The following is a 144,179-nucleotide window of genomic DNA, read 5'->3' on the forward strand; positions in this document are numbered from 1 at the left end:
ATATACCACGTTCTTTAGCCGAATCACTTTCAAAATGCGGTAATTTTATCACGAGGTTCCATCATGGGCTAATTGTTGAGTCTGATAATACACATTTGTATGATCACCATCACGGTATTTGTCCGGAAAAAACCATCACATTCAGATGTAATGTCGTACCTTGACTCGTAAAGCGGGTATAGCTTTTAACACGGATATTTGTGTGCACCTGTAGGACCAAGATCGCTTTTGATAGTAACATTCAGTAGTATTTGCGATCGGATTTTTTAAACATCTGGTCGATTACGTCCATCTTTCTAAGGCACAGTGGTAGCACTCGCAAGAGAAACCTAGGATACATGCCCACCTATTGTTGATTTTCGGTCAGTATTATTTTACATCGAGTGGAATCATTTATTGGTCAAGTATTATACTTAGTAGTAGTGGAGGTTCATGATATGTTCACATTTGAGCATTAGGCTTATAGTGTACGTGTTTGTGTTCTGACATGTGTAAAGGAAATGACTATGTCCTGACATGTGTAAAGGAAATGACTATGTCCAGTCGTAAGGAATGTACAGATATTTCCATTTTCAGAGCATCAGCCTTCAGCAGGGCGTATTTCCAATACTTTGCTCATTGTTGAATGACATTCAATTGACACCGCGATCATAACATTTAATTGTAAGTATAATGATAAAACATATATGTGACCGGTATTCTAGAATGATTCCATGTGTGCGTGGACTGGGGTGGTAATGATTCAAGTTTCCTTTTAACGGCAGCAGCCATCCGAATGCAGAGGTTCAAATGGCTCTGAGCACTATGGGACTTAACATCTCAGGTCATCAGTCACCTAGAACCTAGAACTACTTAAACCTAACTAACCTAAGGACATCACACACATTCATGCCCGAGGCAGGATTCGAACCTGCGACTGTAGCGGTCACGCAGTTCCAGACTGAAGTGCCTAGAACCGCTCGGCCATGTCCTCAGTGGGAGAGCAGTGTAATTGAGTAGGTGTCTTTCCGTATTTGACGTTATGTAGGGTACGCGGTGATATATTGATGGGTCGCACGTCGGTTTCACATTCTAATAGTCAAGCTCCTGTCCTCAGTGGCAGAGCACTGTAAACGAGTAAGAGTCTTTCCGTATTTGACGATATGAATGGTAGTTTGTAAGATTTAATTGCCAGTGCAATACGGTGATCTGTGTAAAATAACCGCTGAAAGTCTCTTCTGCAGAAGGAAAAAAGGTGGATGGTGTTTCGATACTGGCGGCACCAGTAATTCGGCGGGTAAATTCGATAAGGGCCAATAATAATGCTCGATTCATTCACATCCTTTGTGCCGGGATATAGGAGCCTCTACATAGCGGAGAGAACGTTTTTGTGTGTTGGAAGCAGGAAGGTTAACAAGTGATGAATTGGGTACCACGTTAGGTCAGCGAGAAAGACTGCATTTGACGTTATTCTGCGCTATTTTAGTAAAAAGGTTCTGTTAGGGTAAGAATTTCCGTGAATACAAGCTGAGCGTTAACTATTTCTGGGTCACTATACAATTTCCGCGAAGTCGACTCAATTCTTATTTTTACGTAGTCATATGACATCAGTATAAAGCTTGAGAAACTTGTTAGATGCGCTTGCGAGGGTTTGTAGCAACGTGCGCGTGCACTTTGCGGCGTTGCGTCAGTCATGGTGGGTAGTTAAGCGTGGTTGGACTCATCTCCCATGTTGCGGTAGGAACAATGCGCCCTGTGCTACTCTGTCATCAACTGTAAAGACACGTGCTGCCCAGAGGCGTCTCGCGTTTGAGACCAGTGTGAGCGTGTGTTAGACTTCTGTGATGTTAGTATAACTATGACTGTATACTCTAAAATAGAAACAGCTTTCACCTGGGTCCAGCACCAGCTCGTGGCTGTGATGGCGCGCGCTCCCCTGGAGCGTCTGCGCTCCCGCCAGTTCGCATCAGCAACAGTGCCTAGGTGGACACATATTTTGAGAGGACTATCTCAGGCATCAAGTACGAAAGGGATGTCGCTGCCTAATGTTTGAGGGAAGCTGTGCGTTGTTTGACAGCTGACAGGCACATCACTTCGCTGGGGCTGCCTCTAGCCTCCTGTGCGGTCTACTGGACAGAAGGTGGTGGAGGGTGCTTGCAAACATTGATTGCGTGTCTATTTCATTATTTTGTGTGCGGGTCTGTAGGCTATGCTATGCGTTATTTGGACAGTTTACGAGTTGATTTCGTGTCTGCACATCAATGTACTGCATTATTTAGGAAGAGTTTGCATTTCTGTGCTGAAATTATTTCGGTAAATTAGGAGTTGTTTGCGTGTCTGGAGAGCGTTATTTAGAAGTAGTTTACAGGTCTGCAGACTGTGTATTGTGACCCCAAGCACATCAGGGTGAGGGTTTTGCGTCAGTGTGATAAATATACTCCATCCCTACATCAAATGTTCCAAAACAAATAGAGTACACTCTTTCCTTACTCTCCCCAGCAGCCCAGTGCAGGATGAGTCATTTTCACGCCATTTTCCCCCTCCAGACCACCATCTTGGATTATGTCACAGTAGGGATGACAATATCCTCTTTTGGGCAGTACTGTGTACTAAGTAGGTTGGACTCTAGATCTCGTGGTGGAGAGGCTGTCTGCAAAATAAAGACTCATGTCCAGCACAGGCAGGATCCTTTTCCCACCATTTCCACCCATAATCTTGGATTATGTCACGAAATGGACGACAGTGCTCTCTGGTAGTAGTATTGTGTACTAGGTCTAGACCTTGTGCTGAACACAATGTGTGCCACCATCTTGGATAATGGTACTTGCGTCATCAGTTGACATCATGGCTGCCATCTTGGATTACATCACGGAATGGACGACAGCACCCTCTGGTGGTGGTACTGTGTACTAGGTCAGCTGGAGTTCAGACCTCGTGGTGAACACACCGGACGATGGTGCTGCCTCTAATTGTTTAAATAAAGACTTGTGCATGATTTCGACAGCTGACAATTAGCAAGCATCTTTGCAGAGTCTTTTAGATGGATTATTATTTTGACAATTTACAAGTTGTTTGGCTCTCTGTACGTAAATGTGTTGCGTTATTTACGAGTGGTTTGCATGTCTGTAGGCTGTGGAATGTGTTATTTTGACAGTTCAAAATTAGCAAGCGTGTGTGTAGAGCATTATACATGAGTTATTTAGGAATAGTTTGCAGGTCTGTATGATGTGTGGCATGTCAGAGCGTGTGTTCTGTATCACTCTGATAAATATCCTCCATCCTAAAATATATTGTTCAAAAATAAATAAAGTGCACTCCTTTCTCTCTCCAGTAGCCCAGTGCAGGCTGAGCCCTATTCCCACCAATCCCTAGGAAGAGGTGGCGGTCAGGTGACTTAGGTTAGTGGAGGTGAGCTTTGTTTCCCGCAGTTTTCTTTAGTTGGTAGAGAAACCCCAAATGACCTAGTTTTTGCCACCAAAATTCAAACTTGACGCTAGTTCCTAGGACAAGGTTGCGGTCGGGAGACTTAGGTTAGTGGAGGTAGTCCAAGTGTCCTTTCTTTCGCGCCATTTTCTTAGTTTAGTAGAGATACGAGATTTGACATTTCTTTAACGCCAAAATTCAAACTTGGCGCCAGTTCCTAGGAAGAGGTGGTGGTATCGACTTAGGTTAGTGGGGGCAGCCCAAGCGACCTATCTTCCCGCGATTTTCATAGGTTAGTAGATGTGTGATGAATTATCCTGTTGGAATTTGAACTTCCGCCATTTTTCTGGGGGAGGGGAGGGGGGGTTAGGTTAGTGGAGGTAGCCCAATTGACCTATCTTCTCGCCAAAATTCAAACTTCCCGCCAGAAGCCACCATCTTGGGTGACGTCATGTCTGCTATCTTTGATGACGTCATCGCCGCCATCTTGGATAACGGTCATTACTTGACATTGGATTCTGAGACACATCTCAGTTATTGATGATTCTTCAATTGATTTTTCGTTAAAAACATAAATATCCGTTTTTCTTTTCAAAAGTAGATTGTTCGACAGATGATGGTTTTTGTTGGGTCGCAGAGTTCTAATCCGTTTCATCTTTCCAGGTTGGGTTGCTTTTGTGCATTTTGCTAAAGTTCCTGGTGTTTCAACACCACTTCCACATTAAAACAACTGTTAATTTTTATCGTTTAACGGATAATGTCTTCTTGTTCTTTTTTTCATTTTGGCCTTCTTATTATACTCACCTCCACTAACTCGCTTTCTCTCATCACTCATTCTAACAGCTTCTCATCAAAGAACTGAAATAAAAAAGATTACATTTGGTGTTTCATTAGTCGTACTTAATTAGCAGTATCCTTGGTTCAGACTTCAGACATTGAATAATTACCTCATATAAGTACGAGAAATTTATTTAAGTATCACAAAACAAAAAAATCGAAATTTCTTTACATAGCTTGCACTATTTATCAATTATGTCTTACTCATTCCTTATGGATGGTTTATTGTATGATTACTTACCTATTATAAGTTTGTACGCACCAGTAATGCTATGTTATGAAATTATTCATACAATCCACGAAAGACTTTGACAAATTACAGCATACAACCAGACAAAATATGCCAGAGAAATATTCAGACTTATGATATCAGAAATTGCAGGACGCAATCAACCGAGGCACCTTTTCTTTTGCTTTGGAAGTAAATACGGCCGCGCCGAGCTCGTGCAATTAATTCGACCAGACACACTTCGTTCCAGCGCCACAACCAAACGCGACTACGCAAATTGTAGTAAAATTTGTCGAAGTATTGAAACACATGGCTTGTCGAATTGTCTGTGTCGACCTAATAACATATATGTATATAAATACGAATCTTGTTAATCTCCAGAGGACACAAAAAAACATTTTGGCCCCAAATTTGCCGCTCCTAAAATCTGCCGCCCTAGGCTCCAGCCCACTCGGCCTGATGGTAAATCCGCCACAGCACTTACGTCACTTTCACAACATAGTTGCTCTAACAGAGCTTTCCGCATAGCTTCTTCCGTTAGTATAATGTCATTCCTACGTATCATTTTCACATAAATGAACTTCACACACACAGCGACAGAACAGTTACACAATGTGTACTTCAGGGTCACAGTGACCCTTGACAAAATATTTGTCAAATTAAACGTCTCACAACTTCGGACGTCCGTTATCTACTAAATCTCATTCAACGCTGAATTTACATTGGTGGCAGCGATCTGTGTATGTGCAGTGACGGCAGGAACAGTAAGAAACAGCGTCAGACCGACCCCTAGTGTCCACTCCTTAGCTGAGTGCAGTCAGTTGGAATGTGTGTAGGCTACCACGAAACTGGTCGGCCAGCCGGTAATTTGTTGTGTAATTTGTGTATAGGGGCGTTCTTCTTCCTTCTGTTAGTGTTCAACCCTGAAGTTGGTTTGCAGCATAGCACCATTGCTAACTTCTGCCTGCCTTCCTCTTCATTTCCACCTATGTGTTACATCCAACATCATTCATGATCTGTTGCACGTATGACACCCTTGATCGTCGCAATGGCATCACAGTTAACGCAGACATGGTAGCTCAACGTATTCGAGTAGAGAGCTGGCTAGTCTCTGTAATAAAAAGCTGAGTGAAGGGATGAACAACGACTTTCAATGGATGTCATGTGACATCCACTATGACCAAACACAACAAACAATGACGATCAAAATGAAAAAAAAAAAAAGTTGTCACGATGGTGGACTGCCCTGCGGGTGACCGATATTCGAACCTGCCTCAAACTAATTTTTTTTGGTATTCGCTTTTTTCAGATTTGTGTCTCTGTTGTCGTGCAGTGTCCATTTGCAACAGCGAAGCGTAAGGAAGGGACCTATAATGGTAGCTGATTCAGGACAACTACTTTATTAGCAGCCGAAAGGAAGTGGCTTTCGAATGGGAACCTCTAATATTTGGTGACAAAGCGACAAATCAACCGAATCTTCCACTGGAAAACATGTATGGTGTGTCATACACGGCATTTATAACAGTATGTGTGTCAAATGACAGGACACACCTAATTTGTACGCCCAGCAGGTGAGATTGCCTCCTTGTGAGATTTAGGTTCAAAATTGTTCAAATGGCTCTAAGCAGTATGGGACTCTACTTCTGAGGTCATTAGTCCCCTAGGACTTAGAACTACTTAAACATAACTAACCTAAGGACATCACACACATCCATGCCCGAGGCAGGATTCGAACCTGCGACCGTAGCGGTCTCACGGTTCCAGACTGTAGCGCCTAGAACCGCACGGCCACTTCGGCCGGCTGAGATTTAGGTGTTCGTATGAATGTGAATGTGGTCACTGTCAAGGAAATGGTGAAAACATAATAGTTTGTCACATAACCTGCAACAAATGAACATAACAGTTTCACAATCACACAGTTTCTCTGTGCTCTGTCAAAACATATGTTTTTAACGTTTTTGAAGTTGCATTCCGTTTTGTAAGTTTTGACTCTTGAATTCCTTTGTTGTATCATAGATCACACACGTCAATTTGTCATTTTCATTTCTGTGAGACATCTAAGTGGTATCTTGCCAGCTCTCACTATTCATGACGTTTACTTGCGACGGTGACATATTCTTACCACATGACTTATATTCTATAACAAGTGTATAGAATGATAACTGCTAAGACTATAGAAGGAGAACAAATATTTCAATGACCGGATGGACAGTTCAGTTCACAATATTGTGAAAAAAAGTGCAAGCGAGATTTGAATATGGTTTGCCTGCAGGGCAGTCCAACATTGTGACCACTTACTCGAGATGCAGTTGCCTATACGTTGCTCTGTATTGCACTTCTTATCCTTCTACGATACACTGTTTCTATTTTGCTTCCTTTTCACAGTTCAGTCGCCTTCTTCCTGTTTTCATGGTTGACCTGTGTTCAGTTTTTGACAGGCTATCCACTGAGCCATCTTACCTCTAATTCAGAGGCACGTGTGATACGGAAGTTCCCTTGTTAGCAAATGGATGTATGGCATCTATCCACACAGACCATCTCATTTCCGATACTTTTTAAAATTTCTCCATCTTTGGGGACTAAAATGCGAAATTAAGTTTTCGAAACAGTTCCGAGCAACTCTGCAGTACAGGTGCCACAAAGATGGTAGCACGTCAGTAGTAGGACAAGGGTGGTTCCAGCGCATTTTGTTGTGCGGGTTGCCTACATCAGGGGTTGGTATGCACCCAGGGGCAAACGTATTTTTCTGTTAAGTGCTTTTCCATGTCAATCTATTGTGCTCCTTTGATTGACAGGTACTTAACCCATTGTTCTGCTAAGTGTTTTTCCATGTCACTGTACTTAACCTATTGTCCCCCCACCCCCTCCCACTCCCTCCCCACTCAGGAAGGGGATGCTGACGCATTTTGTTAGTGCGGGTGGCCTACATCAGGGGCAGGTATGCACTTAGAGGCAATCCTATTGTTCTCCTTTGATTGACAGCTACTTGACCTATTGTCCTGTTAAGTGGTTTTCCATATCACTGCATTTAACCTATTGTTCCCCCCACCCACTCCAACTCCCCTGCCATCTGGCCGATTACGTCCATCTTCTAAGGCACAGTGGTAGCACTCGCAAGAGAAACCTAAGATACATGCCCACCTATTGTTGATTTTCGGTCAGTATTATTTTACATCGTGTGGAATCATTTATTGGTCAAGTATTATACTTAGTAGTAGTGGAGGTGCGTGATATGTTCGCATTTGAACATTAGGCTTATAATGTACGTGTTTCTGTTCTGACATGTGTAAAGGAAATGGCTACGTCCAGTCATAGGGAAGGTGCAGATATTTCCATTTTCAGAGCCTCAGCATTCAGCAGGGCATATTTCTGATACTTTGCTCATTGTCGAATGACATTCAATTGACACCGCGATCATAACATTTAATTGTAAGTATAATGACAAAACATAATAAGTGACCGGTCTACTAGAATGATTCTGTGTGTGCATAGCGTGTGGTGGCAATGAGTCACGTTCCCTGTTAACGACAGCAGCCGTCCGAATGCAGATGCCTGTTGGAGTGTAGTAATGTATCTGAGTTAACTTTGCCATTGTCTAGATGACCGAATAATGAACTAATACTCAGTATGTGTTGGGCGGCTTTCGTGATCAAGTGGAAATTTGAGAAGATTGTGTATGGAGGTGCTTTTGAGCTGTAGCGTTATTGCCTCCCATGTAAATTGTTCGGTTGACTGGTTCTGCAGATTTCTCGCCTTTATTTAGTTGAGAGAAGATCGATTGTGGTGTGTGCATCTAGCATGTGGAAGACACGTTTGCCTATTCTCTAGACATGGGAAAGACCTTAGTTGCCTTGTACATTATAGGGAATATTTGGAATCTGTCACATCACCGTTATCGGTATTCGAGATTGGAAATATCTGTTTCCTCTATTTGTTTCTAGTTAGTTAGTGCTTTACAGCATGCAGCACCTCGCTAAAGTTTAGAGTTTGTAGAGAAATAATCTCCAGTCTATATCTTGGGAATTATGTTGAGCTAGGGATTGATAGGATGCTGCCTAGTTCTTGATATTGAGAAATATCGCGAAAATGGTATAATATTATGGTGAACCATGCAAAAATACATGTTTTCTTGTAATCCACGTGTCAGGATATGTGCATAGAAAAGCGAGCAAGCAAGGAAGCAGGTTAGGATCAGAAACAGTAACGTGTTTGTGCCGGGTGACGATCCCGAAATTACAGAACAGTTCTGAGTGCAACTTCGGTCCGCTGAGGGGGCTCTGATGTAAACGGGATGACTTTGTATTGCGGAGGATCTGAATTGTATGTTTACTAAATCGACACGGTACGCGGTGATATATTGCTGGAATGGAGCTCGGTTGCACATTCTAATATTCAAGCTCCTGTCCTCAGTAGGAGAGCCATGTAATTGAGTAAGAGTCTTTCCGTATTTGACGATATGTATGGCACTTTCCGAGGTTTAGTTGGCGGTGCAATATGACGATCAGTGTAAAATAGTTCATTGCTGCTGAATGTCACGTCTGTAGAAAGAAAGAAAAGGCTGACAGTGCTTCCCTAGAGCTGAGGAGCATCGTGACACATAGCCGGTGTGAGTATAGGTGTACCATAATTTTTTTGGGTGCTGTAAAGATATAAAAGATAACTACACTGTTTGTGTAAAATATTTACATATTGTATTGTAAAGTTACTGTGGCTTATGTTGTAGCATGGCTAGAGAAGATGAGTGTGTGTCCTATCATGAGGGACATATAGATTCAGTACATAAATAACCGCAAGGATATGAGAGAGATTTTTTATGTGGAAAATTATGTACGCTATAGATATGGTTATTTGTTCCTGAACCACAACCGTCAAGAGCAGAAATTACGTGTATATCGATTGGTATCAAGACTGTTGCGGCAATCGTAATAATATTTAATTGTAGGTAGACTAGTAAATATGTTGCTGGCTTTCGATATTCCTGTGAGTCTAGTATGTATGTATTTGGTGATCAGTAGACAACTGTAAGTGCAATTTAGCGATCTGTGAAAAATAATTTTAGTGCTGAAAGTCTCCTCTGCAGAAAACAATGCAGAGTGTGAATTGGATGTCGCTGCCTCATGATTGCGGGCAATTGTGGGTGACTTGGCACCAGACGGTCGTGTCACTTTGCTGGTAGCCTCCAGTGTGGTGCAGTGGACTGGGGGCTGCAGGTGGTGCTTGCTCGTGTCTGTTGGATTATCCTGCAAGCATGTCTGTAGGCTGTGCTATGCATTATTTGGACAGTTTACAAGTTGATTTCATGTCCGCACATCAGTGTACTGAATTATTTAGGAGCGGTGAATCAGTTTTTGTATAGCACGATCTGTGATGACCATATGTCTGTCACTCACACATACTCATGAGCGGTGGAACAGCACGATCTGTGATGTAGGTATCCGCCAGTCAGAGGTGTCCCGTTAGAATGGCGATAGAGAGAAAGCGGTCGAACAGATGAGAGTTATGATAGCATGCTCTGGTGGTGGTGCTGTGCACTAGTTCAGTTGGGCTCTGGACTTCATGGCGAACACACCGGATATGGTAGTGGCTCAATTGTTTAAATAAAGACTGGTACACAATTTCGACAGTTGACGATTAGCAAGCATGTTTCCAAAGTCTTTTAGTGGTTTGCATGTCTATAGGCCGTGTGATGTGACCTCAAGCATGTCAGAGGGTGCGTTTTGTATCAGTGTATTAAATATACTCCACCCCAAAATAAATTGTTCCAAAATAAATAAAGTACATTCCTTCCTCTCTCCACCAGCCCAGTGCAGGCTGAGTCCTCCTCCCACGAATCCCTAGGAGGAGGTGGCGGTTGGGTGACTTAGGTAGGCGGAGGTAGTCCAAGTGTCCTTTCCTTCACGTCATTTTCTTAGGGTAGCACAGGTAGCCCAATTTACCTATCTTCCTGCCAAAATTCAAACCTGACACCAGTTTCTAGGAAGAGGTGGTGGTCAGACGACTTAGGTTAGTGGGGGTAGCCCAGGTGACATATTTTCCCTCGATTTTCTTAGGTTAGTAGAGATAAGCGTAGTGTGATGCATTATCCTGTTGGAATTTGAACTTCCCGCCATTTTTCTGGGGGTGGGGAGGGGAGGGGGTTTACCAGAGGGGAGGGGGATGTTAATTAATTGATCAACTTAATTAAGTAGTCAGTCGATTGATAGTAGTGATAGGGTGTATTCCAATAACTCAGACCTGAAAAGCCTTGACTCAGACCTGAAAAGCCTTGAATCCCCTAAAGCAATGTTCCATACACAGCAATCGATTGCCCTCCAAATGACAGATCCCACAATTTTCAGAGGAGGAGGAGAGGGTGGGAAGGTAGGGGGTTTACCAGAGGGGGAGAGGTTAATTAGGTAGTCAATCAAACAATAGTAGTGACAGATGCTATTCCAATAACTCAGACCTGAAAGTGTACCTGTAGCAGTGAGGGGGCAGGGGATTTGGAGTGAGTGGAGGGAACAATAGGTTAAGTGCAGTGACATGAAAAACCACTTAACAGGACAGTACGTGAAGTACCTCTCAAGCAAAGAAGAAAAATACGATTGCCTCTGAGTGCATACCTGCTCCTGATGTAGGCCACCTGCACTAACAAACTGCGCCAGCATCCCCTTCCTGAGAGGGGAGGGAGTGGGAGGGGGTGGGGGACAATAGGTTAATTGCAGCAACATGGAAAAATACTTAGCAGAACAATAGGTTAAGTACCAGTCAATCAACGGAGAACAATAGGTTGACATGGAAAAGCACTTAACAGAACAGTAGGTCTGTCCCTGAGTGCATACCTGCCCCTGATGTAGGCAACCCGCACTAACATAAATGCGCTGGCACCCCACTTGTCCCACTACTCGCTTCGACTGTAACACGCATACTAATGGATGCTTTACTATCAGGCCAGGCCATGGCGCCAGGTGTGAGCCTCTGATGTGGCCGCAGTCAACATCTTAATGAATTGACACCACAAGGGGAAAAGTCCCAACGGATTTTCTTTCAGTATACGTGCTTGAGCCCCTGGGTAGATGCCACTTGTGTAGCTCTTATTGTCATAAACCTGCCCACTAGTCTGGAAGCTCTAAGCCCTATCCTTTCAACTCATCACAAAGTCGAGAAAATGTGAATTCTGTACTGATCTCCTTAATAGAGGGCAACGTAGCGCATTGTAAAAACAAGTTGCTCTCTTTAAGGCACGCAGTACCAAGGAAACAGGATGGGCGCAATGAAGCACGTCCGGTGTGTAAGTGAAACCACACCGTGCTGGGCCACAATGAATAAAAGTTCCGCTCTGTTTCGGTACATCAAAGGAAACATCCCATCCGTGCGCACTCTGTCCAGAAGGAGTCTCCCATTTCTTATTTTATTGTCGGGTATGCGCACTCGTTCACTATGGAACATTGCTGGCAGCCCTGGCTCTACGATATTTCCAAACCATGGCAAAAACAGGATACTGCAGTTCCTGTCACTCCTCTCCACCCTACCACCACCAACCCCCCTTGGGCGTTTGAGATAGGATGTAGCAATATTTTTTATAAAAAAGTCGATTTTTCAAAATTATGTTCATTTTGTAATGTACATCTTTCTGAAGAGTTTGATATGCGCCAAAGAAACTGGTACAGGCATGCGTATTCAAACACAGAGACATGTAAACAGGCAGAATAAAGCGCTGCAGTTGGTAACACCTATATAAGTCGAGTGTCTGGCGCAGCTGTTAGACCAGTTACTGATGCAAGAATGGCAGGTTATCAACATTTCAGTGAGTTTGAACGTAGTGTTACGGTCGGCGCACGAGCGATCAGACACAGCATCTCCGAAGTAGCAATGAAGTGGTGATTTTCCCGCATGACCATTTCATGAGTGTACCACGAATATTAGAAATCCAGTGAAGCATCAAATCTCCAACATAGCTGCGGCCGGGAAAAGAGCCTGCAAGAATGGGACCAACGATGAGAGCAGAAAATCGTTCAACTAGTCAGAAGTGCAACCCTTCTGCAGATTGCTACAGATTTCAATGGTGGGTCATCAACAAGTGTCAGCGTGCGAACCATTCAACAAAACATCATCAATATGGGCTTCCGGAGCTGAAGGCCTACTCTTGTATCCTTGATGACTGCACGGCACAAAGCTTTACGCCTCACCTGGTCCCATCAACACCGACATTGGATTGTTGATGACTGGAAACATGTTGCCTGGTCAGACGAGTATTGCTTCAAATTTTATTGAGCAGCTGGACTTGTACGGGTATGGAGACAACCTTGTGAATCCGTGGACCCTGCGTATCAGCAGGGAACTGTTCAAACTCGTGCAGGCTACGTAATAGTGTGGGGCATGTGCAGGTGGAGTGATATGGGACCCCTGAAACGTTTATATACGACTCTGACAGGTGACTCATACGTAAGAATCCTGTCTGATAACTTGCTTCCAGTCATGCCCATTGTGAATTACGACTGAATTGAGCAATTGCAGCAGGACAATGCGACACCCCACACGTCCAGAATAGCTACGGAGTGGCTCCAGGAACACTCTTTTGAGTTTAAACACTTCCACTGGCCACCAAACTCCCTAAACATGAATGTTATTGAGCGTATCTGGGATGCCTTGCAACATGCTGTTCAGAAGACATGTCCAACCCCTCATATTCTTACAGTTTCTTTGGCTCTTTACTGTATAAAACATATATGTTCAAGAAAATATAAGACATGTTATTCGCTCTTGTGCCAAACTACAGTGCCACTCCTCTTTACACAGCCTTTTCCTATCGTACATCACTGTATTTCGCTCTTTGGAATTCAGACATCTATATTTTGTAAGGGAAACCATCAAACCTATACTCAGGACAGTAGAAATTAAAATGTCCTGTGGTGCCTCTCCTTCTCCCAGTCGGAAAGTCTGACATCGTACCCCCTTAAAAAAAAAAACTTACAGTTAATACTGGGTGGCATTATTTGTGACTGGAAGAATAAGAACTCTTCAGCAAATTTGCTCTCTTTATTGCTTTTTAGCTATTAATTTTCTCTTTTGTGTGACACAAAATTAAATACTGGAAACATAAAACCAGTAAAAAGAAAGCCCATCAGGCAAACTCAAACAATGTAAAATCCAAGATGGGATAATAACAATGTTATGAAAAGGGTAGATTGCTACTCATCATGTAGTGGAGATGGTGAGTCACAGACATGCACAACAGAAAGACTGCTAAACAAGTAAGTTTTCAGCCAAAAGGCCTTCTTCTGCATTAGACAACATAACACACACACACAGACCCAAACGCAACTCACACACATGACCACTGTCTCTGGCTGCCAAGGCCAGACTGTGAGCAACAGCACATGACAGCAGAAGCAATCTGGGTGGTGAGGGTAAGGAGGAGACAGGGGGAGGGGGAGGGATAACAGGGTAGGGGTGGCGGACAGTAAAGCACTGCCTGTGGAAGCATACAAGGATGGGGTGGAGAGAGGATAGGACAGTTAAGTGCAGTTGGCTGTGAGGAGGTTAGACAAAGGGTGAGGGGTGAAGGGGGGTGGGGGGTGGGGCAAAAAGGAGAGAAGTAGGAAGACTGTGGGTGCATTGGTGGAATAGAAGGCTGCATAGTGCTGGAGTTGAAACAGGGAAGGGGACATGTGGGTGAAGGGCAATGACTAAAGAAAGTTGAGGTCAGGAGAGTTATGAGAATTACATTACACGGAGAGTTCCCATCTGTGAATTCAGAAAAGTTGGTGTTGGTAGGAAGCATTGAAATTGTATAGACTGTGAGGCAGTCATTGAAATGAAGAACATTGTATTGGACAGAGTGCTAAGCAACTGCGTGGTCCAGCTTTTTCTCAGCCGCAGTTTGCTGGTAGCCATTTATGCAGACAGATAGGTTGTTGGTTGTCATGTGCACATAGAACGCAGCATGTTTATGTTGTCTAATTCAGAAGAAGGCGTTTTGACCAAAACCTTACTCATTTAGCAGTCTTTTTGTTGTGTCTGTCTGCAACTCAACATCTCCACTATAAGGCGAGTAACAATCTATCCTTTTCGTAATATTGTTACCAAAGAAGTTACATTGATATACACTGTGACATTATCTTTGTAAATTAGAAATGGAGAGATGCATGCATTATTATAAAATGTAATTTTTATTAACACTTATAATTATTTTTATTGAGTATTGTTTACATTAAATGTAAAAATGCCTGGATGACTAGTTATTAGTGTGGATATATTTTTAATTAAAAAACAAACTGTATATTTTCATACCATAAAATACAATATATAAATAGAATAGTGGACAAATACAATATAAAAACCAGGTTCCCAGGAAAAGTTGAGAATTAATGCAAATTTCGACCAAAAGTGGTATTGGATAGTTCATTAATGGTGACAATGATATTGATAGAATCAGTTTGGAAAAGATAAAATCATCTTAGGTTGTTACAACTGCCTGTGTTCAGCCTATCTTTGCTATATACCATTAAATCAGAATTTTGAATTCATTGCTGTTAACATCTGGTTTCGGCCAAATTTCTATCCCTAGAACTATAGGGGCACTGTTACCGTTTATATGTGAAACTTGTTCTGGAACCTTTCCATTGAGGCTCCTGCAGTTAAATAATATTCCATTAACATTTTCTTTCTCCAAAGTGCCATGGCTAATGCTACTCTCTGTAATTAATGGGGACAGTATTCTTCCCTGTCTGAGATCAGACCTTACCCTATCGGACCTCTGTAATTAACAGGGATAGTATTCTTCCCTGTCTGAGATCAGACCTTACCTTATCGGGCCTGTGAAGTGATTTTTCTATCCTAAAACAACCACATGTGCACACCACATATGCTTCGCAACCCTAATACCCACCACCTGCAGGTAATGCACACCTGACCTGTTAAGGGAGGTCTTAAAATTATCCACCTGATAACAGAGATTGAGAAATTTGCATAAAAAATGTCACAGAATCATATGAGCCTCTGCTTTAAGCCTTTCTTCACCTCCAAACCTGAGGACTATTCTGGAAATGATGCTGCAAAATGCTAGCTCTGCTTCCATCACATAAGGAAGGCTATTTGTCTTCACAAAAGTAGCCAGCCACCTGTAGCAACAGAGGATAGTCTGTGAACCCAAGCAGCAAGTGTCATTTGTGCCAACATGAACAAGAATTCCTGAGTATGCTCACGTTGTTCATCTAAGCCTCACACCTCAGTAGTGTGTTTATATTTTGTGGTGTGCACTGCAGCTGTAGTGGTTATAAAGCTAAGTACTGACAAACTTATTTGTGCATTGTAATACAGTTGTTAAATTTAATAGTTTTCAGCAGTGTTTCGTGTCATTTGTGGCAAAATAATGATTTAATAAATGTTTTTTAGAGTTTTCTGTGCGTTGATGTCATTTAGTAAATGTCGTGCTTTAGTTTTCAACTGACGTTTCTTATTGTTCCTAGTGGAATATTTCAGTAAAATTTTCATTCAGTGTTTTAACTTTGTTGAGTGTTCCAGTGGCCGTTTGAAGTTTTTGGTTTTAGCTAATAATTTTGTGAAGTTTTGTTGGTATTGGTATTAGCTGTGGTGTAGTAGTATTAATACAAGTAGTTGCTTTCTTAGTAGGCAGAGAATTTCGAGACCATTATTGTTAGTTCTACAAATAGTTCTACTGGTGTAACTAAACACTGGTAATGTAGATGTGAGGAGGAAGTACAGGTCGGTTTCACCAAACAACACTCCCATTTCACAGTAGTTCATTTATTAACCTCTTTACACAAACATGGCTTACACAGAACTAACATGGTGGTTTTGTTCAAAGATAATCTTAGTTTAGTTCAAAGACAATACTCTGATCAATGCTGTCGTCGACCTCATCGGTGCCACATAGGGCCCCCCCTCCCACAGTACGGAGTACTTTGGAGAGGCGGGGGGGGGGGGTGACTATGGCGTCGGCAGGGGTGGTCCGCGGGATCCTGACCACAGTCCGCACGACAGCGCCGAGCTCCACGGGGGAGCTGTGTCGGTAGATGTCGTGAAGGAAGGTACAGCCACCGAACCTGGAAGTCGTTGAAGCACGCCGGGCATCGTACTGGGCGTGCTGGTCGTACGGCGACAGGGAGGCCGGTGGTTTGCGGGTGGAACGGAGCGACGACTACGATGTCTCTGGTGGGTGTGGCGAACACATGAAGCATGTCCAGGTCGAAGTTGGGCGAGAGGGGAACACATGTCACCAGGTGGCAGGGAATGGCAGAGGTTGTGTCATGAGCACTGGATGAATGGAAACACACGATGAACAGTGTGTCATCGTGTAGTATTAGAGAGATGTCGTGGATTATGTCCGGGGGGACAGGCACAACCACCTCGAGCGAGGGCATGTTCAAGGTTGTGGCGGTGATGGTGTGAGAAACCTCCACGGGCGAGGCAGGCAACGGGGGAGAGGTCGAAGGGACCAGAGAAGGGCCCGGCGGTGAGGGTGAGATAGTAGGTAAGCTCGACGTGGGGAGCATGTGATCACTCGATGGAGTGCGTGAGACAGGAATAGAGGGCGAGGTCGGAGAAGAGCTCAATGATTGGAGCTGGAAGTCACTCGACTGAGTGAGTAAGTCTGACGTGGAGGGAGTGGTCAGAGCGTCATGAGCCACGACAGTGAGTAGCGTGGTAGTGGCCAGAAGGGGGGTAGAAGCGGGCTCAACATGAGCAGGCTTAAGTCTGTTGAGAGAGACTGTAACAGCTGAATCTTTTATCTAGATGTCATAGGTGTTGGCTGAGCGCCGGAGGACCCGGTACGGCCCGGCATATGGGGGTTGGAGGGGAGCATGGACAGTGTCATCTCGGAGCATGACGTACTCGCAATTGTTCAGGGATTTCGGGACGTGAACATTAGGGCGGGAATGGCTGGTGGGCGGAGGGATGTGAAGGTTGATGAAGTGGTGTCTGACACGGTCCACGAAGGTAGGCAAGTCAGACTGAGGGAGAGAAGCGGAAGGGCTCACAATTTCGCCAGGGAGAACAATGTTCTGGCCGTATACGAACTCGGCTATTGTGCCTTTGAGGTCTTCCTTATAGATCGCACAAATGCCGAGTAGCACAAGGGGAAGGGCCTTCGTCCAAAGAGAGTCGTGGCATTGAAGAGCCGCCTAGAAACTGCGGGGCCAGCACCCAACTAGCCCATTACTTTGCGGGTGATATGCTGTGGTATGGATGCGCCAGATGCCGTGCACCCAACTAGCCCATTACTTTGCGGGTGATATGCTGTGGTATGGATGCGCCAGATGCCGCAAATGTTACAAATCTCGTTGAACAGGGCCGACTCAAATTGTCTGTCCTGGTCAGTCGTGATGATAGCTGGACATCTGAAACGCGATACCCATGACTAGGTGAAAGCTCGAGCAACAGTTCTGCTGTGATATTGGGGAGGGGGGGCAGCCTCAACCCAGCGAGTTGTTCGGTCGATGGACAAGAGAACATAACAAAAGCCATTAGAGGGGGGCAGGGGGCCGACAATATCAATGTGAATATGCTGGAAACGCCCAGGAGGGATCGAAAAGGTGCCGAGGGGGGGTGAAGTGTGCTTGTGTACTTTGCAGTGTTGGCATGCGACGAAGAAGCGTGCCCATTGCTGGCAGTCCCTGTTGACATTTCTCCACACAAAGCACTCCGCTACGAGGCAGGCGGGCACACGAACACTGGGATAGGCTAAATTATGCAGTGTGTTGAAGAAAGCTCGACGGAGTGTGGTTGGGATGAGGTGGTGTAACGTGCCCGTACTGTCATCGCACCAGATCTCACCAGAAATGCCAGGGAAGGTGGTGCGGAATAAGTGTAGTGAAGAGGCAGAGTCTGAAATCAGGTTTTGCGTGTCCTCATCGGCGGGTTGGAGATGTCAGTTCAGAGAGGTCTAACAGCGAATGAACGGCGTCGACTCATGAAAGGAAATCAGCAACTATACTGTCAGCACCCTTTATGTGCCTGACATCAGTGGTGAACTGAGATATGAAGTCCATGTAACTGAAGTGGCGAGGAGGCGTGTAAGCTGGCGGGTTTGTAATGGCTGCAGCCAGGGGTTTGTGGTCTGTTGAAACATAGAAAGGGCGTCCCTCAACGTCACTCTTAAAATTCTTGATTGCTTCGTAGACCGCGAGCAACTCCCTGTCAAATGCGGAATATTTCCGTTGTGCATTGGTGAACTTGTGCAATAAGAATTGCAGAGGTGAAGTTTGGCCATCGACTGTCTGGATAAGGACAGCGCCGATGGCAATATCGCATTGGGATGAGGATGCGCGATGGTGCAGGCATCGGCAAGAAGATTTTTGAGGACAGTGAAAGAGGCAGTCATAGCAGGGTCCATGGAATGGGCTGAGATCCAGAACTCTTGGTGCCTGCCAAGGCTTCCATCAGTGGAGTCTGAATCTCCACAGCCCGAGGTAGATGTCGGAGATAATAATTAACCGCCCCAGAAAGTGCCGGAGGTCTTTGAATGACGAAGGTCTGGGTTGGTTTAGTATTGTTTGTACTTTCTCAGGGGGTGGTGAAATGCCGTCGGCAGATACCCAAAAACCAAGAAAAGTGACAGCGAACCTACCTGCGATTGGCTTTTGGGAAGTAGCAGGGTGGTCTGCAATTCCGTGCCGCCTCACCAAACCGTGTGTGGAAGTAACAGTATGGGTAGTGCGGTTGCATTTCCTGCGGAAAGTTCGTTGCCAGTGGTGGTGGCCGAGGTTCGGTGGCTGCAGCAGGTTTGGTTGCAGGAGGGGGCATGACCGTGGGTGGAGCCGGTGATGTCCCAGTTGCTTGTTTACTGCTTCCCGGGGCGAGCGGAACAGTCGGCACAGTACGGCCCCGGCGATGAGTCTGAACCTGAGACTTGTCAGGTAGGCAGTGGCTGGCGAAATGGAGCAGTGATGCATCGTGTAGCTTGTCAGCAATCGTCGTTCTTTGCTCGACAGGTTCAGGAGGCCTTTGAGCCAGAGCAAAGTGGATGTGCGGAGATAGTTTATCTGACTAGATGGCGAGGAGAGCTGTGTCAGAGAATAGATCGGCGCTGACCAGGGCACATAGCCGTCTCCAGAGCTGGGAAGGTTTGTCGTTGCCTAGTTGCTCGTCGTGGAACACTTGCCGTATTGCTGCCTCAGTTGAGTGTGCAAGCCAACGTAGAACTGTCTCTTTGGCTAGAGTGTACTGGGTAGATGAGTCCCGGGCATCGACCGGGTCAGCAATCAAGTCCTCCTGGTCGTGCAGGTGGGTGATGAGGCACAGAAACCTAGTTGACTCGTCGAGTTTGTAATGGTTGAACCCTTCATCCACAATTCTGAACCAGGTTGTTGCTCTGTCAGGATTAAACGGCGACAGCGTTGGTAAGCATTGTAGAATGTTCGGAAGAACAGGTTGAGTTGAGTTCGTCGGGGCACTGCCTGAATTGAGCTGTTGTTGCTGTAGTATTCCAGGAGAGTGTGCCTCCAGGGGATGTGGCAACGACAGCTGTTCGGGTGGCAGCGTGAAGGTGACACATTGTGGTCGAGTGCAATCTGTCGCAACGCGGAAGGCCGACACGGGTGAGACACCGTAATGTGTCGATTGCAGTTTTGCAAGCTTAACACGTTGCGGGTGTGCTCGAATTGACGCATCGTGGAAGACCGATGCGGATGAGGCACCAAGATGTGCCAAGAACAGTAGTGGAAGCTCGACTGGAGCCGGAGCGTGGGCGACAGGTGAGAAAAAGTTCAAAGTTTTAGTTCATGGAAAGCTCAATGTTTGATCAGAGCCAGGGCCACCTGAGTTGCAGGGAGGCTGTGGAGGTGCGGGCTGTCCAGAAGCACAGTGTGGGAAATGATGTCAAACGTAGGACAGAATGTGCAAATGTTCACTGTTCATAGTCACTCCACTCAAAATGGTGTGCGGATAAGGTGAATGCCGTGGCACAAAACACTGAGGCGTAGTAGTGGGTCGGAGGTGGAGGTCAGGCACAGATAACAAGTTATTGTTCGTGTTGCAGTCTGAGGTATCGAAGTAGGAAGGCATGTGCTGATGCTGAACCAAGGCAGGCACGGGCGTGGTCGGATACTGAGGAGGTTGACCTGTGAACAAAGCAGTTCCAGCCACGTGGCAGGTATCCGCGTGGTACAGCACAGCTTGCAGCATAGCAAATCGTTGCCCTGGCGGTGGTAGGTTGTCCAACGAAGCATTTGCAGAAAACGGCATTGGTCCGCACTGCACGGAGATCCGTAAGAGGTAACTGCACAGTCGATAAGGGAGGGCACATGTGGAGGGAACAAAGGCATTTGATACCCAGACTCATGCACACTCCTAACCTCACTTATTATTGCAGGCTCAAAAACGTCCGGTGAAATCGGCGTAATCATCGAGTGAGAGGCATCGTGTTGCAGTCCTGGCGGGTGTACATCGCCCGCAACATGATGCATGTTGATCACAAAATCCGGCATTAGGTGTTGGGCCAAAGCCATTGTTCGAATGTTGTGTTGATGTAATACACGCGAAAATAACTGACACGGTGGCCACGGACACATTAAAACGACGAAAACGGAAGACGTTACAACTCAGGGTCACCAGTGAGGAGGAAGTGTGGGACGGTTTCACCAAACAACACTCCCATTTTACAGTAGTTCATTTATTCACCTCTTTACACAAACAAGGCTTACACAGAACTAAAATGGCGGTTTTGTTCAAAGATAATCTTAGTTCAGTTCAAAGATGATACTCAGATCGATGCTGGTGTTGACCCCATCAGCGCCACAGATGTATAGTTTTTCCCAGTAACTGTAAAATTGTACCATGAGTGAGAAGTGTGGGCTTTGTCGTAGGTTTGTGAGTAGTGGGTTACGGTGTGCGATTTGTTCAAAGTATTTTCATAGTGGGGAATGTAGTGGGGAAGCCAGTGGTCATTTTAGTGAGATCCTCTCCTGGTAATGCAGAATCTGTAGTAGAAATAAGTTGGTGCAGGAGCAGAAGCATAAGATCTGTGCCCTTTAGGGGCAGTTACAATGCACCAAGGAGGAACTAGGTAGGATGAGGAGGGTGAAGGGCGGTCGGGAATGGAAACTGGCAGTTGGCAAGAAGGCAGCTAGGAAGAGGAGGTATTCAGACAGTTTTACTTTGCATATATGCAATAGATTTGACCAACTGTCAGAGTTGAATGGAGAGGAGCCTCGTGTAGCTGTAGATGTAGGGAACATGTAGCAGTCCTCAGCAATTACGAGGCCTAGGTTAGTTGCAAAGTGTAACAGAAAGAAGGTTCTGCTGCTAGGTAGTTCTCACGGTAGAGGTGTGGGCCAGCAGTAGCAGGAAATGTTGGGGAGTGAGTACCAGGTCACCAGCATTGTGAAGCCTAGTGCAGGGTTGCTCAAGTGACTGACAGCATAGGGGAGTTATATAGGAATGTTATGTAAGAATTTTATGAAGGAGGATCAGGTAGTGATAGTGGGTGGTGCAGGGAACAATCTTGATAGGGATGGGGAATATGATGTAGGTGGTGACCTGGTAAAGATAGCTACTCAAACTGGCGGCACTAATGTGCATTTTGTGCAACTGTTTCAGCATCGTGATCGGCCTCACCTCAATGCGGCTGTTAGGCACATTAACATGGGGCTGGGAGGGCGCTGATGGCAGAGGGCATGGGTCACATCTCAGTGGTGCCAGTTGGGTCTATCAGTAGGTCAGGTTTCACTAGGCATGGTCTGCACCTCAATAGGTATGGGAAGGGAGGCTGGCTAAGTTTATAGGTGACACTGTAGTGGGTGGTGGTGGTGGTGGTGGTGGTGGTGGTGGTGGTGGTGGTGGTGTCACTCAAGGAAATATTCCTGTAGTAGTTGGTGTTAGAGCTGTACCTTTTTTAGATTGCAGTCAGCTGATAGGTATACCTGATTGAAGGAAGTCCCTCTAACTAAGGGCCCACCTTCTGAGGATGTAATGTTTCCAAGTAGGGAAGGCATTACCATATTTCATCAAAATATAAGAGGTATTAGAGATAAAGTTAGTGAACTGCTTGTAGATGTTGACTCTGAAATTACTGGTATGTCAGAGCACCACTTAAATAATTTGACAATTCAGAGGCTTCCTTTACCAGGATACAGATTAGCTGGCTGTTTCTCAAGGAGTTCCTTGCAGGGTGAGAGTGTGGCTATGTACATAAAAAACAGTATTCCATTTAGGTCCATAGACATATCACGACACCGCACTGAACAGATATTTGAATGTTGTGCAGGGGCAGTTGAATTTGGTGAAACTAAACTTCTAATTGTTGTTGTAATAGGTCCCTTAACTCTGACTTCAGAGCATTTCTGCTCAAGCTAGAGAGGGTTCTTGATTCACTTTGTAAGAAGTATAAGAAATTAGTTATATGTGGTGACTTCACTATTAATTTTGTATATGATTGTGCAAGAAAAAGGATGCTGGTAGATCTCCTAAATTCATATGATCTGATGCAGACTGTGTTTTTTCCAACTAGGGTGCAGGGGAACAGTAGCACAGCAATAGACAATATTTTTATTCATTCTTCATTACTAGATGGGTATTCTGTTAGTAAAAGTGTGAATGGCCTTTCAGACCATGATGCACAAATTTTAACACTAAAAGGCTTTTGTACTCAAACCAATGTCATATTTAATTACAAACTATGTATGAAAGTTAATCCAACAGCAATAGAGAGTAGTTTGAACCTTGTCAAGGAACAAGAGTGGCAGGATGTTTATAGTGCCGATAACATAAATGATAAATACAATAACATTGAGAGTTTCTTTGCATTAGAACATTCTAAACAGGGTAGTAGGAGTAATAGGCAGCCTGGGTGCCTGACTAGTGGGATAAAGATATCTTGTAGAAGAAAGTGGGAATTATATAAAATGTTAGAAGTAGTCACAATCAAGCTACAGAAGCCCATTACAAACAGTATTGTAAGGTTCTTAAAAATGTTATTGGGAAGGCAAAGAGTATGTTGTATGCAAATAGAATAGCTAATTCACAGGATAAAATTAAAACCATGTGGTCAGTTGTGAAGGAAGTGTCTGGTCAGCAGCACAAGGTTGATGATATAAAGTCTGTTCGTAGTAAAAATATTTCTGTTACTGATAAATCAGATATATGTACAGTATTTAACAATCATTTTCTGAGCATTGCTGGTGAATTAAATAAAAATTTAGTTTCTACAGGAAATCATATAACTTTCTTGGCAAATGCCTTTCCGGAATTGATGTCTGAAATACTCCTCTGTGATACAGACAAGAGGGAGATTGAGTCAATAATTAAAGCACTGAAGACTAAGGACTCTCATGGTTATGATGGAGTGTCTAGCAGAATATTAAAGTACTGTGCTGTACATGTTAGCCCAGTATTTAGCCATATTTGTAATTTTTCCTTTAGGAATGGTCAGTTTCCTGAGCGATTAACGTACTCATTAGTAAATCCACTTTATGGAAAGGGGGAAAGGGATAATGTAGATAATTTTAGACCTATTTCTATGCCATCAATGTTCGCAAAAGTTATTCAAAAGGCTGTGTATGTAAGGATAATTGATCATTTCATATCACACGATTTGCTATCAAATGTACAGTTCGGCTTTACACAAGTCGTTTAACAACTGAAAATGCTATATTCTCTTTTCTCTGTGAGGTACTGGATGACCTAAACAAAAGGTTTCAAACACTTGGCATATTTTTTGATTTAACTCAGGCATTTGATTGTGTTGATCACAAAATATTGCTCCAGAAGTTGGACCATTACGGAATACGGGGAGTAGCTCACAATTGGTTCACCTCTCACTTTAGCAACAGGCAGCAAAAGGTCATTATTCACAATGTTGATAACGGCTGTGATGTGGGGTCTGAGTGGGGTACTGTCAAGTGGGGGATGCCCCAGGGATCAGTGTTGGGGCCACTCCCGTTCCTTATTTATATAAATGATATGCTCTCTAGTATTACGGGTAACTCTAAAATATTTCCGTTTGCTGATGACACTAGCTTGGTAGTAAAGAATGTTTATGTGCAACATTGGCTCAGTTTCAAATAGTGCAGTACATGACCTAAGTTCATGGCTAGTAGAAAATAAGCTAACGCTAAATCACAGTAAGTTTCAGTCTTTACAGTTTCTAACAGACAATTCAACAAAACTTGACGTTTTAATTTCACGGAATGGGCATATGATTAGTGAAGCTGAACAGTTCAGATTCCTAGGTGTTTGGATAGATAGTAAGATGTAGTGGAAAGCCCACATTCGGGATCTTGTTCAAAGACTTAATACTTCCATTTTTACCATTCGAACGGTATCAGAAGCAAGTCTACCTTGCTTATTTTCATTCACTTATGTTGTATGGTATTATATTTTGGGGTAACTCTTCCCATTCTAAAAGGATATTTTTGGCTCAGAAACGGGCGGTTCGGGCAATAAGTGGTGTATGTTCACGAACCTCTTGTCGACCCCTGTTCACAAGTCTGGGTATTTTGACATTGGCCTCTCAATATATATATTCCTTACTGTCATTTCTTGTTAACAGTATTAGCTTATTCCCAAGAATAAACAGCTTTCACTCAGTTAATACTCGGCAGAAATCAAACCTGCATTTGGATTGGACTTCCTTAACTCTTGTGCAAAAAAGTGTGCAGTATACTGCTGCATCCATTTTCAGTAAGCTACCACTCAAATTCAAAAATCTTAGCAGTAATCCACGCACTTTCAAATCGAAATTGAAGAGTTTCCTCATGGGTTACTCCTATTCTGTCGAAGAGTTCCTTGAAAACTTAAGCTGATTCTTATTGCACAGTTGATTGCGTTTACTTAAACTTTTAAGAGTGACTTTTTTGGGTTCATAAACATTTATTTTTATCTGTTATTACTTTTATGTTGTAATTTCAGGTACTGCCACATTCCATGACCTCGGAGATTTGCTTCTCAATTTGGTCCTATGCAACTTGATGTGTAAATAAATAAATAAATAAATTTGTAGCTAGGTGCACCATGTACACTAAATTGTTGCCGACAAAGCCTCCTCCAAATCTCCAACCTGACCCCCCCCCCCCCCCCCCCATCAAACAAAGTGGACACTGTACCTATTTTCTGACCTGCCTACTATTTCCCTGAAAGAGTCCATCACCTGTATAATGTTGTATCTATCAAAGATGTGCAGTCCCTCCCTATGTGCTTATTCATGTCTTTCAGGAAGCTATCCACCAGTCCCAAGATGAGAATATCTGTGCTGTGTCAGAGGTACTTTCAGCACTAGGAAATACCGCAGACCTGTTTTTAAGACTTAGGGGGTACAGCTGTGCAGACAGTACCCACTTTTGCCTTCTGTCTGGAAATTTGCAACCCCACCATTGTTCACCATTCATTATCAGCTAAAAATTGACTGACTGGGATGTGAGAACTGGAAAGTGCTGCATCAAGGATCCCAGATGACACTGTAGGCTCCAGTCTCAAGTGTCCCATAATCTATGCAGCCCAGGGCAGCAGCCTGAAGTATATCATCTGTGGTCAATACAGCTTCCAGTACTTTATTGGCAGTGGCCGATTCCTGTACATCCATACATGTCATATGCAGTCCGTCTCCATCTATAATCTATTTCATCTATACCATTAGTAATATAACACTGACCAAAGGAGTCACTGGGTGCAATTTGAGTTCTGTGTCAGATGTGCTTGCAAATTAATAATATGAAATTAGTTGACTTTATTATAATTTGTGATGACAATACTTTGAGCAGCTGCAAAGAGTGGAATGGGCAATAAATTAAATATTCAAAAGTATTATTAATTGTTTTTCATTAAATGGTTTATCATTTAACTGGACAAAAAAGTTCATTTGATTCTGTACAAAAAATACACGTCATCAATAACAAAACAGCACTGCAGAAAGACAATATCTAAAACTGTTCAAAGTTCCTGAGTGTGTAAATTGATCAGAACTTAAACTGTAAATTACATGTTTCAGATCTTTTCAAATTCTTAAGTTCAGCAATATTTGCTCTATATGTAATTGCTGAGTTTGATGATAAAAATAGAAAAAAGTTTGATTACTTTGCATACTAACACTCAGTGATGTCATAGCAAATAATTTTCCAGCATAATTTCTCACACTGAACAAACTATTCATTGTAGGCCCTACAGGAAAATGCTGTAAGTATAATATCTAGTGTACATCCTAGAATTTCTTGTAGAGAGCTGTTTAAAAAATTAGGCACATTAGCAAAACCTGCACAACACATTAACTCTCCTGAGAAGCTTGTTGTGAAGACTTGGGCACTATTTAATAATAATAGTAGCATTCATAATTATGATACAACGAACACAAATACATTACAATATCAGCAATTTGAAATGTGTCAGTCAGATCTGGACTGTTACATTTCATATATCATTGCTATTACACCAATTTATTTTAATCCATATAACAATTACACTGAGTGGTAAACATCAGTGTCAATCATAACATGTAAACTTTCAGGGCCGGTGTCTTCATCAATTTAAACTTCCGGGCTAAATTGCCGTGGTCCATATATAAAACTACTTCTCCTTCCTGACGTTTCGTTGCCTACTGCGGGCAACATCTTCTGAGGTGAGTCGGCGACCGGCTGCTAGGCGCTGCTAGTCCCACGTATATAGAGCGCTTAGATGGCGCCAACACTCGTCACATGCTTTTGACTTTAAAACTATCTCTTGCTAGTGCCATCTCTCTCGATTACAGGTAATCGATTGTCACTTCGTTGGTACAAAGTCGACCGCCATATCTTGTCTAGTTTTAATCCTTCGTCTTTTCTATTAAAATTATTTCCGTGCTTGTAGATCTCTATAGCTTCTCTATACATGCGAGTATAATAATGTGAGGTCCTAGTTATCACATTTGTCTCACTAAATTTTATTTCATGGTCACCGTCTTTGTAAACGTGTTCCACTACAGCTGACCCTACAATAAAAGTGTTAAGTGCTACCCAGCGATTAATGAAAAGCTCTTCCATTCCTACAGAAGATAAAAGATACCTTTGCAAAACTGAAGCTTACCCTCCTAGACTTTATAAGTTACCTAAGATACACAAGCCCAATGTCCCATTGAGACCGATAGTAAGTGCCATTGGGGCTCCTACTCAAGAGCTGGCTAGATATCTTGCTTCTTTGTTGCAACTGTATATAGGTAAAACTGACACTCATATTAAAAATTCCATGCATCTTATCAAAAAACTGAGGGAGGTCACAGTTAGTCCAAATGACATCCTTGTCAGTTTCGATGTAGTATCCCTGTTCACCATGGTCCCTGATGACGAAGCTCTTTCATACATAGCTGATATGTTTCCTACTGATATAATAGCTTTGTTTCGACATTGTCTATCCTCAACTTACTTTCAATATAACAACGAGTTTTATGAACAAATTGATAGGGTGGCCATGGGTAGCACTCTAAGCCCTGCTATTGCTAATCTATTTATGGAATTTTTCGAACAACAGGTGCTGCAGACGGCCAAAACAAGCCCTTTGAAAGGGTATTGATACGTGGGTGACACCTTTGTGATATGGAATCACGCTGAAGAGGAACTGAGTGATTTTTTGGTGCACATAAACAGTTTCAATCCAAAGTCACAATTCACCATGGAGAAAGAGAGTAATGGACAACTAAATTTTTTGGATGTATTGGTTATTAAACGGGCAGATGGGACTTTAGGGCACAAGGTATATAGGAAAGACACACACACCGATCGTTACCTACATAAGGATTCGAATCATCACCCTAGGCAGAAGAGAGGAGTCATAAAAACTTTAGTGGACAGAACTAATAACATCTGTGAGCCAATTTACTTGTAGATGAATTAAGCCATTTGGGAACAGCTTTCAAGAGAAATGGGTACACTGACAAGGAAATAGATCGAGCACTCCACCCTAGAAGAAAAGTGTCCGAAAATACACGACGACAACAACCGTCAGCTGGAAATGTTTTTCTTCCATTTATTCATAACATTACAGACCATATTGGTAAAGTTTTGGCCAAGTTTCAAGTGGAGACAATCTTTCGACCTACCAAGAAAATTAGTGAAAGTTTAAGATCAGTGAAAGACGCACGACAGCCCTTAGCTACCCAAGGTTTTAGATTAGATTAGTTTTCGTTCCATAGATCCGTGCTGAGGAGATCCTCGTGGATGTGGAACATGTCAATTTTTTTTTTTTTTTAAAGCTGAAATTACAATACTAATAGTATGAATATATACAATACATCATTTGTTTCTACTAAAAAATTCGTCAATGGAGTAGAAGGAGTTGGCCACTAGTAAGTCTTCCAGGCTCCTTTTAAACTGATCTTTATTTGTAACTAAATTTTTTATGTTTACTGGCAAATTATTGAAGATGAGTGTTCCTGAGTAGTGGACCCCTTTTTGAACTAAAGTAAGTGCTTTTAATTCCTCGTGCGGATCATTTTTGTTCCTGGTATTGTATGTATGAACTGAGCTGTTTGTTGGAAAAAGAGATATATTATTTAGGACAAATTTCATTAATGAGTAAATATACTGAGAGGCACTAGTTAGTATACCCAGTTCTTTGAAGAGGTTTCTACAGGATGTCCGTGAATTTACTCCACAAATAATATGTATTACACGCTTTTGGACTCTGAAAACTTTTGTTTGACTTGAAGAGTTACCCCAAAATATTATACCATATGACATTATGGAATGAAAGTAGGCAAAGTATGCAAGCTTTTTCATTTTTATGTCACCTATGTCTGCTAACACTCGAATTGCAAATACAGATTTGTTAAGGCGTTTCTGCAGTTCTGTGGTGTGCTCTTCCCAACTGAATTTATTATCAAGTTGTAATCCCAGGAATTTAAGACTGTCAACCTCTTCTATCTGCTCTTCTTCGTATTTTATGCATATGCTGGGTGGAAACCTCTTACCGGTTCTGAATCGCATATAGTGAGTCTTTTCGAAGTTTAATGTCAGTGAGTTGGCTTTAAACCATTTATTAATATCCATGAAAATATCATTAGCAGATCTTTCTAGAACTACACTTGACATACTATTTATTGCAATACTTGTGTCATCTGCAAACAAAACGAACTCTGCTTCTGGCAGTGTAACTGATGAGAGATCATTAATGTACACAAGAAATAGCAATGACCCTAAGATGGATCCTTGTGGGACACCACATGTAATTTCTTCCCATTCTGATGACTGATGACTTAATTCACTAGTCCCTTGCACTGACACCCTTTGTTTCCTGTTAGTGAGGTATGACTTGAACCATTTTGCAGCACTGCCCGTGACACCATAGAATTCTAATTTACTCAAAAGGATGTTGTGGTTCACACAATCAAATGCCTTTGACAAATGAGCTCCTGAAGTGTCATAGGGGTTTGAAGACGTGCAGCAATACGTTGACTGAGAGCATCCCAGATGTGCTCGACAAATCACAGAAAATACCTGCTGCTTGTAATTTGTTATTTAATTAATTAAGTACATTTTCACTGTAGGTGTAAATAGCCTTCTCGATATCAGAACCCTTCAGAAATCCAAACTGTGTTCTTGATAATATGTTATTTGTGGTCAGATGGTTTTTCTAAAAATTTTGAGAATGCTGGCAAAAGTGAAATCGGTCTGTAGTTTGATGGTATCTCTGTATCCCCTTTCTTGAATAGAGGCTTAACATCTGCATATTTTAGCCAGTCAGGAAATGTCCCAGTTATAATTGACTGGTTACACAAGTAACTTAGAATTGTACTAAACTCACAAGAACATGCCTTAATTAACTTTGTTGATATTTCATCGTACCCACTAGAATGCTTTGTTTTTAAAGATTTTATTATGGAAGTTATTTCTTTTGGTGAAGTGGGTGATATATTCATGTACTTGAAGCTATTTGTGAAGGCTAGTTTCAGATATTCAAGGGCATTATTTACTGATCCTGAAAGTCCCATTCTATCAGTAACGGATATAAAGTGTTTGTTAAATAGATTTGCTACACTATGCCCATCAGTTACTAATGTGTCATCTACCCTTGGTGCTATTTGCTCCTGTTCCTTTCTGGTTCTACCAGTCTGCTCTTTCACTATATCCCATATTGTTTTTATTTTGTTCCCTGACATTGCTATTTTCTTCTCGTAGTGCATTTGTTTAGACGTCTGAATTACTTTTTTTAATGTTTTACAGTATTCCTTGTATTTAGCTAAATCATCAGCATTGGAGCTATTCTTGGTCAACAGATAAAATTCCGTGTAGCTGTGGCATGGTTTATATTGGAACAACTAAAAGGAGTGTTAATACCCGCCTAACGGAACACAAAAGGAACTGTAGATTGGGACAGATTGATAAATCAGCTGTAGTGGAACGCGTTTACAAAGACGGTGATCATGAAATAAAATTTAGTGAAACAAATGTGATAGCTAGGACCTCACATTATTATACTCGCATGTATAGAGAAGCTATAGAGATCTACAAGCATGGAAATAATTTTAATAGAAAAGAAGAAGGATTAAAACTAGACAAGATATGGCAGTCAACTTTGTACCAACGAAGTGACAATCGATTACCTGTAATCGAGAGAGATGGCACTAGCCAGAGATAGTTTTAAAGTCAAAAGCATGTGACGAGTGGTGGGGCCATCTAAGCGCTCTATATAAGCAGGACCACCAGCGCCTAGCAGCCAGTTGCCGACTCACCTCAGAAGACGTTGCCCACAGTAGGCAACGAAACATCAGGAAGGAGAAGTAGTTTTATATATGGACTACAGCAAATTCAGCCCGGAAGTTTTAATTAATGATCAGTGTCAATATCATGGAATATATCAATGGCCCTAAAGATCAAGTCACTAACATGTATCTCAATTTATTTTGCATTCTATATATTTAGTTGCATGTCCTCTATTTAATGAGTTGCACATCTCCACAGAGTCATTGGTGAGCCACATCAGACAGGAGGGAAAGTCAGTTGCGGGCACTGGCTTAGTCCCTGAGGGATAAAGGCAACTTCTAAAAGAAGGACTGCTTCAAGAAGGCCTCTCGACCTAAGGTAGGCTGCACCAGATGCACAGTATTGTCCTCTACAGCATCAGCCAGATGCACGCATGCAAAATTCTTCGAAGAAGAAGAATTTCTTCTCCTACTTGTGGGGGAGGTTTGGAAACATCTGGACACCACTCCACACGGATTACAAATCTCTCTCCTTCAGTGTCAGAATGCAGGCCATTTGTTAATTTAAAAATGTCTGCTAGGTGGGAGTTTGGAACTGCAGCTCTTAAAATTTGATGTGCACAAAACCATTCATTGGGTGACTAAAAAGATATCTGCTAGGTGTTGTGTTGGAGTACAGTTTAGAAAAATCTTGTTGGTTAACAATTGGCCAAGTCATTCTCATTTATACAAGCCGTTTGTGCAGAGCAAAGATGAAGGGTAGAATTTTGGGGACTAAGGATAGGGAATGGAGGAGGACACTATAGCTCAAGGCACAGAGACTAGGGATAGACTCATGGAAGCAGACGGACTTAGCTGGTAGCTGCAGCTTGTTATCTTGAGAATCAGCTCATCATATCATCACTGAGAACTTGCTGCTGATGGCAGGTCCTGACTATTAGAATCATTGATTCTGGTGAGTGTTTTCAGCATGGGTGATCATGGGAGGATCACGATTAGGTGCTTTCGATTTGTTTTGTACTAAATATGGTTAGACAGCACGGTACAATTAACTTTCGTTGCTGAGGGCTCATCAGTGACCCAGCAGGTTTAGGCATTTGCATGATGTACACTCATGCTCATAAATTAAGGATAATTGCAGAATGTGGTGCCACACAACATGGCACACAAGAAACTGGTGCTAATAGCTTAGGCACGTAGGGAACACACATGACAAAGATCTGTACGTCCACAGTATTGGTGATAAGTTGAGAAAACCGTCCCGAAACACATGTGCTACAAAATGCCACTGTTTCCTGCGCATGTACCCCGACATCAATACGGGATATGATCACCATGCACACGTACACAGGCCACACAACGGGTTGGTATACTCTGGAACAAGTGGTCGAGCAGCTGCTGGGGTGTAGCCTTCCATTCTTGCACCAATGCCTGTCGGAGCTCCTGAAGTGTCATAGGGGTTTGAAGACGTGCAGCAATACGTCGACTGAGAGCATCCCAGATGTGCTCGATGGGTTTAGGTCTGGAGAACAGGCAGGCCACTCCATTCGCCTGATATCTTCTGTTTCAAGGTACTCCTCCACGATGGCAGCTCGGTGGGGCCGTGCATTATCGTCCATCAGGAAGAAGGTGGGACCCACTGCAGTCCTGAAAAGGCAGACATACTGCTGCAAAATGACGTCCCGATACACCTGTCCTCTTACAGTTCCTCTGTCAAAGACATGCAGGGGTGTACATGCACCAATCATAGTCCCACCCCACACCATAAAACCACGACCTCCATACAGGACCCTTTCAAGGATATTAAAGGGTTGGTATCCGGTTCCTGGTTCACGCCAGATGAAAACCCGGTGAGAATCACTGTTCAGACTATACCTAGACTCGACATGAACATAACCTGGGACCACTGTTCCAATGACCATGTACTGTGCTCTTGATACCAGCTTTACGGGCTCTCCTGTGACCAGGGGTCAGTGGAATGCACCTTGCAGGTCTCCGGGCGAATAAACCATGTCTGTCCAGTCGTCTGTAGACTGTGTGTCTGGAGACAACTGTTCCAGGGGCTGCGGTAAGGTCCCGAGCAAGGCTATCTGCAGTACTCCGTGGCCGTCTGTGGACACTGATGTTGAGATATCGGTCTTCTTGTGGTGTTATACACTGTGGACGTCCCATACTGTAGCTCCTGGACACGTTTCCTATCTGCTGGAATTGTTGCCATAATCTTGAGATCACACTTTGTGGCACACGGAGGGCCCGTGCTACGACCTGCTGTGTTTGACCAGCCTCCAGTCGCCCTAGTATTCTACCCCTCATAACGTCATCACTATGTTTTCTTTGAGTAATTTTCAACACACAGTCACCATTAGCACGTCTGAAAATGTCTGCACACTTACTCGCTGCGCCGTACTCTGACATGCACTAACACATTTCTGCGTATGTGGACTGCTGCCAGCACCACCGTGCGATGACCGCAGGTCAAATGCACTGTGTGGTCATACCCCGAGGTGATTTAAACCCGCAAACCGCTGACCAGAGCGTTGTTTCACCATGTCTCTGCATTATCCTTAATTTATGAGCATGAGTGTACATATTATTTCCTGATTCATTCAGAACAATCATTGTGCATACAGCCATGATTATGAATTTTAGAGAATGACCTGTTACGATGATGGTCACCCACATCCCACCTATCCCTTGCAGACTTTGCCAAGCCAATCTAATATTCTGTTAAACCGTACCCATCTTCAGTGCTTATCATCCTTTTTGTTTGTTTTGTATCTCTGCTATTCCCATTAATGTGTAGTCTTTCACATCTTTCACTTTTTTTCATGGGTTTGCTTATGGAGAGCGAAAGAAATTGGAGTTTCTTTGGATGAAGACTTTCAGTTCAATTGATGGTTGGTCTCCTCCAATTAATAATCCTTAATGGTTTTGTTAATTTTGTTAGCACCTACACTCATGACCCACGTAAGAAGGCAGTATCACATTATTCAATCTGTTGTGTGACAGATTCATTTCTAAGATGACGGGATGTAAACGGTCTCTCAATTGGTTCATATGAAACAGGTTACTGGGACCACTGAAAGGTTGTTTCTCAAGTTGACATGCTGTTGAGTTAACCTAACCTTGCACAGAAAGGAGCAAAGATGCTGGTAGACAATGTTAAGTATTAAAAACAAATCAAAATGTATTCTACAACTGTTTCCACTTTATAATGAATTTCAGGATACATAGTAATTTCATAGACATAATATCGCTGAGCATCAAGTGATTAGAGAGAATAAGTTAGTTAAAGGTAGGAGTTTTACAGTATGAAGTTAGTTAAAATGTTAATTGCCATATGAAGTAATTTCTGGGCACCAGATGCTGTCACCCTTTGAGTTTTGCAAAGCACCACTGCAAGGAGACATCTCATCAGTGAAGGATTTTGCTAGGAGAGTGAAACTTATTTGGAGGTAAGTGCAAAAAATGAATATGAAGGCTTTAGAGAAATACGAATGGGTGACTAATGTGAATGCAGTGTTACCTATGTACCATGTTTGTCAATCGGTTTGGTTAGTGAATCTCTATGTGCCCAAGGGAAAAATTAAGAAGATTGTGTCACGGTATACTGGCCCTTACCAGGTAATAAAGATGATGAGCTGGCTACCGGTACTTAAATATGGCTTTCTGCCACTGATGTCTGCGATTTTTCTTCCCCATTAGGTCTGTGGAATATTCTGGTGTTGCTCGGCTGGTGTAACTAACCTGATTATCCCCCTCAATGTTGACACCCTGGCATGCGGTGAGCTGCTTCTTGTCGTGTCCTCCACTGGCCAGTGAGACAGTATTCTCCTTTGTGTTGTTTAACTCAGTGCTCCATGAACCTATTTGTGTCATGGCACCATACCACTGAGCTGTGAAACAGGCTATAACACACATACGACTTCTGGCTCCCAATATAACTTCACATTTTAACTAAATTCATTACAGTAAAACTCCTACCTGTAACTAACTTACTTGTTCTAATCATTTTGATGAAGATTAAGATTGAAACAAAAATATATCTTATTGTGAAGATAATGATATGTTTCACATCAGTCATGGGAAATTGTCAGGAATATGATCCTCAGAACAGGCAAAAACAAAACAAATAAATAAATAATCCAAACCACACTGTCACCTTACAATAAACATTAATTTCTACTTGGTTTATTTGCTTCATATTACCTGTAACTGCTGACTTTTTTGATAATATGTTTTATTTAGAAATATGACAACCTGCTATAGGTGGTATATCTGTGTGAAGTGCATTACATCATTCTAATAGGCAGGGCTCCAAAGGATGTCTGTGGGTGAAGGTCACAAATATCCCCCTCCCACCCCACCCCCCTCCACACACACGCACAAAAAACATAAAATCATTTTTATTTTTCCATGTATCATTTTACAAATTTCTCTGCAAACTTTCAGAGAATAAAATGACATGAAAACTACAAGTCTCAAAAATGGTGTGGAATTCTAGAATTAAGAAATGTGTTTTATGAGGGGATACTTTTCAGTTGCAATGGACCAACCCATTAGGGATGGGCTCCAGCCTGAACGCCTGTAGAGAACACTACAGCCAGGAAAAGGTGCACATTCACAGTCCTGATGGTATATGCTATCATCAACAATTCTGGCACATAGAAACAGCTGAAAGGAACAACACACTCCTTATTTATGAGCTTGTAAAACAACATTCTGCAGACCTAGGTTCACAATCACAGTATAGTGAAATATTGATAATGGTGAGAATCATCTTCAATTTTATTTTGAGGAAATTATGACGTTGACAAAGTTGTGCGAGTCTGTGAGTATTATAGTTCTCAGATCATTTGCATTACACATGTATTTCTCAGATTTTCAGATAAATGTTTTTCAAATGTTATAGTATTGAAATTTCCTCAAAATTATGCCAAACTTATGTACTAAGTACTACTTATTCTGTCCCTGAATTTAATCCCATCTACTGTACTCATCATTTGGCAAATTTATTTTATTGATCTTTGCAGTTGGATGCTCTGGCTGTCACCTCAGCCGTCGGTTCACTACAAGAGGGAAGTTGTCTGCATCTGTGAATTATGTTAACATTGTTCTGTGTGTGATTGTATTTTAACTGTTTGTGCATCACATTTTCTGAGGTGGAAAATGTGGACCACCCCAGCATTTGCCTAAACAAACATGGGGAAGTGCCTAAACAGCACACTCAGGATGGCCAATGCACCAGACACCACAGTCCTTAATCTGTAGCATGAATACAATCCTGTTCCGAATCACCTTCTTGTCTCATATGCTAGCAGATCGTTCATTATGCTATAAGAGCATGTCAGTGTACTCAGCAGTGATGTAAGCAAATTATTATTTTGTTAAAACAATTTTTCACACAAACTATAGATCTTGCCTCAGTGGAGTGGCTTATGTGCCTCTGTCTTACCGTGGGGCTCATCCACCTCAGAGGGATATCTTTGGAGAGGCCAGATAAACATATGGTTCCTGGTGATGGGGAAGCCTTTCCAGCAGTCGCAGGAGCACCAGTCTGGATGACTGACTGATCTGGCGTTGTAACATTAGTGAGCAGGGCCTTGTTGTATAGCAAACAACTGAAAGGTGAGAGGGAAATAAAGCAGTTATATTTCCCAAGGATATGCAGCTCGGCTGTATGGCTTAATGATGATGGCATTATACTGAGTAAAATATTGTGGAGGTAAAATAGCCCCACATTTGAATCTCCAGGCAGGGATTACTCTAGAGGGTGTTGTCATCTGGAGTAACAAAATGTGTTCTTCGGGTTGGAGCCCTTAACTGGGCATGTAGGTTACAAAATTTAAAAAGCGAAATGGATAGGTTAAAGTTAGATAAGAGCGGGAATCAGTGAAGCTCGGTGACAGGAGGAATAGTACTTCATGTCAAGTGAGTGTTGTTGTTGTTGTGGTCTTCAGTCCTGAGACTGGTTTGATGCAGCTCTCCATGCTACTCTATACTGTGCAAGCTTCTTCATCTCCCAGTACCTACTGCAACCTACATCCTTCTGAATCTGCTTAGTGTATTCATCTCTTGGTCTCCCTCTACGATTTTTACCCTCCATGCTGCCCTCCAATGCTAAATTTGTGATCCCTTGATGCCTCAAAACATGTCCTACCAACCGATCCCTTCTTCTAGTCAAGTTGTGCCACAAACTCCTCTTCTCCCCAATCCTATTCAGTACCTCCTCATTAGTTATGTGATCTACCCATCTAATCTTCAGCATTCTTCTGTAGCACCACATTTCGAAAGCTTCTATTCTCTTCTTGTCCACACTAGTTATCGTCCATGTTTCACTTCCATACATGGCTACACTCCATACAAATACTTTCAGAAATGACTTCCTGACACTTAAATCTATACTCGATGTTAACAAATTACTCTTCTTCAGAAACGATTTCCTTGCCATTGCCAGTCTACATTTTTTATCCTCTCTACTTTGATCATCATCAGTTATTTTACTCCCTAAATAGCAAAACTCCTTCACTACTTTAAGTGTCTCATTTCCTAATCTAATTCCCTCAGCATCACCCGATTTAATTTGACTACATTCCATTATCCTCGTTTTGCTTTTGTGGATGTTCATCTTATACCCTCCTTTCAAGACACTGTCCATTCCGTTCAACTGCTCTTCCAAGTCTTTTGCTGTCTCTGACAGAATTACAATGTCATCGGCGAACCTCAAAGTTTTTACTTCTTCTCCATGAATTTTAATGCCTACTCCAAATTTTTCTTTTGTTTCCTTTACTGCTTGCTCAATACACAGATTGAATAACATCGGGGAGAGGCTACAACCCTGTCTCACTCCTTTCCCAACCACTGCTTCCATTTCATGGCCCTCGACTCTTACAACTGCCATCTGGTTGCTGTACAAATTGTAAATAGCCTTTCGCTCCCTGTATTTGACCCCTGCCACCTTCAGAATTTGAAAGAGAGTATTCCAGTTAACATTGTCAAAAGCTTTCTCTAAGTCTACAAATGCTAGATACGTAGGTTTGCCTTTTCTTAATCTTTCTTCTAAGATAAGTCGTAAGGTTAGTATTGCCTCACGTGTTCCAACATTTCTACGGAATCCAAACTGATCATCCCCGAGGTCCGCTTCTACCAGTTTTTCCATTCGTCTGTAAAGAATTCGTGTTAGTATTTTGCAGCTGTGACTTATTAAGCTGATAGTTCGGTCATTTTCACATCTGTCAACACCTGCTTTCTTTGGGATTGGAATTATTATATTCTTCTTTAAGTCTGAGGGTATTTCGCCTGTCTCATACATCTTGCTCACCAGATGGTAGAGTTTTGTCATGACTGGCTCTCCCAAGGCCATCAGTAGTTCTAATGGAATGTTGTCTACTCCCAGGGCCTTGTTTCGACTCAGGTCTTTCAGTGCTCTGTCAAACTCTTCACGCAGTATCTTATCTCCCATTTCGTCTTCATCTACATACTCTTCCATTTCCATAATATTGTCCTCAAGTACATCGTCCTTGTATAAACCCTCTATATACTCCGTCCACCTTTCTGCCTTCCCTTCTTTGCTTAGAACTGGGTTGCCATCTGAACTCTTGATATTCATACAAGTGGTTCTCTTCTCTCCAAAGGTCTCTTTAATTTTTCTGTAGGCAGTATCTATCTTACCCCTAGTGAGACAAGCCTCTACATCCTTACATTTGTCCTCTAGCCATCCCTGCTTAGCCATTTTGCACTTCCTGTCGATTTCATTTTTGAGACGTTTGTATTCCTTTTTGCCTGCTTCATTTACTGCATTTTTATATTTTCTCCTTTCATCAATTAAATTCAATATTTCTTCTGTTACCCAAGGATTTCTATTAGCCCTCGTCTTTTTACCTACTTGATCCTCTGCTGCCTTCACTACTTCATCCCTCAGAGCTACCCATTCTTCTTCTACTGTATTTCTTTCCCCCATTCCTGTCAATTGTTCCCTTATGCTCTCCGTGAAACTCTCTACAACCTCTCGTTCTTTCAGTTTATCCAGGTCCCATATCCTTAAATTCCCACCTTTTTGCAGTTTCTTCAGTTTCAATCTGCAGATCATAACCAATAGATTGTGGTCAGAATCCACATCTGCCCCCGGAAATGTCTTACAATTTAAAACCTGGTTCCTAAATCTCTGGCTTACCATTATATAATCTATCTGATACCTTTTAGTATCTCCAGGATTCTTCCAGGTATACAACCTTCTTTTATGATTCTTGAACCAAGTGTTAGCTATGATTAGGTTATGCTCTGTGCAAAATTCTACCAGTCGGCTTCCTCTTTCATTTCTTCCCCCCAATCCATATTCACCTACTATGTTTCCTTCTCTCCCTTTTCCTACTGATGAATTCCAGTCACCCATGACTATTAAATTTTCGTCTCCCTTCATACCTGAATAATTTCTTTTATCTCGTCATACATTTCATCAATTTCTTCATCATCTGCAGAGCTAGTTGGCATATAAACTTGTACTACTGTAGTAGGCGTGGGCTTCGTGTCTATCTTGGCCACAATAATGCGTTCACTATGCTGTTTGTAGTAGCTAACACGCACTCCTATTTTTTTATTCATTATTAAACCTACTCCTGCATTACTCCTATTTGATTTTGTATTTATAACCCTGTAATCACCTGACCAAAAGTCTTGTTCCTCCTGCCACCGAACTTCACTAATTCCCACTATATCTGACTTTAACCTATCCATTTCCCTTTTTAAATTTTCTAACCTATCTGCCCGATTAAGGGATCTGATATTCCACGCTCCGATCCGTAGAACGCCAGTTTTCTTTCTCCTGATAACGACGCCCTCTTGAGTAGTCCCCGCCCGGAGATCCGAATGGAGGACTTTTTTCCTCCGGAATATTTTACCCAAGAGGACGCCATCATCATTTAATCATACAGTAAAGCTGCATGTCCTCGGGAAAAATTATGGCTGTAGTTTCCCCTTGCTTTCAGCCGTTCGCAGTACCAGCACAGCAAGGCCGTTTTGGTTAGTGTTACAAGGCCAGATCAGTCAATCATCCAGACTGTTGCCCCTGCAACTACTGAAAAGGCTGCTGCCCCTCTTCAGGAACCAAGTGAGTACAGGGTTATATAAATACAAAATAAAATAGGTATAACGCAGGAGTAGGTTTAGTAATGAATAATAAAATAGGAAGGTTTATAAGTTACTATGAGCAACATAGTGAATGCATCATTGTAGCCAAGAGAGCAGAAAGAAAATTGGTGTGTTATGGGTTGTAGCACGGAATGTTACATCCTTACAGAGCCAGTTTAAGACAACACAGGTGGCTGCTTGAAGTGCCAAGCTGGATATAAAATTTTGAAACATCTTACGAGAGCCCAATGAAAAGCAATCAACACATGGAACGTATTAGCAATGAAAATTTGTGCTGGACCTGGACTCAAACTCGGATTTCTCACTTATCGCCAGTGGTCGCCTTACCATTACTCTCTCTGAGCACATCTCACGGTCAAACCCAAGCTTCCATATGTCATCATCAATGATGTGTCTACAGTGTGCCCTCATACATTCATTATGTAGATTCCCTTACAAGGGAAACATTTTAGTTGAAAGTCACTGCCCGGTGTCTGTGGATAAATATGATATTGCACTGCCTATGTTGTTCAGAAGTATGATGCATTGTTCCTTTGGGCACGCATGCATAGGGGAATGAAGGAGCAGGCCTGCTAATAAATAAGAAAATAGGAAAGCAGCTAAGCTACTATGAATAGCATAATGCACACGTCATAGTAGCCACAACAGAAACAGAGCCACCACCCACCACAAACTTAACAGGTTTACATGCCTGCTACATATGCAGGTGATGATGAGATGGACAGAATGTGTAATGAGATGAAATAAATTATTCAGATAGTTAAAGGGGATGAAAATTTGTGATGGGGGACTGGAAGTCAATATTAGGAAATGGATCAGAAGGAAAAATAGTAGGAGAGGAAAGAAAGGGAAGTAGCCTAGCTGTATTTTGCACCGAGCACAAGTTAATCGTGGATAATACTTTGTTTTAAAATCCTGAAAGAAGGTTGTGTACATGGAAGAACCTGGCAACACAAAAAGATTTTAAATAGATTACATAATGATATGGCAGATATTTTGAAACCAAATTTAACAAGTGTCAATCATTTCTAGAGACAGATATGGACTCTGACCGAAATTTATTGGTTATGAACTGTAGATGAAAACTGAAAAACTTGAAGAAAGATAGAAAATTAAGGAGATGGGACCAGGATACGTTGAAAGAACCAGAGGTTGTTGGGAGTTTCAAAGAGAGCATTATACAATGACTGACTAAAACAAGGACAAGACCAAAATAGAACATGTAACTTTCAAACAACCACAGCCAAAATACTGCATTCTGAATTAAAAGTCTTCCACTCAGGCTGTTAAAAGTCCTTTACTGAAAAGTCATGGCTGGTTTTGCATTCTTCAAATACGTTATCAGGTGATACTACCTTTTAAATCATTGTAGTACACAGGAAAACAATTAGAGCCATGTTCCATCATTCATTGTCAAAGCAATAAAAATAGTATCTTACTGTAAAACGATGGTCCAAGTTAAAATGATTGGGTCCGAAAAACAATCTCATGCATTGCTCTGGGCGGTAACATGGCATTAAAGTCTTTCATTCCAATAGCCACTTACAGGAAGGATGATCAACAACAATCTGAATTGTTTGTCTGGATAAATTACAGTGAAAGTACGTCATACCACAAATAACAGCTAGCATTTCTTTTCCTGTTGTTGAATAGTTGTGTTCAACCTCGTTAAATTGTCTCAAAGCATAAACTGCTGGATGTTCCCTGTTATCCACAATTTGGCTCAAAATCCAACCAAAAGCCATATTTCTCACATCACAGGACAGGGTGACCTCTTTGCCAAAGTTAGGAAATACCAACACAGGATTAGATACAAATGCATGTTTTAATTTCTCAAACATGGCTCGACTTTCTGCTGACAACTCGAATTTCACTCTTTTCTTAACAGACAATTCAAGGGCTTGGTAATTTCACAAAATCCCTCATACACTTTCTGCAATAATAATAAAAGCCAAAAAATGAGTGCAGCTGCTTTGTAGTCTCCGGCTGTACAAATTTACAAACTACCGATCGGTTTTTACTCCTTCCTAGTGAATTACACGCCCCAGCCAGTTTGGTTTTGTTAGAGTGAAATGGCAGTTATCAGCACTGAGTGTTAGGTGTGCTGCCTCTAGTAGTTTAAAAATTTCTTCCAATCATTTCATGTGTTGTTTTATACACTTTGCAAATATAGTTACATCATGGAGATAAGCTGCGCATTTTTTGTTTCAGTCTTCTCAAAAATAACAGAGAGGATAATGTATCATAGACTATACAAATTTCTTATTAAGAATAGAATATTGGTTAACGCGCAAAATGGTTTCCGTAAAAATAAATCAACTGAAACAGCTATCTTCAACTTTTTGCAACTTGTTCTAAATTCCACAAATAGAAAGGAATTAAATTGTGGATTGTTTTTAGACTTATCAAAGGCCTTTGATGTCATCAACCATAAGTTACTGCTTAGGAAGTTATATGCCTGTGGGATACGTGGAGTTACCCACAAATGGTTTGAATCATATCTGTCAAACAGGTATCAAAAGGTGGAGATAAGCCATGCTGATAGGACATATTCATCAAGATTCAAGAGAGTTTTGTATGGAGTACCCCAGGGATCTGTATTAGGGCCATTACTGTTTTTAATATTTATCAATGACCTACCAAGTCAACTATCTGAAGCAGAGGCAGTACTGTTTGCTGACGATACAAGTTTGTTTGTTAAAGCAAATAGTGAAGCTGACTTACAGGAAAAAGTCACATTAGCAACATGGATCAACTTCAAACATATTACAAATAAAATAAAAAGTAACCTTACAGTAGAACTGGGTAAGTGTAAGATTGAACAAGCATCATACACTAAATTCTTGGGAGTATGGTTTGATGAACACTTAAGATGGGAAAAGCATGTAATATCATTGAACAACAATTAAGTCAAACATGTTATATACTTAGAATGCTTAAAAGCTCATGTAATATTACGAGGGCAGTTCAATAAGTAATGCAACACATTTTTTTTCTCGGCCAATTTTGGTTGAAAAAACCGGAAATTTCTTGTGGAATATTTTCAAACATTCCCGCTTCGTCTCGTATAGTTTCATTGACTTCTGACAGGTGGCAGCGCTGTACGGAGCTGTTAAAATGGCGTCTGTAATGGATGTGCGTTGCAAACAACGGGCAGTGATCAAGTTTCTTTTGGCGGAAAACCAGGGCATCTCAGATATTCATAGGCGCTTGCAGAATGTCTACGGTGATCTGGCAGTGGACAAAAGCACGGTGAGTCATTGAACAAAGCGTGTGTCATCATCGCCGCAAGGTCAAGCAAGACTGTCTGATCTCCCGCGTGCGGGCCGGCCGTGCACAGTTGTGACTCCTGCAATGGCGGAGCGTGCGAACACACTCGTTCGAGATGATCAACGGATCACCATCAAACAACTCAGTGCTCAACTTGACATCTCTGTTGGTAGTGCTGTCACAATTGTTCAGCAGTTGGGATATTCAAAGGTTTGTTCCTGCTGGGTCCCTCGTTGTTTAACCGAACACCATAAAGAGCAAAGGAGAACCATCTGTGCGGAATTGCTTGCTCGTCATGTGGCTGTGGGTGACAATTTCTTGTCAAAGATTGTTACAGGCGATGAAACATGGGTTCATCACTTCGAACCTGAAACAAAACGGCAATCAATGGAGTGGCGCCACACCCACTCCCCTACCAAGAAAAAGTTTAAAGCCATACCCTCAGCCGGTAAAGTCATGGTTACAGTCTTCTGGGACGCTGAAGGGGTTATTCTGTTCGATGTCCTTCCCCATGGTCAAACGATCAACTCTGAAGTGTATTGTGCTACTCTTCAGAAATTGAAGAAACGACTTCAGCGTGTTCGTAGGCACAAAAATCAGAACGAACTTCTCCTTCTTCATGACAACGCAAGACCTCACACAAGTCTTCGCACCCGAGAGGAGCTCACAAAACTTCAGTGGACTGTTCTTTCTCATGCACCCTACAGCCCCGATCTCGCACCGTCGGATTTCCATATGTTTGGCCCAATGAAGGACGCAATCCGTGGGACGCACTACGCGGATGATGAAGAAGTTATTGATGCAGTACGACGTTGGCTCCGACATCGACCAGTGGAATGGTACCGTGCAGGCATACAGGCCCTCATTTCAAGGTGGCATAAGGCCGTAGCATTGAATGGAGATTACGTTGAAAAATAGTTTTGTGTAGCTAAAAGATTGGGGAATAACCTGGTGTATTTCAATGCTGAATAAAACAACCCCTGTTTCAGAAAAAAAAGTGTTGCATTACTTATTGAACTGCCCTCGTAAAACAGTGTTATGTGTTTATTTCTCATTCATGCACAGTTTATTAAGATACGGTGTACAGTTTTGGGGGAACAACACTCTAATAAAACATTCATTTAGACTACAAAAGAAGGCAGTCAGAATAATAAAAGGTATAGGATATAGAGACTTTTGCAGGCATGCTTTCAAAGAATTAAAAATCATGACACTACCATCCTTATACATATATGAAAGCATATGATTCTTAAAAGAAAACGAGGAATTTTCTACATTAAACAGAGAATTTCACAACTACGAAACGAGGAATAGGAATGATTTCCACAGAGAAATTCATAAAACAGCTATGTATCACAAAAGTGTACTATACCAACCCAAAATCCTCTACAGTGCTCTACCCAAAAAACTAAAAATAATACCAAAACTGCACGTATTTAAAAGAGAACTAAAAAACATGTTATTGAGCAATAGTTTTTACAGTATTGAAGAGTTTATGGATCATTGGCAATAAAAGCGCAGTTAATATTTCCCTGACATAATAAATATGTGTAATTGCTCACATTTAAATATTTGCTGTTTGTATGAAAGTGTGAAACAGTGTCAATGTAAGAATGGAAATAATCTTTGATGTGAGAATCACTAGCTTTTTTTTTTTTTTTATCCTACTTGTATATTTTTATGTTAATGTTCTTATAGTCCTATTAAAATTGTAATGTCTAAGTGACAAGGAAATTCAATTACAAATTTTCATGTACATGTATTTTAAATTATAATGTTTATTGACAAGTCCTATGTCATTTTGATGATGTATTACAAGGACGCTAATAAATTGAATTGAATTGAACCACATTCAAGAGTCTCTAAAATGTAGTTGGTGTATTCTTTGGTCCAAACAGCATCCTGTGGTACCGGTAATGTCCCCATGGTGTGGAAAAACTATTTTAAACTGGTTCTTTGGAACTACTTCAAATCCATGATCGAGAGGTATTTACATTGACCCAAACTGCATAGTGTTTCCATAAGTTTTGGGATGGGATACACATTGGTGACAGTCTTTTCGGTTAGGAAGTGATAATCACAATAGAATCTTTACTTCTTGGTACCATGTGATGACTTTTTGGGTACAATGACAATATTCACACTGCAGGGACTACCATTATGTTCAGTGATTCCATCATCCAACTGCTAGCCAATAAATTCCTCCATTGAAGGTTGTTAATGCTTTGGAATCTGCTTTGGAATCCTGTATGGTTTCTTATACCCTAGTGTGTTGTTTCTTTGTATGCTGTGCCGTGTTATAGGTGTCACTGGTAGTGGACCTAGGGAGTGAAGACTTCTGCGAATCTAAGCAATAAAGCTTCCATGCCTTCCCTCTCTTTTCCTTCCAAATTTTTGGCTTTATCACACAGTGCAGAATTGCTAATGGTATGGTATGCTTGTGGCTGTGATCATCTCTCGATCTATCAATATCGTCTTCTTCCAAGACACTCAAACTGCCAAACATTAGGACCTTTGGCAGACTTACCTTGTCTATGCCAAAACTGTCCAAACTCACAAGAACATAAATTCTCCATCTATATCTGTAATGTGTACTACACTCCTGCACACCATTAAATGCAACTTATCTAATCCCTCACTGTACTCCAATTTTTCTAACATGCACAATAATTGCCTTGGAAGTCTGTACCTACATTACCCTAGCTCAATTTTTCTGTAACTGTCAGTATGTCATCCCATGAATTAGCCTTTAGTGTAAATGTATGCAGTTTAGCTGGTATCACTTCATGACAGGCACACCTTGTGACATTCTTTAACTGGAGGCTCTCTCCCCTAAAAGGAACAAAATTCCACCAATTACAATCATATGCCACAAAAGATCAGTTACAGTGGGATGTTTATCCAGAAAATCAAGTCCGAAAATTGCACAGTACCCCTCACCATCACGTGGCAACACCTCCGTATGTTCCTTAAATCTTTCAGCCCCAATGCTAAAAGTGAGGAGTGTTGTCCCTATCAGAGTTCAGCAAGTACTTTTACATGGAGTCCGGATGCTATGGAAAATTTTTATCGAAGTCCAGAAGAGAAACATCATATTCCTTACTAATTTTTTATTCAATTTTCACTCAAAAAATAATATGAAATACAATAGACATATCTTTGTATTCAAAAATCTAGAAAAAAAGCTCATATTCCTTACTAATTTTTAACTTGAATTTTAATTTTCACTCTCAGATTAAGTTGAAAGACGACAGACAGGCATAACTGTACTGAAAAGTCCAAGAAAACTTATCTTCTTCACTATTTTTCATTTTATTTTCACTCACAAAAAAATATGAAATATGATTAACAGGCATATTGAAAAATCCAGAAAAGAAACACATATTCAAGGTTATTTTTTATTTTCATTTTCACTCACAAAATATTAAGTACAGAAGATAGGTATATTTGTATGAAAAATCGATGGGAGGAATTACATTTTCGGTCTTGAGCCAGTTTCTTAAAGTTCTGTTCACGTGGGGAGCATGCTTATGCAAATAGTGTATTCACACTGGGCAACCATCAACCTTGAGAAATACTTTTTCTTACAAAATTTCATTTCTGAAAATGAAATTTCACAAATATATCTAAAGCCAAACATAGTAGCCAGGTATATGGCTAAATTTTTTGCCTATTTTCATATTTTTCTGGGGAGTGTGTACTCCAAAATTCTTCAGCAGCTGAAATTTTATATGTTTGCAAGGTGAAGCCTTCCTGCAAGTCTATTATCTCCATTTGGAGTAAAGGCTTTGAAAGGCAGAAAAACTTTGCAGCCACACCTGTTCATTCTGCCACTGGAGAAACTTCAAAAGGCAGTTTTAAGAATCGCAACAGCTCCTCTACCACTAGTCTTGAAATCTTGTTGCAAATTTCGTCTTAAGATCCGACACAATTCGAGAATAATGAAAAGTCTATTTCAGAATTATTTTTATATTAAATTTTGTTGAAACTGAAGAAACTGCAAAAAGGTGGGAATTTAAGGATATGGGACCTGGATAAACTGAAAGAACGAGAGGTTGTAGAGAGTTTCACGGAGAGCATAAGGGAACAATTGACAGGAATGGGGGAAAGAAATACAGTAGAAGAAGAATGGGTAGCTCTGAGGGATGAAGTAGTGAAGGCAGCAGAGGATCAAGTAGGTAAAAAGACGAGGGCTAATAGAAATCCTTGGGTAACATAAGAAATATTGAATTTAATTGATGAAAGGAGAAAATATAAAAATGCAGTAAATGAAGCAGGCAAAAAGGAATACAAACGTCTCAAAAATGAGATCGACAGGAAGTGCAAAATGGCTAAGCAGGGATGGCTAGAGGACAAATGTAAGGATGTATAGGCTTGTCTCACTAGGGGTAAGATAGATACTGCCTACAGGAAAATTAAAGAGACCTTTGGAGAGAAGAGAACCACTTGTATGAATATCAAGAGTTCAGATGGCAACCCAGTTCTAAGCAAAGAAGGGAAGGCAGAAAGGTGGACGGAGTATATAGAGGGTTTATACAAGGGTAATGTACTTGAGGACAATATTATGGAAATGGAAGAGGATGTAGATGAAGATGAAATGGGAGATAAGATACTGCGTGAAGAGTTTGACAGAGCACTGAAAGACCTGAGTCGAAACAAGGCCCCGGGAGTAGACAACATTCCATTAGAACTACTGATGGCCTTGGGAGAGCCAGTCATGACAAAACTCTACCATCTGGTGAGCAAGATGTATGAGACAGGTGAAATACCCACAGACTTCAAGAAGAATATAATAATTCCAATCCCAAAGAAAGCAGGTGTTGACAGATGTGAAAATTACCGAACTATCAGTTTAATAAGTCACAGCTGCAAAATACTAACACGAATTCTTTACAGACGAATGGAAAAACTGGTAGAAGCGGACCTCGGGGAAGATCAGTTTGGATTCCGTAGAAATGTTGGAACACGTGAGGCAATACTAACCTTACGACTTATCTTAGAAGAAAGATTAAGAAAAGGCAAACCTACGTTTCTAGCATTTGTAGACTTAGAGAAAGCTTTTGACAATGTTAACTGGAATACCCTCTTTCAAATTCTGAAGGTGGCAGGGGTAAAATACAAGGAGCGAAAGGCTATTTACAATTTGTACAGAAACCAGATGGCAGTTATAAGAGTCGAGGGGCATGAAAGGGAAGAAGTGGTTGGGAAAGGAGTGAGACAGGGTTGTAGCCTCTCCCCGATGTTATTCAATCTGTATATTGAGAAAGCAGTAAAGGAAACAAAAGAAAAATTCGGAGTAGGTATTAAAATTCATGGAGAAGAAGTAAAAACTTTGAGGTTCGCCGATGACATTGTAATTCTGTGAGAGACAGCAAAGGACTTGGAAGAGCAGTTGAACGGAATGGACAGTGTCTTGAAAGGAGGATATAAGATGAACATCAACAAAAGCAAAACGAGGATAATGGAATGTAGTCGAATTAAATCGGGTGATGCTGAGGGGATTAGATTAGGAAATGAGACACTTAAAGTAGTAAAGGAGTTTTGCTATTTAGGGAGTAAAATAACTGATGATGGTCGAAGTAGAGAGGATATAAAATTGTAGACTGGCAATGGCAAGGAAATCGTTTCTGAAGAAGAGAAATTTGTTAACATCTAGTATAGATTTAAGTGTCAGGAAGTCGTTTCTGAAAGTATTTGTATGGAGTGTAGCCATGTATGGAAGTGAAACATGGACAATAACCAGTTTGGACAAGAAGAGAATAGAAGCTTTCGAAATGTGGTGCTACAGAAGAATGCTGAAGATAAGGTGGGTAGATCACGTAACTAATGAGGAGGTATTGAATAGGATTGGGGAGAAGAGAAGTTTGTGGCACAACTTGACTAGAAGAAGGGATCGGTTGGTAGGACATATTTTGAGGCATCAAGGGATCACAAATTTAGCATTGGAGGGCAGCTAGCATACTGCATTTGTTTGCTAGGAACTCCAAATGGTTTCTTGCTACTTGTGAATCCAAGTTATCTAAGAAAGATGCTACTTCTCCTTTTATTTTCCAGAAATGTTCAATCACTTGACGTTTACTTGGCCAACAAACATTTTTGTACTGCAGTAAGTCAGAATGCACTGAATCACAGACAGAAAGAAACTCTTTGAACTGTCTGTGTTGAAGAGCAAAATGAGGCCTCACAAAATTGATAAACTTGACCAGCCCATCCATTACTTCTTTTGGAGTCACACTAAGTTTTCCACAAAGGGCTGCCTAGTGACTTATGCACTGATAAGATAGTAGCCCAGCATTAATATCCTTGATTCTCTTTACTATGTCAATGTTCTTTGCTGGTCATCATTGGGACCCCATCAGTTGAAAGAGACACCATTTTATAACTGCTAATGTTTTATTTTGTCACGAAGTATTCAAAAGTCTTGAATACATCTTCTCCATGAGTCTTGCCTTTCAATGGCAATATTGTTAGCAACTCTTCTCTAAATTCTTTACTTTCAATATCCAAAGATCTCACGAAAATGGAAATTTGTTCTTCTTCAACAATGTTGCACGATTCATCTAGTGCTATGACGTAGCAAGGTGCCTTCTGCAGGAGCTCAAGCAAACTACTTTTATTGTCAGCAACCAAAATTTCAGTTCTTCTTGTATTACTTCTTACCAACAATGGAATACCTTCAATTGCAGCAACATCTTTTTCTCTTCAAAATGTGCATAGACTATCTCAGTCTGAAAATGGCTTCTGGTGTTTATTAAAGGTCCAGCACAACAGATTTTTCTTCCTCACTCATAGAGCGAACTAGGAAGGTTGTGATTTTTTGTAAGAAGCTAGATATGCCTTGAGTTTTTTTATGAACTCCACTACACAGACAAATTTTTTTACGGAACTGCTGATGAGTTGTTTCGTAGTGTTGTTTTAAATTGGCACTTTTAACAAGAGTTACAGTTCTGTTGCATATGAGGCAAACTGCAACAGCTCCAGGCCTATCAGGCTGCGTAAAACAATACTGTTCAGTCCACTCAGTCAAAAACATCCTATTTCCACCATCAGCTTTACAATTTTAAGGATCCATATTAATCCAAAAGAAACATTATAAGCATTGATAGTAACAAAATGCTCTGTATGAGATCGCAGAAACTACTGATGAATTGGCGATAAAATTTGTGTACTTTATTTAGATTCATTCTTTATAAAAATACCCGCGCATAGGACACAGCCCATGCTGATGCACAGCAAAGGAGCTACTTCAATGTCAAAGTGTATGCTGCAGCTCGGCAAAGGAGGCACTTCGTTGTCAAATATCGCCATCACCAAGTGAACTCGCACGAAGTTTCATACAGTAGCTTTAATCTACTGTTCGAGTTATGAAAACAAAAAATGGTGTTTAAATGAATTTACCTTCTCTGATTTAATAGTGGTTTCAGAGGTTGCCGGAGTCTGAAATCGATTTATAAAATTTCCTTGGTCACTAAATAAAATTCTTGTGTTGCATTTGTGTTTACAGAGCTTTTATGCAGATCGACATAATGTGTTGTGCCAGCCAGCTTGCTCCCTTCCACCCCCGCTCTTCAGCATGCTACACCATGCTGCACGGCATAGGAACTATTTATTTACTCTACCTATAACTAACTATTAAGTATTTTAATTATTCAGCAGCTAATTGTATCCTACTAGAAAAGATTATAAGTGTGATGCTCAAACGGATTGTTATCGATAGAAGAATTTTTTAAAATAATTTGAGTATATAATTTATATTTTCTAAATATTTTTGGTGGGCCAGTTTTCAATCTTCTGTGGTCTGGACCTGGACTGCGGTCTGCCAGTTGCCGACTGCTCCATTTTATTGTTTCCCACTCCATGTAACCTATACCGTGGAGACTGAAGAGTCTTCCTACGTAACAGGTCCTGACCCACAACTGAAACATGTGCACCAGTTGTCTACCAAGAATTTATGTTTCTTATTATTTACTGTACCAAGGAAGCAACACTCCATCTCTGCACACATCCTTGCAGTGTATCATTTTATTGGGTATTACCTTTTGACTGTTAAGGCACTCCTGTTCGCATTTAACAATCCTTTTTATTGTACTTATCTTGCTTACTGCTTTTGCAGTCATGTGCCTTATGCCCACCCTCACCACATTCGAAGCACAGTGGCTGGTGACGTTGCTTCTGCACATGCCCTCTTCCTCCTCCACACCTGCTGCATTTGACATCAGAGGAGATGACACCATGGTAACTCTTTTTCTGAGTCGCAATATCTATCTCCTCCAGCTGTGTGGCAATCTTAATAGCTGGAGACAAATGCCTAAGATTTTCTGTCCTCATCCTTTGTGACATATCTGCTGAAATACGCCTCACAAATATGTCTTGCTTCTTGCAAGAGGATTCTATATCCACTTCTGCAGCGTCAATTTGTAAGTCTTCGAGTTTACCTAACGAATTCTGTCCTAGAATGCCACTACTGACTCACTGTGCTTCTGTGTTAATACCATGAGCTTTTCCCTGAAAAGTGTGGCACTATTTTGCTTGCAATAGTGTTCGATAAGCCCTTTGGCCAATAAGTCAAATGTCTATGTTTTACTAAGAGTTTCATGGAATGTGACATAGGTTTTAGCATCACCCGTAACTTAGACCTGGACAGACACCCGTAACTTAGTAATGGACAGATATGTTGCATCAGACCAATTCCCTAACTGAGCTGCTCTCCTCACATCACCCAGAAAGGCTGATACATCTAAGGATGCTTTCCCAGAAAAAAGCATAATGAGACAATCTGCTGCAGGATCAATGGATAGGACAGGTACACTCACTACAGTCTCTATATCACCCTCTTACGACTGTGTCAACCCAGTCAGGGCACTTAATGCTTCTAGTGGCTTCTGCATCTATTTGCTACCCTGGAATCATTCTGTTTCATCCTGTAGTAACGTAGCTACCAGAAGTTTCAAATTTCAGTGGCTTCACTTCAAGTTGTTGCATGCATTTCAGTTTGTTGTGTAACCTCTATTTTGAATCAAACAATAGAACAACTGGAAATCCAGCATATTGAGACAATATCAATATGCAAAAACAACTTTATTAACATTTCCTACATACACTCCTGGAAATGGAAAAAAGAACACATTGACACCGGTGTGTCAGACCCACCATACTTGCTCCGGACACTGCGAGAGGGCTGTACAAGCAATGATCACATGCACGGCACAGCGGACACACCAGGAACCGCGGTGTTGGCCGTCGAATGGCGCTAGCTGCGCAGCATTTGTGCACCGCCGCCGTCAGTGTCAGCCAGTTTGCCGTGGCATACGGAGCTCCATCGCAGTCTTTAACACTGGTAGCATGCCGCGACAGCGTGGACGTGAACCGTATGTGCAGTTGACGGACTTTGAGCGAGGGCGTATAGTGGGCATGCGGGAGGCCGGGTGGACGTACCGCCGAATTGCTCAACACGTGGGGCGTGAGGTCTCCACAGTACATCGATGTTGTCGCCAGTGGTCGGCGGAAGGTGCACGTGCCCGTCGACCTGGGACCGGACCGCAGCGACGCACGGATGCACGCCAAGACCGTAGGATCCTACACAGTGCCGTAGGGGACCGCACCGCCACTTCCCAGCAAATTAGGGACACTGTTGCTCCTGGGGTATCGGCGAGGACCATTCGCAACCGTCTCCATGAAGCTGGGCTACGGTCCCACACACCGTTAGGCCGTCTTCCGCTCACGCCCCAACATCGTGCAGCCCGCCTCCAGTGGTGTCGCAACAGGCGTGAATGGAGGGACGAATGGAGACGTGTCGTCTTCAGCGATGAGAGTCGCTTCTGCCTTGGTGCCAATGATGGTCGTATGCGTGTTTGGCGCCTTGCAGGTGAGCGCCACAATCAGGACTGCATACGACCGAGGCACACAGGGCCAACACCCGGCATCATGGTGTGGGGAGCGATCTCCTACACTGGCCGTACACCACTGGTGATCGTCGAGGGGACACTGAATAGTGCACGGTACATCCAAAACCGTCATCGAACCCATCGTTCTACCATTCCTAGACCGGCAAGGGAACTTGCTGTTCCAACAGGACAATGCACGTCCGCATGTATCCCGTGCCACCCAACGTGCTCTAGAAGGTGTAAGTCAACTACCCTGGCCAGCAAGATCTCCGGATCTGTCCCCCATTGAGCATGTTTGGGACTGGATGAAGCGTCGTCTCACGCGGTCTGCACGTCCAGCATGAACGCTGGTCCAACTGAGGCGCCAGGTGGAAATGGCACGGCAAGCCGTTCCACAGGACTACATCCAGCATCTCTACGATCGTCTCCATGGGAGAATAGCAGCCTGCATTGCTGCGAAAGGTGGATATACACTGTACTAGTGCCGACATTGTGCATGCTCTGTTGCCTGTGTCTATGTGCCTGTGGTTCTGTCAGTGTGATCATGTGATGTATCTGACCCCAGGAATGTATCAATAAAGTTTCCCCTTCCTGGGACAACGAATTCACTGTGTTCTTATTTCAATTTCCAGGAGTGTATCATGACCCAGCAGGACTCACTGCACTGCCATGCATCATGTCCAAAACATCTACAAGTTTCACACATAACTGGCACTGCCTTAGTACAAAGTAACTTGTGCCCTGATAAATTACAATACTGGCACCTAACTAACTGTAAGTACTCTTCTCAACAGTTACCCTGGAACTGTTATAGGTCTGCTGGTTCTTGTGGTCTAAACAATATCACTTTCAAGTTCCTCCACAGATCCTTGCAACTCAACATGGCCCCAAACTAAAAGAAAAAGAAAACAGGTGAAGAAAAATAATGACAGATGTCAATGGCTGCTGATGCGCATGTGTGGCTCGTTGACAGCGGCGACAACTAATGTTAGCACTCCTGACTCTAAATTTGAAGGGCATCACAAAACACAGCTTCTGGCAAAAACTTGTAGGAACCCACCAGATGTGGTCTCTTACATTGGTGTAGGATAGCTGAGTGGAGATGTGGTCCTATGGAGTGTCGGGGTGCTAATGAGACACCCTTTAATTAACACTCATCTATTTCTGAGGGTTTTACAATTACTCTGTCTTCTTCGTAGCGTGGCCTGCGGCCACTGTCCTAAGCCCATGTCACATGGAGGCATCAGGTAGTTCATCAGCGCCTGATGAGAAAAATGCAGGTCCTTTTCCGGCATTGACTAAAGTCAGTGCTATGACCCTGTTGTAGGAATGTATGGCATCCGGCATGTCACTCCAGCCTGGCATGTAACATTACAACTCACAACCAGACAGCAATACACTCCAGTCAGATACAAAAATTCTTACAAGAACCCTATTCATGTCTCCAACAACACCTGAGCAATTATCTGTCATTATAAAAAGGTTACCCAATAAGTATTCAGCAGGTACTGATGAAATACCAGATATTATCATCAAAGCAAGTGTAACATCTATCGTAAAACCATTAACGGATATTTTCAATTCATCATTCGTGAGTGGTATATTCCCGAAAAATCTGAAAATGGCAAAAGTGACACCACTGTACAAGAAAGGGGACAAACTTGAAGCTGCAAACTATAGACCTGTATCAGTATTGTCAGGCTTTGGTAAAATTCTTGAAAAACTATCTCTTAGAAGGCAGACAGCCTTTCTAAATAAAGAAAACGTAATAAGTGATGCGCAACACAGATTCAGAACTGGCAGATCAACACAGTCAGCTATTTATACCTTCTTAAATGAAATTCTAACTGCAGCAGATAATAAGCAACATGTGTCTGGCATATTTCTTGACCTTAGTAAAGCCTTCGATGTAATTGATCATAATACTCTGTTGCAGAAGCAAGGTAATTATGGAATACGAGGCCTGCCAAACAAGTGGATACATTCCTACCTTCATGACCGTCAACAGATCACTCAAATAAAACACAAAGACATAAAAACACAAAAAAATTGTAATTTTTACAATAAGGCACAAAACATTACATATGGAGTTCCTCAAGAGTCAGCCCTTGGGCCAATTCTTTTCATTCTTTATGTTAATGATTTGTCAGAAAAAATAACTAAAGGGACAACAGTTCTTTTTGCAGATGACACAAATAACCTAATCAAATCACGTGATGAAGAAAGCCTACAAAAAACAGCTACAAGTATAATACAAAATTTGACACAATGGTTCAGAACAAACAAGCTAATAATAAATAATGAAAAAAACAGTGACAGTCAATTTCCACAATTCACAGAAACTACATCCTGCAAGACCAATTTTTAAAATTGATGGAAAAACTGTCTCATCTGTGAGCGACACAAAATTTTCAGGCATACATATTCAGCAAAACCTAAAATGGGAGACACATCTTAATCATATAAATAAAAAGCTAAACACACCTATGTGCGCAGTAAGAATCCTTGCACAAAATACAATGTACCATGGCAATATTCAGTCACTGTACGGCATTATCTTTTGGGGGAACTCCGTAGGTACAAACAAAACATTTAGGCTACAGAAAAAGATTGTTAGAATAATAAACCATGCTAAGTACAGACACTCCTGTAGAACAATATTTAAAAATCTCAGTATACTGCCTCTTCCTTGCCTATATATGTATGAAATATTAAATTTCACAAAAGGAAGTATTTTAAAAGATGGAAATATCTTCAAGTATAACTGTGATTACCACCCTCATGATACTAGGCAGAAGCATTACTTGCATGTCAATACAGCAAGTACAAACATTTATAAGAGAGGAGTGTGTCATACTGGCATAATGCTGTACAATCACATGCCACCCTATTTGAAACAGATGCAAAATTTACAACAGTTTAAAGTGAAACTGAAAGAGTACTTGCTTGACCACTGCTTCTATTCTGTTACCGAGTTTTTAGAGTACCAGAAAAGTGTAGTGTAACTGCTCAAATATTCTTAATAAGTCTATCATTTTATTTCATTATATTAAATTTGTCATCAATATTCAACATGTATTAAATAATTTTTAATTATTTATTCTTTCAAAATAACAATGTGTATGATGTATATACTGTACCAACCTGACTTGTCCTACATCGTTTGTGCAAAATATGTACCTAAACACGATTTACAGGACCAATAAAGAAACACAAATACAAATAGATGTCTGTTGAAGCCTTAGTGCTCTCATTGAGTGAAGTTGCACTTAGTCTCAGCTCCAGAAATCTGCAGGCTAATATTACTGGTTGTCGAGATGATGTGTAAGCGGAAGAGCCAACAGCGACATGGAGGATGGCCCAATAGGCAGTCCCAGCAAACAGCGAGTACGGCAGCACTTGTACTACCCAGGAGTGGCAACACAAATGCCCTGTACCAAAATTAAACTGCTCGCACTCAGGCAGATGGGTTCTCATTCATGGAAGATTGGCCTGGCCCTCACTTTTGGATAGACACGGGTGTGACTGGCAGGAATGCAGCTGGAGAGTTGAAGTTCCCTTCACTGTCAGACAGCTGCAGACTTGATATGTAGTAGACTCCAAGCTGGTGGTGGCTGGTGACACTTCATCATATTCACCAGGCCATCTTGCAACTAGTAGAGCTAGACTTCGTCGGTATCAGAGGTACAGATGGAGTGGCCAGACTCTGAGAATAAGTGAAAGAAACGGAGGGGTTTTATAGCAGTCAATGACATGATGCCTGCATATGGATGACTGAATGTGCTCTCATTTTCTGATGTTGGCACTCTTAGCAAGGCTAATGTTTAACTTCAGAGCATTCCTTTATGCAAGATTTGCAGCCTGAAATGAGTTCTTGTTTTATCCCTATGTGAAGTTACTACATGTATCCCCGTTACAGAAGAGTATTTGTTCTGCTCTGCACTGTTTTCCAAGTGCTGAATCTGGTGTTCCTGACATGCAGTCTGAGGTAACGCGCTGAGCTCCCTGCTTGTTTGTATTGCGGTTCTTCTGAGAGTCAACAATGGTAACCCATCGCTGCATGCTTGACAGGCATGCTCCCGTTAAGAGTCCCAGTTGGTTCCAATAAAATTTTATTCCTGCACTTAATTACTATTCTGCTGTGCAGCAATTTTAGATCTGTAGAAATATTTTGACAATATGACTGGACTACACTCCTTGTAATTCTGAGTGCAGTAGAGATAAAACACAGGGAGCAAAAGGTTTTACAAAAACGAAACTGTACTTATAAAGAGGCGAATGATATGCAAAGGAAGCAGTAGTTGAGAAGGATGTGAGACAATGTTGTAGCCTACTCTCAATGTTAATCAATCTGTACATTGAGCAAGCTTTGAAGGAAACCAAGGAGAAAATTGGTAAGGGAATTAATATTCAGAGAGAAGAAATAAAAACTTTGCAGTTAGGTGACGGCATTGTAATTCTGCCATAGACGGCAAAGGACTTGCAAGATCAGATGAACAGAATGGACAGTAAAGAGGTATTAAGGTGAATATCAACAACAGTAATGCTTGGGTAATGGAAAGTAATTGAATTACGTTAACTGGTGGAATTACATTTGGAAACTTGACACTGAAAGTGTGTGATAAGTTCTGATATTTTTGCAGCAAAATATCAGTTGATGACCAAAGTAAAGAGGATTTAAAATGTAGCATGACAATGGCAGGAAAACCATTTTGAAAATGAGAATTTTGTTAACAATGAATATAGATTTAAATGTTGGGAAGTTTTTTCTGGAGCTATCTGTATAGAGTTTAGCCTTGTATGAAAATTAATAGATGGATGATAATCAGTTCAGAAAAGGAGAGAACAGAAGCTTTGAAAACGTGCTGCTAAGCGAGGATATTGAAAATTAAAAGGATAGATTGAAGAACTAATGAGGAAGCACAAAATCAAATTTATGGCATATAATTGACCAAAAGAAGGGAGCAGTACAGTACATATCCTGACACATCAAGGAGTCATTAATTTGGTAACAGAATTAACTGTGGGAGGTAAAAACTATAGAGTGAAGCCCAGAATTGAATACAGTAAGTGGGATCAAATGGATTTAGCTTTCATTCATCATGTTCTATTGATCCCATCATCAAGTAGAACATGTAAGGATGTGGAATAACTTAGGTATGAATTAACATGAGGCAAAGGCAGGATAGAACCTTGCTCTATATACCGTATAAATATATACAATACTATACTATAAACTATCACTATACTGGTTAATGCTATTCAAAGTGGGTATGCAGAAAATAAGAGGCTTGCATGGGATGGGTGAGCATTGAGAGCTGCAACAAATCAGTCACCACACTGAGAACGATGAAAAATAAAAAATTTCTGATAATGAATCAATTCATTAATATTACCATTACTTTAAAATGGTTCTTGTTTTGTTGTTGTATAGTTATGATTAAAAGTGTATGTGTCTTTTGCAAATTAAAAGAAGGGGAGGGCACACGCTGTAACTTACTGTATCATCCTCCCTCCCGCCCTCCCCACCTGAACAGGACCCTGAATCTGCACTGGTGATTCAATCCTGTAACTGCCATGTCTTATCACTTCTCGTGCAAAACACTATAAGAATACCGACTTACTATGAACAATATCCGCATTATATAATTCAATAATTAAAACAATTCTGTACTGTACCACAGATGACTAAATTAATCGAACAATATATACAGCTCCCCTGTGATATTTCCCATATGTGCGTGTATGTCCTACTGTTAGGATTTCTGTGGCCAATAAAAATCAAATTTGTGTACATGCCAAGAAGACTGTAGCTTGACACAGGCAGCTAATGTGCTCCCCCATTTCATAAGTAAACATAAAATATTAACTGCAATTTTGCGAATGGCTATGCACAAACTGCTTTTTTAAAATCACTGGCAAACAGATGTAGTTGCAAAATTATAATGTACATTCAGTCTGTACAGTTTCAGATCTACAATGGTCAGTGATTGAAGAATGCTAAATCACAGTTTAATTTCGCGTAGTTAAAGAAACGACGAATTATTACACAAGACCAGGGAAATGGAAGTTGCAGTTGTTGTGTAACTACCTGAGAATATTATTCACGCGATTCTTGACGGTAGTACGCACTCCTGTACCCATACTCGCAGTATTTTCATAAATATTGGTATACGTCTCTACCCTTTACCTCGACACGTAATTGTCCTATCCACTTTGCCACGGCATTTGATAACATACAAACGCAACATATCACATTTCACTGCATGTGTATGGATGAGTTTGCATAAAATTTGAAATGATTGTCTGGAGTAGCCTAATATACAGTGCTAACTTTCGAGAAACATAATTTTCATGTTTTTTCCCCCCATATCACGCATTCGGATAACCTTGTACTATTTTATATGCGATAGCAACTTGATTCAAGCCCACAAGACCATCTATATTCGATTCAGTGGTGTCATCAGAATTTAGATTGGAACATTTGCTTAACCTCCAATAAAATAGGTACAAAGGAAAGATGTGACAGTTAAATACGCGTCTCCAGAATGTTTCAAGCAAATTTCAAGTCTGTAGTATTAGACATACGTAGGCATTATTGGTCATATTTATGCACTCATTACTGCTCATAAAAGTTCAAACTGATACTGAATACTTGTTGTCAATTACGTGGTGTTTCGGAGTTACAATATATTATACAACACTACTGTTCATTCAAATTTTCTTGATGAAGGTGAATACTGACAGTCATAAATTAATTAGTAAGTTCAAAAACTTGTATAACCTTAACTGGTAAATAATTTTATTATTTATTACACAGTGATAAGTATTTCTGTTTCATGTTCTGCAATACTTCTGAATCTGTTGGTTGTTACTACATGTACGGGTGTTGGCTACACTGTTAATGTTCTTCCTCCGCCATTGCACGCGATTACAATTTGCGGAACAGGCTAGTGGATCCTCCGAAGTGTTAACTCGATTAGTTAATAATCCGTGAAGAAAGGTAGATGTATATCAATAATTTGAGCAAGATTATAGAAATGGAATGTTGCTGTGATGATGTTATTGACAGTTAAAAGTGAATGTTAGACTTTAGGAGTCGTCTTCGTCGTCTGCTGTAGTTATATAGTATATGAAAAAATAGTTCGGAACGTTTATGAAAACACTGTAGTACTGGTTATGTTCGTTACTGCAGCATTGCCGATGTTGCACCTCTGTTTCAGATGTCTTCTGCAGTTCCAACGAAAAAGCTCCCTAAGCCCCAAATGAGGAATTTGTTAACCAATCAGTCCAAAGTTGTTTTTGGAGCTGGATTGGTTCTCGCAGCGAGCGTTGCACTTGCATATAAATTCATTGTTGGAGAAGGCCGCAAGCGAAAATATGCGGAATTCTATAAGTAAGTCCCAGTTTATTTTATACTCTGATATTAGAGCATGTTATTAGGATAAAATAAGTTCAATTGTAAATGAAGTAGTGAAAGTGGGGTTATCTTATACAATTAGTAAAAACACACATCCACACATTGAATGTTAAATTTCGGTTCAGACGACCAATAATTCTCTCGAGCTGGACGAGAATAAAAGAATTGCCCCATATCGTGAACTCTGTGTAATATTTCAAGTAAGCTGGTTATTTTTGTTTTTATACAGTGTTATACATAAGGTCGTGTTGCAGCTGTCCCAGTCACACTGATTGTTAAGCAGTCCAATTTAATGTTAAGTTTATTTAGTAGGTTTCAGTAACTGGTTGCACTGCAAGATAAGTTCACTGTAAGTACTCATTCTTTCCAAATTGGGTCGTAATGGAGATAAAACGTTCAAGGACATGTATTTAAGCACAAATCACCAAATGGTTTATAACTTGTTGATTTTCGTGTGTGAAAAGGAATAAGTTGTTTAATGTTTGAAGCATTTTTGGATTACTTGTTCTATAGTTTCTGCAGAAACAGCATATGTGGACTGATGTATAAATCCACATTGGATGTCGATGTAAAGTTGGGTGATACAGATTAATTTGAGGTAAAAAGGCATTGATATTTAGTCTGCCATTCTATATTGAAGTTCTTCCTTTTGATCAGTTTTTTTTTTTTTTTTTTTTTTTTTTTTTGTGGTAACCTGTAGTGTATTTGTCAGTGTTCTAAGAGTGAGTAAATTTGTGATATTAAAACATTGGTCACTTTCCATAAAGATATTATTCTATATAATTGACTATACTTGGAATGAAAATAGTTTGGCATATTTCACTTGTTTTTGAATAATTTCCAATTACTGTATGTAGTGGGTTATTTTGTACAAAGGGCAAGAACTTCAAAGTTACAATGTCAGCATTGTGTGTTAATAGCTAAATAAATGACAACTTGTAGTTTTTCAGTAAGTTAAGGATTATATATTTGTGACCAAAAATTGTGTTATAAAGAATTGATAAGAGGCATCTGTCGGTTTTGTAATTTGATGAATCAGGGTGCAAGTTAATAAATTTGCTAAGCTTTAGATATTGTAGTTGATCAGAAATTTTGAATCAGTAACTTGTGAGGATCCGTTCGATTTAGAAACTTTCAGTTAATGGTTGCTGCATTGATTTACTCACTTATTGTTTGAGGTACTCTTTCTCAAAAAAGCATTTGTTTTCCTGGCATTTTATGCTATTAGATTGTTTGTACCTTTTTACTCTGTACCAAATTTTTAAGTTATGTTGCACAATAAAGGACAGAGGCCTTTATTTCTGTATGAAGCTACCTGAAAGGAATTAATATTTTGCGTTTGCTTTTAGGACATATGATGCTGAGAAAGAGCTGAAGAGGATGGTGGAAGCTGGTGTTTTAGTTTCAGGCAAACTGGACTCTTGAAGATTGTCATAAATTGTAGTACCATGCAATAATAAATGTATATCATTCTTGTCTCTGCCGTACAGAAGATATAAATTGTATTAAATATATTTGTTTTAAAATTGTAAATAAAGAATTGGTCGATAATTGTAACTTTTTCTTTTGCCAAACTGGCTCCAAATCCTTTCCCTTTTCCATTGCCATAATCCGGTATTAAATTGTAAACTAATTGCACTGTGCAACGCACCGATTTGGATAAAACATAAATAAAATATTTGGTAATGTCAAGAATTGGGTATATTACACAAATAGTACCCAAATTTCCATCTTTCAATAATATTACAAACAGCCTAGCAAAGCTGAAAGAAATTTAATAAATTTTAGGTTTCGCGTAAATGAGAGGTTAAATGGCGGGCTGGGCTGAACCTTACTGACACGAAATATAGTGCTGTTTGTAGTCCTGTAGGTTTCTCCAATGTTAAAATAAGTTAATTTTCAATGTTTTGATCAGTTCACCGTTCGCCCTTCTACAATTCGCTTTACGACACTTAACCAATGGTATTTCTTGAAGCGCCTATTTCAACCTGTCGGACGGCGGGAAGCCTTACCCACAATTCCTATCGACTCATTTGCGCATGTCAGTTTCGAGCATTGCAAATGGCGGCTCTTGTTATTGTTCCATGGCGTTTATGACTTCGTCCAAATTATGTCCGTTTTTTCTTCGTTTATAGGTAAGTTGGGACCTGTGATCAAAGAATTCGTCGCAATGGATGTGGATTACTTTTATTTAAACCATCTGGAGGTAGGTTGTGCGTCTTCTGAAGCCGTATATGGTAGTCTGAAAGTGGGGTAAGGTGAGATTTTCCGTCTACCGAGGATCAGTTTTCGAATCTAGGATGAATAAATTACATGCGGATGCTTCATTTAACGTGATTTACAATGGTTTCTACGTCTTGTGCGTGGATATTTAATGCATAATAAGTGCTTTAGCAGTGTTGTATTGCTCTTCAAACGCCTGCGGTAGTGTGATTTGACGGAACTTTACAAGCATGCTGCAAAAGCTGATTTCCACTCCCCCATGTCACAAAATGGAGGTCGGAATCCCCTTGTACGGCTTGCTGTTAGTTGTTTGGATTTGTGTGGCTTTGGCAACGATACGAGGATACAAATATGATTTAATTTAACAAGGGTCGTGTATTAAACCTTTATATTTGTGCTTCGACTGGTATTTATTTGCGTTCCGTGGCGGAATCATATGTGTCGGTCGTACGTCGGCAGGGCAATATTTGAGCCATCGTATTTTGTTTGGTGTTTAGATTTAGTGAACAACGTAGGATTAAGAAAACTGATGATGATGTATTAAAGTAGTTTATTTATAGTGGATTTTCGGATTGTCAAATTGTGTGTCACAAACTTGAAGAAATGCAGATAGTGTGTGTTAACGAATCGCCTGTAAAATGTGTCAATTTCAGCACAAAACAGTAAGACTTTTTATTACGTGCACATTATCACGTACTGCAAAAGATGAAAGAAATGGATGATTTAGAGCACATGATAGTCACAATAATCTAGAACTTCGTTGAAGCCAATGTAAACTGAAAATATGGTGAATGATTTCGATTTTTCTACCACTCATTTGGTTTGTTTACGAATGTAATAGTATGCATATTGTTATCAATGTACGATTGTTTGTAAGTGTATAGAGGGAAAATAGTGGTTGTGAATTTGGAGTGTTTTGTCCCGGACATTGATTGTTTTGAAATGTGTCGAATAATGATTTAAATAGTTTGTCGGGTTGTATAGAATACGAGATAAAAGCGTAGTTTAGAGCAATAACTTCTTTACCTTGATATTAAATGCGGATGAATTATTTCATAGGTTATTTAACAGGTGCTGTTACCGAAATATTGGTGATGAATTACTCTATTAGTATTTTGAATGCATGTCATTTCTGCTGTACGTCCCAGTTACCTGAGATATTCAGGACATTCGTAAGCTCTTAATGGAAATTGTTTTAGTAGTTTGCCGAGAGTGGTGGTTGTTATGACTCAACAGTTGCCGTACGCTTTAGATGTGCTATCATTTTAATGTTGATAACAGGTTGTGTGAAGTAGCGAAGTAGCATCTTCGAGTCACAGCTAAGATTGCTACCGATTGCTTTGTTTACATTTCGTTCTTGGTCGTGTTTACTGATCATTAAATGTACCCCAAAAAATGATTGTTTACATATTGTAGTCTGTACTGTGTAAGGGTTGTCACCAACGGAGTTATATATTTTTCGATTTAACTATTGCTCTCATTTAATAAAATATTAATTTTGTTACTATCAGGCTGCTTGGCAATTATTGTTTTTCAGTTGACCTGAAAATTGATTTTCTTTAACATCTACAGCAGATATATTCAATTTGCAGAAAACACAGCATATACGACATAGATAATGTGTTGTTTACTTCTGTGTCAGTGCTTTATTGTAGAATTTCAGTACTAATACCACTTCAATTCAGATTCTCATTGAATCAATTACGTTCCTTGCATTGTTACTATTGCATAGCCATATTTCAGGTTACTGTGCCCCCCCTCCCCCCAGGTGATTTTATCAATTTGTTTTGTTTATTTAATTTAATCCAGCTGATGCAAACTATCTTCAGCCGACACGTGTAAGCTTAAGTCTTACCGGTACTTTATTGCTCGTGTTGTAAATTTTCGACCTTATTGTAAACATTCTGTTCATTGGAAAAATTTACTGGGGGTGGGGAGGTGCAGCAATACTGTAGCTGATATGTAGTACTTTGGAGCAGCAGTATTTTTTATTTTTGTTCTTAATGTGTGCTGAAATTGCAATGTTCAGCTTAAGGCAACTGGCAGAAATGCCAATTTTTAAAATGTTTAACTAGACTTCTGAAGATCTTGTATTTCTTGCAGGTTTTTTAGCCCTGTGCCCCATTGTGGGGCTGTGAGGATAGGGAGGGTTACCAAAAGCAGGAGCATGTGAGTCTGATTGGCAGGTAAGCAACCATTTTCTTTTACTTCTGAAAGCCCTTCACTTTTAATTGCTAGCCATATATTCCATTAATGAATATTGTGAGCTCCTTGGTCAATTATAGTTTCATGAATACTACTGTACACACAGTCTGACTTGACACTCCATGCAAGGGATTCTGTGTATTCCACTGGTTCCAACATCCCTGCACGGGGTGCCAAGATAGAATGCTTGTGTAGTGAGTATCCATAGTAATTTGGCTCCGATCAGGCACCAAACGTAAGAATGTCTAACCAATCTTCTGTCCATAGCATCCCTTGCAAAAAGTGTGAAGGTACAGAGCATATATGGTATGCTATTACAGCATTACATAACAATTAGTGACAATTTAGAACACTGCACATACCCATTTGATGCAGCAAATTGTGTCAGCTAGCTAAATTTATACTAACTAAACAGTAGTTGGATGTGAAAGAAATGGGAAAAGTATTTCTGTGTATGTTTGTTTTAATATACGTAGGAAAAATTTTGATATTTTGCTATAATCCTCCCCCATTTACTTTTTGTAATTTTTGCATTTTTAGTGAAATGTGATTTTATGATTGCATTTTAGAGATGGCTGCAGATAGCGATGGTGATCTAATTGAGACAGTTGTGACATGTGAAGGAGACCTCAAAGATCCTTATTTCCCTGAGAAGTTCAAGCTCATAGTGCAGCGTTTACGTGTGCTGTTGTGTGAAGGTACATTTTCATGTTTCACTTATTAATTAATACTTTTCTAGTCTTCTAAATATCTCATCCAATATTATGTCAGTATTTCAGTCTTCTTGCATACAAATATTTTTATTACTATGTTTCCCATATTGATGGACATATATTTGTAGGATTTATTGTGCCATATTTACTGCAGCAGTTAAAGGAGAGAATAATTTATATTATGGTTGCTTGCACCAGTATAAAAGTATTTGTTACTTACTATGTCTTGTTCACTGTGCCTGTTCAATTTTTTATGGCCTTGCTATGCACCTGTCATTTTCAATAAATGTCCCTGCTTCTGTTTACTCAATGGTTATGTTTGCCATCATTTTTGTTATGTTTGCCATCATCTGGTTGTATATCACATTGAAATGTTGCAATTGTGTGTGGTCCAGGTGTTTCATTCCAATTTTCTTTTTGTTAATTTGTAAATTTTTGTGACCTTAAGTTTTGGAAATTTTGAGTGTATGTGGGTTGAAATGGATGTTGAGTACACTATCTATGCAGAGATCGGGAGGCTTGTACAAGACAGACCAGCATGCACAAGTGCATAAAACCAGTCTTTGGACTGAGGAACACAACAACAAGATATTTGTTAGTGAATATAATATTGTTCCATTAAGTTGCGGAGCTCAGGCAGAAGCTACAGTCAGTTGTGGTATTTGAAGTAAACCATTGTAGAATCACACGAATGGGCGAGACAGGAGATTGGACGGACACACAGCTGAAATCTATATCGTGTTATTATTATTATTATTAAATACACACATCATGGGACTTTTTAGAAACCACATTTTTGGGAAAGGATGGGTTCTGAGGATTTTGCGTTAGTCATTTAAATATTATGATTTGATGTTCATATATTCAGTTCATTGTGACATTATTGTGTACTTGGTTTTTTTGCGTTGTGATTTTTATATTTTTTTGACGCCAGGTTTTGGCAGTTCTTCCCTTTTTTTTTTTTTAAGTCTATATTGCCACAAACTAGAGGAACATGTTTGTTATATTGTACTTGAAAAAGAGAATGTTGTCAGCACAGCTGCAGAGTTTACTGAACTTGACAGAAGTTCCAAGTGACAACAGATGAAGTGTAGAGAACCATTCATACAACAGTGAAAAGGGATTGAGGAAGTGTGTGTGATATTAGTGATAAAATACAATCAGATACTTACTGGGCAATGAGTTTTAGAGTATAACTGTACATATGTAATATGTTTTCACTCATATTGTACAGAAAATTACTTGAAGTGATAGTGTTTTAGTTTGCATCTAGGAAAAAAGTCTAATGAACAAAAAACATATTATTTGTCTAGTGCATTTCCCATATCTATTTACTCTTAATTAATTTCAATATTTCTTTATTTTATTGTACTGCTTTTTCTATGGTTTATGGATTATCAGTCAGTAGAATTCTCTCTAATTCATTGGGTTTGTGGGTTGTATTTGCAAGTAATAAAGTTATCTTCCCTGCATACCATTTCTGTCATTATTATTATTATTATTATTATTATTATGCACAGATGGAAAGCTATGTTATTGATAATGCATAAAGTGTGTAACTAGTGCTGTTAGATGCACATTTATGACAAAATGTGTATTGCATGTTCCAGAGTACAATTGCAAAGGTGGCAATTTTGATGTGTTTTCTTATTGACTCTCTTTTTCCAGCTCTCCACACAGATGTATAGTCAAAATGTGAGATTTGCTTTGTGCTTCTTCCATTTCCTTTTTCATTATTAGCACATCATCTCTCTTTATCTCTGTTACTGTATATTTGAAATCATCTTCCACTACCCTACTTGTATATGTAGATATTATTTATCAGTACATTTCTTTGCGTTGTTTTCTGTATTGTGACCCAAGAACATCATTTTATTTTTCTGCTCTGTGGTCTTAGTACCTCCCTTGTGGGTAATAACATTTATGAACACACAATTGTATTTTATTTGTTATTATTATTTTCTGTTATTATTCAGTACTGATCAGAGCAACAATAAAACTGCAACTGATGTAAGCTTTCCAATTCTATGTAAAGTGTCCACATAATTTGGGAAGAATTTTAAGAGGATCTGGTTGGTATGATTCTCCACCAGTGCATCAGAGACCTTCTGTAGTACAAATATGATCCTGAGTAGCTGAAAAAGAATTGCATGATTACAAGAGAAAGGTGTTCTGATAGAGAAGATATATTTATTACTTGGTTTAAAAATTATATTTCTTGAGAACTTCAAATATTGTCTAGCTATCTCCAGGTCTTACGTTGGTATTCATCAGTTTGGGTGGAAGTATGTTGTGAATTTGTAAATTGCTGCCTTGGAACGGAAGACATCTTGTGTGCATAGCTTGCAGATCTGATTTCAGGAAGCAATGAAGCAAAGGAAACTTTAGTAGCAGATAATATACAACTGTGGCAGTTGATGGTGGACTCTGAAAATGTTTCTTATTCTTCTAAAAGCTAAAAAATGGTAACAAATTAACTTTCATTTACAGTCTATGCATTCAGAAGCTTTTGTCAGGACAAACTGGACACAGTGATGAAGATGTTGTTTGTTGAATATTATACTTCATACTATCTGTCTTGTCAAACTATAGGTGATTTATCAGTTTCATCATATTTTATAGTATCGGGCTGACAAGAGATTATTTACAGGTACATCTCCAAAGGAATGGAGGATGAATTATCGTCACATTTTTGGTATCACTTCTAAACCGAGGAATAAACTATTAAAAGCCTTATAGTACCATATGATGATCACAATTGAATACTTTTTCTTTCTAAATTACATCTTACTGCCCATATACCTGGCACTTTTCATACATTTAGCTTGCTCATTATTTTAACTGAAAAGTTCTTAATAATTCGTCACAGTGAAAATTGTGTAGTGAAAATTGGATTTAGTTTTTCATTTGCAGTAAAAACTGTCGCCATAAATTCTGTTGCGGTATGTCAAGCTGATTATTTAGTGTATATGCGATTAAAAAAATCTTGCACTTTTTGAACTGGAGTTGGAATTGTCATCTCTGTAACTTGAACAATTTAGAATCGCAAGATGTTTTTAAATCATTTAGGAATATTTCTGATTGTTTGAGTGGTATTTAATCTTCTTGTATGGTAATATTGCTGATCTTCGTCCACTTGTCGGAAGAATTAGCCCCTTACACACACACCACACATGAGAAACAAAAGTAAAAGGGTTGACAAATATCCCACGCCAGGTATTCTGGTTAGTGTTGCAACCTCTACACTCTCAATTTAAGGTTCCCATAACATATGAAATTGTTCTTGTAGATATGGAAGAGAAAAATCGCCTCCAACAGGTTGCGGGAGACAAATAAATTGCTTCTATTGCAGAGTTTTATGGTGACTAACAGCTATCTTCTGTGCTAACAGACACTGTTCACTTACATGTCTGTCATATAGCAGGAAAAAATGTTTTCTCATGTAAGTTCTTTTACCAAAATACCATTCCTTCCCTCTCATAGACACTGTTGGACTAATGTTGAAGATATGCAATACCATTGTCTAATGCTTCCCGTTGCTGTTTTATAGGAAAAGCAGAGTCCCTTCGAGTATCAAAGGTGGAGCCATGGAACTCTGTTCGTGTTACATTCACAATTCCAAGGGAAGCAGCACTTCGTCTGAGGCAGCTCGCACAGCAGGGGGATCAAGCTCTTACACAGCTTGGTATACTGTCGGTGCAGGTCGAAGGAGACCAGGCAAGTAAAATGAGATAGAAGAAAGTGTGTCTGATGTGCACAGTATATTTTATTTTGTTGCTATATGGCCCAAATATCATGCACTACTTCTTCCTCCTTGTCTTCTTCTTCTTTCTTTGTTTTTTTTCTATGCTCATATGCACTTACAGGGAAATAAAATTTGATACTTCGACCTTCCTCAGTATTGAAAGTGAGACTTATTTTGTAAGAACTATGGATACTATGCCCCTGTTATCTGATATCATCCAAGGCCACCACATTTCCCTGTGCTGTGATAGCACACCTAGTACCCACTTCCTAACCCCTTGGAACTATCACAGTATGGCACCCAATCATTTCTTTTTTCAAGGTCAGACCTGCAAACAAATTGTAGGATATGCTGTTGGTACCTGCATAGTACCATCTTCTCTAACTCCGTGGATTACCTAGTGGTTGTCTTCCTATCCACTTGGCTTAGATTCATTGTTGATACCTTTGAGACCTAGACGGTGAGAAGGGCATTTTGTTACTTCCTCCAGAAACCAAAGTCTCCTCCCAAGTTGCATCACTTGGTCTTTGTCAGCTCTGTTAGCTCCTTGTCTAAATGTTGATGTCCACCACTTAGATGACTCCATAAAACAATCTGTTCATATCAAACCATCAACCGCCCATGTGTTGAGCCTTTGCAAGCAGACTAAGTTCCTCTTCAGTTAGTCCAGAAAAAGATAACCTACACCAATTATTTCTGTGACAACAACAAATCACTTCCTGTGTTGACAAGTCACCAGCTGGTGCTCCCCCCATCACTTGCCTTCATGCAAGCCTTTAAAAAACTAACAGTAACCTTCATCAGGGTTTTGAGCTGCCTCTTGTAGTGTCCTACCCTCATTACCCAAAGTATTTTTCAGTCACCCACTCAACTTATACCATATCATAATACACTCCCACAACAAATTCACTCCCAATCCTGCACTTACACTCATAATTGTCCACCTTTGTGCTCAGGGTCACAGCATGAAGTGTAAGTGTCCTGATATTCATTGCATATTTCTTCACCCAGGCAGTCGTCGATGGTACTGTCTGGTGTCACTTTGCTGTTGACTTCGGTTTTACACCACTTGGCCTGTCTGGTGGTTTCTAAGCTATTATAAGGAACTTTCTTTTTGCTTTTTTATGTGTATTACTGTGTGTAAAAACTGTTATCATCTCCGATCTCTTGCTATTTTCAGTATAACACCTGACGATGGATGTATAAGAGCCCGAAACTGGTCTTGTTGTAAATAAAAGAACCTTACAACTATAGTAGTATTTTCAACCTTGGGTTGTGAAAATGATTGTTTTTCATGTTTCTACAACACTTTTCACTCTGGTTCATGTGAGACTACATCTGTGGTATAAAATAATTTACATAGTCCAAATAACGAGTAATTGGTTTTTCATTTTTGTCCAAAAAAAACTGAATCGTCATGTTCTCTTAATTTAAGGAATCTTTATTAACAGCCTTTCATAAAATATCGATAATTAAGAATTTATATTTGAATAAAAACAAGAATTTTGCATGGGATATGTAATTAGAAACAAGAAGACCTGCATTATTCATAAAAAATGACAATGAATTTTACAATTATGAGATGTAAGTATTTCAAATTGAACCAAAAAAGTAGACCAACATGGGACTTGAACCAGCAATCCACTAACTACCATAGTATATCAATCTACTACATTTCCGATTCCACCATACATCCAATTTATACTTGTATGCCAACAAAATTAAATATAGTCCCTCAGAAAACTTCAGAGTCCAATTTTTTTTCTGTAGATTTATTAAAAACATTAAGAACAACCTATTTCTCGGCACTTTTTAACTATGTTCCTGCGTGGAGTGTTTCCCTCTAAAACATTCCACGTAGGAAAAATATATCTAAAAACAAAGATGATGTGACTTACCAAATGAAAGTGCTGGCAGGTCGACAGACACACAAACAAACACAAACATACACACAAAATTCAAGCTTTCGCAACAAACTGTTGCCTCATCAGGAAAGAGGGAAGGAGAGGGAAAGACGAAAGGATGTGGGTTTTAAGGGAGAGGGTAAGGAGTCATTCCAATCCCGGGAGCGGAAAGACTTACCTTAGGGGGAAAAAAGGACGGGTATACACTCGCGCACACACACACATATCCATCCACACATATACAGACACAAGCAGACATATTTAGAGACCTCGTTGTGGGGGTGTTGTGAGGGTGACATGGTATTAGAAGGTGGAAAGTGTAACATGAGGTTGAAATGAAAATGAAGGATAAAAATATATGGGGAGAGATAAGGGTGAACTAGAAAGTAACTGGAGATCTGGTATGAAAAAAGGCGAAAAAGTGTTGGTTAAGTTGATCCTGTGGTGAACTTGGGTTGGTAGACAGCGATGTGCATGAAGGTTAGGTGGTTGTGTTGCCGCTAAAACACGTTAAAGGACGGAGAAATTCGGGAAAATTTCGAAAAAAATGTGTAAATGTATTAAAGGAGTGGTGTTGTGGTGAAAGATTACGAAAATGGGGCTAACAATTGTAATAATGACGTTAAAACCTGTGGGGAGCGGCTAAAAATGATCAGTGATGTGCGAAAAACGGAAGTGGAAATAAAATGAAAGTTATTAGAACTAGTCGAAATGGTTGTTTAATACGTGAAAGCAGCTGTTATTGAACTAGAAACGGTGGAGTTTATAGCAGCGGTAGTGTTGAAAGCGGAAAATAAAAATTTTTTTTGTTATGGTTTGGAAGTGGGTTACGTATTATTGAGTATATATAGGCAGGATAAAATTGTATTACGGTAAAAAGGGGAAGGTGAATACAAAGTGAGACTACTGGTAAAAACAGAAAGAGAAAATAAGACGACAGGAAAGATTTCGAAATGCGACAGCGACAATAACGAACGTAATTGTTGGGTTCAAATTAATGATATGGTTATAATAGAGGGAAACATTCCACGTAGGAAAAATATATCTAAAAACAAAGATGATGTGACTTACCAAATGAAAGTGCTGGCAGGTCGACAGACACACAACAAAACACAAACATACACACAAAATTCAAGCTTTCGCAACAAACTGTTGCCTCATCAGGAAAGAGGGAAGGAGAGGGAAAGACGAAAGGATGTGGGTTTTAAGGGAGAGGGTAAGGAGTCTTTCCAATCCCGGGAGCGGAAAGACTTACCTTAGGGGGAAAAAAGGACGGGTATACACTCGCACACACACATATCCATCCACACATATACAGACACAAGCAGACATATTTAAAGACAAAGAAACACAAAATTCAAGCTTTCGCAACAAACTGTTGCCTCATCAGGAAAGAGGGAAGGAGAGGGAAAGACGAAAGGATGTGGGTTTTAAGGGAGAGGGTAAGGAGTCATTCCAATCCCGGGAGCGGAAAGACTTACCTTAGGGGGAAAAAAGGACGGGTATATACACGCGCGCGCGCGCACACGCACAGACACAAGCAGACATTTGTAAAGGCAAAGAGTTTGGGCAGAGATGTCAGTCGAGGCGGAAGTACAGAGGCAAAGATGTTGTTGAAAGACAGGTGAAGTATGAGCGGCGGCAAATTGAAATTAGCGGAGGTTGAGGCCTGGCGGATAACGAGAAGAGAGGATATACTGAAGGGCAAGTTCCCATCTCCGGAGTTCTAACAGGTTGGTGTTAGTGGGAAGCATCCAGATAACCCGGACGGTGTAACACTGTGCCAAGATGTGCTGGCCGTGCACCAAGGCATGTTTAGCCACAGGGTGATCCTCATTACCAACAAACACTGTCTGCCTGTGTCCATTCATGCAAATGGACAGTTTGTTGCTGGTCATTCCCACATAGAAAGCTTCACAGTGTAGGCAGGTCAGTTGGTAAATCACGTGGGTGCTTTCACACGTGGCTCTGCCTTTGATTGTGTACACCTTCCGGGTTACAGGACTGGAGTAGGTGGAGGTGGGAGGATGCATGGGACAGGTTTTACACCGGGGGGCGGTTACAAGGGTAGGAGCCAGAGGGTAGGGAAGGTGGTTTGAGGATTTTATAGGGATGAACTAAGAGGTTACGAAGGTTAGGTGGACAGCGGAAAGACACTCTTGGTGGAGTGGGGAGGATTTCATGAAGGATGGATCTCATTTCAAGGGCAGGATTTGAGGAAGTCGTATCCCTGCTGGAGAGCCACATTCAGAGTCTGATCCAGTCCCTGAAAGTATCCTGTCACAAGTGGGGGACTTTTGGGGTTCCTCTGTGGGAGGTTCTGGGTTTGAGGAGATGAGGAAGTGGCTCTGGTTATTTGCTTCTGTACCAGGACGGGAGGGTAGTTGCGGGATGCGAAAGCTGTTTTCGGGTTGTTGGTGTAATGGTTCGGGGATTCCGGACTGGAGCAGATTCGTTTGGCACGAAGACATAGGCTGTAGGGAAGTGACCGTTTGATGTGGAGTGGGTGGCAACTGTCATAATGGAGGTACTGTTGCTTGGTGGGTTTGATGTGGACGGACGTGTGAAGCTGGCCATTGGACAGGTGGAGGTCAACGTCAAGGAAAGTGGCATGGGATTTGGAGTAGGACCAGGTGAATCTGATGGAACCAAAGGAGTTGAGGTTAGAGAGGAAATTCTGGAGTTCTTCTTTCGGATTGGGAGAGAGGTTTGGAGGAAAGGTTAACTACTGAATTAGGGTGTTGTGGTTCCATATTGTGTTGATTGGAATTTTGAGGTTTTGGAGGGAGTGGAGCTGGAAGTTGGAGATCACCTGCCACCCTACCTAAAACCTCTTTCCTCATTACCTTAGCCAGCTTCATCCTGACCCACAACTTCTTCACTTTTGAAGGCCAGACATACCAACAATTAAAGGGAACAGCCATGGGTACCAGGATGGCCCCCTCGTACGCCAACCTATTCATGGGTCGCCTAGAGGAAGGAATTGAAAAGTCAGATGCCAACGTACACCCTGCAGTGGATGTCAGGCGGCAGTTGATGAATGTGTCTCTGCTGGGCCTAGATGGCTGACAACACAAGCTAACAAGCAGTTGTTAATTTTATTATTGAAGATGGGGAGAAAATATGTATGTAGTGAAACTGCTCTTCTACAATATTTAAGGAACTTCAAAAGTGGTGGTAAATTACTTTTGAAGAATACTTTATTTATGTTACTGACCTTTAATTTCAAACATAACTTAAATACTAAATTAGTACATTGTTAGATACTACTTTTTTTCCCTTAAATGTTAGAATTATGGAGTGTTTTAATTCCTTTATTGTATTTATGGCTGGATTTACATCCACAGTTGGAGGCACACTTTTGTCAACATCATATTCACATCAACACCTTAATCCTTCCTACGCCGTGCTTTCTTTCCATCCCCCTCCGATTCCCTTATTGAACATTAGCCTCGTACCATGTAGTACACAGGCATACCTTTTCAATAGTCGCAATTTTGTCAACAATGTGCAGGATATCTTGCACTGAATCCTTCAGCTGCAACTTTTTCTATATCCGAAATAAGGAAACTTTCAGTTATCATTGTAATTACGCAAATCTCTTGACCAAATCCACTTCCTTGATCCTCTTGGAAGAAGCCACATTTTCAGGAGTAGTTGGTGATGGAAAACTCTAATTTTGTAAAAGTTTGCTCCTTCATCAAACTAAATGCCTTCCACACAGTTGTTTTCCTGTTTGTAATTGTGTTAACACAAAAAAGGATGCAAATTTTTGTTATGAATATAGGAAATTTGAAGAGACCTATAAAAAATGTTGTAACAGTAGGAAAACTTTAATTTCAGGAACATAAAATCTGGTTACTGTAGAATACAGTTCAGTGTCAGACCATACAGACTTGGTCTCAGTGCTAAGTGTTAGCTTCAGGTTGTGATGTAATGCTGTTACGATGTAATTCACGTATCCAACTCATTTTTTACTTTCTCCAAACTTCTGCACTAAAATACTGGTTTTATCCTGTAACAGTATTTACATTATTGTAGCAGCATTTGTAATTCTTTGTGTACATCTAAATCATTTTCATCTGTAGCTTACCCTCCACCTTCCCAAGGATTACATTTAACACATCTGTCCCTTCAGATCTCTCCCTTGCCCTGCCTTGTTTCCCCCATTACTCATTCTACCCATAGAATACCACACACAAGTCAAGTTGCAGTGGTGGTACAGTATAACTGTGCAGGCGTATGTATGTGTGTGGACATTTATATTCTGTACTAGTTAGCTCTGATGAAAGGCACTGTGCGAAAGTTTAGGTATGTTTTCAGTCTTGTGTATGTACCTTCGATCATCAAATTCCTCAATGACGTGGTGAGCTGTAACCTTTACTTCTTCCATTAAACATTTTTCATTAACTTATTTGTATGCTGTAGGAATGAAATGGCTAATGTTTAATCTGTCACTTTTCAGGTATTTATCATTTGTCAGTACAAAATCAGTAACACCCAATGTGGGCTTAGAATTTGTCCAAAAAGGAAAATCAGAAGAGACGTTTGTAAACTTTTGTGGTAAAAAGTTTTCGTCAACCTAACTGGAAGTTTAATTTGAACACCGCAGTGCTACTAGGCATTGCCTTATTGTAGATGATATGTCCTTGTTATCCTGTGACCTATTAAGTAACTTAGCCAGCCTTTTGGTGGGAGACTTGAAGGTTAATGCAGTCTCCGAACCATAGTGCAACCTGCCATTTTTCACATATGCAAATCATTGCTGGTGTGAACGAAGTAATGGGTGACAGTTCCAAATAAAGATTGTCTGCTGAACCTGTGGGTTTGTAATTTTACACCTTTCCACTTTAGCAACCAAGCCACAAATTAGGCAGACTATAATATATGTATTAAAAGAAAACAGGTTTTTGAATAAGAGAGCAGAAAGGGCAGAGAGAAATAGAAATGCTTGACAACAAGCTGATTCATAAACCAACTGTTAAAGAGATCTAGATGTTCATTCAAAGGCAAAAACCCAGTATGATGTAATGTTCAGTTTAGTTGTGAATCTGATTTTTTTCCTTATATATACAGTTTTTTGCAATAGAGGAAACATTACTTTAAAAGTTACTAATTATAGTTGTTCCTATTTTGCAGGTAATATCATTGAGGATTGCCAGTCGTTTTGGAGGAGAGAGTCAAGAAATTGTCCTTCAGACAGCTCCAGGGAATGCAGACGAACAGGTTTCCCTGCAGCAACCAGTACCATCAACATCTGGAATATCAAGTGCAAGCTGTCCTGACACAGCAGCTGTGGCAGCTGCAGGACTAGCACGTGGTGTTGTGCATCTACTGCAGCAAGCAGTGGCATCAAAATCGGAACCACCTCCTGCAACCACATTTCGCAGTCCAAATGTTGTTGCACCTACAGACGGAGACCCTATACCACCATTTCCCCAGCCGAGACGATCACCTGGCATCTCGGGAACACCACCTGGAACAGCCTCCTTGACAGCAGCTTCATCTGCACCAGCAGGTGGCACAGTACCTGCAGGTCCTGCTCCTGCTTATCCAGGTCCCTTTCCATTTGCCAGTATGACTCACGCAGCACATGCTGCTGTGCGTGACCAGCCTTTTGTTTCATCTGCTGCAGTTCCTGCCCCAGCTGCAGCGCACCATAATTTTGCAACACCACCTCCACCTCCATATCCAGGTTCCCAAACCCAGCCTCAACAACAGCAAGCTGTGTACAAGACAACATCAGGACCTGCAGCTCTCAGGCAGCCACCTAACTGTCAGGTTCCTGGTACTGCACCTGTGACTGCTGCCAATGTGGCTCTATCGAGTCCATTGCTCGTCAACTTGTTGCAGAACGATGGCAGTGGAGGCCCACCTGCCAAAATGCCTCCACCAGTGTTGGCTGACAGGCAGGCCAGAGCTCGTGCAGCACTGGTTGTTCAACAGCAACAGCAGCAACAGTTACATACTGCTGTTCGGCGAAAGTCTGACGGTTCCCTCATTTCTGTGCCTTCGGAGGTCCCAGCATCTCCAGCCCCGCCGGGAAAACTCGCACATCACCCTCGTTCTGCCTTTGCGGGTGTTCCGGCATCACCTCCAGCTGACGGCCCTGTCACCCATCCACTTCCTTCTGGTCATTCTCGTCTGCAACAGGCACCACCTGTGTCAGGCACTTCACTTCAACAGAACCAGCAACCAGTGCCTCAACAATCTGTACAGCAACAGCAGCAGAAAACGTATAGTGGTTCCCTACACACCCTTCAGGCTCCCCGTGCCCAGCAACGACCTTTGCCTGCTCCCAGTCCTGCACCTCCTCGCCCTCAGGGATCTTCATTTCAGCAGCAACAGAATTCCCTACCAACAAATCCCCCACCGTATCCGCGCACTGCTCAACCGGTCATCCGACCTCAACAGCAGCGTGTCAACCAAATCCCAGCGAAAGAATCGGCAAGTCAGTTGCGACCACAGAAGATCCCAGGCACAGATTTTCAAAGATTTGCAGATATGAGACCAGCTGTGCCTGAAGCTTCGAAAGCTCGACCTAGTGCTCCCAGTCAGTGGCCACGAGGGACAGCTCCACCTTACAGTTACCGGATTTCCACTGAATCCAGGCCAAGGCCAGCCATGTCACCGCCAGTTTCTCCACCATCAGCACCTGAACCACCAGCGTCACCTCCATCAGAACTAACATCATCTGGGAAGAAACGTCAGTTCCTCATTAATCCACTGACAGGGCACTTAGAGCCAGTAGCAAGTGACAGTGGCTCAGATGGCGAGACAGAGGCATCTACAGCGGCTGCAGACGACCCATTCTTCTGCTTTCCATCTCCTCTCAATGATCGGTCCAACTCTGTGTTTTCGGATGATGATGATGACGTGAGCAGTACAGTATCACGGAGAGCTGACACAACAACTACTGATCAGTCAGACTCAGAAGCTACTGTACGTTCCACTGGCAGTGAATCATCCATGCCATCTAGGCATCCACGTTCCAAGGTAAATGATCTCTCTCTCTCTCTCTCTCTCTCTCTCTCTCTCTCTCTCTCTCTCTCTCTCCCCTCCCCCGCCCTCCCTCCCTCTCTCCGCCTTCCTCCCCCTCCCCCTCTCTCTCCCCTCCCCCGTCCTCCCTCCCTCTCCGCCTTCCTCCCCCTCCCCCTCTCTCTCCCCTCCCCCGCCCTCCCTCCCTCTCTCCCCCTTCCTCCCCCTCCCCCACCCTCCCTCTCTCTCCCCTCCCTCTCCCCTCCACTGCCCTCCCCTGCCCTGGCCTCCCCTCCACTGCCCTTCCTCCCTCTCTCCCCCCTCCCCCGCCATCCCTCTCTCCCCCCTCCCCTACCATCCCTCTCTCCCCCTCCCCTGCCATCCCTCCCTCCCCCTCCCCTGCCATCCCTCCCTCCCTCCCTCTCTCTCTCTCTCTCTCTCTCTCTCTCTCTCTCTCTCTCTCTCTCTCTCCCTCCCCCCTCCCCCCTCCCCCCTCCCCCGCCATCCCTCTCTCTCCCCTGCCATCCCTCTCTCTCCCCTGCCATCCCTCCCTCCCCCTGCCATCCCTCCCTCTCCCCCTCCGCTGCCCTCCCTCCTCCTCTCTCCATCCCTCTCTCCTCCTCCGTCCCTCTCTCCTCCTCCGTCCCTCTCTCCTCCTCCGTCCCTCTCTCCTCCTCCGTCCCTCTCTCCTCCTCCGTCCCTCTCTCCTCCTCCGTCCCTCTCTCCTCCTCCGTCCCTCTCTCCTCCTCCGTCCCTCTCTCCTCCTCCGTCCCTCTCTCCTCCTCCGTCCCTCTCTCCTCCTCCGTCCCTCTCTCCTCCTCCGTCCCTCTCTCTCTCCTCCGTCCCTCTCTCCTCCTCCGTCCCTCTCTCCTCCTCCGTCCCTCTCTCTCCTCCGTCCCTCTCTCTCCTCCTCCCTACCCCTCTCCCCTCCTCCCTACCCCTCTCCCCTCCTCCCTATCCCTCTCCCCCTCGCTACCCCTCTCCCCCTCTCCCCCTCGCTACCCCTCTCCCCCTCGCTGCCCCTCTCCCCCTCGCTGCCCCTCTCCCCCTCGCTGCCCCTCTCCCCCTCGCTGCCCCTCTCCCCCTCGCTGCCCCCTCTCCCCCTCGCTGCCCCTCTCCCCCTCGCTGCCCCTCTCCCCCTCGCTGCCCCTCTCCCCCTCGCTGCCCCTCTCCCCCTCGCTGCCCCTCTCCCCCTCGCTGCCCCTCTCCCCCTCGCTGCCCCTCTCCCCCTCTCCCCCTCGCTGCCCCTCTCCCCCTCGCTGCCCCTCTCCCCCTCGCTGCCCCTCTCCCCCTCGCTGCCCCTCTCCCCCTCGCTGCCCCTCTCCCCCTCGCTGCCCCTCTCCCCCTCGCTGCCCCTCTCCCCCTCGCTGCCCCTCTCCCCCTCGCTGCCCCTCTCCCCCTCGCTGCCCCTCTCCCCCTCGCTGCCCCTCTCCCCCTCGCTGCCCCTCTCCCCCTCGCTGCCCCTCTCCCCCTCGCTGCCCCTCTCCCCCTCTCCCCCTCGCTGCCCCTCTCCCCCTCTCCCCCTCGCTGCCCCTCTCCCCCTCGCTGCCCCTCTCCCCCTCGCTGCCCCTCTCCCCCTCGCTGCCCCTCTCCCCCTCGCTGCCCCTCCCCCCCTCGCTGCCCCTCCCCCCCTCGCTGCCCCTCCCCCCCTCGCTGCCCCTCCCCCCCTCGCTACCCCTCTCCCTCCTCTCCTGCTCCCCGTCCCTCCCTCGTGTCCTACCCTCCCTCTTCTCCCCTACCCCTCTCCCTCCTCTCCTGCTCCCCCTCCCTCCCTCGTGTCCTACCCTCCCTCTTCTCCCCTACCCCTTGCTTCCTCCTTATCCATTCTCCCACACCTCCATCCCCTACCTCCTCCCACCCTCCCTCCCCCATCTCCTTTTGCCCTCCTCTGTTTACTCATTTTCTAAATTACAACTGTTGTTTTTCCTGTAAGTCTAGAAGTGGACCAATGCCATTATTTAACACAGTTTGTGGAGCAATGTACTTGGAAAGCATGTGCTTGTAGACTCTTAAAGTTGCAAGGTTTTCATCAAAAGCATACAAATTATTTCGTGGCTTGTGATATGTTGCTAATCCAAGATAATCAAACCTGCATCAGTATCAGTTTAATACTACTATTTATTATCCACTGTAACAAGAAATATAAGGGTTTTCCAGAAAGTAACCACCATTTTATTGTGGCACTAGTATTCGTGCGCGGAGTGCCATCTTCACATCTGCGTGTACCCGTATTCAGTAAGCGTCCAGATGTGAAAATATGAACCTCGTTCTTTTGCACATTCACTTGTTATAACCTCAAAATAAGAGAGCTGTAATAAAAAAGAAAAATCCCATGGAATGCGAAGTGTGGACAGTAATAAGATTTCTTTCAGGGCAAAACATTTCAGCAGCAGACATTTATAGTTTTGTAGTGTATACTGTCCAGGCATTATGAGTGAAGGTGTGGTGTGACAATGGGTCCGATTTTTTAAAAGTGGTAGAAGACAGACACTCATGATGTAGAGGGGAGTGCTAGGCCTTCAGCTCCAAGAAAATTGACTAAACAGTTTGTGAAAATCAAAGATTCATCATCTCTGAACTTTCTGAAACAGTTCTCGCAGATTTGTAGTACTGTTTTGTATGATGTTGTCACTGATAACTTAGGCTGATGGAAGTTCTGTGCTTGGTGGGTATTGAAGTTACTTACAGAGGTGCTTTCACACTATTACGTGAAAGGAGATTCTTTGAAGAGAATTGTGAATGATGACGAAACGTGGATGGCATACACAAACGCAAAAAATGAAATTTCAGTTGATGGCTTGGAACCCTATGAGTTCTCCCTGCAAGTTGAAGAAAACCTGCCAAGTTATGGCTAGGTTTTCTTGGTGTGCCAAGAGAGTCTTGTTGGTTGAATTTATAGAGCATGGAATGACAGTCACTTAAAATGTCTACTGTGAAACTAGGAAGAAACTTACGTGAGCCATTCAAAACAAACACCACAGTATACCGACATCCAGTGTTGTGTTTTGGCATGGCAACACTCATCCTCACAGTGTTCGAAAAACTCTCGAGATTTTGAGGCAATTCAAATGGGACATTTTTGATCATCTCCCATATAGCCCAGACTTGGTGCCAAGTGATTTCCATCTCTTCAATCACATGAAGAAGTTGCTTGTGTTGCAGCACTTCGATGCCAATGATGATGAACTTCAAAATGCCTTGATAGACTGGCCAGGAGCCAGGGCAGGAGACTTTTATGAAGGAGGAATTTGTAAATTAGCGACATGCTATGACAAATACTTAAATTTAAATGGTGACTATGTCGAAAAATAGCAAAAACCTGTAGTTTCGAGATAACATATAATGATTTTTTCTGTACAGCCAAACAGAGGCTACTTTCCGAACCATCCTCATTATTTGCTAGGAATGTTGAATCATTTTTGTTTTGGCACTCACAATGCATTTTCTCTTTCATTGCATAATCAGTTTTCCTTTGCCTATGCAAAACTGACACATTGCCGATCTATTTAAATGAAAGAAAAAGGGCATTCACTAGTGCTGTCTGTATTCTAGTCTCTTGCTGTTATTACTAATGGTAACCACTGTACACGACTGCGTAGAGCTATAATTTATCTGCGAAAGAGTAACAATAATCCTTAATTACAAGAAGCCATTTTACTCCTTCATTGTCTGTCATTTCTGGTCATTGATGCCTACCTTGCCATGGTGAGTATTTAATCAGTATTCTTATTGTTACAGGTATCGCGAGATTCTGCTCAAAGCCCTGCACCGGGAGAGTCAATCAGGCTACGCCTAAAACTTGAGAAGAGTGAACCTGCTTACAAGGTAGACGTCTCATTTGTCAATGTACCCCCAGCCCGAAAAGCAGCGGAGGTGAGGGCTGCACACACTCAGCAAGGGCGGCTATTTGGAGCACAAGGAGGACAAGCAGCTAGTGGGCAGACTAGTGAAGAGCCTCGTGTACCCCCTCTGCACATATCACTTAGAGGTCGAAATGCTGCTGTTGTTGTAGGCTCCCGCAAGGACAGAAAGTGGCAGGGCAGTACCAACAAGGATGTGATAAGTGGACCACATGGCTCATCACAGACTGCCTCCAGTGTTGCTTCTGGAAAACGTTCGTCTTCATCCTCTTCTGGCAAATTAAAGTGTTCCTCTTCAAAAGTACGTGATGCTTTGTCAGCAGATGGCACAGGATCGGCTTTAAAATTCAAGAAAGTTGTTGGGGTTCCAGATGGTATGAATCAAGTGAGTAGCCCACCAGTAGTTAAAATTAAGAAGCCTGGGTTATCAGTTCCAAGTGAAAATACCAACCATGTGTCACCGTCTTCAATTATGAGGATAAAGAAGCCAAGCACTAGTAGTTTGAGTAGTTTGGAGAACACATCTGTTCCAACTGCTTCTCCTCTGGTGCGACTAAAGAAACCAGGAACCTTGTCTGCCACTGTACCAGATGGCTTGAATGCACCTGGTTCAGTAATGAGGATCAAGAAGGCTCAAGAAAGTGCCGAAATTTTAGACGGACATGCACCAACTTCACCAGGTCCTTTTGTACGCATCAAGAAACCCCCAAATTCAAGTGCTATCTCGTGTACATATTCTCCTTCTACATCATCCGCACTCAGTAGCAAACTTTCAACAAAAACTTATTCAAAATGTGATATATCAAAAAGGGATACTACTGGTAATTTCTTAAATGACAGGACAGCTGCAAGTGTCGGTGGCAGTGATCTCGCAGGCAAAGTGAAAGTGAAGTGCAAAGAACGACGGAATGAACACGATGTTGAAGATGTACCATTGAAAGCGCGATTGAAAGAACAAGATGGTTCTCCAAGTGTAGATGTTGGTGTAGTGAGGAAGTCTCCTGCATTTTCCCCCGATCCTGCTGAAACCGGACCAGGTCGGCCTGAACCTTCACCACACAAGTTGAAACGCAAGGAGTCACGTAAGAAATCGCATCATGCATTGGAGAGGGATCGAGACAAGGAAAGGGACAGGGATCGTGATCGTGATGTGGAGTCACTTCCAAGTGGAAAGTGGCACACAGCAGTCGAAGAATTGCGGCGGACATCTCGAATCCCAGTGCCTGAGGTAGAAAATGGTGTTTCACAAAGCCTCAGGCACAATGCAGATGACAGGGAACTCGGATTCACAGGTAAGTCATTGTTCATGCTGCAGAATTACTTGTTTTCATGAAACTGCTGTATATAGAAAAAGAGCAATGGAACTTAATCAAAATCATCAGTGTAAATAAGAATAACCCTCCATCTGTAGGTTGGATTGTGACTACACAGTGTTTTAGCAAATATGGTTGTATTGGAAGCAGTATCTCTCTCTCACACACACACACACACACACACACACACACACACACACACACACACACAAAACACTACTGTAAGATTGATCATCTTGTTGATTTATCATTCAAAACCTAGTTTTTTAGCATAATTTGGCTGTGAATGGGAGGAATGGTTACGATACTAAGTTCCTCATCACTAGACTGTAACTGAATGTCCTGTATTGAATTATCTATCTGTTTGCACTGTATTATTCAGTGCTGCAATGTTGGTGGTGTCCTGCCCACTTTGATGGGGATATTATGATCAACAATTTCATGCAGTCTTAGAGGAACGGGCTATTTTTGTTGTTGTTCCTTCATTCTACCACATTGATTTATAACTACATAAGCCTTGGCCATACAAACATCCGTTGACATGTTGGTGGAATGACCAGCACATCACCTGCGTTCAGCCTTATTACGTGGAGAGGGACATGCATCCGATCATTGCCAAATTCAATGTTTCTTATATGCTATAGGTGAGATTCGTATTAAGCGGTAGAGAAAAGATAATTTTTTGGAGGGGGGGGGGGGGGGGAGTATGAACAATTAGGAACAACTGCCTGTCAGGCCAGTGTACTTTCAGTCTTACACCTATTGATCCACCAAACTTATATTTTCAGCATAAGTCACATAAGATTTAGTGTGTTTGGTTAAGATGTCTGTTTGACTCTCATTGGGAAAAACTTAAGTTTATCGAACTGCAGGAATATCTCTGCAGGGTACCATTTTACCTGAAGTACAGTTATGATCACCCTTACCAAAAAAGTGATGACATGTTTCAGATTTAGTAAATTGTATCGTTCAAAAAATCAGACCCCTTAAGGTGCACTTAACTCTGTAAGACAGTCACTTTGCCTTGTAACAGGTATTTCCAAAACCAATTTGCCTTCCACAATTATTTAGGTATATTCCATCTAAAAGCTTGTCTATTAATTTTTTAAATTTATTATGTGATGTCCAACATATGCTGGAGTGATTAAGAAAACAGAGAATAATTATTTCTTGTCTCCGTAGAATGTGTCACTGTCAGATTACTGGATTCCCCCTATATTGTAAAGCAGATAGAGGTGTTTTGTCTCGTACTGTAATTGTGAATATCTATCTTGTCAGTAATGACTGTATACAACAATTATTTTATCATGCTATAAGATAAATCTTGGTGTGCCACTCACAATCTGGTTTGTAACATGGTTGAACCCTACTTGGGAAATAGAGAGACGACTGTTGTTAAAGGCTTGATTTGTTTTTTGGCAGATAATGTTTGAAAATCTGCTCAGCTATGCAACTTTAGATTTTGGTTGTTCCCCTAAATCTTTTTAGCAAATTGTGGATGGCGTCGTATTGAATTGATGTACTCCCTGATCTTCGTTCTGAGCATAGACTTTGTCTCTGATGGGTTAGTGGACTATAGCACTGAACTTTTTTTGTATTCCTTAATTACAAAATAATTCTTGTTTTACAGTACATTTTGCAAACTCTTGTACAAAAATATATTCAAGAAATCAGAGATATTATATATAACTGGTAAGGTGGCACCTTTTGTCCACTTACTGTCAATTATTGGGTGATACAACTACTTCCCAGAAATCCAAGGTATCAGTTATGTGATTTAACTCGTATAGAATTTTCGTAAAGGAGTTATAGCCTATCTTTATCTCTTTTGGCCCGTCACTTTTCTCTTTGATATTTTATAACCTGTACTGATCTCATATCTCCGTGCTAAGCAGAATAGTTGTGTAATGAAACACAGATTCACCGAAAACCTTCACTTCCTTTCCTTCTTGTCAAATCAATATTAAACAGTTCTTTCAACCAATTAAAGATGATTTCACCCCCTGTCATCAATAAAATGTTCTGTCCACCGATCTTTGCTGACCATAATGACAGTGAGCTGTTGTCCAATGATAGTTACAAATAGACTTGAAGAAAAAATGGAGTCATCTGAACAAGTAGTTAATGTCTCTTTATTGTTAAGAAATGTTGGCAGATTGGCAGTTTTTTGAACAGTGTTGTTGAACCAAAGTACTAACCAGCATTTAATTGCCTGTTGTTTAGTATGTGCTGCACTCCACTTTTAATAACATCATTGCTGTCACTATTTTCCTCTTGCTCAAACGAAAACACAAAGCAGCATGATCTGTGTGGCATATATAAATCTGACCTTACTGCACCAAGAATTTTTCAGGGCAGTTGTTTTCATATAATGTCTTTGTGAACAGATATAAAATGATCCCACAAATGATGAAGAAGATCACTGATGGCTATTCAGTCAATACCAAAAACTCTTAAATCTTGACAAGAGAAACAATTGTGTTCTGGTGCAGCAAGCTTTGGAATAATGAGAGGAACAGTAGTATAAATTTACTTGTTTTCTCTTTATTTGTCTTCAACACAGTGATGCTTTTCAGTCAAAAAAAAATTGCAATAAATTGAATAATAAAAGCAGAGAGAGAGATTGTGGATGAAGTCTTGTTGTTGTTGTTGTTGTTGTTGTTGTTGTTGTGATCTTCAGTCCTGAGACTGGTTTGATGCAGCTCTCCATGCTACTCTATCCTGTGCAAGCCTCTTCATCTCCCAGTACTTACTGCAACCTACATCCTTCTGAATCTGCTTAGTGTATTCATCTCTTGGTCTCCCTCTACGATTTTTACCCTCCACGCTGCCCTCCAATACTAAATTTGTGATCCCTTGATGCCTCAGAACATGTCCTAGCAACCGGTCCCCCAAGTTGTGGTACAAACTCCTCCCCGATTCTATTCAATACCTCCTAATTAGTTATGTGATCTACCCATCTAATCTTCAGCATTCTTCTGTAGCACCACATTTCGGAAGCTTCTATTCTCTTCCTGTCCGAACTATTTATCGTCCACGTTTCACTTCCATACATGGCTACACTCCATACAAATACTTTCAGAAATGACTTCCTGACACTTAAATCTATACTCGATGTTAACAAATTTCTCTTCTTCAGAAACGCTTTCCTTGCCATTGCCAGTCTACATTTTATATCCTCTCTACTTCGAACATCATCAGTTATTTTTCTCCCCAAATAACAAAACTCCTTTACTACTTTAAGTGTCTCATTTCCTAATCTAATTCCCTCAGCATCACCCGACTTAATTCGACTACATTCCATTATCCTCGTTTTGCGTTTGTTGATGTTCATCTTATATCCTTCTTTCAAGACTGTCCATTCCGTTCAACTGCTCTTCCAAGTCTGTGTTGTTTGTCCTGTTCATTGTGAATACACTGAAGATACAAAATACTTTTGTCGTTGCTTTCTTTATCACATCTTGTTTGTACTTGATAGCGTGGGCATTTCAAAAAACTAAACATATATCTGAAAGAGGGATGCACTGACATAATGACTTTTTAATCACCAGTTGTGGGTAAGTGGTCCAAGACATTGTTCGATAATACCAGTTACTATTTATGATATTCTCAAGAACAACTTCTAAATGTTGAACTAACGTTTTGAAAATGCTATATCACAGTTCGTGTCATTTACATTATTTGCAGAGTAAGTTGCAGTTAATGTCCTTAAAAGATGAGGAATTTATTTGTTTTAACACTTCATCATAGTGCACAAGATTGTGAAATAAGAATGTTACTTGTGTGTAAATTCTGTAAGTCATAAATGTCTTAAATTACACTACAGTAATTGTGTATAGTAGCATGTAATACTGATCCAAACAGTGTAACACACAAACATGAATCAGAAGTCCAAGATTTGATAGTAAACAACCAAAGAATAGTTCCCCAAGGGGTAAAAACTGTGATTTTTACCATGATATTATCATTAGGGACAGGAAAAAATAGTTATATTTTTTGCCAAATTCAGTATTATTTACTGGAAAATTCAGTGAGCTTGCTGTTGGTGTTTTTTTTTCCCCAAGTTCAGTGGTGTTCATTTGCCAAATTTGGTGGTGTTTTTTTTTTTTTTAATTACATTCTTGTTTTTAAACAGTTTTATACATTACAAATTTAACAATATGCCCTAAAAGTTACTGCTTTTTCCTTATTTCGCCACAAACTGCTAATTTCGTATAATTTTTAGCGTTACTGTTTTCACGAAATTTACTATCCCTAATTGTCACTTAGAAGCCAGAATAGAATCAAAACTTTGCAGAAGCATTATTAGTTCTAAAAAATAATAGTTTTTGTTATTTAAAAATTCAGCTTTTGGAAAATAGTTTAATACATCTGCTTGGTTTTTCTGTTCCAGAGTCTCAGGGTATTGCATCTTCTGTGAAACCAAAGCTGCGCCCTACTTTAACTGTGTCTGAAAGTCACGGACATTCTCAGGAGACTTTCAACAGTGGGGTAGTAAGACAGAACTCTCCAGTGTCATCAAGTGCAAAACAAGTGGGCAGTGATTCTGTGATACTTAGTGATAAGCGCGGTACTGTCCCCCGCAAGGGAGAAGAACTGCTTACTTCAGGCAAGTCAAGTCCCACAGGTAGGCTTACAGTCACAGGAAAGATCTCAAATGATGTCCATCGCAAACAGAGTGCTGTGCATAGTGCCATAAAGCAGGAGAGAACTCGGTTTGTTGAGAATTATCTCCAGCAGAATCCTCTAGTTGCTAACTGCTTAAAGAAGCAGCATCGTGACCTTCCAAACTGTGATTCTAAACGCACCTTATCCATCAAAAAACCTGCTGCAGATAGGTCAGGCACAGAAGAAAGGAACAATGTAATGAGAAGTGTAGTGACTGTCAATAGGGTGCAGATAGATGCCAAACAAGAGAATGAAATGAACCCCAGTATTCCCCCCAAAATTGCTACAACTCTTCCTGTTGGGGAGTTAGATGTATCGGAGGCCAAAGTGAAACAGAGGTTGCTCGAAGATGACCCTCTACCTCTTCCGAGAAAGCGGCCTCGGACAGACACAGTTCTCTCAGTGGTGTTGCCAGCTGTAAAAGAAGACAAAAAAGATAGTGATGTGTCTGTGGCTTCAAGGACTGCTTCTGCAGACAGTGATGATGGTCCACCTGTAGATCCAAGTAGTGAGCGACAGTGCAGTGTGACACCGACGGATGGAAGTGTGAGTCGTGTGAGTGGTGCTGACAGCCCTGCAGGTCCAGGGGTGCCAGGGGAACAGGGAAACACTCAAGGTGAGGACTCTGGTATAGAATCAATGGACGCATTATCAGAAAAAAGTCCAAACCAAGGTGAAAGCCCATGTCGTAAGGAAGAGAAAGATGGTGAGCAACAGCCATGTGCTCGCAACGATAGCAGTAAAAAGTGTTCCATACAACAGGTTTCTGTAGATTCTGTCACCACGATTACAGAAACACCTGTGGTCGAAAGGCGAGATGATGGTTGTTCTGAACAATATCTTTCCCAAAATGATAGTCATAGTACCTGTACAAATACAGAACCTGAAAACAGGGTTTCAGAGAATCCAGTTGTATGTCTTGATTCTACAAGCCCTGCACACAGCCCAGTGCCCCAAGATAGTTCATTGACTGATTCGTCTTTCTCTGGGTCCAACACTGCCTCACAAAATCAGGGAAACTTTACACCTGTGGTAGATAGCATAAAATCTCCAGAGTCACAAAAGGAGCAGCAGACTTGCAGGTCAGGTATGCCTTCCGCTCAAGTTGAAAATAAAGATCCAGATGATGCGGATTTGTCTTTAGCTTTGGGAGAAAGTGACAACTCCAAACAAGAAGATGCAGGCAGTTCTACTGTTTTACCAACAGATCACCAGTTAGAGCCATCCAGTGGTGCAGAAGGAGAATTAGGAAGTGATAAGACTGCAGTTACAACTGATGCGGAAAGTTCAGTGGCAGTTTCTTCAGACGACATTGGAGTACCATCCAGGATGTCTGCATCTCCCACACGAGTGCCTGATCCAATATGTTCCCCAACGCCTGGTGATCCACAACCTGTGCGCACCACACCTCCCTTGTACACATATTCAAATCCAGAAAAACATCGTGAAGACACCCCATCACCAGCAGCACTGGGACCAGACGAAGAGGAGGATCCAGACGGTCCGCCAGTACCACGGAGAAGGAAGCGCCGACCTAATTTACCTGATGACCACGATGTTGATCCTTCACCAGAGGAAAGTCAGGTTCCTGCACCCATTCGTGGAAAATCGTTACTGGAACAACTTCTTGTCGAAATTCCAGGAGAGGGTGCAAGTGGTGAAGGATTAAGTTCAATTTCAACGGCTGCAAGTCGAAGGGGCCCAGGCACACGTAGTGCAAGACTAAGCAGACCACCTCCAAATGCTGCTGCGAGTCCTGGTTCTGGACGTACTGCAAACCTCGGGAAAAGGCGGCGCAACGGATCGGAGAGTGCTGCTGAGGAACCTCAACCACGTCCCGGAAAACGAAAATGTTCTGAAAACGCTGCTGAGCTCATTAAAGCGTGCATGGGTTTAGAGGACATTCCCAGCAAGAGACCATCTGCCAGCCTTGGTCCGTCTCACCTGTCCGTCCCTGACCAGATTCAGATCCGCAGGACTTCTGGCAAACCTCATCGGAGGGGTGAGTCGTAGCAAAATACATTTGTGTTTATTACACAACTATAAGTGATACAATGATTCTGCTTAGTTTTGTTGATGAATAACGAACTTAAGATAAAGAATTAGTTTAAATTTAATTCTGAATGGTTTAGTTCAGCAAAAGATGAAGTTGCTGACAGGAAGATCTTTCTGCAAGATTCAGTTGGCGAACTATTGTGTGCAGTCTAGTTCAGAATTTATCAAGTTACCACCCCAGTGTTGGAATGTTCAGTCCCAGTATGCATTAGACACTTTTTTTATTCTTTGCATTAATTATCCTTCTCAACTTCATTTTTTTTTCTTTTTTAATTTGTTTTTGTTTCTTAACCCTTCTCCTCAGACTAATTAGCAGCATTAACCCTTGACATCACTTGTATTTAGTCATGATAATCACACATTATATGGAAGGCCATTTCATCGTAATTGTAGGTTTCTATTAACAGTAGATCACCAGTGCTCAAGATTTTCCTAGAATGTGCTGCCTAACGGAGACAAAGCACTGCTTCCGTTATTGTGCTCTTAAAGTGATCTAGAGCAGGGCAAAATAACATGTCTCAGTCCAACTGCAGAGTGCAGTCTTTGCCAGACTTACTGTAATTATTCTTACACATTTTATATGCATTGTGACTGCAGCCTTTAGCAAGTATAATGTTGTTGGATTCAGCTGACGTGGAATCTTCAGACGATGAACCACTCATTGAAATTGCTGGCAAGGGTCGAGCGCGAAGTGCCTCTGAGGAGAGGGCATCTCCGAAGCTGAAAAACAGAATAAATAATAAGACTCAGGATGAGGATAACAGGTATGTTACATGCTGTCCGTAATTCCAACGAAATTTGTGTATGTTAGGCTTAATAACTTAAAGGCAGTAATTTTGAAAATTATTGCACAAATGCTAAAATTACCAGCTTAAAAAGCATCAGCTTTTGGCCTTGTGCAGAAAATGTTAAGTTTCATCGTACCCGTCAGTTCTTTCCTGTATGGGACCAGTTCTTTAATTTAATACAAATTAGTTTTAAATCCTTGATTTAATCCTCTTCCATCTTTTTCTTTTCATTTTTCTTTTGTTGAGCTGCAGCAGGGATGAGTAAGGCTGTCTCAAATCAGCTACGGGATATATTACTTGGTGTATCATTATTTGCTATCACACAGCACTAATTAAAAGAGATTGTATTTGACACCACTACCTTATTAGAAAACTGTCAGACATCCTTCTCAGAAGCATTGTATTTATATGATAGTTACTTCTTTTTTCATTCATAATTTCTTTGCCTTTTTTCCCTGTACAGTAGGTTGTAGATTACGTAATTTTTATTATTGTGCTGTGAATGGGGAAAGAAGCTTAGTATTAAGATATGCAATCGAATTGTGTGTACACGTGAAAGCTGTGGGATGTTCTGTACAATATTAATTGATGCTTTGTACATAACTCACTAATGTGTAATCTGTCGGTATTTGGAGACAGTTTATCAGTAACAGTAGAATATCATAGTGCATCACATTTTTGGTTTTGACAAATTAGCAGAACCTCATTGTAAACAGTTGAAACATAGATCGGTCAGGCATTCACATCATGACTAAAAATAATCGTACAGGACTTAAAAGTGATTACTTGTGATTCTTTCGAGAACTTGGGCTGCAACTTAAATTACAAACTTGCTTAGTGTATAATAATGGAAGTTTTTAACCTGTACCCACAATTGCATGGAAGCTTTTACGAGTGATACATTAATCATGGGATGTGGTAATTTGCCTGAATTTTTCAGTGTTTACTCAGCTTTCTCAATTTACTGTCTGCTTTTGTTCAGTTATTAGGGAGGAACAACAGCTGAGCAGAAACCCTGATGACATAAGGCACATCTGTAAGATTGTTGTGAAAGTCGCCTTTCTTCATTCAGCTTAAATTTAGGTGATGCATGTTTGAGAAGTATAGATATCAAACAGTTTGTAATTGATTTTCAATATTTCACCACTATTAGTTAATAGTATCACTCATGTTGTCATTGAGTTTAGGTTGAGCAAGATTTTCTAATTTGTTTTTGTTGCAATGGGACTGCAGTGCCAAGAGATAAAAATACTATTTGGAGCCTGCCATTACTGATCCCTGTAGTTAAATTTATGTGGAATTTACATCTGATTCTGTTACTGAAGACTAAATTAAAGCATAGATAAAATAAACAGTTACAGTGAAATAGATGTTTTATGCATGGAAAATCACAGTACCACTCTGATGATACTAATCACACAAAACTGAATTGCGAAGAAGTTTTCTGTTGAATCACATTTGTATAATGCAAGAAACAGACTAATCGTAGTGTACTTTATTAAAACCAAATAGTGATGAATTATGACAGACATTTCTATTGAAAAGTCATCGCTCTGGCATCAGTGCATCATGAACAACCCTAGAGGGAGATAAGAAAATATTCATGTCACTGCATCTTACATAGCTTACTGTCAGAAAACAGTTTGTTTCATTAAACCTATTGTATTATCTACAGAAAAATTACAGCATTTTCTGTTGCTTCTCCTGTTTTTCACATCTTAAGACTTAAGCCCCTTAGATACTAGTATAACACATGGAATCCTGCTGCACTTTGCAGGGTGATAGCTAGTGGAAATATGTCGTCTACATGTTAACAAAAAATGTAAAATCCTCTCACAGCGGATTGTCTCCTTTGCCTGAAAAATGGAAGATCAGCACAGTGGTGGGGGGGGGGGGGGGCAGTGATAGAGGAAAGTGACATATTTCATCAGTAGGACATACTCGAGTAGTTCGTGTGTAAATTCGTAGTATACTCAGATGAGATGGAGAGTAGGAAAAAATGGTAGATAGTATGTGTGAGCTTGAAAACAAACAGAACATTAAGAGCTTAATCAAGAAACAAGATGTGGAGTAAAGTGCTGTAAAGGGAAATAGCGGCCATCCTTTTCCCTTTTGGTTGCTGCCTTCAGCAATTTGTGTTTGACGTAATTCACATTGTGTGACACTTCGAGGTATATTGTGCATGTAGCACAGTACATGTTATCTATTTTCAAAATGCCACAATGCTGTGCATTCAGCTGCACTTTCCGAGGCCAGAAGGTGGGAGAAACCTTTTAGGTTTCATGTTGCTGGCAGAGAAGATTTAAGATTTGCATACTAGTATATCGTGTAACAAAGAGCTGCATTGTTTTAACTTTTAACAAATTAGTGATCAGAGTTGCTATGTGATGTTGAATTCTTGATGTATTGATGCTTTTTGTGTTGTGTTTTTGCAGAGAAGACAAGATGTCCACATGAAACTTTCCTGATTTCCAAATGCAGTTTAAAAAAAACTATGATACATAGGTACATGCAGTTTGCAGCATCATGTAAAATAACTTTGAAAGTTAGTACACTTCTGCGTGCACTCCTTTCATAAGCAGTAAACCACTTAGATATCAATACTCTATCTCAACCCGCATGTGCTTAAAAATGTCTGAGGTAATGGACACTGTTGCATCTGCAGTGTCTTTCATATAACTCCACAGGAAGAGATCCAGAAGGGTTTTGTCAGTAAAGTGCAGTGGCCAGGTTTTGTCAGTAAAGTGCAGTGGCCACTTGCGGTCCAATCCACTGCTGTGAAAATGTTTGGTCTGGGAACTCACAAATATGTTAACTGCATTGCGGTGATGCAACATCTTCCTGGAAGGTCACATTTAGCTGAAGGGTAACAAGGTGAGGGTAACAAAATACGTCAAACATGCCCAGATAAACAGCTGCTGGTGCTGTTTGCTTCATGAAGAAATACGGTCCAGCTATGATATCTTTCATCAGTACACACCACACACATTCATCTTTTCACTGTCTCTGACACTTTCCCAAAAGCTGTGGGGGTTTTCTGAATCGCGATGTAGACGTTGTAGAAGGCTGCTTTGTCAGTGAAAATGGTATTTCCTTGACAATTGTGATTTTGCCTGATCCAGTGAACCCTTTTGGTAGCAGATTGATGGTGAAGCTGCAAGCCACTTCAGTTCCTCCATAATTTTAATTTTGTAATCATGTAAACTAAGTCATTTATGTGGTATCTTGTAAACTGTTGAGTGAGGACTTAGATCTCGTGATGCTCACCGAACTGACTTTGATGGGTTTCTTTGGAAGGTATCTCTCATTTCCTGTGCCATTTTATCAGATCTATGTTCTCTGATAGAACGTGACTGTCTATTTACGCTCCCAGTGGCTGGGAACTAGTCATACCAAGTCGTAATGTCTTGTGGCTCCCTTTGAAATTTGTGTCGGAAATTGCTTTGGATGGAAATGAGGAATCTCGTTTCCACATACCACACCACACATATGGTGCTCTCTCGAGGTGTAGGTATTTCTGGTAATTATCAAGCGGCTGAAGCAAAAGAAAAGGAATTGACAAGAAAAATCTTCACAAAACTTGAGTTGCTTTACATGATACCACAAACCCCCAGTATCTTTGTCTCATAGTTGTCTTAAATTGCATTTGGAAATGAGGGAGATTTTATGTGGACATCCTGTACAGTGTCTGACATATCAGTTTCACTGTAGTAGAGATGTGCATGTTTGGACTGTTAATTATCAAGCTAGTATATTGTGAATGCTTCGTGCTTAGGTGACACATCAGTGCAGAGGATACTGTTCATTACATGTCCATAATCCATGAGCCATGTATGGTTTGTGCAATACTGTGTTTCATTAAAACTTTCCAACATTAGTATAATGATAAGTATAGTATATAATATGCTGTGTCTGTCTCACTAATAAATGAATGCTTACGAAAGCATAGCAATAAGAAATCTGGCAGGAGAAAAACTTTTTATCTAATCTGTTAAATAAACCTTGCTGCTAGTGGAACATGGTTTCTCTACTAGTTAAAGATTGTTGTTGTTACTTTCTTTTAATTTCATGACAGAAACAGTTCTAGATTTCTGGTGCTTGGCATGTAACTTTTAATTTTTCATTGTAAAATTGATGTTTTTGACATAATATTGGTTACCTTTCTTTCTGCTGATGCTGAGGAGTTGACACGATCAGTTTAAAGCTGCCTTATGACAACACTAAATATATGAGTTTACCACTATCAGAGGAACTGTGAAATCTTATCGCTGTTGCAGATAACTGACAGTAGTGTGCAAACCAGAGTTTATCCTCCACACAAAAGATATTTCTCACCATAAATTGATTATATTTGTTGCCAAGAATTCAAGATGTTCATTTTGTATCTAGTGCCTTAGCATTACATTAGGCAGTGGAGCGCACTTCTTTGATAGAAACAACTAAACATACTGTAGTGGTAAATGTATGAACACCGCAGTGCCTACAACTTTCGACCTGGCGATAATTCCTTATGTATATATGCATACAGGTACAGTGCAGTAAATTCGCATTCCACACCAAATCAGACCGACAATTGTTGAACAAGAATTCTCTTACACATGCAACCATTAAACTTAAGATCAGTGTTTGCATTAATTGAAAGCAATAGCTTAATTAAATATGAGAGACATGTCTGAGTGTATACAGGAGAATGACAGTAAAAAGTGTAGCAGTTTTTGGGGAAAGCCACACGGGATTAGCCGAGCTGTCTAAGGCGCTGCAGTTGGGGACTGTGCGGCTGGTCCCGGCAGAGGTTCAAGTCCTCCCTTGGGCATGGTTGTGTGTTTTTGTCCTTAGGATAATTTAGGTTAAGTAATGTGTAAGCTTGGGGACTGATAACCTCAGCAGTTAAGTCCCATAAGATTTCACACACATTTGAACTTTTTTCTTGGGGGGGGGGGGGGGGGGATGACTTCACCCACAAACATTTTGATGTTTGTACAAATTGTGTTCCAAAAAATAGTACTTTTTATAAATTGAATACATCATTCACTGAATTATGTTACATATAGACAAATAAATATAACTTTAAAAGCTTAAAATAATGAATTACAAATTTTTGAAGATCATCATTAATAAAATACCCAAGTATACTAGAGAACTAGACATTGAAGTATACTCAAACTCAATCATTTTTGGTTTCTGTGTAAATATGAAGTCGTACCATGTATGTAATGTGGTTTCTTGGCAAGGTACTTTCTAGTGGCCGAATACAAAACTATCAGCACTGAAATGCACATAAACGATGTTTTACTTTTTCAATTTTGTGGTCTATGTTGTCTAAGTGTACTCAAGATTTTAAGTTTTTCTCAGAATAATAAAAAGGAGATAACACATGAATGTTAGAGCTTTAAGCAGGCACTCTAAATTTTGTAAACCTCTGTCACCAGTTTTGTAAAGGCCTCGTCGCTGCTGCTGTGGAGGCAGACTTGCCACTGTTGTTATGGTAGGTCGTGTTTGTGCATTCGTGAAACGCCTTCTGGTGCAGTACACCACTAAGACAATTTCTCCCTACCACTGTTACCCAGCTGTGCCCCAGGGTCAGGTAACAGGATAGGAGAATGAAGGTTCTACAACACTCCAACAAATCAGTAACAAAGTCACACAAATGAGTTAAAAAGGTTTACTTATCTTTGTGACTCGTTGAGTAATGATGTCTGCAACACTGTCTGTAATATAACACAAAAAAGGCCCTCAGTGGTAAGTGCAAATAATTGTAGGTAAACTTCACAGCACATAGCAAGTGCTATTTACAACTACTATCTGTTCACTTCTAAGAGTTCACTAAATGATGTTCCATGTCGTAAGTCAGCCCTGGATAATGATCTATAACAAAGTGGACGAGAGCTGCTCTTCTATCTTGTGAGTAGGCTTCTGTCCGTTGTAGTCCGGTCATTGACGGATTGTACTCGGCCGGCAATTGGACCTTCATCTTCAGCTCTGCCCATGGCACTGGTGGAACTCGCGCAAGTCTCTTTGGCATTGGCATCAGCTCACATTTTTGTGCCTGTGATGCTTTTGTCCTGGCTGTGTCTTGTTTAGATGACACAACACTAAATTATGGCTGTAACCATTTACATATGTAAAGAAACTGATGTAGAAGATACGAAGCATTAATCTACAGCAGTTATAAAATTTGAAATTAGTGTTTTGTTCCCCACCCCCTCTGCAAGTGCAACGAGTTTGAGAGATACATTTTGTTGTTGTACAACAAACATATGACATTGACAGTCATTAAATTCAATAAAATGGAGACAGTACACTGGTTCAGTAGTAGCTAGCCATGAGAAATAGTGTGTGTGCTCACAATAATAGTCTGTACCTTTGTACTCTTCAGGCAGACTTTACCACTTTGTATTTCACTCTTCTGTTGCAGTCAAAATGAATCAGTGTAATTCAACGAGGCCATCACCCCATGTGCTATAATTGCATCCTCACCCTCTCTTTTATTATATCTCCTAAGTCCAGGTCCATTATTGGAAATAGCATTCATCCTGTGTAACTTTGGATATATGGGTGGTAGAAACTTGAGAATTGAAATTAGAATTTGTTGATGAGATGTGGGATGAAAATTAATTTGTTGAGAAACACTCTGTTCACTGAACATGTCAGGAATTGTTTACAGCATTTACAATGCTATAGTTCAATTAAAATGAGTTTGTGATCTATGTTTCTGTGAGTTGAGTGGTAGGGGTCAGCCACTAGTGAAGCGTAATTCTTTTTTGAGCACCACACACTCACTGTATTGTCCATTTTGTAGCTGCATGTAGCACTTTGTCAAACATGGCTGGCTGCATGCCAGTGGCAATGCCCTCTGCCACAGCAGTCTTGTCAGTCACAAAGTTTTTTTTTTTTTTTTTTTTTTTTTTTTTTTTATATAAAACTGCATATAATGTATCAGTTAAACTGCATATAATGTATCAGTTCCACAGTTATGAGAGTAAAAAGTACCGTCTTATTGAAGAAGAAAGCATTTTTGAACTGATGTTTGTGGAGTGTTCTCTAAACAAACAAGTGCCTTTCATACCATTCCAGCTTTGGTGCATATTTTTGCAGTAAATGTCCCACCCTTGGACTTATTTTTCCCGCTGAGAAAGCGGCATCGTTAGCTTGAACGAGAATGAACAGCTGATTGTCCGAATGCATAGCCAGTACTAAAATATATTTAGTGAAATGTGGTCATTATATTGGAGGGATAACTTAAATTAAGCATTTTCTGGTGGTACAGATAGCAGGTGGTATGCTCACTACTAACAGTTCATTGCAAATAGAGAATTTTGCTGTTTTGAACTACCACATCCTCTAATGTTATCGGATACACTGTCAGAAACTTGAACTACATTCCCATGAAAAGTTTATTTCACTGTGTTAATCTCTTGCTAAATTCATCATTGTTAAGGGCACATACGTAAAAAAATAAAAAAAGGGCAATCCAAAGCTTGTAATGTGGTGGTATTGGACAGGCCAGGTTTGGAATACAAGCATTAGGGGTAGCAAAGGTAACTACCAATCGTATAGTTCAGACATTGAGCTGCAGTGCCAGGGGAATGTAAGAAAGACTCTCATCAAGCTAGTGATGGAATTATCTGAATAATCAATAATGATCAAAGTACGTTAACCGTTATTGAGTTCTTTTCAGTCACTAGTAGGTACCAAAGTTTTGATGAACGTAACATTTCAGTAAATAACATGATTTCAAACTGATTATGTATAACTATAATAGAGGGAAACATTCCACGTAGGAAAAATATATCTGAAAACAAAGATGATGTGACTTACCAAATGAAAGTGCTGGCAGGTCGACAGACACACAAACAAACACAAACATACACACAAAATTCAAGCTTTCGCAACAAACTGTTGCCTCATCAGGAAAGAGGGAAGGAGAGGGAAAGACGAAAGGATGTGGGTTTTAAGGGAGAGGGTAAGGAGTCATTCCAATCCCGGGAGCGGAAAGACTTACCTTAGGGGGAAAAAAGGATGGGTATACACTCTGCCCAAACTCTTTGTCTTCAAATATGTCTGCTTGTGTCTGTATATGTGTGGATGGATATGTGTGTGTGTGTGTGCGAGTGTATACCCGTCCTTTTTTCCCCCTAAGGTAAGTCTTTCCGCTCCCGGGATTGGAAAGACTCCTTACCCTCTCCCTTAAAACCCACATCCTTTCGTCTTTCCCTCTCCTTCCCTCTTTCCTGATGAGGCAACAGTTTGTTGCGAAAGCTTGAATTTTGTGTGTATGTTTGTGTTTGTTTGTGTGTCTGTCGACCTGCCAGCACTTTCATTTGGTAAGTCACATCATCTTTGTTTTTTGATTATGTATAACGTTTTAGTGAATCTGTTCTGTTTTCATAGGCATGATGGCTGTGAAAACAGTGTTGTCTGATAGTTAAGTTTGGCAGTGGTGCCAGAAAACACCAAATATTGATTGATATGTGTCAATTTCAATCAATTCATCTACTCTCAGGAGCCACCTCACCAACAATGTTCTTGTAGTGTGCGTATAGTAATGCTGCGTTTGTGGGGGGGAGGGGGTACCTTTATTCCTTAGATTTTAATGTATCAATGAAAATAATCAATTTTTGAAAATATAATGTGATTGGATAGAAAAAAGATCTATTCACCAAGCAGCGGCAGGAGGAAACAGCTTTCGGAGTCAGCAGCTCCTTCTTCTGACAGAAGGGTTGAAGGGGCAAGAAGAGAGATAAAGGAAAAGGACTGGTGAGGTTTAGGAAATGGGAGAGTTTAGAAAAGTCGCTCAGAACCCCAGGTCAGGGGAGACATACTGGATGGGGTGAGAAGGAAAAAGTGATTGTTGGGAATTACTCAGGACAAAGTCTGGAAACCTGAGATCTAAAACGTGTGAAGACAGGATAATACAGAGTTCACACACACACACACACACACACACACACACACACACACATATATAACATTTTGCAGTAGTTAAAAATTGCATAAAGCTAAGTCCATTGTATGTGGTAGAGATGGAGGGGGCAGGGAAAAATGGACAGGTCAGAAAATAAAAGATATAGAAAACTGAAAGGGTGTGACGAAAGGAATTATTATTGAGAAGAAATTTGGAGACCAAAGAAATTAACATAAATGAAGGCTAGGCAATTTATGTTAATGTATTTGGCCTCACTATTTCTTCTTAGTAATTATTCCTTTCTTCATTTCCTTTTAGTTTTCTGTATCTTTTATTATCTGACCTGTCTGTTTTTTTCCCTGTCCCCCACCTTACCACATACAGTGCACTTAGCTGTACGCTCTTATTAACTTATGCACAATGTTTTGTGAGTAGTCTCGGTCCTGCATATCACCCAGTCTTCCACCTTTTGGACCTCAGGTTTCCAAATCCCTTCTGGTGCAGTTCCCAACAATCAGTCTTCCCTTCTCATCCCATTAACTTTTTCCTTCACCGCTCTTCCTTTCCCTTCAGCTTTTCTGCCAGAAGGAGCGACCAACTCCAAATACTCGCAAATTTCAATATCTTTATATGTGTTTTCTCCTGTGAGTAGATTTTTTATCCTATTACATTAGATTGTAATGTGATGGATTAGCAGTTTATCATTTATATTGTCAAGAAAGTAATAGGGACCTTTTTTCTAATAGCTGATATTGTTAACATCCATAGTGTCGCCAGTAAATGCTTCATTCCTGGATTTCTGAAAGCAGTCTCCACATAATAAACCAAAATTACTTGTGCTTGTTCATATGTTTGTTTGTTTGTTTATAGTAGAAAAGTATGTATAGTAAGTTATTCTGAATACTTGCAGATCATTATTCCCGTACTTTGTAAACAATGTAGAAAGGAGGCAATCTCTGAAATGCATATATTAATGTTCTGATCAAAAGGAAGAATAAGGATTTATTTTTGTAGTAAGCCTCAAAGACACTGTCAAGTATATTTTACAGAATAACTCTTTTTTTTTACCTCCAGAAGCACCGCGGGACTGCAAGTTCGAACAAACAACCGCCTTGTGAACTCGAGATCCTCCCCTGGTGGATCAGGACTGGGGACTGTGGCTCCAAGTTCGAAAGATGCTGTACGGCGCACTGGAGCCACAGGGACAGGGGAGGATACACCTCGGAGATCTGTACGCCAGACACTTGGAATGGCAGGAAGAACACCAGCACGAGCTTCACCTCCTCCCACTAGGCTTGCCACCACGGTATCTGTTGCTACAGCTGCCTGCACTTCAACAGCATCTGTGACTACTACTACTACCGCACCTACTGTGGCAAGCACTGCAACTAAATCGGTTATTCGTCAGTTGCAGACTGGCAGCAGTAATGCTGGTATTGCAACTAATAGTGGAAGTAACACCGGTGAAGAACTTAGCCGTAGGAAAACGAGAAGTGGAGCAGCTGCCAGTCCAGGTGAGTGGAGTGTGCAATATAACTTTCTTTGATATATTATATCAGTAGAAAACTGTCAGCTTATGTTTGTGAACACACTGTAAGACAGTAGCTCCTGAAAATAAATGATAGCGTTTCTTTGTGCCGTACCCGCATTAAGGGTGTAATAGACTTCAGGTATGTTTACCTGAGACGTAAAAATTGCATACTGTTAACAGTACATCATAACAATGTTGTCTGGAAACATTGCAGCCATATGTACAACAGCATTACCAGCCATTATTTCCTGTCATTGTTTGCGGCAATACATTTCCATGCCACAAGACTTTATGAGGGGTCACCCTTTTACCTCAAAATTGACGAACACTGGAAGTGAGTGCTCATTAGAGCTTTTACATCACACCAGGAATTAGGCTTTACAGATGTATTCTATTTTTAAGTAAGCAGAATGCTTCATAAAATTTCCTGCAAACTGATATTGTATACACCCCTGTTCCAGGATTTATCAGAATGTCACACGTTTTTGGTTGGTCGAAGAATTGCTAAAACTGATGTGTGTATGAGAGGTTGTACAACAGTTACAACACGATTGATGGTCACCCTTCGGTTTTTAGCTGCCAGAGCTCGTACAAAAGTTTAATGTACCTCTTTAAAGTTCACTATTATCAATAAACATCACACCACATGTCTGCAATGTGGTGGTAGGACTGAAAGATTTCATTAAGGGAAGTTTGAAATAGGGACATTTTTTTATTTCCCACCCCCCACCAGCACACATCTCGTTTAGACTGTCAGTTCCTGCTTCAGGTATGTATCGAGATGGTAAGAGATCCATGGCAACAAATGCAAACCGTGTGGCAGAACTCTTCCTGAGCAATTTTTTTGCCTTGTATTTGGCATAGGTTTGCAGAGTTCAGAATTTTTTGTATGCTTCATCAGATGTGATTCTGGCTCATCGGCAACAGGTTGCCAGCGATGTTTGCAGATAGTCATTCCGTATATGTTACTTACAACATCCCATAGCTCTGGTCGTAGATGAATTGCATTTATAAACTTCGTAGTTCTCTTGTTTTGTCCATTTCTCCATTACTGCACACAACAAACTCATAACAACTACAAAAATGTGTGGCTATATTATTAATGTGTGTAACGTTTCAAACTATAGTGAAACTGAATTGTTTTCACTCAGACAGGTGACTGCAGCACTATCGATGAGAGAAGTAGAAAACGAAGGTGAGATTTAGAGGGAAGCATTTACAGCTGAGGGCAGAGAGAGGCATTGCCCTGCACTAAGAAATAGTCTCCATTCTTGAGGGGACAACACTGTCAGTCCCTCGGCAGTACATTGTGTAGCAGCAGATGTATTGCCCAGCTATATTGCAAAATTGCCTTCCATTGCAGTAGTGTTGATGGCAGGACTGTTACAGCCAAATAGGGCTCATCTAATCATACCTTTAAACATTTCTCGTATATTTGAGAAAACCGGTGTGATTCTTTGAGTGAGACCTATTCTCAACATATTTTTCTCCAGCAGTAAGCCTGATGTTGAAACTGCTCAGTGCATTAAGAAGCGTGAGAATTTTCTTTTGGGTACCTTTGCTGTTTGTTGTTAATTATAGGTTTATTGGATTCTTCAGTGAAATATGAATATTTTTCTCCAGCGGTGAACCTGACGTATCAGGCTTGTTTAAACTGCTCAGTGCATCAATAAGCATGAGAATTTTCTTTTGGGTACCTTTGGCGTTTGTTGTTAATTATAGATTTATTGGATTCTTGAAGGAAATAGTCAAAGATGTAATGACAACAAATAGAAAGGACAGATTGCAATTCTCCACATAGAAGAGGCACAATGAAAAAGAATGCTAGAAATATTTCGTCTTTCAGGCAGAACATTTCTACAGAATTGGAAACACACACACACACATACACACAAGCATGCACAAGAGCACAACTCTCACACAAGGCCACTGTCATCTCCGGGTGTTAAGACCCAACTGTGACTGCAGCAGTGTAACTAGGGTGAGCAGTAGGGGTACAGAAGTGTGCGGTAGGGTGTGGGATGAATATCAGTTATGGGTGGGAGAAGATGCTAGTGGTGCCTGTAGCAGCATGCATGGACGTGGTGGGGACAGGGTAGGGCTGCTAGGTGTGGCATTGGGAGGCTGTGCAGGAAGCGGGAAATGGGAGAGTAGAGAAGGGAAAACTATGTAGATTTGTTGGTCAGATAGGAGGCGTATGTAGTAACTTAAGTGGGAGCATGGAAGGGGGTAGGCAGATGGAGGACTGGGACTGGTGAAGGTTGTGGCCGGGGGGGGGGGGGGGGGTGTAAAGGAATGAAGGAAATGTTACAGGGAGAGTTCCCACCTGTGCAATTCAGAAAAGCTGGTGTTGGTGCGATTAATCCAGATGTCACAGGCTCTGAAGCAGTCAGTGAAGTGAAGTGTTGTGTTGGGCACCTTGCTCAGCTACTGGATGGTCCATCTATCTTTTGGCCACAATTTGGTGGTTGTTATTCATGCAGACAGACAGCTTGTTAGTTGTTATGCCCATGTAGAATGCAGCTAAGTTGGTAGATCACATGGCTGCTTTCACAGATGGCCCTGCCTTTTGATGGAGTAGTAGATCCTTGCAACAGGACTGGAATAGGTGGTCTTGGGAGGATATGTTTGGGATGGATCTTGCATCTAGGGGTATTGCAGGGATGTGAGCTATGGTGTCAAAGTAACCAGCTAGGATGTCCTATTGTAGATAGTAACTGTGCCCCCACAGAGAGAATCTCTGCCCTTGGGGACCAACACCTTCAGCCTATTACCTGTAACCTAACCTCCTCACAGACTCTCCATAGTTATTATTCCTTTACCACCCAGTGTCCTGCTTGTCGCTGTTTATGCCAACTCCCTCTACACCAAGGCTCTTGCCTTGCTAAACAAACATCTGTGAACTTAAAAGAGTACGGACACACTGAGCGGCATGTGACTAATCTAGTCACTAGACGAACAGAGAGTGTGATGAATAGCAGCTAGCTATAAATGTAGAAAAATGTAAGTTAATGCAGGTGAGTAGGGAAAACAAACCTGTAATGTTCTTACAGCATTAGTTGTGTCCTGCTTGACAGTCGTGCCATTTAGCTATCTGGATGTGACGTTGCAAATCAGTATGAAAAGGAATGGCCATGAGAGAATTATGGTAGGAAAGGCGAATGATCGATTTCGTTTTATTGGGAGAATTCTAGGAAGGTGTGGTTCATCTGTAGAGGAGATCCTATATAGGACACTAGTGCGACCTATTATTGAGTATTGCTCAACTGTTTGGTATCCGTAACAGGTTGTATTAAATGAAGTCATTGAAGCAGTTCAGAGGCTGGCTGCTAGATTTGTTACTGGTAGGATCAGACAACACGCAAGTGTTACACAGGTGCTTCGGGAACTCGAGGGAATTCCTGGAGGGAAGGCGAATTTTTTCGATGAACACTATTAAGAAAATTTAGAGAACTGGAATTTGAAGCAGACTGCAGAACAATTCTGTTGCCACCAACATATATTGCAAGTAAGGACCATGAAGGTAAGATATGAGAAAGGCATATAGACACAAGGACTGTTGCATCTACATCTATTCAGACAGCCAGGCAGCTCCTGCAACAAGATCTAAGATTGTTGAAGAATGCCACAGGGTGGAGCTAGGGGGAAGCAATAGGGTAAACCTAGTGTGGGTCCCTGGCCACTCGGGGATCTGTGGTAATGAACAAGCTGACAGATTGGCTAGGATGGAAATCCATTTATTGGACTGGAACCTGTCCTGACAATCACCAAGGCTATGATCAAATTGGAACTACGGAACTGGCTTAGGAAACAGCACGTAGGATATTGGACCAAGGTCCACAAACAAAAACATGGTAAGGTAATGATGCCCATGCCATGTTTTAAAAGAAGCTCTGTAATCCTGGATTTAACAGAAAAGAGATCAAACTCATGACTGGACTGATGACCAGTCATGGGAATTTCAAAAAACACCTACACACAATGGGTATGACGGAAGAGGACCATAATGTAGGATCTGTGATGAGGGTGAAGACTGCATCACACCTAATCTTCGAATGCATGGCATTGGAGAGTAAAAGATACAGAATCTTCGGGACAACTAGACCTGAAGAAATTGTGTCTAACAAAAAACTGGTAGAGGGACTCCTTGCACTATTTAAGGGCACTGGTTGGCTTTACTAGATATACAGGGAGCGATACTACACAATAAACTTAGTTTCGGTGCAGGCAGTGGCGGGTTGGACCTTAGCTGCTTTAGCTTCCCAGTTAAAATCAAATCAAAGCATATAGACAGCCGTTTTTCCATTATTCTATTTATGAGTGGAGTAGTAAAGGAGACAACTATTAGTGGTATGGGGTACCCTCCGCTATGTGCCAGAAGATGGATTGTGGAGTATCGATGTAATTGCAGATACACTAGCTCCATAATTAGTCTTTTGTTTTTGTAGTTCTTCTGCAATAGCAATGAGAAGGATGTCAAATGATTTTACAGTCATTTGTAAACAACCAAAAGTTGTGCCTCAATACTCGCAAAGTTGTCCGTACAACATGTTGAATTCACAATGTTCACCTCTCATAATTAATACTATGTAACCCGTGTGATGGCAGTTTCTGCACCAGATCATATTTCAAATAAATATTTTCTGTCAGAAGCATTTCCTGACTCATAATTGGAACAGACGTATCCACAGTATGAATGAGCAACTGGTGACTGGCATTGGTTCTCAGATGTGGTCATCAAGCATCCGAGCACTTGGCACAATGCGAGTCGCAGGGTACCTAGGCAACAAGCGAGGTGCATCCAGTGTGGCCATAACTGAACATCTCTAATGCTCGTGGCCTTGCTGCTGTTGAACACAGCCTTTCCCAATGCCCAACTGACTCCAAACGTACAATCTTCTTCCTGGTTACCATGGCCAGCTACATCCTCAACCACAGTTACTTCTATTTTGAAGGCATCCCCTAATCACTGGTAACCCACCTGGCATCATCCTATGCCAACCCATTCATGGGCCATCTAGAAGAATCATTCCTAACCACAGAGAATCACAAATGCCTCACCTGTTTCAGATTCACAAAGATATTGTCATGATTTGAGCCAAAGGTGGGAATTTCCTGTCAACTTTCCTCCAGAAACCTCAACACCGTCTCTTCCATTTGATTCACCTGATCTTCCTCAACCCAAAAAGCCACCTTCCTTGATGTCAAGTCTCCACCTCAAGGATGGGTACATCAGTACCTCCCTCCACAACAAACCTATCAATCGTCAGCGATACCTACCTTTGATAGCTGCCGCACATTACACACAACTAAATCCCTTCCATGCAGGCTATCCTCCCTTAGTGGTCGCATGTGTAGTGATGAGCAGCCCCTCTCGAAATATGCCTAGGGTCTCAGGAAGTCCTTTGCAGACTGAAATTACCCTGCCAACCTTGACCAGAAACAGATCTCACATGCCGTTTCTCACCATGTTTTTGACTACCTCTCATCATATACTGAAATGAGAAATATCCTCCCCACCCCTCCCACAGTGGTATTCTGCTGCCTGCCCAGTCTACATAATATCCTTGTCCCTCTGTACTCAAACCCTGCTCCCAGTTTCTTACTTAATGGTTCATATCTCTGCGATATACCTAAATGCAAGACCTCTCCCTTACATCCTCCCACAACCAACTACGCCAATCGTGTCACAGGCATCTACTACACTGAACGAGGTGGCGCAGTGGTTAGCACACTGGATTTGCATTCGGGAGGACGAAGGTTCAAACCCACATCCAGCTATCCGTGATTTTCCTAAATCAGACCAGGCAAATGACGGGATGGTTCCTTTGAAAGGGAATTGCTGATTTTCTTCCCCCAACATTGACAAAATCCGAGCTTGTGCTCTGTCTCTAATGACCTCAATTTTGACAAGATGTTAAGCCCAATAGCTGCAATAACTGTGCTGCATTTTATATGGGCATAACAACTAACAAATTGTTTGCATGAGTGACCACTGCCAAATTGTGGCCTAGAGGCAGCTGGACCACCTAGTTGAAGAGCAAGCTGCCCAGCATGATATGCTTCATTCTGTTGTCTGCTACACAACCTACATGAACTTTTTTTTAACTGTGCGGGTGGGAACTCTCCTTACAACATTTCCTTCAGCCTGTAACTCTCCTGGCCTCAACTTTCTCTAGTCCTGTTCTCACGAGTGACTAAAATCAGGAAGTACTATGGTGTTCACCTGTAATTAGTCATACAACTTCCCTCACTCACTGTATTGTGCAATCTTTGTGTTGGACAACAAATTTATAGAAGCATTGTTGAGGATTCATTCGCAGCAATGTAAGGTGTGCTGTTAATTTCCTGCCTAACTATTCTCTCAGAAATTGCAATGTATTCGGAGGAATAAATGGTGAGATATTTGTGACAAGGAAGAATATAAATGTTAGGAAAAGGATAGATTACTACTTAGCATAAAGGTAACACATTGAGTTGCAGATGCGCACAACAAAAAGACTGTTACCCATTAAGCTTTCAGTCAAAGCCTTCTTCAGATAAGAAACACACATATTCGTACAAGTAAGCTGTCGGAGGTGGTGGTCATTTGTGCTTGAGGTGTGCTTTCTTGTGTGTGTGTGTGGGGGGGGGGGGGGGTTGTTTCCTGAAGAAAGCTTTGGCCAAAAGCTAAATGTGTAACAGTCTTTTCATTGTGCCTGTGTGCAACTCATTGTGTCGCCTTCACGGTGAGAAACAATCTCCGCTTTTCCTAATATTGTTCATATTCCAAACTGGAGTCTCCATTCTTTGAAGGATATAAATGTTCCTGCAGTTTGTTTCACTCACAGTACTTCTTTATTTTTTAGTCAGGCTGAAGTCAAGAAATTGAAGAAACTCGTTACTGAGGGGATTTGCTTTTATTATGTAAATAACATTGAATATTGCAAAATATGCTTCTCTTACATGAAGAATAAAGTCCCAGAATGTGTTACAAAAATGAAGATGAAAGAAATATTAGTATGTAGCAGGACATACACACACTTCAACTCTGCAACTTCACGTGTCTACCAACATGACCACAGTGATCACATACAATTCTGAGCATTATTGCTGTTCGTCTTAACATCTCCTAAAAACTTTTACAACCAGTGTGTCATTAACTAACATTTAATTACAACAAATCACACCTAGAGTGATGTTAAATGTTTTTTATTCCAGTCTTTGATCACAATAGTTTAATGAGTCATAGTTGCAAAATACTAATGCGAATTCTTTACAGACGAATGGAAAAACTGGTAGAAGCCGACCTAGGGGAAGATCAGTTTGGATTCCGTAGAAATATTGGAACACGCGAGGCAATACTGACCCTACGACTTATCTTAGAAGCTAGATTAAGGAAAGGCAAACCTACGTTTCTAGCATTTGTAGACTTAGAGTAAGCTTTTGACAATGTTGACTGGAATACTCTCTTTCACATTCTAAAGGTGGCGGGGGTAAAATACAGGGAGAGAAAGGCTATTTACAATTTGTATAGAAACCAGATGGCAGTTATAAGAGTCGAGGGCCATGAAATGGAAGCAGTGGTTGGGAAGGGAGTGAGACAGGGTTGTAGCCTATACCCGATGTTATTCAGTCTGTATATTGAGCAAGTAGTAAAGGAAACAAAAGAAAAGTTCGGAGTAGGTATTAAAATCCATGGAGAAGAAATAAAAACTTTGAGGTTCGCCGATGACATTGTAATTCTGTCAGAGACAGCAAAGGACTTGGAAGAGCAGTTGAACGGAATGGATAGTGCCTTGAAAGGAGGGTATAAGATGAACATCAACAAAAGCAAAACGAGGATAATGGAATGTAGTCGAATTAAGTCGGGTGATGCTGAGGGAATTAGATTAGGAAATGAGACACTTAAAGTAGTAAAGGAGTTTTGCTATTTGGAGAGCAAAATAACTGATGATGGTCGAAGTAGAGAGGATATAAAATGTAGACTGGCAATGGCAAGGAAAGCGTTTCTGAAGAAGAGAAATTTGTTAACATCGAGTATAGATTTAAGTGTCAGGAAGTCATTTCTGAAAGTATTTGTATGGAGTGTAGCCATGTATGGAAGTGAAACATGGACGATAAATAGTTTAGACAAGAAGAGAACAGAAGCTTTCGAAATGTGGTGCTACAGAATGCTGAAGATTAGATGGGTAAATCACATAACTAATGAGGAGGTGTTGTATAGGATTGGGGAGAAGAGAAGTTTGTGGCACAACTTGACTAGAAGAAGGGATCGGTTGGTAGGACATGTTTTGAGGCATCAAGGGATCACCAATTTAGTATTGGAGGGCAGTGTAGAGGGTAAAAATCATAGAGGGAGACCAAGAGATGAATACACCAAGCAAATTCAGAAGGATGTAGGTTGCAGTAGGTACTGGGAGATGAAGAAGCTTGCACAGGATAGAGTAGCATGGAGAGCTGCATCAAACCAGTCTCAGGACTGAAGACCCCAACAACAACAACACGTTCACAATATAAAGTCCTCCAACGATGACCGGTTTCAGTCAGTAATGACCATCTTCAGATCTGTTCTACACCATGTCCTAATGTGATAAAGCCATAATGGCATCGACAAAACATACAAATACACTCAGCAAAGAATATGGTACATTTATATGTTTTGATGGTGCCATTACTGTTTTATCACATTAGGACATGGTGTAGAACAGATCTGAAGATGAACATTACTGACTGAAATCGGTCATCGTCAAAGGACTTTATATTGTGACCAAGGACTGGAATAAAAAAAAAACATTGGACTGTACTGGATCACTGTTTGTATTCACGACTATGTCGCAGCTGGTGAACCTAGAGTGATTGTTTGTGTTTATGACAGATCTTCATTGCTCTGCCTTGAAAAGGTATACTGTCATAACACACATTATAAGACAGAAACAACTAAACATGGTGAATACAATATGGTATTTCGAAAGTAGCAAACGAGGGACATCACGTGTTTGGTTTCCACTGTCAGCCGAACGCCAGCAGCACACCAAGCATTCCCTAATTTTAGTCGCTCGTCCACCGGCTTACCCCCCTTCCTTGTTCCCATTCTAGTAGTACATATGCCTTTTATCCCGTCATCACACCAAAATAGTCCTTTGTCCTTCTCTGCTTCTGTCCAATCCCATCCTTCCCCCCATTACGACCTAGCAGTCCTATCATGTCTCCACCATGTCATTCCAAATTCCATGCCCATGGACAGCACTAGAATCTTCCTTCACCTCTGTCCTGTTATCCGTTCCATACATCTTCTGTATCCACACTATCCAACCCACTTAGATAGATACTCATGTCAGACGCAGTCACAGTCAGGCCTTAGTGCCTCGAGGTGACAGTGGTGGTGGTGGTGAAGAAGGGTTTCACCCGAAAGCTAAATGAGGAGACGTGTTGTACTTCATTATGTAGGCAAGGGAGAAAAGGATCTACATTTGTATAAAGAGATAGATTTGTCAGGACAAGATGAACCTTTCCACAAATGATTCCTCAAAGGATTTGTGGAATCTGCATATACATACATTCTCAGCAACCCACTGTATCTTGCCTGGTGAAGGTACCTTTTCACATGGTGGAGGTACCTTTTACACTACTTGTTATTTTCTTTCCTGTTCCCCTCACAAAAAGCAATCGAAAAATAGCTGTCTATGTGCATCCATACAATCCCTAATTTCTTTTGTTTTATTTCCTTGGTCCTTACCCCATATTCGTTGGTGGTAGTAGAATCATTCTGCAGTCAGCATCAGATGTCGTTTCTCTAAATTTTCTCCGTAGTGTTCCACAAAAAGAATGTCGTCTTCCCTCCTGGGATTTCCTTTAGAGTTCATGAAATGTCTCCCTAATATTTGTGTGTTGATCGACCTCCTGGGATTCCGTTTAGACTTCATTAAACATCTCCCTAATATTCGCAAATTGATCAAACCTACCTGTAACCAATGTAACAGTCCACCAGCCCTCGTCTGAGTTGCTTTGATGTCTTCCTTTAATCTTACCTGGTGTGGATCTCGGACAATCGAAAAGTACTTTAAAATGGGTCGCAGTAGTGTTCTGTAGTCTCCTGTACAGATGAACAACCCTTTCCGAAAATTCACCCAATTAACCTAACTCAACCATCTGGCTTTCCTATTATTGTCCTTAACCTGCTCGTTCCATTTCACATTGCTTTGCAATGTTACACGTACATATTTAATTGACCTGTCTGTGTAAAGCAGCACACTACTAAAGCTGTATTTAAACATAAAGGGATTATTTTCATACTCATCTGCATTTACTTTCTACATTTAGAGGAAGCTGCCACTCATTGCGCCAACTATAAATTTTGTATAAGTCATCTTGTATCCTCCTACAGTCACACGACGACAGCATATAGCAACTTCATCAGCAAATAGCTGGCTGCAGATTGCTGCTCATGCTGTTCATCAGATCATTTATGTATACTGAGAATAAAGAGTGGTCCTATTGTGTTTTCCTGTGGCACTCCTGACAATACCCTTGTCTCTGATGAACACACGCTGTGAGGACAACATACGGGGTTCTATTACTTAAGAAGTCTTCGAGCCTCTTGGATATCTGGGAACGTTTTCTGTATGCTTGTATCTATGTTAACAGTCTTCAGTTGGGCACCATTTCAAATGCTTTTGGAAATCTAGGAATATGAAATCCGCATGTTACCATTCATCCATGATTTGCATGGCATCATGCGAGAAAAGGGCAAGCTGCAGTGTAATTACTGAAGCATTCAGTCTACATTCTGGATTCACATCTGTCTTTCACACGTTACCAGGTACCAGGATGTGCTTTGGAGTGTAACACTTACATAGGCTGTGAATACTTCATGTCATCATTGACTGAATTATAACTTTGCTTTCTGGTTTCATTGAGTTTCATGTTCTTTCTAGAACTGTTGAGATTCCCTGTTTCATATGCATTCCTCACATTAGTAATATAATAGAGGGAAACATTCCACGTGGGAAAAATACATCTAAAAACAAAGATGATGCGACCCACCGAACGAAAGCGCTGGCAGGTCGATAGAAACACAAACAAACACAAACATACACACGAAACTCTAGCCCTCGCAACCAACGGCCGCCCCGCCAGGAAAGAGGGAAGGAGAGGGAAAGACGAAAAGATGCGGGTCCCAAGGGAGAGGGCAAGGAGTCACTCCAATCCCGGGAGCGGAAAGACCCACCTTAGGGGGAAAAAGGACGGGTATACACGCGCGCGCACACACACACACACACACACACACACACACACACACACACACACACACACACAGACAAAAGCAGGCATTTACATTAGTAATATATACATACATTTGAGAAAGTAAATACAAATTGTTTTTCAGCCAAACCAAAAGTTCAAGAAGTTATGTAATGAAAGTTTCAAGTGCAGTCTGTTACATATTTTTGTTACAAGTAAATTTGTTCTCCGCATTAAGGATGATATGGGTGTAGTGTACAGTTCACTGAAAATATTTTAATTTGTAAACTTAAAATCACAAAGAAAATGTTAATAAACAGTATGCAAAAGGGACAAAAACTGAACTATTGATGATGTCTTTGTTCTTTCAGTTTCTGAGTCGGAGATGATGCTGAGTAAGAGGAGGAGATCTTCAAGAGATGGAAAATGATTGCTGGAGTTTGACAGTGACACAGATACGGACTGACATTAAATCTGTGGCTGTAAAACAGTTACTTTTGAAGGATATTTGCTTTTTAGTGGCAGAAAAATTTGCATGAATGGATTTTATAATATCAAAAACAGCATCTTGTACCAATTGCCTTATACCTTGTGTGTTAAATTTTTTAAAGGAAGTGCATTACTTACAAAGAATTATTCGTGTTACGGACTATTGCTTGAAATGAGCTAATTCTTGTTAAACTTGTGAAAAGAAAATAGCTTTGAAAAAGTTATTAAGAACACTATTTTTATCCAATGGTATCTTCATCCAAATGTTTTCATATAAATGTATAGTCTTGTACGCAGTTAACAGCAGTGACTGTTCCATACATTAATGCCATGTTGACAGTTGTAATCGGCCAGTGCGTTACATGAATTAGTTATTTTTTCCCTTTCTTTCAAATTATTTTTTGGTTCATTGTAATTCAGAGGACTCTAAAAAGTAATCACAATATTAATTCAAGATGAAGTTAAAGTGCTTAAGATTTTTAAAATGTTTTTAATATACCAATAGCATTGCTTCTTTGAGAAGTGTGACCTTTGTCAAAATGGCAAAAATTAATTTGCTTTGCAGATTTTGTATTCAGGTTATGTACAGATTTTGTTGCAGAACTGTAAAATAATTTTAGATGTTCATCTGCATTAACTTTTAGTCCTGAGGTTGTGCCAATATGTGCAGCGTTACCATTTTAAGAGTTCTTTAATATTCATGTTTTTATGAAGTTGATTTTGGCATGAACTATAATTACAAATTTCGTTTTTGAAATTTTTTCTTGACGTTTCGATGTGTAGAACTAACTTTTGCTCCCTCCCCCTTCCCCCAAAAGATGGGACATGTTTTTCACATGGACAGATTTGATATGTTTTCTTGCTTCTTTAGTTTCTTTTGTTCTTCAGTTCTGTAACTTCAGCATGTTTTGACTTTTTTTCTTTCTACATATTGATTCTGTATTGTGCAGTAGTGAGGGTACAGTTTTCTCCTAGTTTTACCACTTTATTTGATGACCATCATTGTTTTCTCTTTGGAGTGCTGTTTCTGATATTTTTAATCCTACCTAAATTTAAAGTCAGCGCTGATAAGTAATCAAAGAAGGAATCTACAGGTATATAGCTTCTTACATTAGTTCCTCTTAAAATAAAAAATTGTGGTACTTTTATGAGTGCAGACCTTCAATTTTACATTATGAAAATGCATATCACCTGACAGATTTTATTCCGCTTTCTTCGGTTTCTTTTATTTTCTTAACATTTATACTATTAGTAATAGAGTTAGTGGCTTGTGTTATTATGGTGGGGATATGATTATTTTGGCCAGTACAACATTCACAAACTTTAAATAAAACTAAATAGATATATATATATATATTACATACATATATATTGTATACATGTGAACTGATGCTAAAAAAGGAGATATTTTCTCTGAATATATATATGCAAGATGTTAAATAGTTTTCCGCAGAGTAATGTTTGTGCGGTGACATTTTGCTTTTGTGATAAGACTTTTGTACTGTAAAATGCGTACACATGTTGTATAATATATACAAGCATACATAAATCCACACATACAGATAATTTTATTTACTTTGACATTTGTTGTTGATATGGCTGTTAGGAAGTTTTGCAAGCAATTAACTTATAGAATGTATGTTGGTATGTTTGAGTGTATTTGCGCATTAAAATATATGTATATGGATGAAGCTATTTGTATAGTCGGCTGTAAAAATTGTGTATTTTAATTATTTTTAGCGATCTTATCTCTTCTATTTTTGGTGTTTTTCATTTATTCAGATATTGTCTGCTTGAATATACTTTTCAAATTATTTTGGACAGTGAAAACTTTTTGCTGTTGCTTTTAAAATGGCGAGGCATGTTTTAAGGGGTATATTGGACAAATGGAAACAATATAATATTTTTATGTACACCTTGTTTGAGCAATGCAAAGTAAGTAACTGATTGCTGAATTTGTAAATGTCATGAGCACATAGCCCATGATCTGCTTCAGAGCAGTTTACAAGTCTTCTAGTTTCATACCTTTTATATGAGTCTTTGTGTGTTGTGAGCTGTGTAGGTGCATGAAGGAACTTGGAGACTTTCTGGGTTTGAGCTAGGATAGCTGACAAAGGATTAATATTGCTAGTGTGTGTGTGTGTGTGTGTGTGTGTGAGAGAGTGAGAGAGAGAGAGAGAGAGAGAGAGAGCATATGTAGCGGTAAATCAAGAGTGAATGAAATTGTAATTGAATTTCTACACACCTTAGTGTGGGGACAAATTCCTGTCTCATTTTTACATGAATGTGCTTTAAATCAGCTTGGTAGCATATTGGGAAAGAAAACAATATTTTTCAGCAGCTATCCTTGTTCTTTGCCCAGAACTTCCATTGTATATTTAATTTTAGAAGGAAAAAACAGTCTGATTTAATCTGTTTTATTTGTCTAGTTGATTTGATGTGCAATCTACTTAGAGTATGTTATTGTTCTTGATACTTTCATGCTATCTGTACAAAGCTATCTGTATTTATTTGTAAAGAAAGTTACTGGCAAATTTAGTTTTGTTGTTCTTGTGATCGTGATTGTTTTGTTGATGCTGTGATTATAATATCTGATGACTTTGATTGTACAGTTTGTTGTTACATATTTTGTAGTAGTCATCAGTTGATGGAAGCACCCTTCAATCCTCACTTGTGGACCACAGTGTGTAACAAATGTATGTTGTTATATTTACATTTCTATGGAGGAAAAATAAATTGTGATACATAGTTAACACATGTAAATTAGTTACTTGTCTTGCGTTCGGAACAAGGGATTCACTATTCATCACTGTTCTGTCTCAGTGAATTCATCCCACTTGTTTGTTGGACATTTTTATGAGTGTTGAGAGTTATAAATAATATATATAATATATATGAGAACTGTACAAAGAAAATAAAATTTGCGATAAGTAACAGACACCTGTAAATAACGAAAGTTTTCTATGAAAAAGAAGCGAACTTTACATATGTAATTAGTGACTTGTGCGGTTTATAAATTTTATTAATATATATTATTATGAAAAATACAATGATAAATATCTGAGTAAATTCATAAAAAAACTAGCCAACTTTACATGTTTTATTATATTTCTTTGGATAAAATTAGTATAGTCATTAAATGCCCACCTCAGAGTTGTGATAGATTTTTCAAACTACATCTGTTTGAGTATTTGTATATTTTGAGAAACATACATTTATGTGATGGATACATCTCATGACCCTTATTTCCAAGAAATATTGGGGATGGGTGCATTTTTAATTTTTGGTCTTCTGTGTGTCCTTGGAGTAATTGCTGCATGTGTGTTATTTTTTTGTTTCAGAAACTTTTAAGTCATTGTTCTGTTGCTGTCATTTCAGTTGTCATAACACTGTATATCTCTATATATATATATTATATATATAGTCTTGTGAAATAATATGTACATAATGTTGTAAATAATTAAGTGAAGCTAGTTTCAAAAGATAAAAGCAAAAATTATGTATATTGTACAGAGAGAAAGTGCTCTATAGGTTTATTTGTATTTTAGTACATACGAACATTGTCATTATTACTCTTGTAGCGTGGAGTCCAAAAGAAATAATTTAAACTATAAAAAATACAAAAGATGGTGGCGATTGTTGTACCTCATTGTAGCTTATAGTTCTCTGTTAATAGAAAGATGAAATTGTGTTATTCCTATGTAGTGTCCTTAATTTTCATGATTGCATATGAACAGAACCTCTTTGAATTATCACGGCAAATACGGGATAGTTCAGTTATATTCTGCAATTTCTGGTAATTCGACTGATCATAGAGGGAAAAGTAGTAGAATATGGCATAGGAAGGGGGTGACAAGGCAGGAGTGAGGAGGAATTTGAAAGAGAAACTTAACCACACATTCTAGAAATGCAAATCAAGTATTTTCTTATATCATTGTGCATGTGGAACAGGAAAATGTAGGATGATGGGTGAATTCTAAAGTCAAAATTTTGAGCACAGTTAGAGTTGATAATTGAAATTTATATGTGCTATGGGAAAATTTTGGATCGAAGGCAAAAAATAATTGTGTGGCAGATGGTAAACAATAGACATGGACGTAAAAAATGTTTGAGCTTACACTCATCAGAACATTCACATGCTTATTGTTCTTCTCTGACACCTTATATTGACTGGGCTTATGAATAAGTAATTTAATGGCTTTGAGGTGCATTTCGTTTTTGTCACAAAACCAAATGATAAAGAAACAGTCACTTGTTTAAGATATTTAAATAATTTAAAATTGTCAGGGAGACACCATCAGCCTCTCGCCTATATATTAACATTAAATTAGCAAGGTTTTTATTAGACTTCAGATTCTGGGCTGTAACTTCTTTGATGTCACATAGAATTTTTGAAAAATGGTTGGTTTTTACATATAAGGCATGGTAGTTTTATTGTAATGTCTTTATCATTTTTTTCCCGAAATAGTTATCTCAGTACCATATAACCCGTATACTCTGCTATAGACGCTACTAAAGTAAGAAAGAAAGAGCACTATTGCTCAGATGAAATCAGTTCATCATCAGTAATGCATACAGCCATTGTGCTAGCACACCCTCAAACCACACTTTGCAGCAATCCGCAATCCAAAAATTAATCATAGTGTACTCGGATTTTATTAATGTGGTATCTCATTGAGTGGGCAAATCATGTAGATAACTCAGTGTAAGTTAAATTTTGTTTTATATTGAGGAAGCCAGAAAGTAATAAATTACTTCCAATAATTAAAAGCTAAAAAGTAAGATGTATCCACATCGGAGATCACAAGTACTGTATACCGCTTGGTGTGCGCACTAAGTGGTCCCACAACTTTAAGAAGATAAAACACTCTGACAGTTACAGTGTCCACTAGCACAATAAAGAGTGTTTCACAAAGCTAGGATGTTAACACTTGGATGTAGATTATGATGCCTAAGTTAATGAAAATTGCAGATTCAACATTTGACTCCGTTTACAAAAATTCAATTGCAACTGTTCCAAACTACCTTGAAGCATAAAATATGAGTTCATTTTCACAACAAAATAAAGTGAGGCTCTCATACCCAGTTCTGTTGTGTTGCACATGTATAGGATGTTACACAATCCATATTGTTGCGTTGACAGTAACTTCCTATTCAACATTTAAAAGAACACCACCTATTGATTTGTTGTAGCCTTCAAACAAAACATTGGTTTGATGCATCCTTTGCAAGCCACAGTCTCTCTCAATAATTACTGCAACGTACATCTGTTTGAACTTGCTTACTGTGTCCATTTACTAGTCACGTTCTACAGTTTTTACTACAATACTAAATTGATGATTACTTGAAGTTTCAGAATGTGTGTTGTCAACTGATCCCTTCTTTCAGTCAAGTTATGCTATAAATTCTTTTATCCCCATTCTATTTAGTACATCCTCATTAAATTAAGTGACCTACTCATCTAATTTTCAGCACTGTTTTTTGACACCATGTTTCAAAACCAATTTTTTCTCTTCTGAGCTGCTTATCATCCATGTCTCAGTTCCATACAAGGCCACACTCCAGACAAATACCTTCAGAAAAGATTTGATAACAAATTTATATTCGATGTCAACAAATTTCTCTTCATAAATGCTTTTCTTGCCATTTCCAGTCTACAGTTTACATCCTCTCCAGTTCCACCATGGGCAGTTGTTTTACTGCCCCAGCAACAAAACTCTATCTACTATTTTTAACATCTTATTTCCAAATACACTGACGTGCCAAAGAAACTGGTATAAGCATGCGTATTGAAATACAGAGATATGTAAACAGGCAGAATAAGGCGCTTTGGTCAGCAGTGCCTATACAAGACAGCAAGTGTCTGGCGCAGTTGTTACATTGGTTACTGCTGCTCCAATGGCAGGTTATGAAGATTTAAGTGAGTTTGAACGTGGTGTCATAGTCAGCACGAGTGATGGGACACAGCATTTCCAAGGTAGTGATGAAGTGGGGATTTTCCCGTATGACCTTGTTACAAATGTACCGTGAATATCATGAATCCGGTAAAACATCAAAGCTGTGGCCGGAAAATGTCCTGTAAGAATGGGACCGACGACATCTGAAGGGAATCATTCAATGTGACAGAAGTGCAACCCTTCTGCAAGTTGCTACAGATTTCAATGCTGGGCCATCACCAAGTGTCGGGATGTGAAACGTCATTGATATGGGCTTTTGGAGCCGAAGGCCCGCTCATACACCCTAGATGACTGCACGATACAAAGCTTTACACCTCCTGTCAGCACTGACACTGGGCTGTTGATGACTGGAAACATGTTGCCTGATGGTCCGAGTCTCATTTGAAATTGTATCGAGAGGGTGGATGTGTATGGGTATGGAGACAACCTCACGAATCCATTGGACCCTGCATATCAGCAGGGGACTGTTCAAGCTGGTGGAGTCTCTGTAATGGTGTGCAGTTGGAGTGATATGAGACTCCTGATAGGTCTAGATATGACTCTTGACAGGTGACACATCCGTAAGTGTCCTGTCTGATCGGGACGTCTATTCATGTCCATTGTGCATTCCGACAGACTTGGACAATTCCAGCAGGACAATGCAACTCCCCACATATCCAGAATTGCTACAGAGTGGCTCCAGGAACACTCTTCTGAGTTTAAACATTTCCGCACCAGACATGCTGTTCAGAAGAGAGCTCCAACCCCTTGTACTCATGGATTTATGGAAGCCGTGCAAGATTCATGGTGTCAATTCCCTCCAGCACTACTTCAGACATTAGTCGAGTCCATGCCACATTGTACACTTCTGCATGCTCATGGGGGCCCTACATGATATAAGACAGGTGCACCAGTTTTATCTCTTCAGTGTATAATTACCTCAGCATCACCAGATTTAACTCAACTACTTTTCATTACCCTTGTTTTGATTTTGTTGAGGTTCATCTGATATCTTCCTGTCAAGCCTGTCCATTCCAGTCAACTGCTCTTCCAAGTCCTTTGCTGTCTCTGACAGAATTACATTGTAAGTGGCAGATATCAAAGTTTATATCTTCTTCCTGAACTTTAATCCCATTTCCATATTCTTCTTTGATTTCCTTTAATGCTCACTCACTGTACAGACTGAATGATATCTGGGATGGGCTACGGTCCTGTTCTCCCCCATCTTAACCAGTCATATCATTTCCATCATCTCTTGCAACAACTGTCTGGTTACTGTACAAGTTGTAAATAACCTTTTGCTCCTTGTACTTTACCTCTGCTATCTTCGTAAGTTCTGAGAGTGTATTCTAATCAACATTGTCAAAAGCTTTTTCTAAGTATACTAATCTTCCAAGAGAATTTGTTGGGTCAGTATTGTGTCGCATATTCCTACATTTATCCAGAACCCAAACAAATCTTCCCTGAGGCCGTCTTATACCTGCTTCTTCATTGTTCCGTAAGTAATTTGTGTCAAAATTTTGCAACCATAATTTGTTAAACTGAGGGTTTGTTGATATTCACAGTTGCTTTCTTTGAAATTATTACATTCTTCTTGAAGTCTGGGGGTATTTTGCCTGTCTCATACGCATTCTGCATCCACATACGTACTCCGCAATCCACCATACGGTGCATGGCGGAGGGTACCTCGTACCACAACTAGCATCTTCTCTCCCTGTTCCACTCCCAAACAGAATGAGGGAAAAATGACTGCCTATACGCCTCTGTGCGAGCCCTAATCTCTCTTATCTTATCTTTGTTGTCTTTCCGCAAAATGTAAGTTGGCGGCAGTAAAATTGTACTGCAGTCAGCCTCAAATGCTGGTTCTCTAAATTTCCTCAGTAGCGATTCACGAAAAGAACGCCTTCTTTCCTCTGGAGACTCCCACCCGAGTTCCTGAAGCATTTCCATAACACTCGTGTGATGATCAAACCTACCAGTAACAAATCTAGCAGCCCGCCTCTGAATTGCTTCTATGTCCTCCCTCAATCCGACCTGATAGGGATCCCAAACGCTTGAGCAGTACTCAAGAATAGGTCGTATTAGTGTTTTATAAGTGGTCTCCTTCACAGGTGAACCACATCTTCCCAAAATTCTACCAATGAACCGAAGACGACTATCCGCCTTCCCCACAACTGCCATTACATGCTTGTCCCTCTTCATATCGCTCTGCAGTGTTACGCCCAAATATTTAATTGTCATGACTGTGTCAAGTGCTACACTACTAATGGAGTATTCAAACATTACAGGATTCTTTTTCCTATTCATCTGCATTAATTTACATTTATCTAAGAGTTAGCTGTCATTCTTTACACCAATCACAAATCCTGTCCAAGTCATCTTTTATCCTCCTACAGTCACTCAACGACGACACCCTCCCGTACACCACAGCATCATCAGCAAACAGCCGCACATTGCTATCCAAAAGATCATTTATGTAGATAGAAAACAACAGCGGACCTACCACACTTACCTGGGGCACTCCTGATGATACCCTCACCTTCGATGAACACTCACCATCGAGGACAATGTACTGGGTTCTATTACTTAAGAAGTCTTTGAGACACTCACATACTTGGGAACAAATCCCATATGCTCATACCTTAGGAGTCTGCAGTGGGGCACCGAGTCAAATGCTTTCTGGAAGTCAAGGAATATGGCATCCGTCTGATACCCTTCATCCATGGTTCACAAGATATGTGAAAAAAGGGCGAGTTGCGTTTCGCAGGAGCGATGCTTTATAAAGCCGTGCTGGTGCATGGGCAGCAACTTCTCTGTCTCAAGGAAATTCATTATATTCGAACTGAGAATATGTTCGAGAATCCTGCAACAAACCGATGCTAAGGATATTGGTCTGTAATTTTGAGGATCCATCCTTCTACCCTTCTTATATACAGGCATCACCTGCGCTTTTTTCCAGTCGCTCAGGACTTTACGTTGGGCAAGAGATTCACGATAAATGCAAGCTAAGTAAGGAGCCAATGAAGTAGAGTACTCTCTGTAAAACCGAATTGGAATATCATCAGGACCTGGCGATTTATTTGTTTTCAACCCATTCAGCTGCTTCACAACCCCAAGGATGTCTATCACTATGTCCTCCATACGGGAATCTGTACGAGACTCAAACGGCGGTATGTTTGTACGATCCTCCTGCGTGAAAGATTTCTCAAATGCTTTCATTTTGCTGTCTTCCGTTGCCAGGCCAGACTGATCGGTGAGTGACTGGATGGAAGCCTTTGACCCGCTTACCGATTTTATGTAAGACCAGAATTTCCTTGGGTTTTCAGCAAGATCTTTTGCTAAGGTATGATGGTGGTAGCGCTCTTTTTACAGCAGCATGAATCTCTACCAACTTTTTCCTGTCCTCATTCTCCCGATCTTTCTTGTACCGCGAGTGCAACTGCCTTTGCTTCCTGAGCATTCTCCGAATTGTGCTGTTCAACCACAGTGGGTCTTTTTCATCCATAACCCACTTTTTCGGCACATACTTGTCCAATGTGTGATTTACAATGTGTTTAAAATTTGCCCATAATTCTTCCACGTCCATCGTACCGGAAGTAAATGAAGTCGATTCATTTACCAAGTGGGATGCTAACAACTGCTTTTCTGCTCTTTCTAGTAAGAATACTCTCCTAGCCTTCTTGACCTACTTTTTAACTTTCGTAACCATAGTCGTAATGACAACTTCATGATCACTAATCCCTGTCTCAACACTGACACCGTCGATGAGGTCTGGTCTGTTCGTGGCTACCAGATCTAAAATATTTCCATTACGCGTTGGCTGTTGATTCAGCTGCTCAAGACAGTTTTCGGATAATGTGTTCAAAAGTAATTCACACGACGGCTTGTCTGTACCACCTGTAATGAATCCATAGACATCCCGGTCTATACTAGGTAGGTTGAAGTCGCCTCCGACTAATATAGCATGATCCGGGTACTTCTGCAATACAGAATGTAGACTCCCTTTGAATGATTCTAGAACTGTCACGGTGGAACCTGGTGGCTGGTAATAACACCCCACAATTAACTTTATTTCCCCTACCCCTGTTAAACGTGTCCAGGTAACTTCACAATCACACTCTACTTCGACCTCGGTAGACACAATATTTTTGTCAACTGCAATGAAGACACCACCTCCTACAGTGTGTAATCTGTCTTCTCGATACACGTTCCAACCCTCACTAAATATTTCAGAACTTCCTATCTCATGGTTCAGCCAGGTCTCAGTCCCGAGAATAATTTGCACGCCACACGCTTCCTGGAGGGCAGTAAACTCAGGAACTTTATTCCAAACACTCTGGAAATTTACTGTTAATATCTTGATAGCTGAAGTGTCTTTATACTGATCGCGTCCTGATTTCCCTGCCAGCACGTCGACTGGTGAAGACACCTCGCACTACTGCCTAGCCTAAAAAAACCCCATGTGCACGCCACAAGTACTCTGCTACCTGAGTAGCCGCTTCCTTTGTGTAGTGCACACTAGGTGAGATAGTTTTGTCCTGGCTGGTACTCCGAAGGGTATCAGTATTTCTGAAGGAAATGCCATCTACACCTGGAGCATTGTTTCCATTTAGGTTTTTAGTGATGTGTCAGATTCTTCTCACATCATCATATCTTCCACATCTTCGTCTACTTTCTCTTCTGTTTCTAAAATATTGCCTTCATATTTGTTTACCTTGTATTGCCCCTCTGTATACTCGTACCATTTTCAGTTTTTGCTTCTTTGCTTGGTACTGGTTTCCAAAAAAAGTCTTAAGTTCTTGATATTAATGCAACTGCTTCTCTTTTCTCCAAGGGCCTCTTTAATTTTCCTGTAGGTAAGATCTATCTTTCACCAAGTGATACAGGCTTCTATATCCTTACATTTGTCCTTTAGCCTTTTTGCGCTTCCTGTCAACCTCATTTTTAGGTGTTTGTATTCCCTTTTGCATGTTTTTATCTCCTGTGATATCCAAGGATTTGCACTAGGCCTTGTCTTTTTACTTATGTGATCCCCTTCTGTCTTCACTATTTCATCTCTCAAAGCTAGCCATTCATCTTCTACTGTATTCCTTTCCCCTTCTTCAGTCACTTGTTGGCTAATGTTTGCTTTGAAACTCTTAACGACCTCTGCTTCTTTCAGCTTATCCAGGTCCTGTTCTCCTCAATTTCCTGCCTTCAGAGTTTATACCTGTCCCAGGAGATGTCTTGCAGCTTAAAATCATGTTTCGAAATCTTTGTCTTACCATTATATAATAAGTCTGAAACTTTCCAGTGTCTTCAGATCATGTCGTGTAAATCTTCCTTCATGATCTTAAACAAAGTGTAAGCAATTATTAAATTACACACTGTGAAAGTGTCAACCGTGTGGATTCCTCCTTCAGTCCTTTCCCCAGTCCGTATTTTCCCACTATTCTTCCTTTTCCAGCTATCGAATTCCAGCCCCCCATCAGAATTAAATTTTCCTCTCCCTTATCTATCGGAATAATCTCTTTTATCTTGTCACAACATTTATTCAATATCTTCATCATAAACTTGTGCTACTGCGGTGGGTGTTGGCTTTGTGTCTGTCTTGGCTCTGATAATGCGTTCACTATATGCTGTTCATTGTAGCTTACCTGCATGCAGTTTTTAATTCATTATTAGACCTACTCCTGAATGACCCTTATTTGTTTTTGTATGTATAACCCTGCACTCATCTGACCAGAAGCTTTGTTTCTCATTCAAGCCAACGAACTTCACTAATTTGCACTATACCTGACTTCAACCTATCTATTTCTCTTTCTAAATTTTCTAACCTACGTGTTTAATCATACAGTAGAGCTCCATGTCCTGAGGATAAAGATAGCTGTAGTCTCTCCTAGTTTTCAGCCATACCAGCAGAGCAAGGCCATGTTGTGTGGTGTTACAGTCAATCACTGAGACTGCTGCCCCTGCAACTATTGAGAAGGCTGCTGCCCCTCTTCAGGAACTGTTTGTTTGGTCTTTCCAAAGATACCCCTATGTTATGGGTGCACGTACAGTACAGAGATCAATGTCAGTGAGGTATGCAAGCCACCCCACCTCAACAAGTCCCAGGTTTCATGTGAGCTGGTCCATTGACTGGAATGATTTGTAATAACCATATGTTCATAATTTGCCCCCAAAAAATTGGTTATTTTGTAGCATAGATATGTATGACAGAGTGTTTAAGAACACTGTTAGATTCTCTTTTCTCCTAGCATTATACAGTGATCTCATCCATGATATATAATACAATTATTATCATTAATTTACATGTACAATGATTTAAAAATTAGCTTTTTTTGGTTTGCTGATAACTCTTTTTGTCACAATTATTGAAGTTATAGTAAAATGGAAGGGACAGAACAAATACCTCAAGCTGAAGAAAGTAGAAAACCAAAGGACTGTTGAGAGAATTTCTTTCACATAATTCAGCGCCTCTGTCATCAACCCTTATGGAAGTTTTAGACTAGTAAGAGGTTTGCTCTCGTGCAGTTAAAATTAGCTGTGTTGTCTTTGTACAGTAGTTATTCTGGATTCCAAAACTATCACAAATAGGTGCAGCAACATTGGTTTTGTCATCTGTGTAGATAAACAATATAGGCATTACTACCAGCTGCGCAGCTAGTAAGCTGAGGACTGGAACTCGGAAGTGCAAACATTGACTGGGAATGTATGTACATCTTGTTTTTAATTTTTGTGCTTGTTCCAGGGTGAATGTTACATTGTATAGCAATCGTACGAGGAGTGTTTGAATGAGGGTTAATATTTGTAGTGCCTGTTCCGAAACATATATGTATAAAATGTACTTTAAGTAAAGTAAAACTTCTTACTAGATGGCAGCAGTGGTAGACAATAGGTTCAAATTTCCATCCACCAATCGTAATTCAGGCTTTCTGGAAATCAAGTAAGGTAAATGTTTGGATGGCTCCACTGGAAAGGTTAAGAAACTGCGCACCCTAAGGCGACTGCACGGGCGGTCTTAAAACCATTGTGGCTGCTATAACTTAAGGTTTATTTGATGCAGTTTTCCAATCATACTTTATCAATCTACCATTCTCCTGTATCAACACATTCGCTGTTGTTCTTATTTTAAATCCATTCAGAACTGCACCTAATAGGAATTTTCATGACTCATTTGTGGTGTCGAGGTTTATATTTTTAAATGTTAGCAGTTCTTTCTTTTCATAGAAAGTCCTTTTGCCTTGTGCAGTCCTTGCTCCTGTTTCATCTTCCTTCGTTTCACCCTCTTTGGGGTACACAGGATCAATCATTTCTTTGCGCGTTGTTCTTTTCTTAGGGCCCAGTATTTCTTCATTCTTCCTGATCTTCTTTTCCTCTCTTCTTCCAAAATGCAGGGTTTGGACTTTTGTGTAGATTTGTCTTGGAACCTTATGTTTTCATCTTTAGTAATTAATTTAGCTGTTCAATCATTAAGTGAATTTTCTGAAATCTTTAATTCTACTAGGTCTTTCTCAGTTTCTTTAAACCAGTTGGGAATTGCTACTGATATCTATATTGGTGCTTTTTCTTCTCCTTCCCCATCCCAAGATGGCAAAATTTGCTCAGTTCATTAGGAGTGTATAGACCAAGTTTAATATGTATGTTTTACACTTACTACACACACATCTTCATTAGCCTTCTTTTTTACTGATGTGCTTACTACAGCTGTCAGCTAGCATACATTATGTTCCATAGTCAAATCATGAAGGAGAACATTCAGGGGTGTGGAATGAATTGAGTAATACATTAACAGTAAGAAGTAAACACTGCAGGCTGTTTATGTAAATTGTGACTATTGCTGATTTATTCACGGTAATATTATGGGAACTGCTTCTGAATCATCTTATGAAAATACAGGGTGATTCCATATCACATGGTCTAGTTTTATGCTGATAATGTCGGCATTGTGCACCTGTAAGCTCCATGGTCTAGTTTTAGAGATGCCCCCCCTTAACATTTTGTGTGGAAGATGTTTAAATTATGAAAGGGATATATACATATTTTGGCCCTCAACTTTCTATACTATTTCATTAGCAGCCCCTTAAATGACAGATGAAAGAATGTCACAGTGACATTTCATAAATATTGACCAAGTATGAAATGTACTTCAGTGAATAATTGTGTTAAAGCTGCAAAATGGTTGAAAAATTTGCATTGTGTGCACACTGTAAGTTTTATGCTATTTAATTCACTTTAACATCCAAGTTTCATTCGAAGTCGTCAATAAATTTTGTCACAACAAAATTTCTCCTAATTATTTGTGATTTGAGCTTGTCACATAATTGATTTAGGAAACTCTTATTTTGTAGCTTTTTTTTTTTTTGTCTAATAGCTGTGTACAAAAAACTGTAAATTTTATGACTTTTGCTTAATAGTTATTCAGATATATGGCTGAAGCTAGCCAAAAAATCATTTTATCTCAGAATGTTCAGTCATGAATTTACATTTATCTTCTTCATAAATCCATTTTCCTGACAAAATCTTTACCTCAGCGAATATCATGCTGTAATCAATCCATTTTCAAAGTAGAATTCCTCACTTGGGAAGGGGAATCAAGTGTGACTCAGATGGGTAAAAATTATATTTAAACTGTCACATAATACTATCTAACAAATTTGCTTCTCTTACAGCTGCTTCGGATGATTTGAGTTGTCTTGGAGCTGTTTAAATCAAATTTAATTGACCCTTCAACTTTTAAGACAGTAAACTCTAACAGAACTCAAATTAGTGTTAAGATTTTCACACACTTCCATTTTGAGGTCTTCATCAGATAAACCTTAAACTGTAGCAGAAGCCAATTCAAATAGACTAGGCAAACTCCTGAGTGAAAAATGAATGACTGCCTTATAAACAAAATTTTATGTTTCATTCTCATGTTAGTAAAAACTAATTTTGAACTATTATGAAGTTGTCAGATGATACTTGATCATGTTTACATAATACCTCATGATTGCTCCTGTCCTGACCAGTCTATCAACTTGTTCATTGCCACTAATTCCTGAGTGACCAGGGACCCACATCAGGTTTACCCTGTTGCTTTCCTCTAGTCTCCCAAGAACTTCATGCCATTCTGCAACTATATTTGCTGCTGTTTGAATAAATGTAAATGCTACGATTCTTGTAACACATGCGCAAATTCCCCTCCACACACATTCTGATGTGAATATTTCCGCCTGGAATACCGTGCTAACTTCCCTAGAGAGACTGCTCTGTCTAGTCTAGCCTGTACCATATCTCCCCAGCCCAGCCTCTTCATCTGTTTTCAACCCATCAGTAAACCAAACTAACTCTCCTAACAGTGTCTTGGTTCATTGTTCCACTACTCCCTTTTTCCAGTTGTTACACTGAAATGTTTATTGAAGCAGCTGGAACATATTTCCCTGACCATTCCTATATTTCCTTTTTTCGTAATACTGGTGTGAGATTCACTATATTGGTGTGAGATACTGGGATATCCTAAGAGAATCCAGTTATTTCCTGCCACTGCCTCCATTGTAATGCAAAGACGTAGTGGGGAAATGTCCAGTGTTGTCTCCATCTCAGCAGTGCGTGTGCTGCTAATTCTACCTGTAATGGCTAAGCAGGACAATTTCTGCACCTTGCCAAGCTCCATAGCGGTCATCTTGTGTTCTACTTTATTCCACCATACTGTAGCCCATAAATTATCATAGGTCATCTTACAGCAGTGTACCTCCAGTACATACTCCTAGGTTTTAGACCTCCATTTTTACCATGGGTCCTTGTAGTGCTCATAAGAGTGCTTTTTGCCTTGGAACATATGTTCTTTATCTGAGGGGCCCATGACAGTTTTGCATCCTGGATTATACCTAGATGCTTCACTACCCACTCTGTTGGCACAGTTTCATCGAGGGGCTTGAGATTGCAGTAAGTGTGCTGGATTTGCTTCCTCATAAATGGTACTACAACAGTTTTCTTGGGACTAAGCATTATATCATGTTTTCTGCACTAGTTTTCCACAATGTCTAGTGCACATTGTGCCATTGTTCTACTAGTATTAGCAACTTTGCCAAGTATCACTGTGACTAAATCTGTGTATCCTTGGCAGAAGTAGCCCCTAGTATACTCTTCAATGAGTTCATTCACCGCTAGGTTTCACTGTAGTGGGATAAGTCCCCTCCTTGTGGACATCCCCTGGTAGTGTTGATCAACATTTGTCTCAGTTATCATAGTGACTTCTACCTTTCTTCTACTTAGCACCATCTTAATCCACCTGCATATGGTGGTCTCAGTGCTGTGCTCTTGATAGCAATGGTCATATTATTAAAAGTCCCCTCGATATCCAGGAAAATGCAGAGCCATTTCCTGAGAGTATAGAGCTTTTTCTACCTCCACAACAAGTTGGTGAAGCGTTGCTTCACATGATTTATCTGGATGATATGCACATTGGTTTCCACGTAGAGAAACCAGGATTACCCCCTAACATGCACAATAACCATTTTTTCTAAGGTCTATAGAAAGCAGGTGTTGACAGATGTGAAAATTACCGAACTATCAGTTTAATAAGTCACAGATAATGCGAATTCTTTACAGACGCATGGAAAAACTGGTAGAAGCCGACCTCGGGGAAGATCAGTTTGGATTCCGTAGAAATATTGGAACATGTGAGGCAATACTGACCTCACGACTTATCTTAGAAGAAAGATTAAGAAAAGGCAAACCTACGTTTCTAGCATTTGTAGACTTAGAGAAAGCTTTTGACAATGTTGACTGGAATAATCTCTTTCAAATTCTAAAGGTGGCAGGGGTAAAATACAGGGAGCGAAAGGCTATTTACAATTTGTACAGAAACTAGATGGCAGTTATAAGAGTCGAGGGGCATGAAAGGGAAGCAGTGGTTAGGAAGGGAGTGAGACAGGGTTGTAGCATCTCCCCAATGTTATTCAATCTGTATATTGAGAAAGCAGTAAAGGGAACAAAAGAAAAATTCGGAGTAGGTATTAAAGTCCATGGAGAAGAAATAAAAACTTTGAGGTTTGCCGATGACATTGTAATTCTGTCAGAGACAGCAAAGGACTTGGAAGAGCAGTTGAACGGAATGGACAGTGTCCTGAAAGGAGGATATAAGATGAACATCAACAAAAGCAAAACGACGATAATGGAATGTAGTCGAATTAAGTCGGGTGATGCTGAGGGTATCAGATTAGGAAATGAGACACTTAAAGTAGTAAAGGAGTTTTGCTATTTGGGGAGCAAAATAACTACTGATGGTCGAAGCAGAGAAGATATAAAATGTAGACTGGCAATGCCAAGGAAAGTGTTTCTGAAGAAGAGAAATTTGTTAACATCAAGTATAGATTTAAGTGTCAGGAAGTCGTTTCTGAAAGTATTTGTATGGAGTGTAGCCATGTATGGAAGTGAAACATGGACGATAAATAGTTTGGACAAGAAGAGAACAGAAGCTTTCGAAATGTGGTGCTACAGAAGAATGCTGAAGATTAGATGGGTAGATCACATAACTAATGATGAAGTATTGAATAGAATTGGGGAGAAGAGGAGTATGTGGCACAACTTGAAAAAAAGAAGGGACCGGTTAGTAGGACATGTTCTGAGGCATCAAGGGATCACAAATTTAGCATCGGAGGGCAGTGTGGAGGGTAAAAATCATAGAGGGAGACCAAGAGATGAATACACTAAGCAGATTCGGAAGGATGTGGGTTGCAGTAAGTACTGGGAGATCAAGAAGCTTGCACAGGATAGGGTTGCATGGAGAGCTGCATCAAACCAGTCTCAGGACTGAAGACGACAACAACAACAGTAGAACCTTGTATCACTACTAGTCTTTTCCTTTCCTGTTCCACTTGCAAATAGAGCAAGGGGAAAAACAAGTGTTTGTGCCTCTGTATGAGCCCTGATTTATCTTGTTTTCACAGTCCTCACATGAAATATGTGTTGGCGGCAGTATAATCATTCTTCAGTAAACTTCAAATGCCACCTCTCTGAATTTTCTCAATAATTTTTCAGAAAAAGGACAATGTCTTCTATCCAGGGATTCCCATTTGAGTTCATGAAGAATCTCTGTAACACTTGCATGATGATCAGATCTGCTGGTAGCAGCACATTTCTTCCTTTAATCCAGCCTGTTGAGGATCCCAAATATTCAAACAATACCCGAGAAATGATCACATTGGTGTTCTATATGTGGTCTCCTTACAGATGAACTGCACCTTCCTAGAAATCACCCAATAAACTGAAGTCAACCATTTACCTTCCATAGATTCAGATTCTTTATTGGTCATTCAGCATTATTCCATGCAATAGACTTCGTCAGTTCACTTAACCTATAATTTTACAAAATAAATTTTTACATATTTAAGTTGATATTGGGAATTTCTAAAAATTCTTCTAATGAATAGAATGGATTAGTTAACAAGAAGTTATTTACATTTTCATTAAATAATTTGTCAGGCTTGATTGACACATTCTTAGACAGTTTGTTATATATTTTAATTGCCATATACTTATGACTATTGTTAGTTTTAGCTAATGTATTTTGTGGCAACAGCAGAGAAGTACAGGTTCTTGTATAGTAGTCAGGCCTTTGATTTGTTACACTTAAATTAGCTCATCAAGTATGTAGTTAACACCGTCAAGAATATATAAATTAATAACTGCTAAAATTCTATATTTAATGAACAATGGTTTACAATGTGTCCTATTATCTACCTTAGCCATTACTCTGATTGCTTTCTTCTGGATCACCATAATTTCATTTATTTTTCTGCTGTTTCTCCAGAGTATTAACCCACACCTTAAAACAGATTGAAAAAAGGCAAAGTACGCTGTCCTTACGTACTCAAATGTCACACAACACATCAGTCTCTTCAACAAATATATAACTCTTGACAACCTAATCACTATGTGATCAACATGAGAGTTCCATGTTAGACTGTTGTCAAGTATGATACATAAAAACTTTGCCTTTTGTTTTTATGTTTTTGTAGTCTTTGGTAGACTGAACCACATATTCTGGGTCTTGTCCTCATTCAGTAGTAGATCATTTGCATTAAACCATGATGTTGCATTTTCTTTTGCCAATTTCATACCAAAAAAATGGCCCTAAGCACTATGGGACTTAACATCTGAGGTCATCAGTCCCCTAGGCTTAGAACTACTTAAACCTAACTAACCTAAGGACATCACACACATCCATGCCCGAGGCAGGATTCGAACCTGCGACCGTAGCAGCCGCGTGGTTATGGACTGAAGCGCCTAGAACCGCTCGGCCACCGTGGCGGGCCAATTTCATACCACTTACAATTTTATCAAATAAATGGTTTACAGATAGAAAGGTTGTATCATCTGCATACATATATGTCTTTACATCTATATTTCCTTGTAAGTCATTTATGTGTAGAAGGAGGAGAAGTTGCCCTAATTTAGATCCCTGCGGCACTCCGTGTTGAACCTTGAGTGTGTCTGACAGACGACTTCCTGAACTCACCACCTGTTTCCTTTTATTGAGGTATGATTTGATAAGTTTTAAACTTTTATCGCATATTCCATAGTACTCAAGTTTAGAGAGCAAAAGTGAGTAGTCAACACAGTCAAAGGCTTTGCTTAGATCACATAAGATTTGGCATGTATAGCTGACCTTCCCTTTCTGTAACCAAACTGTGATGCACTTAACATATCATTTAGTTCTAGGTACTCATACATCTGCTCATATATTATGCCTTCAAAGACTTTTCCTAGTACTGGAATTAGTGATATTGGTCTGTAGTTTGCAGAATCTGATTTGATACCCTTCTTAAAGACTGGAGTCACCTTGGATGGTTTGAGAGGATCAGGAAAAACCCCTAATGATGATCTGGCCCTATTATGATTTTAAGTTTACACTCTTAAGATAATCTATATATGTTACATTGGGTTTACTGATCAACTTTTTGATATCACCAGCTCAGCTTACAAAATATTTGTTGAATGTATCTGCTGGTATTGGGACTGTCTTGTCAAAGTTTCTGACTTCACCTTTAACAGTATTAATTACTGACGAGGCTGTTTTGCATTGGTTTTTACTATTTTTTATGAGATTTGTGTTGTATCTTTGTTTTGTCAGTTGTAACTCTTTCTTATACAGTTTCTTAGTGGTTTTTTTGAGATCCTTAATTTCATTATAATTATTTACTTTGCCAAGGCGCTTCAACTGCAGTAGCTTATTTTTTAGATTCTCCAGTTCTTTGGTGTACCACAATTTACCCTTTCTTGTATTATGATATTTCTTTTGAACAAGATGGGCTTTTAAAGTACCTATTAAGTAATTGTGGATTGTTTCATAGACTGTTTGGGCACTGGAATCACAGTTTTGAAATAATTTGTCCCAGTTAGTTATGCTCAGTTGGTGTGTTCGTTTTCCGAGATTTTTTTTTTTTTTTTTAACTCTACTGTTAACATGGAGTGGTCTCAGAACACAAGCTCCTTTACCTTGGTGGAGTACATATCATGAGCACAGTTGACAAATGCATTATCCAAGCACGCCCCTAGTCTTGTTGGTTCTGAATTTATGTGATGGAAATTGTGCTGCCTTAGCATATTCAGTAACTTATTTACACTGGGTTTGTTACATGTTACATCAAAGCTTGAATTAAAGTCTCCCCCCAATAACGGTTACATATTGTTTCCACCTTGTTATGTAGCAGAGTACACTGTCTAAATTATCTAAAAAAGTTTTATCATCTGAGTCAGGGGAATGGTAGATGCATACCATGATAATTTTCATTATATCACATATGATCCCGGTAATTTCAAAGTGTTTCTCTACACATGCCCAACTAAGGTCTAGTGCTCTACACTCTATTTCATTTGAAACATAGATAACAGTACCACCATTACGGTACTGATATGTGCAAAAACTGTTTCCATGTTTATAACCTTCTGGTACATAGTATTGTATTTGTTCTGGTTTAAACCAATGTTCAGATAGACATAAGAAAGAATACTTATTCTGTGGCAATGACTCCTCGAGAATTTCAACTTTACTTTCAAGACCCTGAATGTTTAAAAATAGATGTTGCTGTGACTTATCTGTGAGTTAGCAGGCTGGTTTTTCACATTTTTTTTTCTTCTTGGCTTGAAACCATAAAAAATTATCACTGAATGACACAGGTGTATTTTTCCTTTGGCTCCTCCATAAGCATTGCTGTGTTGCTGCTCCAGTTGTTGTTGGTTCTGGTAGTGCTGCTGCTGTTCTTGTTGCTGTTGCTGTTGTTGCTGCTTCTGATGATAATGATGGTGCTGCTGCTATTTCACTTATTTCTGGTGTTTGTTGTTCCACAACTGCTGTGCCTTTCTGTGAATTGTTAACATTTGGGGTGTTCACTTGCATTAATAAAATTTCACATTTGTCTTGGAGAGGTGTAGCTTCACTGAAAGCAGTTTTCACATTTGAGTCTCCAGGTAACACACACTTCCTGTCCATGAGAGGTATGACTTTTCTATCATCACACTGCACATTTGAGATTTTATTTACTAGTTCTAAAATTTTTGTTACTATTACGTTTTTTTCCAAGTTTATTTAGACGAGAACCGTGTGTTGTGTGAAATCTTTTCCCTAAATTGCTGATGTTCACAAATGTTACATTTTCAAACCGCTTGCAAATATTTTGCATCTCTTTATTTTCAGTTTAATTTCTTTATTTACACAGGACCTTTCTATCAAGTCGTAACGGCGTGGCACTGAAAAAACAATAACATTTGTTCCTCTCAGCTCATACAGTTTTCTTTTTAGTGAGATATACTACCATCCTTAACTGCTGATTCCATTTCATAACACTTTGCAACACTACACCCAGATATTTAAGTGATGTGACAAGCAGCACCCTATTAATGCTATATTGGAATACTATGGAATTGTTTTTCCTACTCATGTGTGTTAACATATGTTTAGAGCAATCTGCCATTCGTCATGCCGACTAGAAATTTTGTCTAAGTCATCTTCTACCATCTTACAATCACTCTTCACAGACACTTTCCTGTACACCACAGTATCATCAGCAGACAGCTGCAAATTGCCACTCACCCCATCCCATCAGATCATTTGTTTGTATGGAAAATAAGAGTGCTCCTATTACACTTTTCTGGGGTACACTCGACAGTACCCATGTCTCTGATGAACACTCACCGTTGAGGATGACGTACTGGATTCTATTACTTAAGAAGTATTTGAGCCACTCGCATATCTAGGAACATAGTCCACATACATGTAACACCCTACAATGGGTCACCATGTCAAATACTTTCTGGAAGTCTAGGAATATGGAATTTGCCCGTTGCCGTTCATCCATGGTTTGCAGGATATCATGAGAAAACAGCAAGCTGAGTTTTGCACAAGTGATGCTTTCTAAATCTGTGATGATTTGTGGACAGAAACTTTTCCATATCAAGGAAATTTATTATATTCAATCTTGAAATATGTTCAAGAATTCTGCAGAAAACTGATGTTAAGGATACTCGTCTGTAATTTTGCAGGTCCATTCTTTTACCTTGCTTATATATAGGAGACATCTGCACTTTTTCCATTCACTTGGGACTTTGTACAGGCAAGAGATTCATGATAAATGCAGGTTAACTAACAGGCCAAAGCCAAGTATCATCTGATGATGAATTTGTAAGAAGTCAAAACTATTAGTTGTAGCAATTATACTTGCTGTTTTATTAACATATTTATTTTCTTAATGTGATAATCTTTGCAGAGATTCAAATTTTCTCAGGAAATGACATTATGATGAAGATAAACTGCAGGTCCATTCCATGCCAGAATGACCCAACAACAATTCCTTTTATTTGGGAGAAAAGTCTGAAACATTCTGCAATGTTTCTTTGGAACTGAAACATCCAAATTGCTAAAAGTACATTTTGGCACAACATACTCACTTGCTATAACCAACAGATTTTCAAAACAACAAGTGACCTGTGAAAATAAGATTTGTATAATTATTTTAACAGTAGATTACTTTTTCTTGTAACATATTGTTAAAAATGTTGTAAAATTACATATAAACTCTATTGTTTCATTTTTCATTCAAGACATATCAAATTTAAGAGTGCATTTAGTACTGCTTTCCATAAAATACGAGGTGTGGCTAGAAAAAAACCAGACTAGTACTGGTGTAACAGTAAAACGAATGCAATAAGGCTGAAAGTCGCGTGGCCTGTCGCGTGACTCTCGCTCCGCCTACTGCTCGAGTTTCATCTGCCCCCTGCACTCAGTCTGCCCGTGGCGTCTGTTTTGAGTAGTTGACATTTTGTCTGTGCGTCGGAAAATGTTGAGTGTACAGAAAGAACAGCGTGTTAACATCAAATTTTGTTTCAAACTAGGAAAATCTGCAAGTGAAACGTTTGTAATGTTACAACAAGTGTACGGCGATGATTGTTTATCGCGAACACAAGTGTTTGAGTGGTTTAAACGATTTAAAGATGGCCGCGAAGACACCAGTGATGACACTCACACTGGCAGACCATTGTCAGCAAAAACTGATGCAAACATTGAAAAAATCGGTAAACTTGTTCGACACTTTCCTTGTCAACCCCTGTTAACTCAAACACTGCTCTGATTGTTAAACAGCGATCTTGTCGAACAAGTTTACTGATTTTTTCAATGTTTGCATCAGTTTTTGCTGACAATGGTCTGCCAGTGCGAGTGTCATCACTGGTGTCTTCGCGGCCATCTTTAAATCGTTTAAACCACTCAAACACTTGTGTTCGCGATAAACAATCATCGCCGTACACTTGTTGTAACATTACAAACGTTTCACTTGCAGATTTTCCTAGTTTGAAACAAAATTTGATGTTAACACGCTGTTCTTTCTGTACACTCAACATTTTCCGACGCACAGACAAAACGTCAACTACTTAAAACAGACGCCACGGGCAGACTGAGTGCAGGAGGCAGATGAAACTCGAGCAGTAGGCGGAGCGAGAGTCACGTGACAGGCCACGCGACTTTCAGCCATATTGCATTCGTTTTATTGTTTCACCAGTACTAGTGTGGTTTTTTTCTAGCCACACCTCGTATACTGATGAAAAAAAATCACACCACCAAAAAATAAGTAATGTAGAGCAATGAAATTTCAGGATACATTTGTGTAGGTAACATATTTAAGTATATCTAAAAACAAAGATGATGTGACTTACCATACGAAAGCACTGGCAGGTCGATTAGACACACAAACAAACACAATCATACACACAAAATTCTAGCTTTCGCAACCAACGGTTGCTTCATCAGGAAAGAGGGAAGGAGAGGGAAAGACGAAAGGATGTGGGTTTTAAGGGAGAGGGTAAGGAGTCATTCCAATCCCGGGAGCAGAAAGACTTACCTTAGGGGGAAAAAGGGGCAGGTATACACTCACACACCCACACACATCTATTCGCACATATACAGACACATGCAGACAGAACCCCTGGAATGCTGTTCCTGAATGGCAGCACAACAGGTTAAATCACCAGACTGACATATGAATTTGCAGTCTAGATGCATTGGATAACTAAGAGAGCGTTGCTGCTGTCATACAAAATTGCACCCCAGACCATAACTCCAGGTGTAGGTCCAGTGTGTCTAGCAGTTGCTTGTGGGCCCTCAACTGGCCGTCTCCTCCTAATCAACACCCAACCATCACTGGCAATGAGGCAGAACTGGCTTTCATCAGAAAACACAACAGACCTTCGTGCTACCCTCCAATGAGCCCTCCCTTGACACTGTTCAAGTCACAAATGGCAGTGGTTTGGGGTCAGTGGCATGAATGCTACAGGGCATCTGGGTCAGAGCTGTCCTTGAAAAGTAACTGATTTGTAACAGTCCATTGTGTTACTGTGTGCTAACTGCTACTGCAGAGGCAGAACAATGCACCAGAGCCATACGCTAAACACACTGGTCTTCCCTCTCGGTAGTGCCACACGACCATCCAGAGCCCGGTCATCTTGCGACCGTACATTCTAGTGACCATCACTGACAGCAGTAGTGTACAGTGGCCACATTTCTGCCAAGTCTTTCTGCGATATCACAGAAAAAACATCCAGCTTTTGTAGCCCTATTACATGACCACATTCAAACTCAGCGAGGTGTTGATAATTGGGTCTTTGTCACCTTAAAGGTATTCATGACTAACAACAACTCGCCGTCTCCAATCTCAAAGGTAACTGTTGTTCATGACTGTTACAGCATGTTTGTAAAGCGATCCTGATCTGCATCTTTGTAGAGGCACTGCTAGTGTCATTCTTCTGTGACTGGTGTGAAACCTGAAGAGAGACCATCTTTCAGATAAGAAAAGTGCCTACCAAATTTCTTGCACAACTCCTTCTTGGTGTTGCAATTTTTTCACACTTCCACCCTTCCATCAGTGTAGTGCCATTTTATAACATGATGCTCCTGAGCAGAGCTTCTCATGATAAATTTACTGGATATTTGTTTGACTTTTTGAGAAAAAATTGATAATGGTAGTGGAAATTTGTTACTTTGTAGAGAAAAGAATGCTCTTTTAATTGGTGGTTAATGCAAGTAAGGCTAATGCATCCTTCAGAGGTACAAGGATTTAATGGTCTTATGATAAAAAGGATCGGGGTGTGTGGGGATATGGTATAGGAAATCTGATTGCAGACTAGGTCTGGAGGGATTGTGTCCGTTTGTGAAGGCCTTTGTGAGACCTTGAACATACTAAGAAAGGGAGTTCTTGTCACTGCAGATACACTGTCCCTGGTTGGCCAGGCTGTATGGGAGGAATTTTTCAGTGTGGAAGTGATGGCACCTGTTAAAATGTGTGTACTGTTGGTGGAACCACTGAACTACTTTTTATTTTGTCAGGGCTTTGCTTATTGATCATCATGCCCTAAAATGAGGCATGTCCTATCCAAGATCCTTCTCACTCCTCCTAAAGTGGTGTTCCTTTGCCCACCCAACCTCCATAACATCCTAGTCCATCCCTGTGTCACTCCCACTCCCAACTCCTTGCCACAGGGATCATATGCCCGTGGTAGACTCGGGTACCAGACCAATCCACCCACACAGCACTTTCTGTTCCAGTATTGTCACAAGCTTATTCTACCCCATCAAACGCTGAGTCACCAGTGAAAGCAACCATGTCATATAGCAGCTCTACTGCAATCATTGCACAACTCTTCATCTTTTTGACTACCAACCAGCTGTCCATCAGGTTGAATGGCCGACCACCACAAAACTGTGGCCAAGAGGAAAGTGGACCACCCATGGCACAACATGCGGTTGAATATAAACACACTTGATTTCAGTGGCTGCTCCACAACCTTGGCCATCTGGATCCCCCCCCCCCCCCCCACCATCAACTTTTCTGAACTGTGCATATCGAAGTTACCCTTTCATCTGGGCCTCAACGTATGATAATCTTCTGCCCCCACCCCTCGCCCCACTCTCCCCACAGTTTCCAGCACCGCTCCCTGCCAACACATTCATCAGTCTTTTCCCCTTCTCTGCTCCTCTCCTTTTCCATTCCCCATTTGCCCCCCCTTCCTCCCCCACAGTTTCCTGACACTGAGGCTGTTTGTCCTGTCACCTAGCCATGGCATGCTCCACCAGGTGACACTGACCCCTCTTCCTCCACCCATACCTTGCTGTTCCTTCCCCTTCCCTTTCTCACCCAAGACTGCTGCTTCCACTCGATGTGACACAGTTGCAGTGTGACTGTGAGGTGTGCTTGCTTGTGTGAATGTATGTTTGTTTTGGCATAAGGTGTAGTGAGTAACAGTCTTTTTGTTGTACCTGTCTGCAACCCAATGAGTCATCTTTATGGTATCAGTCTATCCTTTTCATAATGTTTTGATGTTCCAATCTGAGCTTACCATTGGTATATCTTTCTATGATTATTTAGTAAACGTAAACATGAAATTTGAACAAAACATGAGATTGTTGAGTGTGACAGTCCTATATATTAGGAGAAACACAGCTACTTTGAAAAAGTCCTGTTCCTTCTCTTAAGCTATACAAGATGTGATTGGAAAGTTTTAAGAATGGGCTTGTAATTGTACAGTGGTGGTATTTAAATGCTACTGTGATGCATCTCCTTCAAAATAGTCCCCTTCTGACTGAACACACCGACTCCAATGGTGTTTCCAGTTTTGGAAACATTCCTGGAATTTTTTTTCCTGAAGTATGTTAAGGACGCTCTCTGTATTTGCATGGATGTCTTCAATCAAGTCAAATCGGTTCCATTTCAGTGAAAATTTCAGTTTATGAAACAGGTAGAAATCTGAAGGGCCCAAATCAAGGGAATATGGCAGTTGTGGAAGCACGGGAATTTTGAATTTGGTCAAAAATTCAACGATGGAGAATGCACGATGAGCTGGAGCATTGTCATGGTGTGGCACCCAACTCCTGTCTTTCCACAATGCAGGGCTTTACTTCCACACCTTTTCGCGCAAACACTCAAGGACACATTTTTAGTATTCCTGGTTAATAGTCTGTCCTCCAGGGGTAAATTCATGATGCACAATACTGGTAGAATCGAAAAAAACCACCAACATTGTCTTCACCTTCAACGACTTTGCCATGCTTTTTTCGGTTGAGGTGAACCTGGAGTCTTCCACTGTGAAGACTGCGCTTTGGTTTCAGGATCATATCCATATACCCATGATTTGTCACCTGTAATTACCCTATTTAACAAATCTGGGTCATTCTTAGTCCGATTAATCAGTTCTTGGCACACTTCAAGTCGGAATTGTCTCTGGTCACTTGACAACACTTTTGGAATGAATTTTGCGGACACTCAACGCATGTACAGATCTTCAATTAAAATTGACTGAACTGCATAGAAACTTAAGTTAATTTCATCAGCCATCTCCCTAATTGTAAGTCTATGATCAGAGTGCACTATGCCATGAACTTTCACAACATTTTCATTCGTTTTTGAGGTGGAAGGATGGGCGGACCATGGTTAACCTTCAAATGATTCGTGGCCATTTTTAAATTTGTTGAAGCAGACAAAAGAATTGGCTACCTCATACAATTATCTCCCAAAGCTGTTTTTAATAGTTCGTAAGTCTCAGAAGCTGATTTCCCAGTTTTAAAACAAAATTTCACACAAACTCATTGCTCTGTTGTTACGTCCATTTTCACCCAGACAGAATCCGGCAACAAGCCCTAACAGACCCACACTCAACCAGCTGCCACAATGAACTGAATAAAGGAAATGCAGTTTTCTGTCATAGGGCATTAAAGGACAAGGCAATGACTCACTCCCCGCTCTCCATGTACCTGCCCACCAAAACAGAAAGTAGTAGCAGATCCATTCTTAAAACTTTTCAATCACACCTCTTATAGTCAATGCTCAAACCAAAGCATTTCTGTCACATTACATAAAGCATTGTTCACTTCTGGTGATCACTGTTATGTTGTAAGTGAACCATCTCACGCAGAGATTCTGTATGTGAGAAACAGCTCCCACATTGAGATAGGAAGGCCATCTGCAACTTATACAGAAACCAAACTGCAGTCTGGACATTGGGCACACAGTAAAGGAGACTTATCTAGAAATGTGGAAAAGGAAAAATGACACTAATTCTGTCAGAGATGGTAATGGACTTGAAAAAAACAGTTTAATGAAATGGATGTCTTGGGTAGTGAAATTAAATCAGGTGATTCTGAAGAAATTAATTACACTTGGAAATGAGACAAAAAAGACAGAGGAATTTTTACATTTGGACAGAAAAATAATTGACTTGACAGAAGTAAAGATATAAAATGCTGACTTGCAGTAGCATGTAAAGCTTTTCTAAAATTCAGAACTATGTGAACACTGAATAAAAGTTTAAGTATTTGGAAGTTTTAACAAAAGACTTTGAAACCTTAGATGTATTTGTGCTACCTTATATGGAAGAAATGTGAATCATAAACAGTGCAGATGAGAAGAGTATAGAAGCTCTTGAAAAAAGATGTTACAGTAAAATGCTGAAGGTAAGATGAATAGCTAGGATAACCAAGGAAGATGCACTAAATTCAATTGGTGAGTAAAGAAATTTATGGGACAGTTTGATTAAAGAAGGGATAAGTTAAAAAGTATACCTTGTATGGCATGAAGGAATAGTTAATTTGGTAATGGAGGGAAGTGTCAGGGTGGAGGGAAGCGAAGGCCTGGCTGTAGCAAGCAATTTCAAGTGGATGAAGGCTGCAGTAGTTCTGCAAAGTTAAAAAGACTAGCATGCAGAGCTGCATCAAACCAGACTGATGATGAGGATGTTTTGTTTGTGGGGTGCTCAACTGCGTGGTAATCAGCACCCGTAAAAAGTCCCATTTTTTACACAGTCCAATCTATCCACTGTTACGAATGACGATGATTAAGAAATGATGAGGACACACAGACACCCAGCCCCCAGGCAGAGAAAATTCCCAACCCCAAGAATTGAACCCAGGACCCCGTGATCCAGGGGCAGCAATGCTAGCCACTAGGCTATGAACTGCAGACAAACCGGACTGAGTACCACAGCACGACCATCTCCTCTTACTTTCTTTTAAATGTAATAATTATAGTCTTTCTTTTAGCTGATGGTGCTTCTCTAATTACATGAATTTCAACATACGACAGTGTCCATACAATATTTATTGTCTACACATGAATAAATAAATAAAATAAAAATGAAATGTGCATGTGGCTAGGACCTTCCATCGGTAGACCTGCCTGGTGCAACTTTTTTTAGATGATGCTAATTTGGTGATTTGCCTGTCGATGATGATGAAGACAACACAACAACCAGTCCCTGGGAGGAGAAAATCTCCAATGCATCCGGGAATCAAACTTGGACCCCTGACAAGGCATTCTGCTGTGTTGACCTCTCAGCTATCAAGTGGACAACAAATAAAATTAAAAAATCACAATCTTCTATAGATCTTGCATTGCCTTTTGCTTGATGCCCATAAGAATTCTGCTAGTATTCAATCAATATCTGGGCAATTGTTCCTTCTAATTTTGTGTGAAGATTTTTGGAATTCAGAAATAAGGATTGGAGCTCACTGTCTTCTTGTCTGTGACCTGTTCTTCAGTTGGCATAATTACTTCAGGGCAACATAGCTTCTCATTTTCTGCTTCCAGGACTCCTTTACCTTTTTCATCTGTAATCATTGTACTGCTTGTTCTAAAGTGATTGTTTATTAGTCTATGTGTAGCATGGATATTCTCTTGTTTCACTTTTATATCTTTCTTATTACACTTCTTCTCCATCCATTGTTCATTAGTTTCTACGTTAAGTTAATTTCATTTCTGAGTTGCCTGTGTTGCTGCTGTTCACGCTAAACAGTTTTGCATTGTCATCATTTCTTTATTAATTACAGTAACTCAAAGCTTGTCTTGCTAACCATTTTGAATCTTTGGTTTTCTGTGCTAACTGCTCTTGGAAGTTTCTTGATTTCTTTTGTCACATGTTTTTCTTAGGCAATCTAAGAGTTTAGTTCCTTCAGTTTGTCTAGGTTCTAATGTTTCACCTGTTTCCCCTTTAACTTCTTGAATTTCACAAAGCAATGTATTAGTACTAGGTCATGGTTGCTATCAATGTCAGCACCTGAATAACAGGTCCAATCATTAACTTGGTTTCTGAATCTTTGTTTCACCAAAATATACAGAAACTGATATTTTCTTTGAACCCTGGCGTCTTCTATGTATACATTAAATTCAATAACTTTATTTGCAAAGACTAACTCGTGCACTGATAGAATTCTTTTAGTTTTCCTGCCTTCTCATTCCACTTACCGAGACCCAACTCTTCTGTCATTTTCTGTTCCATACCTCCACAACTGAATTCATTTCAACTATTTTTTTGTCTCTTTTGACATATTTTAGAAGTGCATTAATATTA

The 144,179-nt window shown here is 40.6% G+C and overlaps 1 protein-coding gene across 1 annotated transcript; it reads left to right on the forward strand.

Moving 5' to 3' along the window:
• The first annotated feature begins 62,856 nt into the window (after window positions 1-62,856).
• LOC126195476 (nascent polypeptide-associated complex subunit alpha, muscle-specific form) lies at window positions 62,857-117,059 on the forward strand. Its single transcript, XM_049934105.1, has 10 exons — window positions 62,857-62,926; window positions 65,118-65,200; window positions 65,789-65,917; window positions 69,483-69,649; window positions 76,721-78,577; window positions 82,298-83,711; window positions 88,126-90,402; window positions 91,084-91,219; window positions 101,223-101,662; window positions 113,274-117,059. Exons 3-10 carry the CDS (start codon window positions 65,791-65,793, stop codon window positions 113,330-113,332), a joined length of 6,477 nt encoding a protein of 2,158 aa, XP_049790062.1. The 5' UTR covers window positions 62,857-62,926; window positions 65,118-65,200; window positions 65,789-65,790; the 3' UTR covers window positions 113,333-117,059.
• The last annotated feature ends 27,120 nt before the right edge of the window (window positions 117,060-144,179 follow it).

Source organism: Schistocerca nitens, chromosome 7, assembly GCF_023898315.1.
Source record: "Schistocerca nitens isolate TAMUIC-IGC-003100 chromosome 7, iqSchNite1.1, whole genome shotgun sequence".
Classification (NCBI taxonomy): Eukaryota; Metazoa; Arthropoda; class Insecta; order Orthoptera; family Acrididae; genus Schistocerca; species Schistocerca nitens.

Bases quoted from the DNA above. Each gene is read 5' to 3' on its own strand.
- LOC126195476 (XM_049934105.1), top strand. From the start codon at position 65,791: ATGGCTGCAGATAGCGATGGTGATCTAATTGAGACAGTTGTGACATGT. The intron at 91,220-101,222 runs GTATGTTACATG...TTTTACCTCCAG, and splicing joins ACTCAGGATGAGGATAACAG to AAGCACCGCGGGACTGCAAG. The intron at 101,663-113,273 runs GTGAGTGGAGTG...TTGTTCTTTCAG, and splicing joins TGGAGCAGCTGCCAGTCCAG to TTTCTGAGTCGGAGATGATG.